Source organism: Nesoenas mayeri, assembly GCF_963082525.1.
Source record: "Nesoenas mayeri genome assembly, chromosome: 18".
NCBI lineage: Eukaryota > Metazoa > Chordata > Aves > Columbiformes > Columbidae > Nesoenas > Nesoenas mayeri.
This window is the reverse complement of record NC_137566.1, coordinates 11,072,377-11,214,067: the sequence shown is the minus strand read 5'-3', so window position 1 is coordinate 11,214,067 and position 141,691 is coordinate 11,072,377. Positions and strand designations below refer to the sequence as shown.

Genomic DNA, 141,691 nt, shown 5'->3' with positions numbered 1-141,691 from the left:
ACAAGCCCAAAAGCCACAGCAGAAGCACCTTGAGCAAAACACAACAAACTTTAGCAGGGAAACGGAAAGGAAACCCAGCGGCAGCTCCAAGTCTGGACGCGGAGCGGGACGGCTCCCCGGCCCAGCTCTGCCTAAAGGTGCCTTTCCAGGCAGAATTCGCCGCGTCCCGGCTCCTCGGAGCAGATGGAATTCACACGTTATTCCCCAAGAGCAGCATTCCCAGCCCAATCAGGAGCCAGCGCTCACAAGCCAAGTGCTTCCCAGACTCTGTTCCAGTTCTCAATAGCTACAGCACAAGATGAATGACTCAGAAAATGAATAAGCAGGGAAAATAAAACACGCCTCTCTCTCTCGGCAGAGGCGCAGGCAGGCGGTTCAGCCCTCGGTACCCAGCGCTGCTTTCAAGTCGAATGCACCTGCTTTCTGCCCTAAATCCTAGATGCTGATTATATTTTCTATATCTTTAATTTGTGGTGAGCAACTTCATCTTGGGTTACAAGTGCCAATAAGAATTAAATCTCTGTGCTTTATTTCCCTTCACAGTCTTAAAAAATAACATTACAGCCTTTTTTTTACTCTTGCAAATGTATGTGTGCTCTTCCAGATAACTCAAACTCCTCATGCCATCGTTTGCTGAATACGTACATAAATATTAGTGAGATTAAGGCCTAAATTTAAAGATCCTGTTGCAAATGATATAAAAAGAAGAAAAGTTCATTTCAAAACTGTCTCCTAAACAGATTAATGCGTCCTCTGGTCTTGTCTAAAGTTTACCAGGTAACTTTAAATTACAACAGAACAAATACATCTAAGAAACAAACACATTAATGACAAGTCCCAACTTTCAGGCAAAGTCCAAGTATGACCCAAAACTTGGCCAAACAGAACCAGTAAACTCTTTGCAATTTCTTTGCTTAGGTCCATAGCACCCATCGCATCCCAAAAGCACTTTAAGTACAACTCCTCAACCCCCTGCCCAGCTCCTCCGACAGCTGCGGCCGAGCAGCAAAGGGTGATGTGCTGAACAAGGGAATTTACTGGTGCAAACAGTCGCGCAGCCCCAGCAGGTTCAGCTGGAACACAGCGGTGCATGGTGAGCGTTCCAAAACACGCTGGAATTCCCTTAGTCTTACAACAGAAGAGACTCCGAGGTGACACTGTTTAATGTTTCCCTAGCCCGGCTCTCGCTGCAGTCTACCTACAATGTTTTTATTGCTGCCACTCAGAAGTTAACCCTGGCTTAGCTGAAAACTCACGGCAGCCAGACAAGCGGACACGTCAGTAAAAGCATTTGGGGTGAGAGGCGTTCCCCCAGGTCCCCTGGCATGTTCCGATCTTTGTCTGGGGCTGTAAATTGATCCTTTGCATTCCTGCCTGACACATGAACTGTGAAATCTCTTCAGGGATATTCCCTGTCCATGAGTTACGCGCTCATCGCAGCTCTGCAAAACAGAAGAGTTGCAGAGACAACGTTGTGAACTCTGGTCTAACTTTTACTATTATTAAGTAGATTTTTACCTTCCTCATTCTGGAATAAGTAAGAGAACTCTATTAGCATCTTACTTTCCAAACCCCAAGCGTTAGGCTTTCTCCAGCCTGGATTAACAGCAGGATTTGCTGCCCAGCCCACGGTTAAGCAAACAAACCCACGTGGAGCCGCAGGACAAAGCACAATGGCTGGTGTTATTCCATCTGCCACGGCTGCCTGTCAACTCCCCAATGAGATCCAGAGAAGTATTTAAAGGTGTAAAACAAAACTGGAAGCGTATCTAGATCTGGTAGGCAAACATTCCCAAAGCTTCAATTTGACAGCTGTTTTCTGATCCCTGCACTGAGCTCCAGAGCCAGAACCAGGAGCTGGACTCAGCCGGGCCTCGGTGCCTCCCGTCCGGATCAGCAATTCCACCTTCCACACGTGCTGCTTCCTTGGCGATGCTCAGATGATGCACCACACATCATCCACACGGAAACGTGATGTTCTAACTGGCGTGAGACCCGCACGTGTGAACTGAGAAACCTCCTTGGCAAACAATACAAATGTTGGCTGAGGTAAGCAGAGAAAGAACAAACAGTTTGGTAAAGATCTATGTCATGGGCCACAGTACAGCACTATTTAATCACCTAATCATAGTTTAATATGTTTAATTGCGAACTACTCGTTACCATTTTCACAGAATCATTTAGGTTGAAAAAGACCTTCAAGATCATCAAGTCCAACCATTAATATTACAGTGCCAAGGCCACCACTATACCATGTCCCTAAGCACCAAACCTACACTTCTTTTAAATAATCATTATTATTAAATAATCATAATACTATATTAATTTATTGCATTATTAAAGCACAATTATTTAATTTAATTTCTTTGTAGTACAAAATTTGCATCTGTGATTCACACTTATTGTGTAGAGAATACGACCCCACTAAAACCAGCGGCTGGGATTTGGTGTTCAAGCTGGTCCACTAAAACCACTGCACCACTGGGAGATTAACAACTTATTCCCAAAGAAATATTGTCAGGATACACAAGAGAATAAACTCAGAGGCAGTACCAGTGTCCACTATAGTTACATAAACTGTGATCTAAGCAATTAGAAGACATGTGAATGCACAATTCATAGATATTTTATACACAAACACAGTATCTTATAAATCTTCACGGGTTCGCAAAAAGCTGCTGAGTTGTCTTTTATTCCTGTAGCTGCAAGTGGCTGTAGTACCGAAGTGAATCTGTAGCTCTGATATGTCATCCCTCTGAAATGGGTAATTTAGGGTTATAGTTTCAGAATCAGCACATTCTTCAGCACTTTTCATGAAAAAAGAAGAAAAGACTCCAGTATAACCATGCCAGTACATTAAAGAGAATACATCGAAAAGTCAGAACTGTGAGCCATCATAAAATGACGATAATTTGTCTTTATATTCCTGCATTTCAAAGAATTGAAAAAAAAATCAGGTGGGGGGGGAGGCAAGGGGGGCTGTGCTTTAATGGGCTTTTTAAATCCTTACACAAACCTGTAGCTTTATGGCAACTGTGCACAGAATCACAGAATCGACTGGGTTGGAAAAGACCTCAGAGATCATCGAGTCCAACCCTTGGTCCAACTCCAGTCCGTTTACTAGATCATGGCATTAAGTGCCATGTCCAATCTCAGTTTAAAAACCTCCAGGGCCAGTGAGTCCAGCACCTCCCTGGGCAGCCATTCCAATGCCTGACCACTCTCTCTGCACAGAATTGCTTTCTAATCTCCAGCCTCAATTTCCCCGGGCAGAGTTGAAGCCCATGGCCCCTTGTCCTATTGCTGATGCCTGGGAGAAGAGCCCAATCCCCACCTGGCTAGAACTGCCCTTCAGGTAGTTCTAGAGAGTGCTGAGCTCAGCTCTAAGCCTCCTCTTCTCCAGACTAAACAAGCCCAGCTCCCTCAGCCTCTCCCCATAGGGCTTGTGTTCCAGTCCCTTCCCCAGTCTTGTTGCTCTTCTCTGGACCCGCTCCAGCACTTCAATCTCTTTCCTGAGCTGAGGGGCCCAGAACTGAACACAACACTCCAGGTGTGGCCTCCCCAGTGCAGAGCACAGGGGAAGGGTCACTGCCCTTGTGCTGCTGACCACGCCAGTTTGATACAGGAACTGTTGTCCTGTGCACACATGGAGAGAAGTTCCAGAACTTCTGTCTCCTTTCGTGAAGGTCCGTTGGCCAGCGACCCCTCAGCCTGTGCTCACAGCACCGCGGCTCCGGCACAGAGGAATCCAACAACCATCGCACCCACAGCTTCTCATTTTATTCCAGGATCTATTACATCAAGGCAACTAATACAGCTTAAATCTCATTTCAGTCCCCCAAATAAATGAGCAGCCCTTCTCTGTTTCAGTTACAAATGATAATAAATCTGTGAGGTATCTCCATGAAAAGCTGGCAACCTAATTTGATTAGGAGAAAAAACCGTGCTGAGAAATGAGACACACAGCTTCTCGGTCTTCAATATTCCACTAATGTCCTTCTAGCTGATTTCATACGTCTCTGTAAGCAAATCAGGAGGAAAAAGAGCAACTCTAAAGTATATTATTGCCATATATTCTTCAGAACAGCTTTTACTGTCATTAATGATCTATTGATTGGGCTGGCAAGAAGCAACTAGGAATGAACTGACACTGGATTTTAAGGTAGATGCTTCACCAACATGGACTATCAGGTAGATAAAATTACATAAAGAGGTCCCATTCTGCAAGCAGGAAAAGGAATTTGATTTGACATTCTCGAAGGTAAAAAGGCACTTCTGCAGGAAACACCGAAGTTTCAAGTTATGGTCACTTCCCAAGGCTTTAATATTTGTCACGTGAGCAATAGGGTGAGATGAACACAATAGTCACCAGTGTGCTCAGAGCGGCTCAGCAGCCGATGGATGATAAAAGGGACAAAGGGGCTGCTTCGAGAATGACAGCTACAAGAAAACACGCTCGAAGGGGAAACCTCTCCTTAGCAGCACTCTGCTGGCGTGTTCTTGAGCAGTTTCTAATTACAGAATTCATATAAAATAACACCTGGTATATGGGAACAATAGATGGACCCCGCAGTCCTGCACACTGCTCCTGCAGCACAGCACCTCCGCCATTGGCCTTCGCGTCAATAAACGGCGATCGTTTAAATAACAAGAATGTTTAAAACTCTCAAAGGAAGATGGGGATCTACATAGTTAGGAAGGGGAGTCAGTGAAGGTTCTTCTAGTGTACCTGGTACCATGAGTGTGTACTTGTCTCTCATTTCCCAGCTTATGGACGTTCCCATTGTCTGCTTACTTATTCAAATATTTAGGAGGAAAACAAGTTTCTACACAATGTGATAGAATATATGTCTGTAAGGAGAAGAATAAGATACCTGTGTATCTTAAAATATACTTTCTAAATTTAGTCAGCCATTTTAACATATTTGAGAAATCAAAGTTCAACCGATATTTTTCATAGAATAAAGGCACTCTGTGGGTCCTCAAGTCCAGATCCTGTTGTTGGGACAGGCAAGAACACATGCTCAGGTGTTTGCAAACATCAGCCCAACCTGTGCATGCACTGCTCTGATAATCCTAAAACTTCCTGTTATAAAGAAGAAAACATTCTATGTCCTAGTGGTCTAAGAGGTATAAGACATGAGAGGTAGATGCTGTTCTTCTAGAGAGAAATCAATACAACTACATATGAAAGAGAATAGAAAAATGAACTAAAAAGTGTGATCCTCCCCTCTTAACCTTTGCACGTAAATACCGGCGTTTGAAACAACACTGAAATCTGCCCCTGATTATTTTATACAATTTAACCTCATGGCTCGGAGTCCAAGGTAAAGCAGCGCTGCCCACTTAGATCTGCCCAGGCAACTGTTCACATAGTTTAAATGTTACTTCATTCCCTTAACCACATTCCTTCTGTAAAGTTTCAGGTCTCTACCATGATATTAACACTGCACTTATGTCATACTCTGAGCTCTAGGTTATCAGAGAATATGCTGTGGAAAATGCAGAACTAGTTATTGAACAATATATATGTAGGATAGGGAGTGCTTTGCAGATTTTAAACTGTCTCCAGAGCAGTACCAAATAAAGAGCTGAGAATTAATTTATTCTAAAAATCATCATTTTAAATTGTTTTCAAAAATGTAAATGATTTATTGTCCTTAATGCAGCCAATCTGCTCTAGGAACAGAGAAATAAGACTTGCAATTGCAAACAACTTTTTACCCCAATCTATGTTTTTTGTATGCCTTCCAATAGACCAGATACCAGAACATCAGCACGTGGACTGCTATAAATCCAGGGAATAGCTGCAGTTTTAACCATGGACTTTAATTCCAGGGTGAATTTATGTGGTCCCTAGCTAAATATATCCTTCTAAGTAAATTACTCATGCAACTGCCTGGAGGAAAGCTTTCTGCAGATAAAGAAACTGTTTCCGAACAGCACACACGGCATAAAGTCATATGCTTTTCTCACTGGCAAAAAAGACCCCCAAGCTGAGTAACAGAGAACGCACAGGTTCACTCTGCCTGCATCCCTTTACTGCATGTTTTTCTCCAAACCCTGTAAACAGAGGGATTTCAAAGATAATGTGAAGCATATTACCACATTCATTTCTACTTATCCATGCAGAAGACAGTAAAAACACACGTCTAACCCTGCGCCTTCAGTAGCATGTGTAACTCAGACACCCTTTCACTAACCTTTTTTTCCTCTCTTCGCTATGTTTTCTACTTCTTACCATTGGAGTTGTCCCGGTCCAAGGGATTATCTGGTTCCATTACTTCAAATAAAAGCATCCAACATGCAGTTCTCCATGCAGCAGAGGCATAAAAACACAGCAGTTGCCTAAGCTGATTCACCTGATTTATGAATTAGTGCTGCATCCATAAGAGGCTGTGTTTCTTCTTTTGTATTACATCTGGCTCCTTTTCCAACTAGATGGCCGGGTATTACAGCATGCAGGCCTTTTTCCAGCATCCTCTTAATGCATTATATTTAAAGTAGCAGCAACCTCTTTCTCCCATCCCCCAGACTAAGTTACAGCAGTAACTAGGCTGAGCTGGCGGCGAGCGGAGCTCATTCAGAGCAGGACCTGCGAGCGTTCTCGGCTTCGTGTTGCTGCATAAAGAGAATGATTGATACAATAAAAAGTAAGTGGGGTTTGACACGGCAGGGTACGCACTGCAGAAAATCGCACCGAAAGCAGCAAAGGTCTGGAGGATTTGGGGAATGCCTCGCTGAAGCCACCCGTGCGCACCCCCTCGCACACAAACACGAATTATGTCCTGTTCCCTCCTCCTCCTCCCCCCTGCTACAATCTTTTATAGCCCTGGATCTCCTCCAGCAATAGTCTGTTCCTTTACTCAGTTTATTATAAACTCTGCCGTTCCCGGTGTCCCCAGGGCTGCCTTGGAAAGGAAAGAGGCTGTTTGCAGAATGAATAGAGCGGCCGCTGTCTCAGGGGCAGCTCAGCCTGCTGCTCCGGGCACTTGTCACCTGCTGCAGTGACAGCCTGGGCTGGAGACCCTGTCCTGTGCGTCCCCTCTGCCCGGCCGGGAGCTGCTGCTGAGCTGGGCTTTAAAACATCGCCTGCAAATGAGCCAGAGAGGCAAGAATCAGCTCTGCTGGACTCGTAGGGTAAATTACACCAGACTGCAGGCTCTCCCAACAGAGAGAATATTAGCTGATAATTAAATCACAGTATTAGGAGTCGGGTCACCTTCATTCTGCTCCTGGATCTGCCACGAACTCCCCGAGACCTCACATCATTCATAACTCCTCTTTGTGCCTCAATTTGCTATGATATTGACACTGAAATATGTCTTATCTCATGGGAATACAGCTGAAGCCTCACAGCTTTGCATGCTTCCAGCTTCTTGGATAAATGATGTGGCACAAGAGCTGGGGAAGAAGACCCTGTCACCTGCCTAGGGAATACAATTTACATTTCCTCTAAAGACATGTCCACAAGATAACAAAAAAAAGATATCAATGTGCAACTATAAACCAAGATGTGCCTCTGAAAGGTCAATTCATGCTGCTGTTACAACAAAACTATTCTCCAAATCCAGACTTTCAGGATCAATTTTCCTTTGAACCTATGATTCAAACTCTTCCTTTAATACTCTAGCTAAGGCATTCAAACACATCTTGCTCATAAAGAAGGCTTTTCCTAAGGCAAGGATGGCTGTGAACAGCTCCAGGAGCTGCAGAGCGTTCTGGGTTAGTCAGGGCTGCTGGTGGGATGGGGAGGCACTGGGGTTTCCATGTGGGTGCTCGGGGCAGTGCTGCTGCCGCCCCGGCTGCTCCGGACCGCGATGGAGCCAGCGCTCCGGAGCCGCCTGTTGGCGCCGGGGGCACCGGCTGTAGGCAGACAAATGAACGGCTGGCTGAAGGGAGAAAAACACGCCGTTCTGTACAGGAAAATTAACCTGGCAGGTTGGTGTGACTCCGCTGTAATTGTACCTTGCAAAAACACTTTAGCAGCGTTCCTGAGGATTATGCCGTATTAATAGAAGAAAACCTCATTTCCATGTATTTGTTTTAAGTATTGCGCAGTGCACAGCCCCGGTTAAATAACATTCTGAGATCTCTGCCTCGGTCTAAATTACAGTGCCGCAAACCCCATATTCTCTCCCCTCGCACCCTACACTCCCTATGTTCTTTACAACTTCACTACTTCTCCCACTCACTGACAAAACACAAAACCTCCCTCTTTCCACCTTCCCCACAAACCCACCCACCGGTGACAGCAGGAACACGCACGGCCTGCCAACAGCCCCCGCCTGCTTGGGGCCACGTCCCGCCGGTCTGTGTTAGCACACGCTGACTGTAACAGGTAGAGAAGGGATTTGGAGAAGTTGGGAGGTGAGGGGTCCTGAACAGGCACCATCTGTCTGTCCTGCATCCCAGGATGTGGAGGTACAGACACACAGAGTGATGCTAACACCGGCTGCCTCCCTCATAGAGAACCAGGAACACCCGGACAATCATGGTTGTCAATGTAAAGGAATACACAGGTCTCCAACAAATATCTGAATCGAGACAAATTACGTAAAGTGAAACAGTTTGTATTCTTCCATGAAACACATGCTGCATATATATAATATATTTTTCACAGACAATTTATAAACACCTGTGAAATCCTTCCTTGTGGAGAGGCAGGAGTGGCCTGGGAATTCTAACAGAATAGCTAGGATCAAGAAATCAAGGTAGGAAAGTGAAAAATAATAGTTAGACACCAATGACTTTATATGACAACTGATTTGATTTTAAATGTCATCCAAATGATTTGCTCATCTGTACTCAAATCAATCCTTAATGTGCAAGTCAGAATGATGTCAATATTTTGGCTGAGACAGTGTTCACAATCTCTAACAACCGAGCAATTGTCAGACGTCCTTTGAGCACAGCTCATGCAGTTAGCAGAAGTAGCTCATGCAATGATTTTGAAAAGAAAGGGACAGTCGGAAGAGCCGGGCTTTGATCACTAGGGATTTTAATTGCTCAGGCACTGAATGGAAAATTGCAGAAGTGAAGAGGGAAATGATTTTCAGACAAACGGCCTGAACGGTCAGAGGCTCTGCGAGACCAAACCCCAGGAAATGAGCCAAGCGCACCGAACTAATGAGTGTGGAAAGAGGAGTCTAGCTAGCGTGTTCCCCAGAATACCTCCGAGGTGAAGTAGAACACAAAATTGAGCGTTTTGGAAAGCTGACTGTTCAGGGAAGGAATTTTGAAATGGCTCTAAGTGGAAATTAAATGTACTGCATTTCTGCCTGATCAGAGCATCTCCGCATGCCCCTAGATGGCTGGTTTTGAGACCAAATAAGAAGCTATGTCTAACTGCCTAAAGTCCGCATGATATTCCAGACTCAAGTTGCGCTCAATATGCAAGACTTGACTTTGGAGGAATTGGTAGCTACTACTTCTTAACTCCCATTTCTTTTCATAAAAGGTGGGAATCATAGGCCTTCCTTTCACACCGTAACATGAAATTGTGAACAGGAAACACGGCACCTGCTTTCAGTCTGCTACCAGCTTTCCATAAACCCTGGGCTAAATCACCTCATCTCTTCTTTATCAGCTGCACGGATCTGCATGGCATCTGTTTGCTATTCGTCATAAACTAATTTAATATTTACAGATTAAGAGATACAGTCTAAGTTTGAAGTAGTAGAATGTGGTGATATAACGGACCTTGGATTTATTTCCTGAGAAAGCTACAGGTCTCTTTGAACCAGGTTTTGCTACTTCATGTATAGTGGCAACGGATTATGGTCAACAGAGACTATGAAAAGTCTATTTTCTCCCAGGTGTTTTAAAGATCTATAGGAAAAGGTAAATAGAAATACCTGTATGTACAAACAAACACAGTCAACAGACACCTTGAAAACAATACTGTATTCTTCAAAACGGTATTCCATTCACCCAGAGGAAAGTGTTGGTACCATTTCTACGTCATTCCTGGTAACACACCACTTTGCTACCATGAGGCCTCTCTCTAACAGCCTAAGATAATGCCAAAGTACATCACAAGCATTAATTAAGCCTTGCTCACACTGAGGAAACACCCCCATTTCCACACAAGCACAGAGCTGTAGGACACCTGCTTTGCAATCATGAACGTGACTCAGTTTGAAAGTCAGAAAAACTTGAAGAGTTTAAACTATTTTAAGTTGTAATAACCCTAAGGTGAGCCTTTTCCAGTGTACGCAGCTAAAAGAATTCAGCAATTACAGCTTAGCTGCTAATATCTGTGCAAAACTGGTTCCTGGGGATCCATTCTCAGCATGTCATACTACCTGAGAAGACCAAGTTGGAGATGGAAAGATCTGCACTATTTAAAATAAGGAGAAAACATTTTCGGCTGCAGATCTGCAGACACAAGTGAGAAGAGGTTCAGCTGCTCTCCCCTGAGAAAGGAAGAGCGGCACATAATTCCTCCTGCTGTTGCTGCAGTCGTCGTCAGCCTGTGTAAAGATCAGCGTGATGCCACAGCTGCCCGCCACCACACAGCCCTTCTTTGAAACATAAATTCATATGTAGGAGGGAGCAATGAATGCCTGCAAGTTGAAAAGCCAGCGAAGCACAGACCCGCTTAACAAAACAGTTTGCCAAGGTTACTGGGGGTGTTGTCGAAGCCGCCTCTTTTGTGAGGCTGAATAACAATTCATACCAAGTAACCAGCTTCACAGTTCGGCTTTACCTGGCAAGTTTTCAAAGTCGCTGCTCATGGCTGGGTCTGTTCCCATTGAGATGCAGCTTATCTTGCCCTGGACAGCAAGCGCAGGGATGATCCTACTCCAAAAGTTCATGCCAAAGCCCTATTGTGCCATTTTTCTGCTTGAACTGAACTACGTCTATCATCAATGTGCTTGAATATGACACAAGCAAAACTGAAAAATGAGGCATCCTTGGTTACTTCACAAGGGTAGGAAGAATCCCTCTGCCTCGGCATAAAGTGACAGCAATTTAGCTCTTTGACTGAATACATTCAAATGTAACTGGGGTCTTGGGGAAGCCAAGCTGCTATCTGTGCACACGCCCCTGCTGGGAAGCACAGGGCTGGTGAAGAGAAGGCTACAACCTGTTTTAGGCTTAATACTCAAGAACTTTGAAAAGGGCGAGTTCTCCAGTGCCACACAAAGCCTCTTCCCAGCTGGGTCCCCTTTCAGAATATGCATCATATCACCTACAGCAACCGGACAGACATCCTCCGAGGATCCTGTACTTGGGGAGATGCAAATTCATACCAGTAAATCAGCAGACTCTTATCTTCACTTTCTGAAGAAGGTGATGCTCTAATCACACATCTGAGGCGGCAGCTTTTCATCCAGAACTTGGCAAAGCTCCACCACAGAGGAAAAGTATACGCAAAAAGAAAAAAGAAGGTGTAACAATGAAATGGAGCGTGACAAGCTGGAACACCTGGGTTGGCAAAGGAGTCTACGTGAAAGACATTCCCTAGGATATCAGTGCAAGAACTGGCATCTGTCACATCTCTCCCTCCAGCGCTCTCCGGTTCTGTGAACCATCAGGAGTTTTGGGTTATAAGAACGTGCTCTGGTGTTGGAGCAGTTCAGCACCTGATATGGAACTCACCGAACCATCTTTGACTTCAAAAACCCCAAAACAGACCAGTTCTTCAGTTTCTGAAAGACCAAGCCTTGCCCTTCTATTCAAACCTCTGCACAAACTACTGAAAGTTATAATCATTACCAAACAAAATTCTAAAGAATAAATCAAACAAAATGCTTCAGTTACAGGTTCTGTAGTAATCATGATTAGAAAACACAGCTACGAATATGAAAGGAGTACACATTCGACCAAATGCCAACAATCAATCTGGTCAGCATTTAAGACCCCCCCCAGATTAATAAGACTATCAAGCCATTCTTCGAGGGTAACTAGGCTATAACGTTACCTCTTGCTACTGTGCGCTTCAGACTGCGGAAAGTGCCTTCAGCTTCTATAGTAAAATCCTACTGGCACTTTGGTGGAGGAAAATAAAACTGAAGTGACTCCTGGGCACAACTAACAAAGGGTCTGCGCCAGGCGGCTGTGTGCGCAACCCACCCAGCCGGCTGCCGAGATCCCACCCTCGCTGACTTCAGATTCCCAACTATGTCTCTGCACTTGTCTCCTAGAAACACGAACAAGAAGCATTTGCTGTTTTCTCAGCTCTTTTGAAAAACTCCGCAGCGGCTTTCCTCACATTCAGGATGCACGAGTAACCAACCTGTATCTCCTCAATCAACAGCCTTAAAGAATGGGTTGTTCTTTGATACTGTCTTATGTAAATGTAATTCAACAGCAATTGGCTTAATGATGTATCATTAACAAAAACTTGGACAAAAAGCACCAACGGAAAGTGCAGTTCAGAGAAATACTGGTACAAACATTGGGATCCTTAACCAGGCTGCTGAGGTTATCCAAAGATTGGATGAATAATCTTACAAGAACACTCTAGATATTGAAGAGTTACGCAATTTTCCTTCTTGCATCAAGCTCAATTCATCATGAATGTAACTCTGGAAGGATTTCTCACTGAACAGCAAAATGGGGAAAATTAAGCGCAGTTTCTTGAAACACGGACAGAAGTTCCATCAGAGGTTTCTATGAAGGGTTGGGTTAAAATAACATACTATCCAAATAAACATATATATCCTTAACAACATCTGCTGGAAAAATAGCACTGGTAAAGCATTTATAATATATAAATGCCTTTTTGTATACTGAAAATCATATTTTCTTCCCTCTTGCAGGCCTGGGCTATTCTGCACGTTGCTGATGCACATGATGGGACCAAGACTAACTGCTCTTTGTTTCTCCAGCCTGGACCAGGGCACCTTGCGCTTTAGTGAATCCTTCTACATCTGTAAAATCCTACAAAAATAAGAGCGGTTACAAAAAACAAATACAAGGTTCAGAGCATCTGTGATTATTTAATTTATGTGATTCCGAAGCAGATGGAAAGAAGGTAAGTGACATGACTAAGGCCTTGCATTTTGCTTGGAAATGGACCTGTCCAGGTGAAAGCTGCTGTCGTGCTGAGTATAAATGGGAGAGAAGAGCAACACCCCTATCTCTTCCACTGAAATCTCACTTTCCACAAATCACTACGTTATTCCCATACATCTTCTTTTTGTTTGCAAGCTTTCTACGGAAATATAGCTTAGAAAGAAGAAGAAATTGCAGACAATGTTTAGGGACAGACCCACGTTCGAAGGCTCCGAGGCCGCCAGCCGGCTCCTTCCTTCATTGCTTCCTGGCTTCTTCTCCCTCTCTCCTTTTTGTGTTTAGAGATTCATCCGATTGTTGTCCTTCCAGATCAAGAGCAGTCTCTTCATTTTAATGGGTTTTCTCAGTCTAAATTACTCCATATGGTCTCTTGCTCTATGTGAAATTCGCACAACAAAAAGCAAAGATTTTGAGCTAACTTCTGTTTGTTGCTGTCACTTGAAAAGTGCAACACGAGATAAATGATGTCTCATTCCGCCCGCATGTTTCTAATCTGTTTCTGACAAAAAAGGCTTATAATGTCTCTTCTTCGGAATATTACTGTCACTCTTGCTTTTTGCTGTCCAGTAACTTCTGATTGCACATTCGCTTTTTCAATACTCTTTCTTGCTTTAGGCAGAATAAAAGTATGAGAGCACAGTCTGTGTTCCTACTCAATTAGTTTTGCCCGAGCTAAGACTTCAGCAGTAGATCTAACTATCTGACAAGGATAAACCACTTTTTAACCCACGGTTTCCATAGAATTGCTGAGATATTGGTGTGGGTATGAAGTACACACAGCAAATCTAATTTCAGACTTGGATAGAAAATGAGAAACTTCACTGAAATCGATAGGAAGAGGAAGGATAAGGTGAAAAGACTGAGAATAAATACTCATCTTGGCATGTGACAAGAGACTGCAAGGTTCAAACCTGCTATTCATTACCCTGATGAATAAAAAATGCCGAATAATCAATCAACTGTCACGCTCTTCCTCTCCGGACCCCTGTGACAGTGCTCTGATCAGCCCATGGTGCTACAGTGAGGGTTACGCTTGCTTTCTCTACAGAATACATTGGCAATCTAGAACAGTTGTTTAGGAGCCACGCCATCTCGGCTTATGGATACACCAGACTTGCCCGCAGGTGCTTCTTCCATTTACCTTCCATTTCTTACCACAGATTATGGTAAAACAGAATTATTTACTTACAGCATTTTAGGCAACATGATTATTTTTTGTCTCACTAGCTTTAGGTTGTTTTCACCTGTATTTACAAAACTGCTTCTCTGTGGCTTTAAGCATATTCCAAATCAAACTCTTCTGTCCTCCTTCCCCGCACATGTGAGCCTGTGAATTCTGCACGGTCTGTAACGGGGGTAACTCACTGGCATTATCAACCTACTGCAGGATAGAACCTCATTAAGATGCAGTTGCTGATGCTATTGACTGCTCAGCACCTTCCTCAGACACACACATCCTCCTCTCCCTGTGCAAATTTGTTAAAGTAACTCAAATTATTAGAATGGTTGGAAGAATTTAAAGTACTTTTTTTTTTTGGCAGCCTACTTCTATCTGAATTCGCAGTGTCCTGACTTGCCTTTTTATTCTGACTAGGAGATACAACAAATTTCTATCATCAGTTCCCATCGCTTGCTGGAATAATTTTAGCATCAGATGAACGCAGCTTTGCCTGGTTCTAGGAAATGCCCTCCAGTGAGCACAGCCTGTGCAGTCCTGTTGGGCTTCTCTCCTGCTGCAGGTCTTCATCAAATAAAACCCTCCCCACGCGATTCTCTCACCACAAGGGCCATGGCAGTAAAACAATCTTCTCATAGGATTCTCCACAGTTCACCTCGGACACTGGAGCCAGGGGATCAAAGCTCTCCCAGCTCTCGTATGAAGCAACAATTTCATTTCCCTTTCTTCATCAATTCTTCATTCTCTCGTGATGTCTTGGCAACATTTTGTTCCCGTTCCACATTCATCATTAGCTTCTTTTCTTCCTCGCACTTCCTTTTATATTCCTTTCCCTCCCCATCTGCTAATTTAAAAGGAAATTGCATGGTATTCAGCATTATCAGCCAATCTGTTTACTCTGCTCTTGCTCAAATGAGGACCATTTCTCACACACCGAGCTGCTCTGTCTCATCCCCATATACACTATTATTATCCCCAAACTTGTATTTTCTCTCCTATGGCACCTAGAGAGCTAACCACCCTTCCAGAGGTATACATCTTCCAAAAACCAGGCCTCTCTTAAACATGCCGATGTGGCAGTAGAGCTCAATGGGGAAGAAGACAGATGTGCTCTGATCCAGGCGGGTCCTGGCCCCATCCAGGTGAGGATGCAGCTCCCAAAGCTCAGACCGCACACCAGCCAGGGGAACATCTGGGTGCAGAACAAGCTGCCTCCTGAGAAACAGCTGCTCGGTGGAACAGAAACAACTACTAGGAATGGCTTTAATTCGGAAAGTGCCAGAATTCTCCTCTCATGGTCTACTGAAATATTTTAGAGGGATGCTATCCTTTAGAAAGGGGGCTAACATTTTGAGTGATGATCAGATTGAATACTTAAAATATATATAAACAAAAATTGAACTGAATGTGCGTCTGTTTCTATAGAGATGCAATGAGTGGTCTCGGCTCTGAAATGTCACATGTGAATTTACAAATTGGATTACAGATCTGATTTGTTCAAATTCATAATTAACTTGGCTCTAAATAGAGGAGTTCAGTATTCAAGAACATGTGTGATTTTTAGCAGATAACCAAACAAACTTCCATTAAAGATGGAGCATTTCACTGAACCAATTCTTCAATAAATGCAAGTCCTGTTGAAGTCAGTGAAAGATACACAATCGGCAAAATGGCAAAGACCAACTGCAGGGTTAATCAGGAGAAAAATATTAATGTATTTAGCACTTGAGAATTGAAAAAAAGACAACTTTTGTATGAGTTTGTTACTATTAATACCAATCTCTATGTGCTGAAACAAGTAGATGCTTTTGTGACGGAAAAGTAGATGAGAATAATTTTACTGAATATCGGAGTTTGACTTGTTCTCAAGTGCAGGAGGATACCATGCTGTTATATTGTATGTTGCTTAGCAATGTCATGTGGGAAGCAGCGCCACAGTCCTTGACAGCACCATTGTCCATTGAAAGGCTTGTGAAATATTACCTGGTTATATAAAGATAGCATACCGGGACAGAAAAATAGCAGAAAGTTTCAGAGCAGGACAAAGAGGAAGAAGGCTGTAAGAACAGGCATTGCTATTCCAACGGCAGAAAGGTCTCCCTGGATGATCTTTCACTATCTGAATACACACAGCATAAATTAAATATGGAGAAATCATATCTGTAAGATGTCATTACAGCTATGCTTCCAGATGATATACTGTATTGTAGAGTAACTGCTCTCCAACAGCTGGATAGCTCTGAGTCCATATATGTGCCAATGCCTCTACATTACTACCATATAAAGAAGACCTATTGTTTATTGTTCTCATGTTTTGCTTTGCAGAAGTTTCGCACTCTGATGCACTGATTGCTCAGGCTGAACAGAGTGTGGACAAAAGGAGGAGCCCTGAGCAAAGACGGGTTTGTTCTACAAACAGATTACATGAGAGGGTCTCTTATCAGGTAGACAAATGTGAATATTCACCTTTTGTGGCTCCACGGCACAACCAGAGGTTACAAGCACCCTCCTGGATTTGCTGCACTTGCTTTTTCTCTGGTGCCTTTTGCACAGAGAAGCGTCAATCTGCTCCTGCACCATTGGTTTTGACAGCCCCGGTATAACGGGCTCTGCCAAGATCTGCCTTCATGTCATGTTTCTTTGGCTCATCTTCCAGCCATTCACCACATTTTAACCAGCCAGAGAAAACTGCTTGGGTAATCTGTTTTCTGACCTTCCCAGCAGACGCCGAGCCCCGTGCATTGAGGCACACGAGAGCGCTGCTGCCTCACTCGGGGCTCTGCACACTCAAACTTCAGCATTTCCAATGATCATCTCCTTTCTCCCGCCTTGTTCTCCCAGGTTCACCGTTCCCCAGTAAGGGCACTGCGTCATTTTGAAGTGACACGTGAACGAGCTGGTGGGACGGTGTCATTAATAACTCCAATGGTAATTAATTCCTCAATGTCGCAATAGGAGGTTTCTAAGACGCCAGCCCGCGTTCCGCTGCATCCTTCAGAGACGCTGAAGGAGGGCAGGGGCTCCATGGCCAATGCCCATGGGGGAATGAGCACGACTGTATCACGGATGCCGGACAGGGTACCGGCCATCAGTCTTCACCACCATCAGAAATACGACGTTTCCACGACAGCTTTCCTTTGGCCTCTGAATCATATTGCATTTCTTTGAATTCTTTAATTTGATTCCCTTAACTTAGTTTTTTAAGCTTCTGCCACATATTCTTGGTGTTTCAGCCTTGGCTTCCTTTTATCTGATTTGAAATTAAGATCTATTCTGTGGCCTCTGTGCCTCTAATGGATTTTCTAGTTAAACATAAGTGAATGTATAATTCAGCCAGAAGGTTTTTCATAACAGCGCAGTCTTACAATAGATTAAAAGCAGTTTGCTTTTACTAATGCAAGCCCCTTTTTGGATCTAGTGCTTCAGAGAAGTTCAGCACAGACAAGCTTCTTCCTTTATTCCTTACTTTCATCCTGAGGAGAGGTTTTTCAAATTCACTAAAATCCAAAGCTCTCTATTTTATTTTTAACAATTTGCGGTTCAGAACCAGAGAAGCTGGCTAGCGCGATACAACTGCGCTCTGCCTTGTTATCTGTAAAAATAATTTTAGCAAGGACAATAACAGCCCTATTTTCATAGTTGGTTGCTCAGAGTAACTTTCAGAGCGTGCTCTTCCATTTCTCACCTTCCCAAGCACGCTGAGCTCTGGAAGCACCCACAAGTGGGGAAGGGTTGCAGTTAGAGGGTGAGGAGCGCGCCCAGTGCTGGCTTGCTCACAGCTGAGCCTTTCAGGATCAATCAGCATCATTTACTCTGCTTGTCAGTTCAAGGCCACAAACCCATCTGAAATTCCTCCTTGTGTTTCCCTCTGACTAAGCTGAGCCTCTGGACTAATTCCCTCTAGTTAGCAGATGAAAACCACACCTGAACAGCAGATGGTGCATCTGCCTCCAGTGTAAGAGTTCAGAAATGACCCATGTCAAGTGAGGCTTCTTAGCATTTGCAGACCAACGCTCTCACACCACATTTCATATGAGAACAACTACAGAGCCACACGCAGCAAGGTTTATCCAGACTCTTCATTTCTAGTTAAAATGTCAAGGAAAAGAATTTCACGAGGACAGTCAGAAGAACCAGCTTTTCAGAGCTCCTTGGTGTAACCAGGTTCAGTTCCACACAGTGGAACAGGGCTCCGGAGCCAATACACAAATTCCATCCTCCACCTGGGCCTCTCCAATGACCTTGCTGAGGCATGTTAGTGCTTATCGCAGTGATTTACCTTGTGAAACGGCCACCTTTGTTAAAAGACTAGCATGAGGTTCATATTCATTTCAGGACTTTCTGAACAGGTACCTTATGAAAAAAATCTCAGACGCTTCTAACTTGGATTGAATCCTTACAAATAAAAAGGCTTCTATCCTACTGCTTTTCTGCAGAGACACAAAACTCCTCAAAGGAACCATTTTATGCAACCGGTGATGGGATTAATTTGTCTTTGCAAGAGAAAGCAGCACTAAGTTGGGCTCAGTGGGAGAGGAACAGCAGAGCAGTGGCAGCGGCAGATCAGCAGGGAAGGAGTTAATGCAGAGGAGGATGAGGATGTCAACGATCCTTTCACCAGCCACAGACAAAGCTGTGCTGAGCTGATTGATGCCTGGCATGCAGGTACCTGCTGACCACACAACCCAAGCTTACAGCCGACCTGGGGTGGAACAGCACCCGCTCACGTCCCAAAGGCACAGCAGGAACACTCAGCATCTTCAACGCACAACTTAGCACCACAACTGACACCGGAGCACCCGCACGCGTGCCAGGGAGACACAGCAGCTGCTCCTCAAAGCCCCCATGGTTACGGTGCAGCAATTATATGAACACATGACTCCCTCAGTATCTGATTTGGGGTAATGGATGTTAATGCATTAAGCCCTTTTAATCAGGGTTATCTGAAGAAACCAGTTTCGGCACCAGTGCTGGGTGGCACATTTTAATACTACCTTTTGTTTCCGTATAGGAGAGGCTTAAACTCCCTCTTGTGGGTAATTCGAGAAAATTCATTTTGTAACAGAAAGACCTCAGCAGAGTTTGCAAGAAGAAATCAACGTGTGTCTTTTCTCATAGCACATCCCCTGGCCATTCCAAAGCAGGTTGTGCTGTCTCCATTCTTGGAGGTTTTCAATCCCAGACAATTTGACTTTACAGCTGCCCCTGCTTTGAAGAGCAGGTTGGACAAGAGACCTCTTGAGGTGCTTCTCAACCATGTGTTATAGCCTATATTCTTATGATCACACACAAAGGAGCAAGCATACTCCAAAGAGAACATAACGATTGCTACAGAAGAAGAAAAAGAAGTATGGAGGCATATTAGGAACTTCATGCTAGTCTTTGTTTCATTAGTGCCAAATGTAGTTGACATCGTCATCTGTTGTTTGAGATTTTAGGCAAATTACTATAGGAAACATGGAAATGTACTCACTGTTCTAATTCCCAAAACAGATGAAAAGAAGCTAAGAACAAAACAGAAGTACAAATAAATACACAGGCTGGGGCTGAAACACACTGGCAGCAGCGTCTGAAGTATTAACTCAAGAGCTTCTTCTTGTATCCGTACCCCAAAGTAACCACAAACTGTACGCTCCGGCATATGTTTTGCTAAATTACAATTTTGATTCACCCACAGCCTAATTCTTAAAATACCAGCATAGCTGCGAGCATCAATATTTACTTTCTAGACATAAATAAAACAACACAGCTACATAATGTTTTACATCCACAAGCCTCAAAGCACTTCAGCAAGTGCGAGGAGCACTACAGATCCACAGGGGTTACAACCGTGTGCTCAAAGTTACGAGTTCAGACTAGTGCGCTGGATCTTGGGCTTTGTTTTGAGCTCAGACCATCTAGAGAAAGTTCAGCCCAGCTGCTTTGAGTGCTATGCAATGAACGTTTTATGAGACGGCAGAGGTGGATACAGAAGATGGGCAAACCAGAATTTACCACTCACATTCAAAGCCTGTATATAAGAATAAACTCAAGAAATAAAACCAGCATTGGAGTCATTTCTTACAGTGAAGCTTTATAGCACCATAAACAAGATATCAAGGCCATGGCAGTCAAAATGCTATCCCAGTATAGCTATTCCCCTTTGCTGCACACATTTTTAACCAGAGTCAATGCTTGTCCTTGAATTGATGTTTTTAACAACCTGGCAGTCATTTCAGCCGTGGGCAAAGGGCACTGTAAGCACACACTTAGAAATCCTGCAACGCTAACATGAAGACGACATCCAAATCCCTCTAGATCATATCCCATTCATAAATTAAATACGGACCTCATCCTCTAAAGTTATTTAATATAATGTGGGATGATAATTATGTTGAGTGTTTCCTCTGGGCAGATGTAGATTTTGCAGCTTCCTCACCTCGCTCTACTCCGCAGAGTTTCTACATTATGCTTCAACCTTCTGGTCAACTGTGTCCCCACTGTCAAACCTCCCATGGCATTTCAGTCGCCTAATTCAGCTCCAACGAACGTGCATCTTCATGGCACCTACATTCCTTCTTATAGGAAAGGACCTTATAGCCAACTTCTAATATCACTTGTTTGATTGCACGTATGTGATACATCATCAGCAAAGCAAAAAATATCAGCCGCAACATCTGAACTGGAAAACGTGTATCGAACACTGATTTTGTGCATGTTAGGGGGAAAGAAACTCCTAAGGTAGTTTAAAGCACGTCCTCATGCGCACATTGCTTGGAGAGGCACAATGGCTCAAAGTCCATGTGGAATGTAGCTCATTTTTATGTTTTTCCGCAAACATGGTAGAAACAAACATTAAGCCTAATATCCCCACTAGCAGTGAGGTTCATTAGGTACAAGTTGCACCATTTCACTAAGAAAAATAATGCATTTCTCTGTGATATATGAAAACAAGTATGAGCTGGCTGCTCAGGTCTCTCTCCAGTTGTGTTATAGCTCAAAAACTTGCAAATGGACATTTAAAACACGTTTCGAAACTATTTGCGTCTGAGTATACATCTTGTTTACAAGAACAACCTGAAGCTGAGTAATAAAACTTGGAGAAACACATTTTGTAGTGGAAACACTGGCACAACTTTAATTACTTCAATGTAACCGGCGTCTCTGTGGACAGACTGTTCAGCCACTTCCAGTGTATTTTAAGCCTACATGAAAAAGTCAAGGAAAAAAAATCCATACAGCAAGAAATAGAAGCATAACCTTCTAAACACCAGATGAGTTCAGCTGGAAAGCTTGAGACCCACTAAGACAGCCCTGCAGCTGAGAGGAGAGGCTCGCAGTGCTGGTTCACCCATAGCTCGTGCTGGTTCCATTCTAACCAAAGGCAGAAGGAGCTTTACTAACAACTTGGTAAAGGAACAAGACCTCGAGTCTTTTGGAAACAATAACTGGAACAATAACAGTCATTTAGAAACAGCTCGCAGGCTTAGAAGGAAATGCATCTTCAGCTGCTCTATGAGAAGAGACACTCGGAGCAGCGTCCACTCCTTAGATACAAGGCATCAAAACAGAACCACAATAGGTGGAATATCAGTAAGGGCCAAACAATTAGCAAATTAAAGTACTTTTGGTAGGAGTATGCAGTTTTCTGTGTACAGCCCAAATTAAGCTGGTCATGCACCATACTGTTAATTACATCACCATTCTGGTAGGTATATACAGATTAAAGTAACAATACAATGTGATGTAACAACACATTGTCATCCAGAGAACTCAGTGGTATTTTGCAAATTTAATGCAACATCATGAAATAATTTCATCCACCACCAGGGCACATTGCGGCAGCTGCTTAGCAAATAGTAACGACACCTATGGTAAAATCACTATATGCAAGGGACACGAGGCACAAACTAGAATGGATTCAGAGGGCTCTGCTGCCCCTATTAGCCATATTCATTTAATATATCTCACTCACAAGATGTCAGGGATTGTTTTACGCTTCTGTTGTGATCTTTTTTAACTGCGGCTCTATACTGACCACCACTAAACACTTGCGGGTATTGAAATAACAGCAATAACCACAGCCTGTGGTGTTCCCTAGAGATTTCTTCTCAAACCCAGCCCTGCCCACTGTGTGGAAACCAATGGGAGTTAAATGCGAGGGAAGAGACCATAGACACAAAACCTGCCGCTTCCCAGGAACATCCGCAGTGCGGATTATACACAAAGTAATTGCTCCTAATTCATCTAGTTCAACTGAAAAAGAAAAATAAATGAGATACTAAAATAGCATTGAAGTCAGATTATTGTTTTATGTATATACCAAACTTCTCTCATGTTGTAAATGAAAAAAAGGATCTTGTTACGTCAAGTAAAATAATTAACAGTAATAACCTTTACAAAAGGCTTCCTGTTAAACAAGTTTCAAACTACGGCAAAAGCCAAGCCAGATTGTACATAATGAATTCTAAGGCTGTGAACTGACCTATGTTGAGTAGGAAAGTGAAATCAAAGTGAATAAACGGCAGAAATAGCACAATGGCTTGCGGGATCACGGATTTCATGTCTGAACAGCAGGTTTCCCTTAGGATACGATGAATAAATCAGAGTCTTGGCCTCATCGTCATCGCCCTGCAGTCCGCAGCATGGTGTTTGTACAAAGGACGGTTCAGAGTGTGCCCAGAGTCTGGGGCTGGAATAACAGTCAGGGCAGAGATTTACCAGCAGAGGCGACTGGACAGAGCAGGGGAAGCAGAAACGTGGTGAGTCAGGATGGGAAATCGCAGGAGACACGCACAGGACGTGTCCACTACGTACGGCAAACCCAGAGCAAGGTGCCACGCTCTCTTATTCAGACCGGGCACAAGTAATTATTTCAACAACAGCAGCTGAATGGAAACACATACCAATGTGGTGACTGTTGAGCTGCAGCTTTTTACCAGCGATCAGTCCTAGAAATCACATCATTAAAGGCAATGATTAAGACAGAAATGTCATTTGACTTTCAGACAGCAGTTTTCATCCTGAAGCACTTCATTAGCTATCTTTCCAAAGATCACTTTGCAATACTGATTTAGCTGTATTTATCCTCTGTCTACCCAAACCAGCAAAAAAGAGGCAGATTTACTCTTTTTAGAATCTCATCAGATAAAACCTTAAACTAGTTTCCATAGAAACACATCGTGGGTCTCTCAGTCTCTCTATCAAACCTGTTCATAAACTTTCAGCTTTACTTAATGCTAGATTTTCAAAAACACCAATTAACTCTTTCATTATTTAGTGACTTAGTGCTCTTCCAGTCTTTTGTGCTGATGTTAAATAAAGTACAGCCAGATACAGCACATGTGAATATGGAAAACAAGGAAAATAATTACCACCACATGCACTGTTTTGCAGCCTATTAATGCAACTAATACCAATCTACTGCCCCGACCCCAGCTCAGAGTCAATTTTGCCCTGAATAACAACTGCAGTAATACAAACATTTGTCCATATTTCCACAGAGTTTCATTTAGTTCTTTTATGAATCCAATATAGTTGAATCACTGCTGGAATGTATTTGCAATAGAAAATGTCCTCAGAGGCTTTGTTACTTTTGTCATCAGATGTAGATTATACTGTTTGTCCTGAAATGCTTTCATTGTTTTATACAGTTATTCTATTTTAAAACACAGAACTACTAAACACACAAATAGAGTGAAATGTGCTGCACTTTGCTATCTATTTTTTTCAGTAATATAACGTGTTATTCTACAACTAACTCTTTCAAGCGTGCCAGTGTCTGGAAACGCAGTTCTGCTCTTAAATTCCAGGGATGCAGTAGTTACGGGTGCTAAAACCTCCAGGCCATCTAAATGTGAGACAAACTCATCATCTGGGTGCCATACTGCAGGAGGATTTCTCCCAAGAACGGGTTTCTTGAACAGTACAGTGACATTCCATTGCTGCTTTAAGGCACCTTAATGACTTTGACTTGTTCTAGTAAGTCAGCTTTTTTTTTTGTATTACCTAAGGCATTTTCTGTTTTGTTAAACACAGATTTTTCTCTTTTGCCAAACCCAGAGAAGCAAAGAAATCATTATATTGAAAAATCAAAAAGAGCACTGCCTGGCCAGGTGTATTCTGGGTAAGAGCAGAAATGACAAGTAAAACCCTTGCGCACATGAGCAGCATATGAAATGGCAGAGGGAATAGGGCGAAACCGATCTGAGCGCATGGGGAAATTTGCAACTGTTAATCCCTTTATCTTTTTTTCTGCTGGTTCCTTCAGGTCCCTGTGTCCCTGTCCCCACAGCGTCCCCACAAAGGTGAGGAGGTGGTGTGAGGAGCAGCAGATGGTCCCAACCCGGCCCAGCGCCACGCGGGGGATCTCATGTGGGTCACGAAAGCTCAGCCTCCACCCCTCCAAACCGCAAGATACACTTCAGAAAAAGTGAATTATTTCCCATTATTCTCTGTAAGGAAATATCATCAGCAAAGATAGTTTAGATTGACTTTGATTTGTATTTGCGGACCCACATATCCCTTAACAGTGTGTATAGGAGGATTTACAGGAGTTAGTTTTGTAGAGTGGAAACAACATAAATATAATGAACCTCCCGAGCAGAAAGATACTTTAAATAATGTATCTTGTAATGTGAGAGAAATTATTCTATTTACAGAAACCCGGTTTTAAAACATTCCTATTTTGGGATTATTGATTCCAACATACACATATTCTATTTCCACTGAAAACAAACAACCCTATGATACAAAAATAGGCAACTAAATGAAAGGCAGATTTTTGCAACGCGGGAAATGTTTGTTGCACGAGCATTCTGGTTTTGATTACTTCTCCGTGTTGTAGGATACACTGATTCAAAGCAGTGTTTTTCAGCATAATCATTATGGACTATAACTTACTTCAAGAAAGGGTTTAAAGCAAAGGCTGAGGTGACAAAACACAATATATAGAACACCTGGTTCAAACGAGCCTGTCATTGGGAGCAGCTGTGGTTAATCTCATGCTGACACCTAACGGCAGCTTTGAATACTGCTTGTGGGGTTTTTTTGACTTAAAAAGCCCCTACACACATCGATAAATAACATGTAGTAAACAAATCTAGTAATGGTAGACTATTTCCCTTTTGAGAGATAACAGAAAGCTGCAAACAAGGGAACAAGAACAGGGGGTTCCAAGCCTGATACAGTCACACGAATGCCCTTTCCCATTCACTGCCTACCAGACACATTGGAACTCAAGGACAGATTAAATAAACACAGGCTTTACTACAGGGAAATACTGAGGAGTTACTGTTGACAACAGATTCCGTATTTGAAATCAAACTGACTTATGTAAATAATAAAGGCAAAACCCAATGAAGTTTTTCTTTTCATAAGGCCTAGATATTAATCCATCTTCAAGTCCATTGTTTTGTAGCCACACTAAAATAAAACTCTTTAATTCCTTCATTTATTGAACAAAAGATGAGAAGACATTCAGACACTACTATTTAGTTAAAGTTACATTCTCCATTTTTCTCTTTCTATACTTAGCCTTTTAGTGCTTCAGGAGCCTCCCCAGGCTGCAGAACATCTGATGGAACGAACTCAGATCCCTCAAGGCATCTGGTGTGTGGTAAACGACTTCTGAGTTACTACAACCACCTGTTGCTAATCCCAATGCTTTTCTTCAGTATTTATGGAAAAACTAAAATTGTATTAAATAACACCACTCAGTTGACAGGAAAGGAGAGGGAACATCATTTTCTAGCACTGACCTGTGCAGAGAACAGGAGAGGGCAGCAATCACCTACAGCAGCTTCACCGCAAACACCCCAAGACAGTCAAATAAATGGAATTAGGACCTATCTAATATTAAACAGAAGGCCTTCTCTTCTTTGAGCAGAATGCCAGCATAAATTTGTACCTAAGGACACAATGTCTTGCTGAGGTGTTGCAGCATTGGATGAAGTAAGGCTGCCTGCTTCACGAAGGAGGAAGGTCTTGGTTGCATGTTTTTTACTTTAATGACAGATCGAATGAATAGGTGTTTCCTCCTCTTTGCTGAAATAAACTAATGCAGTACTGTTTTTAACGTTCCATTCAGATTAATCTTAAAAGCACTTATTATTGGCACCAGCTTAGATTTTTCTAGTGCCAAATTTGCTACGGATGACAAGGTTTCATCAGACCTTATCTACTCTATGGTTTCACAGAACCTGTGCCTCGCATTTCCAGCACATCCTTCCTCCCTTCCTAATCACGTTGAGACACTCTAAGCCGCCCATTTGCCAGAAGACCCTAAGGCCAGCAAAAAAGAAAGATAAAACCGCAGATGCTCAACTTCCTTATAATATTATGAGCTTCAATACTATATATTCTACTGTATTCTGATCAAAATTGCACTGTGTGCTCTGACCAGTCATCCATCTGCATCACGGCAGCCCCTGCTTCAACAAGATTACACAGCCAATCACTTCAGGTGATGCTGCTTTAACATATGATCATCTCCATCCTTTGACCTCTTCCGTTAAGGGACAGGACTGCACACACATCTCTGTTTTGATCACGGTAACTTGGTTGTTTAGATTACTTTTGCAAGAGGTGAACTCACACAGAACTGTAGACAATACAACAAAGTTATAGAGGAATTACTAATACCAGAACAGTAGGTGTCAGCACTCAGAAACACATTAATAGCAACTGTCCACAAGCACGTAAGTAAAAATAAAGTATAGAAAGGAATTTTAAAAGGTCATAAACTCTCAAGGATCTTGAGACAGATTTATTCTTCATTCCCATGTACTGCTAATCCGACCTGAGATCAGCAAAGTGCAGTAGTGGGAGCTCATGCCAGCAACAGACAGCCTGTTTATTACGTATCTCCCTCTCACAGGGAAAGAGTGTTGGTCGTTCACTGATTCTGTTCACATCCCTTGAAGGAACAGGACATTTCAGCATTCGGTGCTACCCACACACACATTCCTCTCCATCACCATGCTGCCCAACCAAAATCCTTGCTCCTCTAGTACACAACAGAAAGCAAAATCCAGGCTACCTCCATGGAGGAGTCTAACCACAAAATTATAATACCAACACACACAATAATCCTCTATGTATTTTAGCAGTCTAAAAACGCTTTTCATTCATAGGCTGCAATGTGTTTTACAAATAAGTGAGCAATTACACACTGTCAGTACAGCAAAGCAATACGATAAATATAAGTTTGCAGGTGCCACTCCCTGCCCATCAATTACCCACATCCCATAGGTGAGCAATGAACCACCTATAGCCCTCCTAATGCAGCCTGACACGAACTCAACCTTGGAACTTCTTTCAAGTGCGACATTTGTGATCCCTGGTGTGTTACGACTGTGTGTAATGATGTGTTTCTACACACACCTGTTTCCGCACGATGAACCTTGTAGAAAAGCAGCAGGGGTCACAACGTTGGCATCTTCAAAAAGGGATGAAAGCTCCAAGCTCTTCATTGATGTCCTGCAACAGGTCAGCAAGGAAAGCAGCAATGAAACTTGGAGTGAAGTTTTGAAAAGTAATTTTTTCTTTAGGTTTATTGTAATTCGCTGCCCGTTTTGGACACATACTTCAGCATGATCACAGCATTAAATATAGTAACCGCTCACATGGAGCGGTTAAGAGGCAAGTCTTATCAGTTTGAATACTACTTATATTCTTTTATTTCAAACCACACTTCACAAACTACCGACTAACAACTCTCATCTGCATGTGAAACCCCACGAGACCAGGGCGCGTCCCGAACTCTCTCCGGTGTCCACTCACCTCAGCGCCCCGCTCCGCGCTGCCGCTGCCGCCGTCCTCCCGCTCCGGGCACCGCTCGGGCGGCCCCACGCTGCTGCCTCCCGGGGCCGTCCGGCAGCTGCCGCCCGCCCCGTGGCCCCGCAGCCCCCTCGCCGAGGAGCGGGCGCCACCGCCATGGCCGCCCCGTCCCGCCCCGTCCCACCCCGTCCCGCTCCGGCTCCTCAGGTGCGAGACGCTGCGCGTGGAGCGCACGGCGCGCGCAACCTCCGCGGCCCCGCCCTGTGCTCGCGGGGCGGGGCGGGGCGGGGCGGGGCGGGGCGGGGCGGGGCGGGGTAACGGGCGCGCGGGGTAACGGGCGCTCAGCGGCGGCTCCTGAGGGGAACGGCGGCAGCGACAGCAGCGACAGCAGCGGCCATGGCGGATCACGAGGCGGGGGGCGCATCCAAGGCCCGGCGGGGGCAAGGTAACCGGGGAGGGGGGACACCCTGGGGAGAGGGGCCACCCCGGGGGCAGTGCCCCGCCGCCGGGCGCTCCCCGCGTGCTCCCAGTCCGGGGCGCTTTCCCGTCCCTCTCCCGCTTTCTCTTTCGGTTTTAATGACGACTTTGTTCAGTCGCTGAGGGAAGTTTGCAGACCCTTCGGTTCTCCCCTCGCGGTTCCCCGCGCTGTCCGCGGTCCCGCCGGGGGTGCCCTTTGGCCGCTCCGCACCGCTGGAAGCAGCGCAGGCCGGTGCGGGAGCGGCGCGGGGAGTTGGCCCCGGTTGCGTAACTTGGGGTTTTCTTTTTTTGGTGCGTTTCGTTTTCCTGTGCGGTAACTCGGGTCACCGAGGGGAAAGCTAAAGGGATAATGAGGAGCAGAGTCAACAGGAGGAGTCCCCGAGGTGCTGCACCAGTAAATGAGAACGCAAAGAACTGCGGGACTGGCTGTTTACACCGTTAGCGCTTTTCGTTTGTGCAGAACATTCCATAGGTGTGACTGGAGGAAGGGATGAAAGTCAATTATGTTTCCTCAAGTTGGACAATGAGTTACTTTTTATAGTTACTTTTTACTTCTTGGTATTGTTATTTTAGTGAGTTTTGGCCTTTCGGTTGGTAGGTGTGAGTGTAACCCGGGTCAGGAGGTTTTAGAGGTGATGCACTAAAATACCACAACCCTTTCCATCCCGGGAGCTGGAGTGTTCTCCTGTTACCCACCTTGTTCAGAAACGTACTACAGACAATCATTCTTCATTTTACATTTGCTGTTTGCAACTGGAGAAGGAAATGTATTTATAAGGTGGCTTTATATACAAATGTGTTGGCTCAGTAATCTGAGTTGTTGTATAAATAACTGCAGATCCATTCGGGCCCCACGGCGAATGGCACATGCTGGTTCCTGTATCCTTGGACGGGATCTGTGTTTCATTCTGTAAATATGTTGTTATTAATACCCAGCAGCGGTCACTCTGATGCTCCATTTGGCGGGGCCCAGCAAGTGACACTCGATGTGTTACTGGGGTTGTTTCTTCTGTAGTTACCGTGTGATGTGCTGTTTTGGAGGCCAGTTATATTTGTCATAATAAAACATCTACAGAGTAAATGGCATTAGATGTAATTTAAATTATAGATGTAATAATTGTGGCTGTTTCCCATGTGAAATGCTTTCAGAAGCATCCAAAAAGGCATTTAGTTTAAATGGAAAGTAGTATTCCTTGTTATTCCTGATTGCTAATTAGCGAACAGCTCAGCCCCAGCAGTGCAGTAACACCCCTCACTCATTCTCAGCCCATCCTGGGTCTGACGGAGCAGCCCGAAAAGGCAGATCTGTGCCTGGTGCCTCCTGCCCTGTGCTCAGTTCATCTCCCGGGTACACGCTGGTGAAATCTGGCGGTTGTGGTACATGCTGGTGAAATCTGGCGGTTGTGGTACATGCTGGTGAAATCTGGCGGTTGTTGTACATGCTGGTGAAATCTGGCGGTTGTTGCACAGCTGGGGACGGTCCCTTCCTCGCCCGGTCCCTGGAGTCTGGCATGTTTGGCAGGTGTTTGTTCGGTTTTGTAGCCCTGGCAGCAGCAGAGGAACCGTGCTGAAGTGTGTCCCGCACCGTCCCAGCCTCCGGCACTAAGTGCTTATTATAAATTGTTAATACTGTTTGATGATCCAAGTGATAATGTCTTGCTAAAGTAGCAGTGACTGTTCTAGTCAGCCTTAAAGGGATGCGAGGCAGATTCAATTAATTTTTTTTAAATATTCTTTCTCCTTATGGTTTGTCTTTTAAAGAGGCACATAATCTATCACAACCTGAGCAATCCGGGAAGAACAGCCTGTTGATGAGCTTACCCAAGTCCCATGAGTGGGCTGTTCAGATAATTGCAATAAGAAAGTTCATTCCATACACTGTGCGCTTACTCAATCTCGAAATTTTACATTATTTGAGTTGTGACTTGGACCTTCATGTTCAACAGGTTTCAAAAAACCTGAGAACTTGTGCTCTTTCCTTGCAGATGGCGCTGATACCGGCCTTGGTGTGTGTGGATGGATCCTGGTGATCACTTCGCTTTTTTTCACTGTTCTTACATTTCCCATATCAATCTGGATGTGCATAAAGGTAAAACTGTTTACTGCTAAGCTGGATGAAAACTTGAAGCAATGCAGATGCTTCCTAGTGGCTATTATTGCTCTCCATTTTATTTACTTGTTTTAAAAACAAATTAATCTAATTCTGTTCTTTCTTGAACTAGAGCAGACCCAACATTTCAGTGCATTAGTCTTCAAACTAAAAAAAATAGGTACTGTTACGGTATATAAACTAGTTTGAAGATCAGGATAATTGCAAGAATACACAATTACTCCTGAAGGACTGTTTTGTTTTAAGGAGATCTCTCCCTAGATATGTATGTGTGTAAATACGAAGTATGTAAATATAAAGATAGAAGTATGTGCCTATCTGTGGCTGTATGTGGCAGATTCTTAGAGAGTGTGTCATCTGATCTCTTTGAGCTCGATATTTCGGTTTCCAGACCGGAGGAAAGATCTCCTGCTTCGTTTTGGCCGATATCCCACATCAGAATCGGAGCTGGTGGAACCTCAGTGTCACATACACGGCACTTAGTGTTGTGGTTGCCAGGATATTCCCGGTGGCCGCTCGCTCAACGCAGCTGCCGTGCTGCTGCTTCCCCTGGTGATAGATGGTGCCACAGCCTGCAGAATATTTATCGTGGAATAGTGTCCTGATTGTTCCTTTTGCTGTTTGCTTTTTGATAATAAAGTTGAGGCGAAAATTCTCAAAAGCAGCCAGGATAGAAACGTGTGTTACAGTAGTTTGGAATTGATCATGCGGCTCTTTATTACAGATTATAAAGGAATATGAGCGAGCCATCATATTCAGACTCGGACGCATCTTAAAAGGGGGAGCAAAGGGACCAGGTATGTCCTGGGGAGCATTTTGGTATCTGTTCTACTTAAGTCATTGGCAAAATAATGGCTGTCTAGAGACGTTGCGTTAGACTGACAAGTGGGTTTCTCAAGAATTTTGTAACTTCCTGTAAGAGGACGTTACTTTATACGGAGGGGACAGTAAGGACATTCTCTGCAAGTCCTATCCAGATCTGCTAAGTTACCGCACAGTCTGCAGCTGGGATCAAAAGCACAGAATGTGAAGGGAGGAGTAATGGCATCAAATGTGCCATCTTGAAAGAAAAGTCAGTGTGTCAGTTAAAACCTGGATGGTTTGAAAGCCTCGCTGTTCTTCAAAAGAAATAGAAGCAACTAAATTATTTGATAGTTTTGAAAGTTTCCTGTGTACATATGAAGTTCTGATGAGAATCAGAATCAGCTGTTGCTCCAGCTGCTCAAAGGGACAGGAGGGGGCGATCGCTTCTCCTTTCATTTTCATCTGTAAAGCTGAAGAATCCCAGTGACCCAGCAGAACAGGAGGTTGATGGATTTTGTTTGCCACAGTTAGGGCCCACATGTAACTGTGGGACCAGTTTTCAAAAGTAACTTTTTGCAGTTCTGGGTATTTTTCCCAAATGTTAAAGTTCTCTGAATAAGTTAGACCTGAATAAACTGAAGTTTCTCGGCATACTCTTTTGAAAACCTTATCCTGGGTTGAAAGCCACTGAGGCACATGCTGCTGAGCCTGTTACAAAGAGGGCTGTGCAGACCTCCAACAGTGGTTGGGTTTAACCTTACTTCAATAGCAAGTTTCCTCTATTTTAATGACCCATTTTCACATCTTCTTGAATGGACTTTTTGCACAGGTTTGTTTTTTGTCCTGCCCTGCACAGACAGCTTCATCAAGGTTGATATGAGGACCATCTCTTTTGATATTCCTCCCCAAGAGGTGAGTTTGCACTTGCCTTGGTACCTGCTGAAGTGTTTGCAGAGTTGTTGCACTTTCTTTTTTTGCCTTTTCTTTTTCCTTTTCCCCTCTCAGTATCGGGTAGCGTGTAGTTTGAATGCAGGTTCCATGTACTGTAAAGAATGCATATATCCTTCAGTGATACCATTCAACAAGAGAAGATCCCTGAAAGAAAACAAAGTATGGTGCCCTCTAAGGAATAAATGAGAGAACTCAATACTGCCCGAGGGCCAGGGAGGGGTTTGGAATGCAGACTGCGGGACTTCATGCAACTCTTTGGAAAATTGTTCCTGTGAAATCTGCAAGATTTCCCGAAGCAGCAGTGATCTTTCCTGTGCCAATTTGTATAGATGTATAAGCTAGCGAAAATAATGGCATGAAATTATGATATTAAGGTAGCTGAACGAAAGAAAAAAACACAACTAGCCTTCTGAAAGAAGTTAGTGAAGAATCACATGTTGATTTTTAACTGTATCCCTCGCGTATCTGGTGTATTTGGCGAGACAAAGGTGCGTGTTGCAGCCTGCCCGCTGCGTCTGTTTCCTGACAGATTTGCTCGGTGGTTTATTGCTCATTGTTAGTTGTAGATTTAGACAAATGGCCACTGTCCTGGTGCGCTGCAAAGGGTAATTGCTAGAAACCTAATCAGTGACGGGCAGAACACGCTGTAGCCGCTGGTGTGCCATTAGTGAAGCCATCGGTTGTACAGTTCTTCTTTAGGCTTGATTAAATTATGCTTGAGGATTTAGCTCGGTTTGGTTTCGGTAGGTAAAAGCAAAACTCTATTTTTATTTGTACAACATGTGCGTGTGACTCATTCTTTGTTTATCTTGTGCTGTTATGAAAAACCTGCTAAAACAGGTAGTTTGGGGAGGACAGGGCAGGTCAGTCTTGAAGGTGAAGTAGCTCAGTGTCCCTCTCTTGTCAAATAATGTGATGGTAATTGTCTAACGTGGAACTAGGACACCTCATGATCACGTGGCATATTTCAATCTCTTCTTAACTTTAAAACATAATTAATATTAATGCTTCTTCCCAGTGTACCCTCTTCTAAACCTTCACAAATATGTCTGCCTTTGCAAGTGCATCTTTTGCTAAATATACAAGGTATTCAAGTTTCCCTGGAAAAAATAGGAATTTGTCTAGTAAAACAAATATGTAATTATCATTATATTCAATAAACACGTAGTTAATTTTTGTGTTTTCCCCATTTCTTTTTAGATCCTGACCAAGGACTCTGTGACGATTAACGTGGACGGAGTGGTTTATTACCGAGTTCAGAATGCCACCCTTGCTGTAGCAAATATCACCAACGCTGACTCAGCCACCCGTCTCCTAGCACAGACAACGCTGAGGAATGTTCTGGGGACCAAAAACCTTTCTCAGATTCTCTCTGATCGTGAAGAAATCGCACACAGCATGCAGGTATGAGCAACTGGAGCGATCCAGCAAAACATTGCTTTGGGCAGCAATCCCAGGGATAACTTCCAAGTGTGGATTTATTTTACCTTCCCAAGTTGTGATTTGGAGCTTTAGGCAAAACCCTATCGAGAGCTATTTGGATGGCATTGGGTATGATAAAAATGAGGGACTAAAGCAATGAGGGACCAGTGGGGCTGGCAAGTGGGAATGAGGGATATGGGACAGAAGGGCTCCTCTGGAGCAGAGTGGCAATACAGAATTCCTGTATTCATCAAGATTCTGGGTGTTTTTTTTGTTGTTGTTAGTTTACAACAGTTATGCTTTTATATTAATCTAATAATAACATAAATACTGAAGTCCTTAGAGTCCAGGAACTGTAAGATAGTTCATTTGGGTTATTGGTAATTTTTCAAATTTAGACATTCGTTTGCAGCCAGGTAGATGACTTGACTTAATTGTCCTGCCATATATAGGCCACGCTTGATGAGGCAACAGATGATTGGGGCATTAAGGTGGAACGTGTGGAGATCAAGGATGTGAAATTGCCTGTCCAGCTGCAGAGAGCGATGGCTGCAGAAGCAGAAGCTGCCCGGGAGGCGAGAGCCAAGGTAATAACATCAGCATGTGGCTTTGGATCTATTTTTCTTCTTTTTCTTCACGAATAATTGAATGTGGTGATGTAGAGGATGAAGATTCTCAGCCAGTTGTGTAGTAGTAGAGAGGAGTGCAGGGCAGGGTTTGGGTGGATTTGTGTCTGAGTGCTTGCTCTATTTCATCTTGGATCACACAGATGAGATTTCCTTCAAAAATGTAGAATCTCTGTTTTTTTACCACACTCCAAAACTTAATCATAAACAGAACAATTTTGAGATTATTAGCTGGAGCTTGCAGTGAATTAGAAGCCAAACTTACTTCCAGCTTCTTCCTGACTAGCCCAAATTCTAGGCAAGTCCTTTGTTTTCTGGTTGTTACCTCATATGAGAAATAAAACAGCTGTCATGTTTTGTCACCCTTAAGCTGACTAGTGGTCAGTTTGGTCGTATCTTATTCCCTTCTGAGGTTGGAGAAGGTGATGGTAAATATTGAAGTTTGGAGTAAAAACGCTCACGGGCAGTTAGAGCTGTTCTGTCCAGCACAGGGCAGGTGCGTGTTCCCCCTTAGCGCTCGGTGACAAGCGGTGTCTTTGGTATATGACTTAACGCTGAAGTCATCCTACAGATTCCTAGTTTATTACTGTGCCAGAATGAATTGAATTTCATTCATTTGCTTCCCCAGGTAATTGCAGCCGAGGGTGAAATGAATGCGTCCAGGGCCCTGAAGGAGGCATCCATGGTTATTACGGAGTCCCCTGCTGCTCTGCAGCTTCGTTACCTGCAGACCTTGACCACCATTGCTTCGGAGAAGAACTCCACCATCGTCTTCCCATTGCCCATAAACATGCTGCAGGGCCTCGTGGATCCAAAGCGCTAGCGAGAGTGGGAGGAGTGGGCTGGGGTTTTTGCTACAGTGAATGTTTGCAGCACTGAATTCCCTGCGTGTTCTAGCTTATGGCCTTGTAATCAAAGTGGATTTAACGAGGAACCTCTTTTGTTACACTGAGTGTGCTACAAAGCTTATATGTAATGTTTGTGAATATGGACACTTTAAATATTGGAAATTGAAAACCTCTCAAAATGAGTACAGGGAGATTGTGGTCTTAAATAAGCAGGTATCCATGCTGGCCTGGATGGGACGCTCCCATTTTCAAGTAGTGTATAAAAACATTTGTGGTGAAGATGAGATGATCCAACATCTGGAAAGAGAAGTGTTCCTTTTAACAGCTGGGGCTGTAGCCCTGCAAGGGAACTGAGCAGCCCCAGGTGATGCAGTCGGCAGGTTGCTGTCATGGGGACTGCATCTCTGCTGTACGCAAGGAAAATAACAGATGTTGATACAGGAGCGAGAGTACTGTACTGGGTACCGCTGAAAATCAGGCTTATAGTCTCTAAAATAGTGCCCCGTTCATGAGAAACAGTTGTTAGTGGAACTTCCATCTCTGTTCTGCCACACAGAAATCTCCTAGTTGTGGACACAATGTGCTTGCAGTCAGCGATGGGCTGTTCTGTTGTTAATGATGTGTCTATGTGGATTTATGCTTCTTTAAAGCACTGAAAAGTTGCTGGGTCTGCCTTTATCCATCTCTAAAACCATCTGAAAAAGCCAAAGTACTGACTCCTGCATTTTATCCAGGTCTAAAACGTGCTCCTCTAGGAAGGAAGGCCCCTGTAATTAGTGGGAGGTGGTGATGTTTAACAGAAGATGCTGTATTGCTTATGTATCAGCTCTAAAAAATTAGTGATCTACCTGTTGGTGCTGCCATTTTATCACTAGCGAGCATAAAGTTCTTAACTTGTATCACCTTTCTGCTACGATCAGTTCTGTATCGAGGGTATTACTTTGTCTCTTTCCCTGTGCCTGGATGCGCCGTCTGTGTCCCTGGGGAACAGACGCACCAGCGCCGCTGGTGCTGCAGCCGCGCGGTGCCGCCTCTCTGCTCTGAACGTGTGGTTTTTGCCTCTGCGCCATAAAAGCCGTATAATCTGCCTCTGTTTGTCAGTGCTTCCGTTAACGTAAGCTGAGCTGGACTTTTTGCTGGGAGGGGGGTAGAAATATGGTTAACAGAGATGTAGTAATTTGCATTACTTGAAGTGGGAAACAGTAACCGCGCAGCTTGAGGCTGAGCCTTGGGGAAGGTGTTGCCGCCATAGATGGGCACCCAGGGAGTTCTTGTTGACACCAGGAGCACTTTTTGCTCTCATCCTGAATAAAAACATGTGCTGTTTACTCAGGAGTGACTTTCCGATAGAGTAGAATCCTGTTAATTTATCAGGGTATAAAATGCTCATAATTCTGCTGAGGAGAACACAAGACAATCCCAAAACCCCCAAATTAATGTCTGTAACCATTTAGTAAGAAGTGCACATGCAAAAGATGGCCCAAAGACAGTTTAGTTTTCTAAGGTGTATTTGTTTCAAGCAAGTTCAAATGTGGGATCTACAGGTTCAGTTTAATGTTTTCTTCTTCATAACAAACCCATTGTTTCTGTTCTTCACATGTTCCATACAAGCTTTATTGTATTAAATATAATCAAAGCAAGGAGTAGGGTCAATGACTGGTCATGATTGTTTTCGGTAATTATTGCACAGCTAATTGGCTATTAACATCATTGCCTTGTTAACACGCGTCCTACAGGAGGAAGTAGCTCTTGAAGGCATTGAAGGCACTAAACTTGCTCCATTTGAAAACAAGAAAAACCTTGTTACTTAGACATCCACATCTGCCATTGCTCTCTGTAGAGGATCCACAGCCCAGTAGTCATCGTCCCAGCCCAGGAACCAGCCGGAGAAGGTTGGCGGCTCAAAGCCCTGCTTAACGACCGTGACCGGAGTCCTCTTGTCGCGGCTGGCCGGATCCGTTTCAATGTACCGTTTAGCTGAAAATGCACAAGTAGACAGAAATCTCATGTGGTGCAAGAGCTGAACCAGCTAATTGTAGCTCAATGGATGCTCGAGATACAACTTAATTGAAACAGAAAACCACAAAATTTCACTCTGGTTTTGTCTACACCTGTTAGAAGACTGGCGCTTGTTTGTAGAAATACAGTGGCAGCTTCACCCATTTACGCACAGCAGGGTAATTTTTCAGTGTCGGGGATTGAGCACCGTGTGACTGAACATGGCGCCTCTTTATGCTGATCTTGGGGACGCTCCTTTTCTTGAGAGATGTGACCTCTCTGACTCATCCCAACAGTGAATTTTATGCAGTGATTAAGGTATGATTCTCGGTATATTAAATAGCCTGCCTTATGATCAGATAGTGGGAAAATAAGAAATGGTTAGTTCAGAGAGGAGAATGTGACATTACCTGATTTCAAAGCCTCAGTCTTTTCTTCTTCTTGGGCATCTTTCCCAATCCATACAAAGACCTAAAGATAAGAGAAACCATATGAATTATATCATAGAATTTCAGCAACAATCAATCTCTTTATGGAAGAAGATAATTTAGATAAAGTCTCAGTGAACAGAGCATGACACGGGACAACATATTCATGTTGGGGTGCCTGCATTGCTGGCCTGTGTGACTAGAGCTATTGGTAGATAACAAGAGGCTTTTTAACTGTGTTTTATCTACATAAATGATAGATCCCTGAACAAGTTATACACTAGCTTAACATCAGGAAAAAGCAGATCTTTGAACATTTTTGCATAAAACATACAAAATTTATCTCTTCAGTTGCCTTTTGGTTGATTTATGTGCAATCTGATGATACTGAAAAATAATAGAAAATGTGTCAGTATCTTAAACTGCTGAATCCTAACAACGGTTCACAGGCCTCTCCAACCGGGATGAGGATGCTGCCCTTGAGAAGTTTACAGATTGGGGGAGCATGTGCTACAAAACCGCCTGTTTTCTTCAGTCCTTAAACTAAGCAGAGCAGCAGGACACCAACTCTGTTGTAAAGTTCTGGGTTAAGTTCTCTCCTGTGTCACTAGTGAGGTGATTTGTGCTCAGGCCTGAAGATAAATGGACTCTACACAAAACAACTCTCTCAGCCGTTGTAATTTGGGTTTCAATCCAGGGCCAATTAGTGCATATTCTTTGCTCCTCACATCACTAAGTAAATGTGACATACCTGGTCCCACGTGTCAAGGAGCATAACATCATCTGTAGCGAGGTCGTCCTGAGTCAGGTCTCCGGGAACTTCTTCAATCTGGAAAACATAAGTTTCAGATGAGGACATAGTTCAAACACCGTTTTACCTTTACAGGAGAAAGCCAGTTCGCACAGGCTCTAGTTTCACCTCTTGTCAGTGAGATACATGAAGAAAGACTTTGGCGTGGTACATGACTGTGCAACTTGGGACTGTTGTTAGACCACAGGACACAAAAATCAGCCTCTGTAGAGAAACCATCTTTCACTCAGGCCCAGGACTTGTAACGCTGCCTCTTGTTACTTGAAAGATTCATGAGGTAAAATTTGAGGAGTTCAAATGCGAGTTGTTAACCAGGGGAGGACCCGTTTGACACACACAGCGCAAGAGAAACAGCTGCTGTCTCTGCAGAAATACTCTGCTGCTGCTTCTGGAGGCAATGCCGTGAAGGAAAGGGAAGTGTAACGGCCTCTTGGTTGGCTCAGAGCAGACTGGGACTGAGTTTCTCCCAGCTTTGCCAGATGGATGTTGAATTAATTGACTGTCTCCTTAGATACTCACCATGAAGCGGCCGCTCTTGTTGGAACATGCAAAAAGACGAGGGGGGTGAGCATCCATCTTCTTGTCCTTCAGCCGGGGAGAGGTACGGTAAGGAGCTTTTCCACCCAAAGCTGCCCAGAAATTAGCTGGAAAACAAAGGAAAAGATACCGATGCTTCAATTATTCACGGAAACCACAGTGGCAGCATGGTTGGGGTAGGACTCGAAGCACTCTTCTATGGCACAAAGTCCTAAAGGCCTACAGACATGAGTGAGCTGTTAAACATAAGGAAGATACTTTGGAGAAGCCCCTCTGTGCCCATGTCCACATTTCCTTGTTCTGAGAGACAGAAGAAAATATCCGTGAAATAATTACTGCAAACGTGCAGCTACACAGAAACAATCACGGTCTGCACTGTGCCCCCCTCACCTGGCTCTTTGCCCTCAGCAACCTGCACGGGGCGAACTCCCAGTATCTTCAGCAGCTCCTGTGCTCCTGATTTCTCAGCATCGCTGGCTCCTTGGCCGACCCAAAGGTAAGCAGCGGAGGGAGTTTTCAGGACAAAGGCATCATTGGAGTTCAGCTGACTGGCAGCAGGATCCAGCTGAAAAGGAACAACACTGCCAGTGTCAGATTAACTGTTCTGTACACAGAGGCCATTATTTCAAAATAAAAATCAGTACCTATTGTTGAATGAACTGTAAAAAAGATATTCCACACAAGCATCTCAGGCTATAAAATACATTGTATATTCGCTTGTATCTGAGTCATGAGTTAGGCCGAATCATGTGAGAAGAATAAATAGTTTCTGTGCATAATCTACAGATACATCTGACCTATGGCATGAAAGCTCCAAGCTGTCATTGTGCCAGTCTGTATGGTTGTGACAGGAGATCTAAGGACTTCCTGGGGGAGTCCTTGCAGGGCAGTGTCCCTGCAGCTGAGGCTGATCAATCATTAACGGCATTTTCTCTGTGTCGACAAGGACGTGCCATCTTGAAGCTAGAGCCTCAGGAAGTTGCTGCAGATATTGAACAGCGCTCTTGCCTCCCCTGTAGGATTCAGTCTCCCTTTTGTTGTTGCACAGGGTCTTTTTTGTGTGCATTTTCTTTCAAAGGAGTGGGGCTCTTAACCTATGTCCTGGCACAAGTTCTATTTGCATACAGGGCATTCAGCACTTTCTGTCTTCAGCATTGTTGTCACATGGGCTCAGAACAACTCACAATGGCCAGATCCTAAAGGTTTTCAACAGTTAGAAAAACATCATAGTATACAGGATGCAACATCTAGTGGGGACTTCAGAGAAAATGGCTTTAATGTATTCAAGGTGATATTTATAAACTAATTAGAAAATAATGATTATCGCTACTTATCCATGCGAAAAGAGGAATCGTGTAATAGCTTGTGAGGTTTGCAAGGTGTGTTCCAGTTTACATCAGAAAGCTCATTTTGGCCCTTGTTCTGTTCCACCGGATCATGTTCCCATCGGTCTGTGCATCCCCCACAGCAGCTGAGTCTCCACGTACCTCCACGGCTCTGGTAGCTCCCGAGGTGCTGGATCGGACCTGGAACAGACGCGTTTCTGCGGGTGCTGTCTGCCCTCCTTCCCTAGACGTTCCACCTTTGTAAACAATCAAGGGCTTTCCACCAAACATACTCATCAGATGAGGCGGCTCTTTTCCTTGCACCACTCGTTTCTAGAGAAAAAGAAACTTGCTGTCAGTTTTAGGCTGCTGCACAAGATATACCAGAAACAGCCTTTACAACCATCTTTCCAGCTGGAATATTCATAGAGCACCCAACTGGTCACAGGAGCTCAGCTATTCCATCCCGTGCAAAACCAGACCTGCGCTCTCACAATGTCCATTGTGTTTTACCTGGTGAGGGATCTCCTGGCACGGAGGTAACAAGTAACAGTCACAAAAAACCTCCTGTCTCATACAAGTCACTTGTAAAACTTTCCTGTGTAATAGCTGGAGGGTAGGTCAGGCACATGAGCCTCCGTAGCGCCTGCACTGTGTTGGAGGCTGCTGCTACGTGACTGGTTTTCTCCATTGCCAGTTGGTATCACATAACGTATGTATTTTATATATATATATAATTTACTCGCACAGTGCTGGTTTGTGCTGGTTGAGTGGCTGTGTTTGGGTTTTTACCTGCACAGGGCTGCCTCCCAGCTCCTCATCCAGCTGGACTGTGAGGAATGCAGAGGTTGCAATTTCATCCTGAGTTGAATCGGCTCCTTGCCTGAAAGACAAGGCAAAACTTGAGTTTTGTTTTCAGCCCTTTCCCTAAAACCCACACACACACCTTACAGAGGTCAGAAAGAGGTAAGAAAAACCTCTGTTACCAAACCCCTGCAGCTTTTCATTCAACATGAAGCAGAAATTCATTATCCTGTGTTGTAACACAGTGATTACAGAGGGAGATAAGAAGAGTTTCTAGATAATAGGCACAGATTCTTTACTATCTTCATGCCTATCTCCCATTATCTTTCTAGCAGCTAGTTTAAGAACACGCCTGTGGTACTGTTATCAGGAGCTATGCATGCAGCCCCAACGCAGACTGCATCCCTTCTGCTTTCAGCTGGACGGCTTGTCTGTGCCCTCTGCTCGCTGACCCGCAGCAACGCGAGCGCTGTGAGACTCTCTGCTGGAAAACCCTGCAAGGGCACCGCCTGGCAACACTAACAGTGAGACGCCACCAACCCACGTGGCAGAGTGTCAAAAGTTAGTTACAGCCATCTCAAAAGATGGAGGAACTCTGTAAAAAGAACTAGAGCTTCATCCAAAGAAGGGAATAAGTACTAGTAGGGGAAAAAAAATACAAGCACAGTAATTCCTCCCACTTTTCCACTTCAAATAAAACATTCCAGACCTCTGGTATTGTTTTGTTTGCAAGGGAAGGTTAGCCAGGGTGAAATTTTATCCCCCACAAGGATCCTCTGTAAGTAGGAACCAGCAGTGATCCATTTTTGGAGAAGTGCACTCTCAGCCCCACGTAGCCCCACAGCATTTCCCAACCGGCATCAGGAAAAAGTTCTTACCAAGTGTAAATAATCTGTCCCTGTTTTCCAGCATGCTGGTAATTGTACAAGATAATATAGCTGTCCCCTCCATAGAACTGGCCATATGTTGAAGGATTCACTGGCACTTTCTCTGAGCCTTCTATTCTCCAAATCTAGAAAATGAGAGGAGCAGAAACATTCTGAGTTCAATGCGACAGCAGAATCAGCACTTTCCTCACAGAGCTCCTGCTCCATGTTCTTCCCCAGTTCAGCCTTCAGAGCTCGCGGTCCCGCAGCCCCACCTGCTGGGAACGCGCTGAGAGCTCAGCACTAACAAAACTGCAGCGCTGATGGCTCTCAGGCCTCTGTTTGTCTGGCTGCTCTTGCAGGAATGCCATCAAGCAGCAAAGAGAATTCTGGAAACCTTCCCAAAGGGACTCTGACACCGCTCACCTGTTTCCTGCCAGAGCCATCATCTTCCATGCCGTGCTGGGCAGCCATGGCCTTGGAGCTGTGCAGGGTGGCGGCATCGAAAGGCACCTTCTCGATCTTGGCAACGTGACCAGAAACGTAAGCCTGGCCCAGTCCTTCTGTCTGGTCCCTGTCCCGCCAGTTCTTGAAGAATTGCTTAAACAAAGGTGTCTCACCACTCTCCGGGAGAACTTGGACCTGAAACAAATGAACCAGCTCAACAGGAGCAGCCGCATCCCCATCCCTCGTGGCTCCAGCTCAGGCTGCTCCTTGCTCCAGGAGAGCCCTGGCTGCATCTGGACAGAGCTGCCTGGTACGACTGAGATCACAGCCGTGCAGCGCTCGGTGCCAGGATGCGGTCGGTGCTGAGAGCAACAGCCGGTCTCACCGACACCACAATCAGAGACACAGCGATCGGTAGCACCTCCAGCTATTACCACACCAGGCAGATCTTTTCCAGGAGAAAAGACACAGGACAAACTATCTGTTTGCTGCTTGTGACTACTAGTTTGAAGTGCTCTGCTTCTATCAAGTCAGTATTATACAATCTTTAAGCCTCTGTGTAACTACACCTAGAAAGTCCACACTACCCAACCAACAATACTGGTCTCAACATGCTGTGGGATGCAGAGTAAGTCTCAGGTGAGTTCTGAGAAAAGCTGAAGGGAAGCTAAGCCTTTAGAATCATCTCCCCAGGAACAAGAAGGGCAGGTTTATCTACACCTTCTCTTTTTCACTCTTTGGAGAAGGTCATGGAAAAGGTAAAACTCTATCTGAGAGAAAGAAATATTAAATGTTAGTTGTGTTGGGGCAAATGCTACTGTAAGGAGAGTGTTAGTCCAGGAGCAACACTGTAGAAGAGCAGATCACCCAGAGCAGGAGCTACTTGACTGCTAGTGACAATCCACACGAGCTGTGCTCTGGGATTTTAGTGGCTTGTGTGGCTGAAAGGAACCCTGAATGCGTCTGGGGATTGGCCATAAATGGGCTGCACATCCTTACCTGGGTATGTTTTGGATAACCCATCTTATCAATAAACTCAGAAGCTGTTTTCAGTGCTGCCTTCTTCTCTTCAGAGTTGGCACTCTTGCCTTTAATGAAAATAGACAGAAAAGAGGTCAACTTTTAAAAAGTTCTGCACACCCAGGGAAGGAACTGTCCCAGCTACTTCAACCTTTGGAACAGGAGAAGGGCCCAGCCTCTCCTGCATCTCTACGGTACCTTTCCAAACAAAGATCTTTCCGTCCGTGCCATGGTCCAGGATGAAGCAGTCATCTGTACCCAGGGCTGCCTGGGAGAAGGGGTTCTCATCTGCCACCAGTGACACTGCCATGTTCCCGGCCCCGTTGGAGACCTGTGATAACAGTGTGGAGATTAGATAAGGCATCATCTGTCCCCCTCCAGCTTCATGGCGACAGTCCAACACTCAGGGAGTGGAAGGGAAATAAATTTGAATGCATTGGCTACTTCAGGCACTATTGTTTTTCAAACAGGATACCTTTGACACAGCAACAGTATGACAAAAACATAACACTCCTAAGATTTCAAGTGCTTGTAGCAAACCAGATACTGCTGGGACCACAGAAAGACTGATCCAGTATGGTAAATATCCTTGGTGCACAAGCAGCCAAGAAATATCTTCTAAAGCAAACCAGCGACATTCAAGAACTGGAGGGAACAGTCTTGGTAACTGTGAACAGGCCTCCCTGTGGTTTAATAGTCTTGAGTTCCTGTACTTACTAATGGATAAAGATACACACTACAAACCATCTTGGCAGTTATTCACCACATCATCACCACAGACTGCTGTAGAGAAGATTCCTCCCAAAAAGTCTTGGACATTCTTCTACACTTACACTAGCTGATGGCAAATGGTACCTTCATCGCTTCATCATGCTCACTGGATGTAAAAAGGGATAGATCCTGGTTCTCAGGCTCACTATTTCTAGTTCTTTCCTGTCATCTTCCTAACACAACACCTGACGACACAAAGGAAATTCCCTTTTATCTCCATTCGTTTCACTCTCTGCCTTTCCCTCAAAAATTTCTGGAAAGTCTCACTGCACTCAAAAGTGGTGATAGAGACAACAGAAAGTTTGTGGGTCTGCAGTGTAAGCAACCAAGGTTCATACATAAAGCTTCATGAAAAGCTAAGAGCAGAGCGAGACAGAGCAGGGCTCAGCTCCTCTCTGCAATTCCAGCTCCAGCTAGTTGTGCAAACATCACTCCATTCTCCATGAGGTTGTTCGTCAGTGTCCATCTGCTTCTTGTTACCTTATAGAGCTTAGCCAGCCTTCTGTTAGCGGTGTCAGTTTTGGTGTCATCGGAAGCTCCTGGTGGCAAACTGGGCTTTGGTCCCAGGACCTGTGAGAGAGAGAAAAAACATGACCAGCTAATCCAAGAAGATCTCTGTTCCCCAGATGCTCCAACCACAAGAACAATTAGAAGAAACTTCTAGATCAACAACAGTGAAAATATACTCTGACGCCCCAGCGATGCAGAAGACCAAGTCTGCATTAAATTGAGTATTTATACCACTACAACTCCATAGCTAATGACACACACAATACTGAGCCTTCCCACTCCAGCACAAACCAAAGGACAAAGCGAATAACCTGAAGCATTTCCTCCCGCTCTGCTCCTTCCTCCGAGACGTAGACCCTGGCGCGACCATTCCGCTCGTTGTCCCGAATCCCCTTGGCCAGCACAGTGGCTTTCAGCCGTTCTTGGCGGTTGCTGTTGGAGCCACACCACTGATAGATGTTCTGCAGGAAAAGAGAACGGGCACATAGCAGTCAGAGCGGGACAACCTCCTCTCTAGACAAGCTGGCAGTGTGGCTGGGACTGGAAGACATTAGGCTGGCTAAACAGTGTTTCAGAATGCTCAACACTTGATATAGCTTCAACAGAGTGGAGAAAAAACTCCTTATGGGAAATAATAAGACATTTCCAGCCCCTGAAAGTCTGCTAAACCTGTCTTTTACGCGGTACTTACGCTGCCCAGGTCAAGGATGAAACAGTCCCCTGTGTTGAAGCTCTCCCAGGTCACAGGGACCTCCGTCGCTCGGACTGTTCTCCTGCCTTTGACCTGCAGAAGCCTCTGCACGGTCACTTCATTGGGAACCACATGTTTGAAGCCAGAAGCCACGCCACCAGCCTGAGGGAAAACAAGGGAACAACAATTCACGCTCATGCTGCTGCTTCATTAAAAATGAAAACCCTCCTGATTTGCTGTTGGTGAGTTTTTGTGTCTCACGGGAGCGGGGGTCAGCAGCAGCTTGCAGAGAGCGCTGCTTTGCCCAGGCCGGGCATTTGTATAGCATAAATCTATCGATACATCCCAGCTATCCATTCCCACAGTGCCTAAGGGACACTGATATAATATAGTTGGAGATCTCAACATTTGAATAAGATCACGGTAAGTTGAGGTATTAATAGGATTTAATAGGACTAGTGGGGTGAAGAGCATATTTCCATATGTATTATATGTACTGCCTATTGGAAATTATCCCAACCTCAGAATTCACCTTCTCTGCAGATAATGAGATATTTGGAATCACTTATCAATGTAGAGAACAAGACTCATGTCAGTTATCCTCAAAAAAAGCATAACCAAATTCAAATGAATGAAAATAACAACAAATGAGTGGGAAATAAGCAAAACAGAAAGACAAGGAAAGTCTCAAACATGAGGAAATGGAAACACTTTGCAAGCATTTGACCTGATATCTCTTTTCTTGTGCCACTGGATTCCTAACAAACATAAATGTTCTTGAGTTTATGTTTTTAGTTCTATTCCACTTTGCTGCAATGGCACGGAAGAGTAACTCCCACTACTATTCATCTACTTTACCGAAACGTTACATATGCTGAAGAGGTGGGCTAAGCACCGAAAAGGAGATTGGGAAGGTCAAACTCTGTTATATAAGTGCGGAGAAATTAAATCTACTGGGTAGGTGTTTTCCATTAGCTCAGATTGATGTTTCTTCAATTCATTCCAGACATCTTGGGACTGTTCTTTCCTCTGCTTCTCAAAGAAAAACAAAATCTCGATTCCTAAAATTTCCTGGGGCTTTGCTTGTGTATCACTAATTCAGCCAAAGCTCTCCCACTGGGATCTGCTGTTCTCTGCCATGTCAGTTCCAACTCATTGAAAACATCTGGCTGAGGATGGTTTTTAAGCAACTGGAAAAAGGGCAATTCCCATTCTCCTGAGAACTGGGCAGTGGGCAGGACGCCATTGAGTGCAAACTTGATTCAGCCTGGTAGTATGAAGACCTGGTCATCACCTACCTTGTACTTGATGCCGGATTTGAAGTACCCCAGGAAAGTTGGGGACTCGTGGCCTTGCACTTCACGGTGCTGAACAGCCTTCCCGTGAAGGTAATCATCCATCTGGACGGTGAATATGGCAGCGGCCCCGCGCTCATCTTGAGAGCTTTCATCTCCTAAGAAATGGAAAGGCAACAACTTGGAGGGAATGCAGGGTTTCTGCCTCTAAACTGAACTGCACAAAAACACCGGGGAGAAAGCAGATTGCTGGGAAGTTTAGTTTTCAGGAAGGTCGGCAGAATAGCCACTTCCAAGCTTCGCTGCTAATGACTCCAAACAGCAGTACAAACTGTGTGTTTTTCTGGCAGGCTCACAACACCACCGTAACGGCTGCAGCCCCACTGCACCAGAGCTGTCTCCTTGATGCCATCGCTCACTTTGCTTTTGCCATTTCCCCCTGTGCTGGAAGGAAACTTGCTAAGCAGCAAACACACAGCCAGGGAATCTGCAGGGACACATTACCAAGCCTTCTGAAGGCCATAGATACCAGCGGGGCACCAGTTCCACACCAGTTTGCCCCTCTGGAGCAGTTTGGTGTGGAAAACCCACTGATAGATGACAGATATGACAAGCCACCATGGAAGTATTTAACTATGCTTTAACTGTGATATTGTCAGAGAGTCTCGGTTTTGCAAGACATGGGGAAAGCCTTGCCACGTTACTCTGTGACATTGACTGCAGCAGGCCAGATCTGAACTTCAAGGGAAAATCCCACTGATTGAGTCAGGATAACAATCAATCTCTGTCCTTTCAAACAGAAAGAATTTCAGCCACCCCTTTCATCTGAGATCTTGTCTTCTCCGTGAGCTCCTGAAGAACGGGGACTTATTCTGCCACCTCGATCAGAAAGCGGTATTTCTAGGTACAGAGATGGCTGTGCTCACTGTTGCAGAAACCGTTTCAAATATTTAAGGTAACACTATATGCACCCAAAACTGCAGTCCCGCTGTACTGCCTGTCCTGTTGATTCCTGCTGGGGGAGGCCCAGGGCTGGCTCCGGGCTCCCAGTTCAGCGGGCGCTCCCAGCACACTCACCCAGCCAGAAGTGCAGGTCGTACTGGAGGTTCCCGTTCCGCTGCTTGATGGTGTTCAGCACCAGATAGGAATCTCCCGTGAAGAAGTCCCCATAGAGGTTTTTTGGCACTGGTACCAAATCAAATTTCTCAATCCTCCAGATCTGGAGGCCGGGTTCCTTCCCAGCCTTGGCAAACTCGGCGTGTTCCACCATGCTGACCGGCTAGGGGAGAGACAGAGGCTGGAGGTCAATACACACAGTACAAGGAAGCATACCATTGCATATATTGCATCTGATCTCTTAACTAGTGTTCCAGGCAACAAGTGGCAAGTTTCCTTTCTTCTGTTGCACTGAATTCTAAAGGAAAAGCAAAAAGTGGGGGAGGAACGTCTCTCAGTTGATCACTGCTAATATTCACTTGCAATCGACTCTGCTTCTTGGCTTATTCCTGATTCACTCTTTCTTAGACTCTCTTTTCTCTGTTACTCATTGACCTCTCCTGGTTTTACTCTACATATTTTCTTTGCTAATTTATAGCTTTTCAATATGGCACATAAGTGAAAGACTAACCCACTTGTTGACTATTCTATCAATGCTTCACAACATTCAAGACTGTAGGAAATAAACCTCCTTTTAACTACACATGTTGCACATCTTGCACAAACTTTACTTACAGTTTTCCTAAAACCTGTGTTATCTTATCCAGCTCTTTCTGAAAATGTTGTGAATAGCATCAAAGAGTTAGAAAATTAACAGGCTTCTTATATCTCTTCTGTTTTGATGTTACTTCTGTGTAACTGTTCCCTTATAGGAATTACAGTGATACATACAAAATCCTGTCCCAAGGACATTGCAATTCGGGCTTAATACATGTATTGTCATACTAATGCAATGTATTAACACTATGCAATCCATTCTTTCTAAAAAAACATAATGAACACTTTTCTGTAACAATAGTACAAAATCATTCACTTGGATAATACTGAAATAAAACATTTCTGTCACATTGGCAAAGGAAGTTTGTCCATATATTACAGCATGCCTTTGAGTGCCATCAGATAACAGCGAAGAAAAAATTAAAATGTTACATTAGAAGCATCCAGTACTTTGACAAAGAAGATAGTTCACAGTAGATGATGGACGGAAGTACAATGCACTCAGCTTTCAAGGCAGAAATACAGGATGTTACAAGCTAGAAAGCAAAACAGCAGGTTAGCTACCAAAGTGATTCCTAAACTCAAATCAGATCTCAAACAAAGATGGCAAACAAGGAATTTTAACGTTATTATTCCAGTCAGCCTGACTTAGTTTCTCCCGAATTCCCACTATAAAATTGCATAAACTCCTTAGAAAGAGCTAAAAGAGAGTGTGACTCTTATAAGTAATTGAAAAACTGAGGTTTTTCAATGCTTAATTGTGATGTTAATCACTTACCACAGCTGAAAGCACAACAGCTGCTGTGACAACATATCCGAGCCCTGCAGCAGACATGGAGCTGACACCGTCCAGCCTCAGAGCCATTGTGCAAAAAAGGGCGAGAAAAATACAACCGAGGGCCTGTTTGCCCATTTCTACCAGCAAACGGCTTCTCCTTCCCCCGCAGAAGCTGCAGGGAGTCCCGGCTGTTCCGGCTCCTCCGCTGCCGGTGAAGATGGACCGCCCGGGCCAACCTTTTATCAGGGACAAACACCCACCCCCTCTGAAATACAGGGGCGGAACGGGCTTGTGCAAACAGAGCTCTTGGAAGTCTGAAAGATTCCTTCAGCCTTTGACAGACCCTTAATCCCAGCAGGCAATAAATCAGGACAATATGCTATCCATTACAGCCCACGGCGGAACCGCGTTCCAACCAGCCAAATATCTACTCACAAGGCCAATAAGAAAGGAAGAAATTAAGAAAGATCAGCAGCAGAGGCAACATCTTGTCAGCTGAAAACTGCAAATAAACGGGGAGTTGATGAGATGCAGAGGACCAGCAAGGCTGTTTCCCTCATCAGAACACGGCTGCTCTGTTGTCCAAGCTGATGCATTTTGTTTGGAAATGTCACCTTGGGAAACTCTGATTTAGTTAATGTGGCTTTGAAAATTTCCCTGGAAATTGTGAAGCTGAAATAGATAATAAAAACAATGTCTGAGCCTCGCTGGTGTTTGTGATCTCTGCGGAGGAAGTTCAGAGTGTCAGAGGCCTGAGACTCAGTGAAACAAATGTTGGAGCGGACGCCGAGGAAGGCGGCTGCGAAGGTCTGTGCAGCTGCACCATACCCAGCCAGGGCTGGGTTGCATAACGTTAGAAAAAGATGCATCCCTCCAAATGGAAAAATACTGGGGACTTTTTATTAATAAATACCTGTTTAGTGCCACGCTTTGCTCAGCTTCCCAGTCTGAGAGCGAAAAGACCTGTGATAATCATTGTTAGCATCCTGCTTTAGAGTATATTCTAATCTGCAGATATGTGCTTATAAGCATATACAACATTTTGCAAAAACAATTTAGTTGGTCTTGTAATTAACTTGGCATTTTATAAGTTTTGCCCTCAGTCCAAACTTGCATTGCCAATTAGTCACAAAATATAAACACAGGCAAAAGAGAGAAAGAGCTCCAATTAATCAATTGTGTATTATAGTGTTCTTTGGTAAAAATTAATCAGAAGCGTGTCAGAAGGGAATAAGTGTAACATTCTCCAACAGCTGGTATGGTTTATCACTGCTGTCAGCAAATGTTGCATTGCTCAATCAAACCACAGCAGTGTGTGCTCTGGATGTTTGATTTGCCAGATGAGATTCCCAGGATCCTGCCGAAAAGGGTGTCCTGCTGGAAACATGGGAAAATGGCACATTTCAAGCTGATGTTAATAAAACTGTCCAGTTAGTCACAGAAAGGGTGCGAGGCAGAGCCAACATCTTATGCAAAGGAAAGTTATTTAAGGAAAACAAGGAAAGGGCTTGGAATACAGGATTTCGGTGCAGATGGATCCTCTAATCGACACTTGGCTGCCCAGTGATAAAAACAAGAACTTAGAAAAGAAGTCCAACGGCTTGAGCAAACAGTGGAAGACAACAACTTCTTATGGTATCCAGATGTGCAGTTAACACGGTCACTACAGGCCTAGCAGAGAACGCCATACGATGGGGCCTGGCCTATAGAAACAATGCCAGGGTGATGCTCCTGTTTACGCCCCTGTCCCGCTGTGCATCATCTCCAGGCTCCCAGCACCTCTGCTCCGGGACTCAGCACTTCTGTCTCCTGCCATCCAACCCAAAACACTTTTCTTATTCGTACCCTGCAACTCGTAATAAACAGTTCTCTTTGCCTCTCTCCCTAAGTACTTCCATTTATGCTCGTTATGTGAAATTGAGAGACCCAGAGGTCTGATCGCTAAATTAACAATATCCTGATTTAAAAGAGACACTGTTTGTAGGGGTGAGGAGGCTTATTTTCCTTTTTCTCACAATGTATCAGAGAGATAACTCCATCATCCTCACATTTTAAAAACCACTGCTCACTAGTTTACTCTCCTTGCAGCTTTTATTCACTAAGTGCCTCCTTACAAGAGCAAAATGAGCATAACTTTTATTTGTTTGAGGTACAGTGAATTTGTGGCAGTTCACTCACGTATAGACCCCCAAACACGGCCAGGCCTGAGCTGCCCGGGGCCCAGCAGCAGGTGGCTGCTCTCACTGGCAGCTCCAGCCTCCAGCTCAGGGTTCAGTCCATTTGTCTGAACTTGCTGCATAAACAAAGCCCACACAGGAGGCTCTGCAGCCAACATAATATTACACCACACAGTATCTAAACCACCTGCTGCTTACTTCTGGAACAATTTCTGCATTGCTAGATGGCAAGGGCTGTGGGTTTTTTTAATGGATAATACTTACAGAGCATCAAAACAGCTTGCAAAGTGACTGAAATTCAAAAATATGGATAGAACAGTAAATCTTAGCGGAGTCGGTATGCACACAACATTCATGTTGCAAAAATGCTTCTTGTGCAGCAATCCTTATCATACCTTAGGGGCAAACAGTTGCATTTCCACCCAGCTGATTCCCTCTTTCCTTCTATTTATTTGCCAAAAATTGCCTGGAGAATATGGACTGCACCAAATAAATAATAATATAGTTCATCAGGGAAATTAAGACTCTGTTGTCTGACATCATTCCAGACCTTCTATATCAAGCAGCAGCAGAAGTCAATCACCATCGCACTTCTGCTGCAACAACAGGAAAACCGTAGGACACCGTGTTTTGCAAGTGGCAAAGCTGCGATTCCTACCAGAATGATCAGTCCCAACAAAATCAACAGGTTGTACGTGCGCCAGTAAAGCAAGAGCTGCCTCCTCCAGAGCAGTGTGAAATAACGCCGCTGAAGAAACCAAACATACCACAAAGCAAGTTATTTCCTTGTTTCAAATTTCACTATTTCTACACTTCTAAGAGAATCTGCACTTTCTGACTACCCACACAGCCTTTTCTTTTTCTTCTGATTCTTTGCAGACTCATAACAACTCTTGATGAATTTACAAAGATTGTGAGTGAACTCTTCAGAATCGTCCAAGTTCCGACAATAAAAAGCTCAAGACACGATGGTGCATAAAGAGAAGATGACAGTTCAGCCCAGGATTAACAGCTGATGACAGTGAACAGAAATACTTATCTATTCCTTATAGCCTTTTGCCAAAACAGTATATGTTATGAGTAACTCTTCAGTAAACCACTGAAAATAAATCTAGTGGGACTTGAGTTTGTTGCCAAGGTGATAGGCATTGAAAAATACCTAAAATAATAGATTAGATAGATCAGTTTCCAGTCTCCAGACAGCCCTAAATTCATATACACATAAAACTATAAACAAGCCCTTTCCTTCTGGCCCTTGAAGCAGCCAGTAAACAAAGCTGACTTGGGACCAGAGCAGATTGCCATGGAAGAGCCTCCTCCTCCTGCCCCAGCCATGGCGGCTCCATCACCTAGTTCAGGTCTCTCTGAGGAGCAGCAGAGTTAATGGCATCACCAGCAGCTGCATCTTAACAGACACAGCCAGCCGCAAATCCAAAACCGTCAAACTGGCATCGGCCCTTCATTTAAAATATGCATCCGATTCCAGATGAACTCAGATCAACAGTCCTGGACACAAAGTACAGCATTATCTATACAACTGGCAAGCAGGTTTTTGCATTCATAAGTTAAAATTCCTACTAAACCACTTTAGCAAATTGGAACACCCAGATGAGTATTGTTCACTTTTTCCAGCTGTTTGTTTGCATTATGAGTCATGTCAGCTCTATTTTGGTCTCTCCACCTTTTGAATATGATCCACTTAGTAAACACAGAGGGTTCAGCCCAAAGCATCAGGGCTGAAAACTTCAACACAAAAGCTTGAGTTTCATCTCAGCTGCAGTGATGCAAATGGGGAAGATTATTACTTACATGGGAGAAAATTTTGGAGGATATCCAGATCTCCCATCTGAAACACACCCAGAGAAAATCTGCTGATACAATCAAGTGTTTAAAGGCCCTACCTTAGCAGCATACGTGCGAGCTGAATCATACACCTAAATACACACAGCATAGATAAGTATGGATCAGCGAAAACCACCGACTGCTGTCATTGAGTCATGAGCAAAATGAAGCCTGAATTATACTCAAACACAAATAATTGTTCAGTGCTGAAAACATCTTAAAGGGGTGCTTATGTAACCTGTAAGACATAACCTAGCACGCTAAAACCTGACTGCCTCCCCATATTCTGTCCCATAGGGAGATGTGGTGGTGACAGCCAGAACGCAGGACGGAGGCAGTGAAGACATGCCTGTGGTCAGCCGGGGAAATGACACAGATGTTCTTCCTCCTGTCACCAGATCCTGACTGCGTGCAGGGGAAATGATCTGCAACTTTGTATAAACCCTTTTTCCCCTGAGAACTAGCCAATACATTCCTCTGTAGTACAGGAGCCTGTTCAACCCATTATCCATAATCCAAAGAAGAACAGACTAATATATTATTCCTGGAGAAGAAGGGCTAGAAAGCAGAAGAGATGGTCTAAACTGAGTCCAAAAAGAAAGCATGAAACATGGCCTTGCACCACAAGTGCAGCATCAGACAGGCACCCAGGTGAATGGACCTACAATAAGCCATTGCTACATGTACAACAGGGGTAAGTATGTGCAAATATTAGGGTTGAGTATGCAAGATTTGTGAGTAAAAAGCACACAGATGAAATTTTGTCTTCTGCCACGCTGGGCCGAGTCCCATACAAGCCTGTTGCTGGGCTGGCTGTGCCGCAGCAGGAGCTGGGGGGGCTGCACTCCGAGCTCCCCCCACACCAGCTCCATAAAGAATTCAAACCTCCACAACTCAGAATTAACAGAAATTAGTTCACTTAATATACATTCAAAATCAAAGTGCTTCTTCTAGACCAGGGCCAATGATCAGAACACAGGACACAGCTGAGGGTTCCAGCCCCTGCAGGTATTTTGGTACTTGGATTTACCTGCTGCCAGGCAAACCAGACAGAGCTACCGCTGCGATCTCCTGTCCTGCCCCAGCACACACCAGTGCAGGCAGCGTCTGCACGGCTCCACTGCCTCCTCCTCGGGAACACTGGGAGGAGACAGGACGCAAACACCCACTTATGGTTAGATCAATGTGGAGACATGCCGAGTTAGTAGAGTTCCCCTTTCCGTTTTGCTATCAGCTCTCCTACCGCACACAGGTGTGGCCTCTGCATTAGGCTCTGGCTTGAGTAGGCGGAACTTCTCACCAAGGCTATTTCTGGGCTCGGCAGCAGGAGTGTCTGGCGCTGGGCACAGCCACAAGAGGGCAATGCTATAAACAGGCCTGCCAAAATACTCCCTGCTTCCTCACAGTGCTCGCAGCTCTCCCTCTGGTGATCAACAGAGTGGTTTTATTGTATTTTTAGCAGGATTCAGGCTTCAGTGTTGAGGAACCACAAGCATTCTGAAAGCAGGCAGCCTGGAAGAAGGGAAAGTCCTCATGGTGACAGCTCTCATCGCAGCAGCCCCATCCATCCTGAAAGGTCCCGGGATGATTCATTTCCTCCAGTGTTTTAAAGACGCTGTTTTGAATTGTAGCTGTATTTTTACTGTGTGTGGAAACATTCAGTAAATAACATATGTTTAAGTTTTGCTTTTGGATGGCATCCCACGGACTGACTAGCTCCTAACACAGACAAACAGTTGTTTCTCGCTCTCCCAATGGTGCTGGGACATCAGCTGAGATCAGCTCCAGCTCTTCAGGTTCGCAGTGGGAGGTAAATGAGGGACAAAAGAGAAGAGGAAGAGAAAGACCAAAACCTCAAACTGTAGTCAGAAAAGAATGCTTTGAAATGGGTAAAAGGAAAAAAATAATCTTCAGAGTCCATACCATCTAACTCTTCTACTCAGTCACCATCACATCCCAAATTTTGATGTAAAAAACCTGATAACCTGGTTTGTGTATCCTAACCGAGGATGCAGTTACTCACCAAGGCCCAGTCCACCTCAAAGTGTGGAAAAACAAATAGCCAAACTAAAATAAAGTTGATTCTCCAGAGGGAAGCATGAATGGGCAGAAATCCCCAGAATATGAACCAAATCAGCCATTGGAGTGTCAGCGGCACCACTGCACTCCTCAGTGACCAGCACGGCTACTCCAGGCTGGCATTTTCAGGTTGCCAAGCACTGCAAAGCACCCCAGGAAAAAGCTGTAGAGCTCCATTTAACTCCACTAATGTCAGAGCTCTATTTAACCTTGCAAATGCATCATCAGTGGATAATCAGAGATAAATACCTGCTGAGAGTCTAAAGCTTACTCTTAAAGGCTGCTACTTCCTCCCCTAACCTTTCTGGCCAGGTTTTCCTTCACCAAGCAGGTGTGAAGTACTGAAAGTTCCGGTCTTATGAACACTGTCTGATCTGATTTCACCTGTGCTGGGATTTAACAGTGACATTGCCAAGCAGCTCTTTTCCAGTGCCCTGGATACACACTTGGATCAGGAAATTACATACCCTGAGCAACTTTGTGCCATGGTGGATGTAGCAGGACCTGTGCTTACGCAAGAGAAGCATTTGCTGCTACGCTCAGGCAAGCAGCAGCGAAGCTGTATCTGGAGGGTATGAACACATCGCCAAAAAAAAGCATCACCTAGCAGGGTGCCAAACAGCTAATGAGAGCCTGATGAATCTGCTCTGGCGATCAATGTAATTTTGCTATCAGGGAGCTGGAGACTGTAGGATGTAGTGTAAATATTGGAATTTTGCCAACATCCGTGACTTCTTGGGAGGCAGAGATGAGGCAGAAGCATATCTCCTGAAACCCAGGCCTAGTGCGTATGAAGTGTGCCCAGACACTCCTACAGCCAGTTCAGTTACGTTCATTCTCCTTCCTTAAAAAGAAATAAATTAGAATTTAACCTTCAGTTCAGGAAATCCCTAATGATGACAGTTCTTGACTGCCGAAAGTCACAAGGATAGACCTAAGAAAAACTGCCCACGCATTATTGCATTCTCTTCCTTTATCTAAACATCGGCAGTGAGCTGCGGTCAGACAGACACCGATGCACCAGTGTGACAGGTTCCCTGCTCCTGCGCCCCGAGCACTCTCCCACTGTGTTGCTTTTCATACTATTATTGTTTTGTGGAGCTTCCTGCAGAAAAATACTTCACAAAGCACCAAACCCCGGCTCTAGGCACAATAGCTGTGCACTATCCCCACCTAGGGAGCTTGTGTCCAATACAGGAAAAGCAGTCCCAGCATGGCTTGTAGCTGAGAACTCCAGCAAGTTTATTGCTTTTATGGGAAAATAATTAATCATCCAGTACATTTCTTTCCAATTCCCTTAGTCTTCTTAGTGTCTGAAGTGATTAATTAATGATTAAGAGACTGAAAAGACAAGGACTCGAACTAATGCTGTGAGAAGCAGAACAAATCATGACAGAGGTACACAAAGCAATAAGCTGCACCAAAAAAAAGAAGAAAAATTGAGGTTTTCTTCTTAATGTAAAACCGCAGCGACCTTTGAAAGCCACTGCACAAGACATCTTTTGAGTCTTGAGTCTAAAAGGATTCAAAAGGGATTACCAGTGGACATATAAAATAACAATATATACAATTTTTTCTCCAGTTTAAATTTTTAGAAGGGATATCATATACCTGGTTTGGAGAATCAGACAACAAAAAAACAAGAGCAGCTGCTTCTTCCTATCCACTAGTTAGTTATTGTGCCCAAGCTACTTTGTATCTGTGTTTAACCATGTTCTGCTTTACTGCAACCAACCTGCAACTTGAGCACTTCAAAAAACAAAACCAAAAACCCCTTTATTTTGGTCACAGGATTCCCAAGCAAAATTGGGAAGTGTCTGGTTTGTGAAGCTGCACATTCCTGTCTAGCATCCTCTTTCCCACACATGCTCCTCGGTAGCAATCCTAATGTCTGCGACTGGAGTTAAAATGGAAAGCTTGTATTTGTAAAGCAAGTTGAAAGCTTATATAAATCCCGAGTAATAAAATACGTCACAGTGCTATTTTAAGAATGGTTTAGTTCCCACCAGGACGCTGTAAAACACCCAAACTACAACAAAATGTTATTTTATCTAAACTTGGGGTTGGGGAAAACATCAGCTCAGTATAAGGCACTGAAAACAGCTGCTGCTCCTTGTCCTGCAGAAAGGCTCTTACCTGTTCCACAGAAGCAGCATCTGGTGCCACTGCTGACCACACCACAAACACAGCAAGGGGCTGAAGCACTCACAAAAGTGTACATATATGTATATATATAAGTATCTACAAAAACAGCCTTGTAAGGGAACATGCCAGGCAGGCAGTGTTTCAGCCGGAGCTGGCAGCAATCCCCCTCGGTAACTTTATCAGAACCATGAAACTGGATTGTGGAACGCTATCGCACATCCCTGCTTTGGTGGTGAAAGGAACAAATTCACAAACAAGTTGGATTTGTGCCTGTAAAATCAAAGCTGGAGCTAGCAGTAGCATTTTTGCTTTGTCACCGTTTAGATATTCAGAAGCAGCCAAAGACTGATGGCTGGTTCCATTTCCCCAGTGTTTTCCCCACAGCGCTGGAATTTCATCCAGCTGGAGAAAGGCAGGAGACATTCTCCTCGGGACACCGTGGGTACCCAGCTCTCACTAAAACCAACTGTCACCTAAACACTCAGATAACCACTGAAAAATCCCTCCCTGTATGGAAACACTCAACTTTTAAGAAATTCACCATCCACCTATGTCACCCATGAGGTATAACTGCAATTCTTGCCCTGTCCTCATGCTGAATTCTAGTGAAATCGCCAGAGATGGACTTCTCACCACTCCAGAAAGCCAGTCCTGCAACTGGGTTCATCAATGGCACAGATAAGCTGATGCTGACACCCACAGCTGGTGCATAAGTGCAGAGGACAGCATTCTCGTTATCTGCTCCAGACGTGAACAGCCGAGTCCCCTCCAGAGCCTGAAACCACAGCAGAGCCTAAAACCACAGCAGAGCCTAAAACCGCATCTCGCAGGTCGGGATGGGCAGACAAGGAGGCGGCAATGCCAGCAGCAGCCACCCTGATGAACAGATATTGAACGGGGCTGCCTGCTGCTTCCCTCCGCTAGTGCTATGGGTTAAACTCAGATCTCTCACTTCTCTGTAGTCTGGGCTACGGAATAAACTATCTCAAGAACAAGATGAGAGAAACTAGCTGAAACAGCAAAGGTTGTGTGACACCTGTGGGTCCCTTCCAACTCAGGACATTCAATGATTCTATTTCACTTCATTTGCCCAAAGGGATGTTACACAGTATCCTGTAAAATAGCCGGAGAAACCTGAAGGATGAGAGGAACCCCCACCCCATTTGACTCGGGAGCCAGCCCAGCCATGCTGTACCCCAGCAGAGGGAGTTTCTTGGCTGATAAACTTGCATCATGCAGAAAGCTGGTAGTGGAAAATGGAAATTGTAATGATCAGTAAGAAAAATAAGAGACTTAAGGGGAAATAATGCTAGTATCATCCTTGTTAGCAAAGTTGGATTTTTTACATCCCAAAGCAAAAAACATTCAAAGCAGTTTTATTCAAAGAGGATCTACTTACTAATGAGGCCTCCTTGAAACAAGTCATCCCCATAACTTTTTTTTTAAAAACACTCTTCCTAGGAAACATTTTAAATACGTTTTAAGTGTCTACATTTTTTGAATTTCTATTCAAATAGAGCTTTCAAACATTCTTCCCCCAGGCAAAGAACAAAACAAACAAAACTCCCATTGTTCCCATCCAGTCAGGGACTTCCACTGTTTCACTATTTCGCCCTAATTCGGGAGGGAGTGGGGGCTGCCCAGGCCCCGCTCCCCCGGGTGACCCCCGGCCCAGCCCAGCCGCTCTCCGGGGTCTCGGCCCGTCCTTCCCGGGGTCTGTCACTGTTAACGCCCCAGCCGAGCGCGGTGACTGTCGCACGGGGACACCGCGCAGCCCGAGGCGTTTGTGCCGCGGGGCGTCCCGGACACCGGTGCCGCGGGGAACGCACCGCGCCGGGAGCCGCCGCCCTCCGCCGAGGGGCTGACAGCCCCGGGGCCACGGCCGCCCCCGCCGGACCCCCCCCCGCATCGCGCGGCTTTTCCCTCAGCCCGGGCAGCCGGAGGGATCGCGGGGAGGGGACTCCCCCTCACGGCCCCTCAGCCCGGCGCGGGACGCGCAGCCCTACCTGTGCTGGCGCTCGCAGGATAGAAGCAGCTGCCGGAGCGGGGCCGGGCAGGGCAGGGCCGGGCAGGGCAGGGCCGGGCGGGACCGGGCAGCCCCAGGGGCGGCTCCCGCCGCCACAGCCCCGCCGCCCGCCGCCAGGGGGCGCGGCTGCCGGTAGCGGCCGGCGGGCCCCGGGCCGGGGCCTGTGGCGGAGAAGCCCGAGGCGATGCCGGTCCCGCCCGTGACCTCCCCAGCGCCCAGGCCCGAGAGCCACCATCTTGTTACACGCGCGTTATCTCAGCCCGGCCCGAGCTGTGCGCACTGCGGGGCTCCAACCCCAGCGGTTGTTCCTTCACTCCCGTTCTTGCCCACCGCAGACAGGCGGTGAGGGGGTGACATGGCCCCGTCTCGGGGCCCGGCCGAGGGAACAGGCACCGGCAAATGTAGGGAAGCTCGGTGCCCCCCAGCCCGCTGCTCATCCTCCTCCACGCTGGCCGCGCGCGTCCCCTGCTCTCCCCAAGGAACAGGGCGCGCTGAGCCCACCGAACAAAGTGTCCTTTCATTTCGGTGCGCGCGAGGCTCCGCGGCTGTGGCCCTACGGGAGGCGGCGGTGCCGGAGGCTTGATTCTCCACCCAAAACTGGGCGATGAAACAGGAGGTGAAGGCACAGTAAGCACTGCGAGGCCGTGGCTCCCACGCTGTATGAGGCCCCGCAGGGCCGTGTCTGTGGCGTTTGGGTTGTAAGCGCACGGGGTCGATGCCTCTTCACCGGGCGATACACAGTTTGTCTCTGAACTGGGCCCACAGCTTCTCCCCAACTCATCCTTCTCCACGTTTCTTTCATACCTTTAACATACCTTAACTTGTGTAAAGATATGCTGAGGTTCATTCGCTCTGGTTGTTAGTAGTTTTTCCTGGCTTTATCCCCATCTCATGAAATATATTCAAGTCAAGACATGGACTTTATGGCTCGTGTACTTGGTATAGATCACACAAAGCAGATTCATTCCTCCCATGGTTCTGCTGAAGATCTAGAAAGGAATGGGATCCTTAGAATCAATTTACTGTTAACCATTTTTTTTGAAACATTGTATACGGTAACACATCTGAGAGCTAGTAATATATTTTCAGCATTACTCAGAAGTTTCTACCTTCCTGCATTTTTATGTAGATACTACAAGTGAGTTGTGGTAAATCTGAGACAGGCAGGCAGGCCACAGACGGCTGTTGTTTTTCATTCTCTCTCTACATCATGTAATCAGAGAACTGTTGTGTTCTTGAGAGACGCACTGTACCGAGACAGTGCCGCCCTGGCCTGGCTTTCTACAAAAACATTTCTATGCCGTCAACAATGCCTTCAGTGGCTGCTGGAATTGCCTGGAAATGTAACAATGACATGGTTAATGATAGAAGCCAATGGTCAATATTTCTCCTCTGTCATCCATGTAACTGGAGAAGATTGCTGTTAGCCTTTTGTTTTATGTGAACTTTATTTTACAGAATATTTTAGAAGGGCTAGAAACTATCTGCTGCTTTTATTGTGCCATCTGGTAGAACTGTGCATAGCCAGGGCACTAGTAAGACTTTCATTAAACCAGGAACACACATTACGAAGAGGTATTAACACTGTTACAAAATGGATTCTGTTTTCATAAATTATTGACTTGATGTTCTGCATCATGTTTGTATCAAGCAAAGGTAAACACATTATAATGCATAATATGAATTGCACTCATAATCACTACACAGCAAAACAAAAAAAATATTTAACTGTCAGACAAATATGTTTAATGTAAATCATTATTCTTGTTCTATTCATGAACATTATTCAAGTTCTTTTCTTGTTTTGTGCAAGATGATTGACTCACACATTCTTTCACCACTTTTAAGATTTGGTCTATGGTGTGTTGTCATATCAACCAGAAAAAACACACAACTTGCATGTCTTTGAAAGGCTGATGCGGGTATTTTGCAGAGAGTTCTATTGCTGTAACAATTTCTTTTTGGTGCTAAGATATAAGCTACTCACTACATGACACATATAAGCTTGAATGCAGTGTAGAGGATTAAGCTAAAGAAGTGAATCGGACAGCAGAGTTCAAGTGTGATCTCCAGAATAAGTCCAATAAAGCCAATGCAGCTCAGCTTTATCTTTGGTCAGGGTAACAGAAGTCCTGCTGAGCGCTGACCCTGCCAACTGGAGCCGTCTCTGTATGTCATCGAAGGCTGTGCTCAGAAGTGATTGCTGAGAGGCAGGCAGGGCTGTTCAGTTTGTTCTGCCATCCCCCGCCTTCAGGGAAATGGAACATAGCAGAGAGAGCCCAGCTGATCTGTGCCTACTGACACCAGAATTACTGTTGGCCCAAACTTTCTTATATTATTAATAAGTTGAACCTGAAGTTGTATAAGTGCCAGTGAAAACATGATCTTAGGCTACCTATTTTACAACAGATGAAGGAACTTAAGAAAAAGATAAAGAAGGAACTAAAAAACCAATTGGCCACAAAGCCATTTCTACAGATACCACAAAACTGAAATGGTAAGACACGAAAGGAGAACCTGGCAACTTAAAATACAAAAGACCAATTAGTCACTTCAGACCAATCCAGTGTTACGTGATCATTTCTCACAGAAGTCAGTTTCAAAATAGTTCCTGAAATGTCCTCATGCTTCTTCTTTGTGTGTTAGCCTGCATAAACTTGAACAAAGAAAAAAGAAGTTGGGTTTCAGAGGAAGAAGACAGACAAACCAAGACTGTACAGACATACCTTACTTCAAGTTCCATTTGACTGACTCTGTGATGTGACAGTTTAAATGGTGACAGTCTGGTCATGGTTGCTGTTGGGTAACGGATTTTCCTGAGTGTTGCTAATTGCTGCTTTGCAGTGGATCAGTTCTACTATCACCAGGTTTCTGCTGCGCTGTACGAAGTCCCATTTCCTGTAGGATAAGCAAACTTGTGTTAGCAATAGCAATATTGGGAACCCGCATTACAACTTTACAGCAGCTGTTGTGACTGCAAATAAGGAACTGGTGACTAATTGTTTGCCATTTGCTTTTACTCCCGGTTGCGGAGCATGTGTGCTATGTGCAGCGTTGCCTCAGCTTTCCCTGAGCACAGGAGGTAGAAGGGCGGCTTCCTCAGTGATTGCAAACATGGGGTTTGATGTTGTTTTCTGCATTTCTGTGGTGCCGTCACCTCTTCATATTTTCAGATGGTGATGTGTGTGTGAAAATTTCTGGGTTGCAACGGAAAGACAAATGCCAGCTGGTTTACCGGAGCCTTGCTGTCTGTCCGCGCGTGCGCAGGAATTTCGCGTCTGTAGATCCATGAAGTAACTGAGAAAATTAACCACTTCACAGGGGCATGACAAGATCTTTATAATGAAGTTTCTCAAGCTTCTTGTGTGAATAGTGCTATAGAAGTTCATGATTTTTTTTTTTTTCATTTCTTTGGTGAAAATCTGTTTTAATAAGGAAACTAAAGATGGACTGAGATACAGTGATTTCTGTAAAGCAACGGCTCCCCCAAAGTGGGAGCGTAGCCGTAGTTTGAACAGGGACTCAGGACTCAGAAAGCCCGGCTCCTATTTCTGTCTTTTTGTGTATTTGTGTCCTAGGGCCGGGCCCTCAATCACACTCATCTTCAGTCCTTGCATTTGTAGCATGGGGATTCAAATGCTTCCCTTCATAGGAATGTTGTGAGGGTTAATTTAATCATTATTTTTAAAATATTTTACAAGGATGCATTCTAAAACAAGGAAGCAGATATTATAGATTATTGTATGTAATTTATTTGAAAAGAACAGAATCCTCAAACCTTCTATCAACTGTATTACCTCTGAGTCTTTACTTTTCCTGAGGTTTGTGGTAAAAAAGAGATCCCAGAGCAATTCTCATGTGACCAGAAAAGTTGGATGCTGTTCTCTCTTCACAGAGACTTCAGAAGGAGACACGTAGAAAAGGCTTTTCAAGAGCAGGCTGCATTGACCCAGCAGAAATCCACAAAGAAGGGTGGGACAAGGGGCAGGATTCCATCTCTAGCAGTTTGGTATTGTTACCAATTTAGTGGGTTTTAATCACTGTTGTTAGGTTCTGTCCAGATGTTCAGAATGAATAGGTTGAAGTCAGCCTTTTCTCAATAACTGTTGTTGAAAAACTGCTGCAGGCTTTCAAGCGTTTGCAAGAATAAAAGAATCAAAGAAGAAATATAGATGCCATTACTCCAGCTTCTGGCTTGCTCACGTCTTTTGTGCACTTTATAGGAATGTTTGATAAAAGCATAGAAAATTATTCAAAACCAGAACCTTTAAAGCAAATCCGTATTGCCTTTTACCTCATCTGACAGATGAAGACAGTTTTATGTAAAATACATTTGAGTAGATCACAGAAATATGAGTTTCAGATTAACTCAAGTTGGCTGCTGACACCATTTGCAGGCTGCAAAGGCCTTTCCAGGGCATCGCAGAACGGTGATGATCACTTGGCGTTGGTTCCGTCCTGTAAAAACAGGGAAGCTAAACCCGTTTGACTAACTTAACCAGGCCTGAACCACAAAGAGAAAAGCACCCTGGATTTTTGTGTGATATTTTCACAATTTTGAATGTTAACGCCTGTTAAGCAAATGTTACAGTGTCTGTGTTAATAATAGTTGGGGAAATACCAAGTGCTTGAAGGAAATGTATATTTTAAAGACAGTAAACTAGACCGTAACTGGGTCAAAATAGTCAGATCATTTTTCCGTTTAAAGACTCCCTCTTGTGGAAATCATTCTTACTGATTCGGTTTGACCTATTTTTCTAGTAAAAGTCATTCCATATAAGGCATCGCAAACCTTTAAACTGGTTCTGTTGTACGGTGTTAGCTGTTTAGAAGTTGGGACCCTGACAATAACAGACAGTAGTTGTACAACTGTAGTAGATTGCTAGATTTTATCTTTCTACTGGGTCCTTGGTTTTTTTTTTTGTTATTCAGAGATTTATTTAGTTATTATGTAGATATATAAAAGAAAAAGGTTTTTCATCTGTTCTTTTCACCCTGTGTCAGAGGCTTCTGCCTGGGTGATGTGGAGCATCCAGTGCCTCCCTGGTAGGGGTTGAGTAATGATCAGGGGGTGGGTGATTAATGGGAAGCAGTCACTGCAGAAAGCAGAGGATTCCTGGGCCGTTGCTACGCTGAGAAAATGGAATTAGTAATGTCATGCTAATGGAGATGGAAAATGCCCATTCTGGAAAGAGGTTTCCACAAGAATGTTAATATTAGCGGCATGCTGCCATATGGGAAGGAGTGCTTTGAGTCTTGGACACTGACACACGACAGAATTTGATGCTTTCTATAACATGTGGGACCAAAATGAAACCCTTGTTTGCCTCTAGCACTCTGTTAGGAGAGGAAATTACATTATTTAGGCTCAATGTCTAATATGTATTTGGGCAGGAAGAACTGTTAGCTCTTTTCAGTCACACTTAAGCCCTAATCAGCTCTGTTTTAAAATAAGTAGAATCCCTGCACTTGCTTTAATTGAAGCTCTTTGCTTTTGCGGCACTAAAGCTGACGAAGCATCTTGTTCCTTCTCCAGAGCATAAATCATCCGCTGGAGAGATGCCGTGTGGCTGCCCTCTGGCAGCTCTGCTGGGCGTTGCTCTTCATATGGATCGGAAATACCTTTAACAGGTCTGTAGGCCCTACAGCTTTCAAAAGAAAACCCCAAACCAAAGCAAAAAACTGTCTCAAGAGAGTTTGGGTTAAATACAATGTAAAGCTGAAAATCTGAATATTAATCTGGAATACCAGGGGTTTAGATTTTGAATGTCTGGACTTATTAACTGTTCCTGTAATTTCTGTGTTTGTGTGAGGGAAGGTTGGATGTTGAGCTGAGGATCCGGTGAGTTTGTTGGGTAGGAAACGCAGGGAATCCGTGAAGGAGCCGCGTTTGTAGGGGTTCTGAGGCAGGACAGCAAACATGGGGGTAATCCTTCTAGACAGTGTGTCAAATACCTTGGAGTCTTTGTATTTGCACTTAGCAATACTTTGTATTTACACATTAGTGTCCGCGGTTCTAGAGATTATCTAAAAGTAGAAATTGGAAGATAATTGTACCGATTCGGAGGCAGCTACAGGGGTGACTAACGAGGCGGGAACACGGAAGGCCAAGGGGCGGGAGGATTTTCTGGCGGGCTGCAGTTTCCAGGCAGGATCACTCACTTTTCCACCACGGAGAGCTGGCAATCCGGCATTTCCCTCAGCGCTCTGGCGACCGCTCCCGGTGTCCCCGCCCCGGGCCGCCCCGACGCGCCGGCACCCGCCGAGGAGGCGCCGCCTGAGGGGGCACGCGCCCGCCCCGCCGCTTTCCCGCCCCGCCCCGCCCCGCACGCCGGCGTGGAGGGCGGGGCGGCGCCGGCGCGTGGCCTCCGCCATTGGTTCCGGCGCAGCCTCTCGCGCCCACCTTTGTGCAGCCGCGGCGCCCGTCGAGAGTGGGCGGGGAAACCCCGTGCGAGGGGCGCCGCCATCTTGGCTGAGGGGGGTGATGGGGGCGCAGTGGAGCCAGCGGAGCCGAGCCTGAGGGAGCCGCGGGGACAGGCGGACACCGGCCCGGCCGTCGCCCAGCCCGAAGCAGAGCGCTGCAGTGCCCGCAGGGGTGACCGGGCTGCCGCCGACAGAGCCACGCTGCACAGCCACGCTGCACAGCCACCCGCTCCCCGAGCCCAGGTACGGCGGAGCCGGGGAGGGGCGGCCCCCGCTCGGCCGGGCCTGCAGCACCAGGCCCCGCAGCGGCGGGATCGCCTCGCCGGCGGGCACGGACACAGGCTCGGCCGCCCCTTGGGCTCGGGGGGCGACACTTCCTCCTGCTGCCGCCCGGAGCCGGGGCCTGGTTGGGGCCGCGCTCCCGGCGGTGGGTGGTGCGGGCTGGGCCCGGTCTCGGCCTGGCCTCCGCGGCTCCGGCGGCGGCAGGAAGGGGCCGGGGCCGCTGGTGCGGCAGGGCCGAGCGGGGCGAGGCTGCCGGGCAGGAGCGGGGCCGCTGCTGCGCTGGTTGTCGCCACCGCCTCCCGTTCCGCCCCTGTACCACACACCCGTGTGGAACTCGCCACCATCCAGTGCTTGTGCTCATGCCATATATATATATATATGTATATATACCCTGTATTGTTGCAGTTGCACTTAGGGTGTTTCCTGTACGCGTGTGTTACGCTGTGTATGTGTTCCATGTGCAGCGTTATCTGTGCTGTGGATTCTGAAGTTGACCTGTGCTGTCATGAACTTGGACTGAAAAACAGCTCTTAGGAGGGTGGAGGGGAATGGCACTTCCTAGTCGGGAAAGCAACAAAAATATTACAGACTTGTTCTCTGTTTTGTCAGCGCTTATTCAGGCTAAACAGAAGAATGAAGTCCTACTCTTTCACCTAGTTGTCTGTTGCCTGTTTGCAGTAAACTCTTAAGGTTTCTCTGACATCTGTGGATAGCTGTGTCTTGAGTTAAAGCTGTACTGAATGATCCTTGCTGTAAAGCCAGGAAAAGGTGTCTGTATGCATTGGGGTCTCTCTGGCAGATGGTTCTGTTGCTCTGGAGGTTACTTGATGTGGACTTTGCTTTCTCGGCCTCAGAAACAGAGTGAATCTGTATTGAATGATATATATTCACAGAGGTAAAAGTGCCCCATTGTGAACAAGATCTACTCAGCTTGTCTATATCCTAAATAATTTCAAACCCCAAGTCAGAAGTGTAACTTTTCCAGCAGCCAGATGTTATTGTGTGGAATGCCATGGGTTTGGGATTCGCATCTGTCGTGGTTTGGATGGGGAGCCACTGGTGCTTGGACACTGCCCTGGGGGACTTAATAACTAATAATCACAGTTTAATATGGATTAAAAAGGAAATTACTAGCTCTCTTGTAGGGGTTTGAAAATGTCATAAATCTGAGTGGAAAGAAGCAGCTCCTATTTTCTTTTTCCATTTTACGAATATATATATATTAATAAAAAGCTCTTGTGAAGGACAGCAGTTTGAAAACAAACCTGTTATACTGGAGATACCTAGATTTAAAATGTAAATTGATCTTTTAAAATTACTTGCGTACTCCTGTGCATCTGCTGGAACCTGCTTATGATTGTTTCTCATTTTGCTCCATCTTTTTGCAACAGAGGAGGTAGACCTTACTTCATTTTGTTCTAAAGTGTGTTTGTGACTCTTTGTTTTCCAAGGTGATGACTCCAGACAGTAACATGTTGTTCTGGTTTGATAGGCTGACAAAAAAACTCTTCTGGTTTCTGTATATACTGCCCCTAAACTAATCTGGTGTTTCTGGAGCTTGGTTTTCCTGCAATGAACACAGATGTGCCGCAGGTTAAACTCTTCTGTAGGAAGAGGACAATAGGATAAGTGAGGATACACCAATAGATGAAGAACTATGGCTGAGAGAATGGCCGCTGGAGCTGTGAGTGCTGAGGGCAGGTACCGGTGTTTGGTGCAGGGTGGGGTCGGTGAGAGACGAGGGGTGTGCCTGGAAATGCAGGAAGTTTAGGAAACAAAATGGAGGAACTTGATGGAGCAGGATGTGAAACCATCGAAGGGATAACGCGCGCAACATGTGTGCGACTGGGTGAAGATAATATGATCCAGGCTTGATTTAAAAATAGATGAAGTCAAAGTTCTCATCTAGGAAGAGAAGTGAAGGCCTGTGAAGTCTTTTGAAATACTAGATCTCAGGCTGAGTGAAGGTGTTTTACATGGTTAAAGTGTACAGCAAATGCATTTTTTCAAGAACAGCTTGAAATAGGGCTGTGCACAGCTGAGCCTTGTTAGTCTGAGCCCAGTGGCATGCAGGCCTTGTGTGTTTTCAGAGGACGAATAAGTGGACAAGGAAATGCAAAGTGAGCTTCAGCGGATCATAAGGAGCTTGCTGGGTTGCTGTCTGATCAGAGATCAGTTCTGCCAAATTTACTATCGTGTGCTAATCAGATGCTTTAATGAAATCCAAATGGAGAAGGCTGGAGGGGGAGTGGGGAACTGGGCAGCAACAGGTCATGTTGTCAGATGTGAAGGAGAGAGTGCTGGGCTGGTAACCGACTGCTCAGGAGACACCTCAGGATAGGCCTCAACAAAAGACTGTTCACAGACAAACCAAATAAACCAGGGAGGCTGTGGGACCACAATCTTATAGAGGGTGAGATGTTTATATATTTAGTGTACTTGGTGTGTAGAAGTCATAGAACTACAATGAAATTTAACTGTAATAGACATCATAGCTTGGTATGGATAACAGACTTGCGGGAAATTACCACTTGGGTATATTAATTGATAACAAAACTGTTATCACTTTCTGGTATGGTGTGGTTTTTACAGAAGGCCACAGTTGAAGCAATTGCAGACGGTATTTCTATCAGCCTTCTAAAGTAAGGTACCAGTTAGACTGTGGTCTTTTGTGTGCTTGACAGAAGTCTTCATTAGGGGAATAGTGCAATTACAGATAGAAACAATTCTACCTCTCTCCAGTTCTTCCCCTCCTTATTTATCTCTTCTCAGTGTTCACTGTTGATTAATATCTAAGTAAATATGCAGGGAAGAGAAGGAAGATGATGCCCTGGGAAAGAGGATAACTACGTGTTCATTTTGTGTCGAGATCTAGAAGCTGTTCTAAATAATAGTAGTTATTGCTTGTGTACAGTTCCCCTTGTACACAACTAATATTTTCTTCCAAATGAAAAAAATTAACAGCTCTTGGAAAGATGTTTCAGTTTATGCAAGGAATGAGATGATACTACCTTTTATAAAAGGGAGCTGGACTTCAACTGTGAGACCCTTGCCTGTTGCATAGCCTTGAGGAATGGCCCAAAGAACACTTGGATGGCAGATGAGGTTCCAAATGCCTCTTGCTCCAGTCTAACTAAACCATGGTCCTCTGGCTGCAGAGTGGTATGTTTTTGAGGAGAACTAATTAGGCAGTCCTGAGTTTGGAGCTGGTAGCTGTCTGCAGAGGTGGGTTGGCCACTTGGTGGTATTAACCACTGCAGGGTCTAATAAAACCTGTGCAGGCAAGTTCTAGTCTCTTCTACCAGCATACCTGCTTATGCTGAGCATGAGGCTGGGAAATTACTCAATGCAAATGATATCCAGTGAGGAGTTAAAATTCATGATGTCCTTGAGTTGAGCTAGAAGGAACTGCATGGGTCTCGCGAAAGCTTGTAGGGATATGACATTTACAGTTGTTGTTCTGATAAAGAATGTTACGGCAGTGTGCCTAGAACAACCTTGTCTCGGTTTGTACAGATGTGTGCTGATACTCAAAGCTCCAGTGGGATGTCAGAATCCCTGTGTAGTGCTTGGTGATGAGAGGAGGAAATGTAGGTGCCACTAGGATCCCATTAGGTTTATCTCTAACTCTTAATAAAAAAGGGCCTCTAAAGGAGAAGTTGCTACATGGAATATGGATTGTGGGGACACTGTTCACTGTAACAGTTCTAGTCCTAAGTGTAGTACAGAAATTGATTGTGCAGGCTTTGAAACTAGTAGAAATCTGCATATAATGAAGTATGATCCTCTGCTTAGTTGCCATCCTGAAATAATGCTCTGAACTCTGGGGCTGTGTTACCTCTGACAGGGCAGCCCAGACTTGTTCCAAGTTGGCAGACCTTCCCGGAAGAAGGATGGCAGGTCGACCAAGTTCCAGACTAAGCTGCTTTTACTTTATTTAACAGTAAATTCATGGTTGGTTAACTTGGGTGTCCTACTGTCTAATGGCAGCAGTGGCTGGAGGTAAGTTGCATGTACCTGTGTGCAACTTTCTTGGTGCTGCAGTTCTGGCCTCCGTGTTCTCCCAAGAGCAAAGTCCCACTCCCCAATACTGGGATTATGAAGATTAATGTGTCAGGAGCAGAGAGCTGTGAAGTGAAGGTAGAACTCCAGATTCTACAGATGGCTGATGTTGTCAACATATATTAACCCCTTGTGCTAACATTTTGCATTTGCTGAATCTTGTGTGCTATTCCTGTGTAGACTTCCTTCTTTCAGCTGAAGTAAATGCTGAGATGTAAGTTTTCTAAGGCTGAAATCTCTAACATGGCTTCTGTGTTGAGTTTGCATTTATTTTTCCCCTTCAGCACAGAGCACTTCTGGAATATCGGTTTTATTCCAAGATCCCAGTACAGTTTGGATCCCTGCTTATCCTTATCTGAATTTTTAAAGGTTTGTTATTTCCTTGGTAATTTTTTTATTTAAGAAGTCATCTGTTCTCCAGAAAATATTCCTGACCTTTAGTAATAATTTGGAGTATTTCAGAATCTTTTCTGTAACATGACCCTTGGAATAAATGTAATACTGAAGTGCAGCTTTATTTTTTTCAGTGTTTAAACTTAATATCTGTGTTTCTGCAAGCTTTCAGGGTATATGTCTGTCAGACACAGTAACTTCTTCGGCAACTCTCTGGAACTTGAGAAAAGGTCTAGACTCATCGTATGGGGCAGTTTCTCCATTGGTGTTGCTGTTAATAATCTATTTATTCAGGCTGTGTGCCTTGTGGAGTGTCTTGCGCCTGCTTTAAGGGCCTAATGTCAGTTTTAACAGTGAGACGTGGCTTGAAGTGAGTCCTCCCTTCCCACCCATTTCTTAACAGACAATGTTGTCAGGCTCAGATATTTGGTTTTCTAACTCTCACTTTGAAGCGGGAGCTGGTTTTGATGCATATGTTGCAAAGCAGTGACAGTTTCTTTTCTATCAAAACAGCATAGTTGGACTTCTTTAGTTAATGAATACAATGAAAAGTGACATATCTTAGCAAGCAAAAGGTCTGTCAAATAAACAGAATATATATTTAGCAGTAAAGCTTCTAGTTTAGAGACTCACTTCAAATTCAGTTTGTGATATAGCCTGTACAGAGTTCCTACTTTGTCTTTTTTTTAAAGCAGTCTTCCTCCACCTTCCAGTGATGCCGCTTACAAGTCTGGATAGCAGGACATGTTCCCCTCCCTTGTTAGATGCAGCAGTGTTGGAAAGTCATGTGCTCAGAAATGTGAGACTTCTGTGAGTGTGAGTACTAATTAATAGCATTCCTTAGGCAGCTGCTGGTGTGAAGGGAGAGGGCTCCCCTGGCTTTCTGCAGGACAACTTTCAGAGCCGCAGGAGTGCTTCCCTATCTCAGAGCTTACAATGTTGAATTTTTTTAAAAACAGTCTAAGTTACTAGATCCTGCCATCCCCAGAATGCACCTTAGATCTTTCAGAGTAGATGCATATTAGTGCTGTTGGTGTCTTCACCTTTACTGTGGCTGTAGCACCCACCTGTTTTCTGTGGAAAATAGTACAGTTCGTGCTATTCTCCTGAAGTATTTGTGTATGAATTGACCTTTCCAAGCTTTTGTTTTTTACACTTAAGTACCTCATACTCCTCCAGTTTAACCTTGTCAGCTATCAAACTGTGTTGAGTGGTGAACACAGTCCTCCAGCTGGGAAAGCAAGTGGCAAGTGTCCTCTAAGAAGAAGTGGATTGGATCAGAAGATGCTCAGTTTGAATGTTACTGCTATTGGGATGCACTGGAAAAGAGGAACAACATAATGCATGGAAATGTGTTCAGAAAATTGGAAGTATTGGATGTTTCCGCAGTGACACATTAATTTCGAACTCTATATGGAGCAGTTACTTGGCTTTGTTTGCTGGCGTTGAATGAAAATAATCCATGCACGTATTGAAGCTGATCCTACAGCTCTGGAATCTTCCACTTCCAGGAAATAAGGCAGTAAAGTTGCTGGCTTGTGTGGTAAGGGGCAGCACATTTCCAATCGTGGATATGAATTCTTACAGCAGTAAGCGGTCTGTCCACTGAGCCGTTATTTGCCAGAGACTGATGAGCCACAGGTGGTGTGTGACGGCTGCAAGAGATTTCCCTCTGCTGCGGTGGAAGAGTTTCCTCTCAGATTTTATTGATTGAAATTATCGTTCTTGGAACCTGTGCAGCACTTAGTGTGGAATCCTGTCTTGCCAACACATCCAAGAATTACTGTCCAAAAGTTTTTGTTTACTATCTTGGATTAAACTTTGTTTAATAGAACAGTGTGTGTGTTTGTGTATATATAGGACTTAGCGTAGATGTTTTGCATACTGCTTGGGACAGAAGGACTTGAGTTTGCACATCACAAGCCACGCGTGAAGGAGAGACGAGGTGCACAGCAGCGACTGGCACATGGTAAACCCTCCATCACTGCTGGAGTCGTTCCCCTCCAAGGTCTAGATAAGAGTGTTTGCTTTAAACCTCTGCCATGTAAAGTGGAGGCTGTTGGCTCTACACTGTGAATGGGATTTGTTGTGTCACCTTCTTCTTATGACTACAGTTCACTCTTAAGGACTAATTGTGGTTAAGGAAACAACACTTGCTTTTGAAAAAGTTAGACTTGTCAGCTTTCTTGCATTTTTATCTGTACAGTACTGGTTTAGTTCGTCATGTGGATGACACATGACTGGATGAAAATCTTCCTAGGCTGAAGTGGTGTTCTTCGTGAGAAGTCCCATGTTTTTCTAATGGCTGGCTGGCTGCCTTGTAGGAGCAGGAAAGGAAATGGTGAATTCCTAAGACAAATTTTCCATTTGCTTATCTGATGACATTATATCTAATGTAACGGAAGACCTGGGACAAAAGCAGGCTTTTTCCATCCTTGATGTTAACTGGCAATATCTGGCCAGCATGGATGTGTAATCCTTGTTAACTGATGTATTATATTAGTTAGCTAGTACTCCTTGCAGGCTTACACAGCTGAAGCCAGTTCCAATTCATACATCTAGGAAAGCTTAGGAAAACTCTGCAATATTGGAAGTACCTACCCCAATCTGATTTTGACCATGACTTCAAAAAGAGAAACAGTGAAGCCTTGCTGTAATGCTGCTATGCTGACAAAGCCACCGGGATGTTAACTAACTTCCTGAACATCTGATTTGTGGCTGGTACCACTTTCCTGATGTGGACATGTAGCAGTCCAGACCCCCGTTGATGCTACTACAGCATTTTTTTAGGTAATTCTTAGCTGTTTGATGCAAGCTGCACTGTTTCCTTTCTTGCTGTTGCAAGTCTCAGAAGTGTGAGGTTCCAATCTGCTGGTTTTGTTAAACCTCTTCAGATTTTTATTTTCAGTTATGTATCAGCTGTTTGGTTTGTGAATGCTGGTCCACCCTGTGACTCTGTACAAAGCTACTGGAAGTTTCAACAGCTTTTAAGTCTTTCTGGATGAGATTGAATGAGTATCAATACTACGCAGAGCGTGTTTCTACTAAGAGGCCTTACTGATGGATTCAGAGCAAATGATGTGAGAGTTTTGTTCAATGTCTCTGGCACAAATTCAGTGACTGTGGGGAGGCACAGAGAAATCTCCACTGTGAACGAAAGGGTAGCTGGGGGATGAGGAAGGGGAAACGGGGTTTGTTTGCTTGTAGGAATTAAATTGGCTTAATTGGGTTGAGTTTGGTGACCAAGCAGCGGTTCTGATATGTTCTGTTTTTTGTTGTAGTGCCACAATGGCAACCGCACCTTACAACTATTCCTACATCTTTAAGTACATCATTATTGGTAAGTACTACGGGGCACGTACCTGTTTGTGGCGATGTGTGTGTGCATGAGAGCCCCTCCAAACCAGGGGCTGCCCTGAGTGCTGCTTGCTCCATACTGGGGATTCTCTGGGGAGTTCTGTGTCCAGCCTCAGTCCCTCGCACAGCTCCACACTTGCTCTAAATCTTTAGCGGCTGACAATATAAAGGCAAATGCCTTTTGTGCCGCGGAATTGGAGCTGTGTGATCTGTGGTGAGTGAACTGGGAGCGAGGGCGAGTACCAGTGCCTGGGCTGAGTTCACTTTATCGATGAGTTACTGTTGAAAATGACTGTTCTTGTTCAACAGTACTGAAGTATGTGTGTCATCTTTCCTGGTACAACCACAATATTTAGCCCTCTGCATAGCACTAGGAAAAAAAGGGTGTTCTAAAAACATCTATGTGGTCCTTTCGCCCTAAATCAAGTTCATATTAGAGAAATTGCAAAATCCATTGGAAATGGGAAAACCGTTAATGGAATCGCCACAACTGGGATGTTGTGTTAATACAGTTTTGCTATATAGCGCTTTGGCAGCCTCTGCATCATTAGTCTCAAAGATTTTAGAATCTATGTTGAAGACACAAGTACTATAATAATTGGAATCCATTGCTTTAGACATGCTTATAAACCTTTGTCAGGCTATAATTTTGTGTTTAGATGTTGCTTTTAGCTGCAACTTCCTCGGCTGTTTAGAGTCAGGAACTTGATTGCATTTATTACTCTCCTGGAAGAACTGGTCTTGCTGTTAGTTGTTTAATTCTTAATGATGTTGTGTAGGTGTAAGTGATCTGCAATCTTATTGTAATGGTTTGTAAGTCAGGCTGCTGTGACAGTCTTGGCTTGTGGAAAAGCTGGTTCCTAAAAGATCTTGTTATTTCTCACTATTGGCATTGTGTAAGTGGATCAGTGGAAGTGAAGCAATTTCTTAGCATGTTCTGGTTGGTTGTCAGTGGGTTTGATGTCCTTACTGCTTATTGCAAGTAAGACAGGACCAGGGCAAACGCTCTAAAGGTGTATTTGACATTTCACTTTCTTACAGGTCTGCTTCTCATAACCTTGTGAAATACAGTTGTAAAATCAGTAACACAGATTAACTTCTCTTTTGAGTTTTCCGCTCCACCCTTGCTTGCAACCCTGTGCCTGTTACCAAAACTATAGTACAAAAGTTGCTAAATGTAAAGGCTGTAGTCGGGTATAGAACATTGCCCATTAGACCTGAGAAAGGAATGACTGCCTGTCTCTGTACCACTTACTGTGTGGGATGAAGAAAATGAGCTTGTTGGAGCCATGATGTGGTGTCAGCCTTAACTGTTCTTTCTGTAACAGGGGACATGGGTGTAGGAAAGTCCTGTTTGCTTCATCAGTTTACAGAAAAGAAGTGTGAGTATTTCAATTACAATATTTATTCTAACTGGTACGCTTCATCTCTCTTTCCTGCCTTTTTGCTTCTGTCATGCATGAGCTTGATGTGGTGTCTGTCTCCATCTGTGCGGGTTTGAATTGTGCTTGGTCACATTTTTGTTTGAACTCCTGCAGATGTAGAAACAAAACGTTGATGTAGCAATGGCAAAACTGCCGCTTCAGTCCTACCTGTGATGAGTGGGGAGACCGTGTCTGTTTTTACAGCTTTTCTAGGGCGTTTTGATGTGTGACAAAGTGAAATTTCTTGCCTGAAAGTTGCATGGTTTCAGTATTGGTGTAGCTTGAACACAAGCAGCTGGAGTTTTTTAGTGCTTTTAAGCACTTCAAGCAGAAGGAAGTATTCCTTTATCTTTGGCTCTGTTTGCAGACGTAAGTTGCGCTGCCATTCTCTGCAGCCACTGTAACTCCTGCCACTTGGGCTGCCCTGTATGATGGAGTTTAAGTCTCGCTGCAATCTTTCTCAACTGTAACAATTTCTCATGTATGCTACCGTGACTAATTAAGAATTACCTTCAATTCTTACTGTGTTGCACTGGAGTTTGCAGCAGCTATTATCTGCATGACTTCCCATGGAGCTCAAGCTCAGTGGATAAGTATTTATTATACAAAGCTGGTCTTTACCGTGTCTGCTCCAGATGTGGCAATAAGTGGGTAGGAGCTACAGTTTTGTTTTCTAGTAGAAATACAATTTTTAAATGTTGCTTTTAATTAAAATCCAGTATCAGCCAATTGTTTCAAAGCTACTTCACATACGGTCCAAGTCTTGCTGAGGATGTGTCTTGTTCTCAGTCTGTCAGCATTAAGCCAAAGCAGCACAACTGAACAAACTAACATGGCAAACTAAGATGGTCTTTTTCAAGTATGAGTTTATTATACCTAGAAAGATGCTGGTTTGGTTTTGATTTCCTGTGTTTATAGCTACTTATGAAGCGGATGTTTTCCTTTTGGACAGCCGTGCTATTCTCTGGCTGAAACAACTGTAGCTGAAGAATGCTTTCTTAGAGACTGAAAGTCTAGTAAAGAGAACTGAAAACTGGCAATAGTCGAATCTTTGTATTCAGGAGACCTCGTCCTAGAAAGGTTTCATCTTTGCTTTTGTTTTTCATGACAGTTATGGCAGACTGTCCCCACACAATTGGTGTTGAATTTGGCACAAGAATAATTGAAGTTAGCGGCCAAAAAATTAAACTACAGATTTGGGATACAGCGGGACAAGAGAGATTCAGGGCTGTCACACGAAGCTACTACAGAGGAGCAGCGGGAGCTCTCATGGTCTACGACATCACCAGGTGGGTGCGGGTGACGGGGGCAGCTCACGTCGCAGCTCCGTGTGCTTTGCTCAGCCTTTCCGTGCCCTCCTCTGTCCCCTTGACTGAGATTTAATGAGCTCTGTCTCTGGCTGGATGGGTTTGCATCATGTTGTGTGATGCTTATCACGCTTCTTTGTCTAAATACTTCAAGTATTTGAAGAGCTGAAAATGAAACATGAGGAATTATGTGAGCTGCTTTTCTCGGAAAACGGAAGATTTTGCTGTTTCAGGCCTTGACTGCCTGTGTTAAAGTTGTTTAAAGAACTGGCTTTGCCCTTAAAATCTCCTCATCAGTACATGGATTCTTCCGCTCCTGGGAGGCAGCGGGTACGGCTGCTCGGCAGCGGGGATGTCAGCAGCGGGTACGTCCCCCTGCTGCCCTGGGCTGTGCAGACGTGTGTCACGGGCTCTGGGTAGAACAGGGCGCTGGGGAGGCCTGGCTGCCGGGCTCTGCACGGGCTGCTCCTCCGGCAACACGAGACTGCACAGGAGCTGAGAAAGTAAAGATGCTGCTAAAGGAATCATTAATCAGATGTGCAACCTGACATACTTCGCTTTCGCATACCTCCAGTCTTCCTCTGCGGATGTTCTTCATGTTCTTTAAGCACCTCTCTTTTTTTTTTTTTCCTGCCTATATAGATATATATCCTGTTTGCTTTAATCTTGAGTCACACATAAACAATCTTATGTCCTGTTTGTTACTGAACTGCTGTTGTGCTGTCCAGTGTTCTGTATTTGACAGGAAATCCTTTAATGTGTTCTAAACAAAACAATAGAAATATTATCCTTGTCAAGACAGTAAAGCCACCACATACTAGAGGTGTGAACTGGTCTGGCTTCCTACCTGTGGTGTAAGAATTGCTCTCAGGGTTTGAAGTTGGCTTGTTGACTTGGGCTGAGTATAGAGATGTTGCTGTGTTGTATTTCGTGAGATTGGGGAGAGGAACAGGGATGACAGGTGTCAGTGTGTTCAGTGGCTGTGACTGTGCTGTTGGCGCTTATTTTAAAAACTACCACGGCTAAAACTGTACTCGCTTGATTTTTGCAGGAGAAGTACGTATAATCACTTAAGCAGCTGGCTGACAGATGCAAGGAACCTCACCAATCCAAATACTGTAAGTTGGACTTTATTTGGCTTGAAAGCGAGGTCGCTTGTCTCTGAGGAGGAGGTGGAAGGGTCGGCCGAGGCATCTGTGGTGGTAGCGCTGTTCTCTCTCTCAAGCTGTTTTCTCAACTCAACCTCTGATGTCCTGATGGCCCCATTTTGCATCACCCCAGTGACTCTGTCCCCGTGCTGGAACTGGAGCACAAGCGCAGGCTCCTGTGCGGGAGAGTAGAGGCTTCTTGTAAAGTCGTCTTGTGCTGCTCACCTTTCAGGGGCCTTTTTTAGCACTGGGAGACAAAATTGTGATTAACTCTGGCCAGACCTTAACTTTTGACATTACTACTTGTTTTGTGGTAGTAATGAGGTGAACGCTGACCCATCTTAGACTGGAAAATAACTTGGATTTCCAGCAAAAGCCGACCAGCTCTTCTGGAGGGGTGGGGAAGGAGGTTTGGCTGTGTCTCTGCCCACAGAGCTGTTGTCTTTCAGTCTTTTCTGAAGGCCCCTAAAATACTTTAGCACCATGGGAAGACTCTTTGCTGTGATGAAAGAAATCTTAAAGATTCTGGCTGGATTAGCAAGTGATTAAGCAAATACAAGAAGTGGTTCTGAATGCGACTTTGGTGAATAAAGAGTAGAACTGCTGCTTTGTAGGACCTCGTCTCGTGAGAACAGCCTAAAGCATCGCCAGGGGACGGCTGGAGATGCTGATCCCGGCTTTACAGAGGGGGCGCTGAAGATGCATGGGTTTTGTAGTTAAACTTTTCTGCTTATTTCCTTTTCATTTTCCTCTTACTAATAACGAGAGTAGTAGTGAAAAAGCTAATGGGCTTTTTCCCAGACTAATTTTCTTTCTTCTGAACTAGGTGATAATCCTCATAGGAAACAAAGCAGATCTGGAAGCACAGAGGGATGTTACATATGAAGAAGCCAAACAATTTGCTGAAGAAAATGGTGTGTTGTTTCTCTTGAACTGTTACATTTCCTACAAGATAGTTACATTAAAATGCATCCTCAGCATTGATAGCTACAAGCTTACACTTCCAAAGTAATGTAATTGTACCTACAAACTTCTGCTGTGCCTCAGTCTGGCTTAACTGTGCTTAGTTCTAGAAATCAACTTGTGTATTGATGCCTTCACTTAGTCATAAAATAGTGTTTACTACTAAAATAGTGCCTTGCATGTAATCTGAAGGTGATAATGTGGCTGACGTGGCTGTTTGAAGTGCATTGTGCATTGACTGTTAAACCTCTGTTTCTGAACAGGTTTATTGTTCCTTGAAGCAAGTGCAAAAACGTAAGTTACTTTGTCTAGAGTAATGATTCAGATGTGATGTGTTTGAGGGGAATGTGTCGCTTGTGACTAAGTACAGCCACAGGGTTGGGTAAAAAACCCCACACCATGGATTTTGAGTTCTCTTGTAGGGTATTTATAGCGCTTTCAATCCTGTCAGCTTTGGCCTGAGGATGACTTAGAAATTAGACCCTCGGTACATTTCAGGCAAAGACTTTTTGAGTGAATTCCAATGAACCAATTTGGTTTTTAGACGTCACTTGAGTGTCGAGCGTGTGGGTGAGCGCGGTTCCCAGTTGGTGTGTTGTGTGGGCTGTTGGGAGCTGTCGGCCAGGGCTGCGGTGAGCGGGATCGCTGTGCGCAGCGGGGACCCTCGACAGCACCGCGCTTGGGCTGACGGTAGCTCCTCTGTATTTTCGCCTCTTTCAAAACCGCTCTGTGCGTGTAGCTCAACCTCTTCGCTTATTTTTGCTACTCTTGGTTTTGCGTGTTTTGTATTCCTGGCTAGTCCTGAGGGCTTTGCTGACCAGGGAGCGAGCTGCCGTGTCAAGGGCTGTCCCAAGGGCAGGTTATCACACCAACGTGTCTTAAGTTCTTCTGGTGTGGAAGAGCACGGGGCAGTGACGGCTTTGCCTTGGTGGGCTGTCCCAGCCAGGCAGGGTGTCCGGGCAGCTGCCCCCGCTGCTTCGCTGCCCCGTGCCCTGAGTAACTCCCGCCGCTCTCTTCCCAGCGGAGAGAACGTCGAGGACGCGTTCCTGGAGGCCGCCAAGAAAATCTACCAGAACATCCAAGACGGCAGCCTGGATCTGAACGCCGCCGAGTCGGGCGTACAGCACAAACCCTCAGCTCCGCAGGGGGGGCGACTAACCAGCGAACCCCAGCCCCAGAGAGAAGGCTGCGGCTGCTAGTGACCTCTGTTCCACGGCTCCATTTCCGACCTTTCACCTCTGTCTGCTGGAGGCGGCGCTTTTGGCTGCTTCCCTGTCTTCTGTACATCTTCTTGGGTTTAATTAAAACTCTGAGACAAGTTTAACACAGTACTAAACTGCTAAACAACTTTAGATGTAATCAGGTTATCAAAGGCAAGTAGAGTAATAAAACCTCTCCTGCATGGTAAATCTAGAAGTTTTTTTTTCCTTGATTGTCCTTGTGATAGTGTCACAGATACATAATTGAAACTGAGCACTGACGCTGGACTCATGATTTTACACTTTCGCAGGGCTTTGTCTTGTACGGTTTAATTTTATGGTTCTTTGGCCTTTCTTCCCCACCTCTGACTGTTTAGAGCTGTCCATAGTACGGGATAAGTTTTTGCTGTGAAATGATTTCTGATGGTAGCGAGGGGCTCTGGAACATTGTGCTTTTGTTGAAGGAATTCCCTGTGGTGTGTGGTGGGGTCGAGGGGGCTGGCGCAGGACGTACAACTTACGCAGGGAAACAATCCATTCCTTCTTGTGCTCATAGCTTTACGTCATTTTTCGCCACTTTTATCCTTTACATTTGTTAACAGAACGTAAATATGTATAAAATTTGAAGGAACTGAGCTAACAGTTAAATACATCCTGTGTATATGATTTTAATGAAGAAAATGATTACTGGCATTAGAACAGTATGTGAGAAAGCCCCAGTTGTACAGTGTGAGCCGTGCGCGCCCGCGGTTCACTGACACCGGCCCCGCTCCTGGAGCGGCCGCTGTGCTGGGGCATTAACACTAGCGGAGGGTCCGTCTCTCATCTCGCACCGTGCTGGACCGATGCCGTTTGATTAACCTGTTCTGTGCAATCAGCAGTGTGCTAACTCGCTTCTCTCTTCGGTGAGCGTTTTGCGTTATTGGGCTTCATCACCTGCCTCGTGCCGTATACAAAGGCTGGTGCTCCTGCACATCTTGCGCTTTTATACCTTGTGGGATGGGCGGAGGCTGAACCGGACAGGCGAACGAGGCGCATGCTCTCTAGGGATTTTTAACTCCTGTTGTATTTTTTAACAGTCTCATGTGAAGGTTTGGGATGGGCTTTATCATCAAGCCCTCAAGTACACCCTTCATGGGTGACACAACCTGTTGTGTGAAGGGGACACTTTGGGTGGTGGTTGCATGTGTGGGTGTCACTGAACCACCGGGGGGTTGTGGTGGTGTTGGGCAGGAATGTGTGTGTGGTGCTGCTGGACCTCATCCTGAGCTTCACTTAAAACATCACGGTAGGGTAAAAAGGGCAGGGGTAGGTGCTTAACCACGGTCAAATGTCCCACTTGAATCTTAGTGCAGCGTTGAAAATACAAAGTAGTCTTAAAATCCCTCTCTAGACACTAAAACTATACCATGTTCAGACTTGTAAGTAAACAGTGGTACCAGAGTATTGTACAGTCAATGTTAAATAAAAGCCAAAACTGGAATGTGCAGACAATAGGATTTGGGTAACTTGTGCACTGTCCCTTTGTTTTGTCTCGTTAGTCCTTTTTTTAAACTAATATTCTTAAGTAGATGGGTATGTTTGAGATCTGCAGCTAATGCATCCTGCTTAAACCGAGGTTGCACCGCGAGGGGTTTGCCCAGGGACCACGACCTGCTGCTGCGCGACAGCACTGCCCAGTGACTACAGCTTGTTGAGGTGCAATACCTGTACTCCCAGTAACTCACAGTAGGTCTCCTTGTTTCTGTCACAGAAAGGGTTTGTTTGGACTGCTGTACTCCTCATTTGATGTAACAATGCTATTAATCTAAATATTTGTAAATAAAGTACCTGTATCTAGATAAACTGCAGTGGCTTGTGCTGTTTGTTCTGGAGAGAAAACTTCTCACTAAACTGCTGCAAGAGGAACGTGAGCACAGCCCAAGATGATGCAAGAATTGCATGTAGTGATGGTGTTTGTGCTTCCACTGCTCATGTTTAACCTTTGAGATGGGCCTTAAGTGGTAAAAACACCACAAAGTGTGTTTTCCACTACTAATTAGAGCAGTTTGCTTGGAACTGCAGAAACAAACACCAAATAAAAACAACCCACCCCAAACAAACCAACCCCCATGTACCACAGCAAGCATCGGTCAGGGAGGTTTATTTTAAGGAAATACTCAAAAATAATTAGATTTAAAACATCCATGCATTTGCCAACAGGTAAATGGACAACTCTGCCCTTGGTCCAAGTTTTCTTTAGAGTGGAAATGGACAAACACCTCCACTGCCACAGGAGTTGTTCTGGACACATTGCAATCCACATTTAAAATAGGTTTTTTTAAAAAAAACTTATATACATAAAGCTCAGTTGTTCAGTCCCACACAAGTTTCACAGTACCGGGGTGGCAAAGGCCCTTTCAGAAAAGGCTTCTGTAAATCCTGAGGTAGAGGCTGGGAAGGTGGGAACTGATGGCCCAGGGGCCATGCATGCGGTGCCTCAAGGAAGCTGCTCAGCCCCACGGGAAGTGGTTCAGCCCCACGGGAAGCGGTTCGGCTGCTGTACGGTGCGGGTGGTGTTTCCAGCTGGCATCTCTGCGCTGGCACCGGCCCAGGAGCAGCTGTAGCTGTGCTCGAAGCTTTTCTTCCAACATATGGCGGCTCCTGAAGTGAAGTATTTTTAACTTAAATCATGGCAAAAGAAGAATCAGGCACCAGGCCAGTACTGTAACCAGCTGGAACTGGAATTGAGATGCAAGGCTGTATGTACATTTATTAAAACCAGACAATACTGAAAGATGAAAGATGGTGGGGGCTTAACGTTTATCAACATGGTGGCAACTTCTCCCCATCACAGGAGAGTTTAGAGGCAGCTCGCACCAACGAGTTTGAAAATACCCAAAGAGCCAAACCAGGATGAGCCAGCAGGACCCCGACCCCAGGAGCCCCCTGGGAAGGGACAACAGCCCCTGGGCAACCGCCCCCACATTCCACCACCTGCAGGCCTAAGGCTGAGGTCAGGTCTCACCTCTGGACTTCACTGAGAAACTCCTCGTGAGCAGGAATGCGGCGTCAGAGACACCACGGAACAAGCTGCAGGGCGGCTGGGGAAGCGCGTGAGTCTCGTCAGAGTGGCCTAGGAAAAATAATACAAGAAACCCACGGTAAAAGTAACAGCTTTTGGCAAAACCCCCTTTTCAGAGCAGTTTGCTGCCGCCAGAGTAACCAGCCGGCCAGCACGGTGACTCCGACCTGCAGCAAACCCCCGCGGCGTGGCGAGCACGTGGCTCAGACTGACACAACTCAACATCATTAACAACCACCCCAACCCAGAATTCCTGTACCCGGCAGAGCAGTACCCGTGGTTCTGTTGAATTCAAGGCATCCTGAAGAGAGACCAGACTTGAGCTTTGGGGCAGAATGGGTGAACCTGAAGAGGCGCTGCTGACCAGCTCGTCGAGCGCGTCCAGCCGGCGCTGCAGGCTGTGCAGGCTGCCCTGCGTCTGCCGCTTCCCTCGCAGCAGCACGTCCACCTGCTTGGACATGACCTGCCGGAGCTGCGCCTGCGCGCAGCGGGAGCCCAGTCAGACCCGTGCAGGTTTCAAGACTATTTATAAAGCCTGATAACTTCACAGTCAGGCCCTCAGGGATGTGACCTTGACCCGGGTGGGTCACGCTCCTTTTCAAAGGGACCCGAGGGACACACTAGTGTGACAGGGGGAGATGCGTCACCTTGAGCCGATCTTCCTGATGCTGCAGTTTTTCTCGGAGAGCCTCTCCACGCCACTGCTCATCCTTCTGGAAACAAAAGCACATTCAAGAACGGAGCATTAGAGTTAAGGGACCAAAGCTGACGTGCTCGGCTGTAGCGCGAGGAGCAGCTGCTGTTTGAAAGCGTTTTACCATTGAGAAGGCTTTAGAAAAATTCAGCTTTTCTTCCACTGGGAGGAACCTTTTGTCAGCAGCAGCGAACAGACCCGTCCCCTCCGGGTCACCAGGTTCGCCCTGCAGACCGCCCTCTGCTTCACAACAGGCTTCCAGATCTTCCAGTGGTTCCAGAGAAGATGGGCTTGAAGATCCAAAGCCTTTCCTAATTTCATCTTCAACCTCCAGTTTAAGTAACGTTGCTGTGCTCTCCGTTTCCCTTTGTCTCTTTTCCAGGTCTTCAGTTTTAACCTACATCAGAGAACAGTCTCACTATTTTGCTGTCACGTTACAAATGCGTCAATCAGAGGGATTCCCCTGTGGAACTGAACAAGGGTTATTTCTGAAGTGTTGACACTTTGACTATCGCAATCAGGAATCACAAAACCGCTGGGCAGATGCAGCCCTAATTCTGACAGTAACGTTGCCTGTGAAGCCCCAGGATGGTAACAGAGGCACTTACAGTTACCAGGACACCCCTTGGCAACTTAAACCTGCTTGTTTAAGAGGTTGATCCATCTGAGCTGGCCTAAGCAGCGCCTGCTGTGCTCCCCACGGTTGTTCCGCTCTGCCCCAACAACCCAGCCCTGCTTGGAGCCGGGCAGCCCCGCACGGACAACTCTGCATGGCGCCGCTTCGTTCATTTTTAAACCAGGATTACTGAGCTGCTTCATCTGCCGATTGTTACTAAAGCTTAACATCTCCCAGATTTGGGAAAGTCAAATCACACGGCAATTTTAAGCAGGTCTATTTCTAACTGTGATACCGCGCACTGGAGGAGATTCAGAACCAAAACAATATCAGCTTGTGTGGAGGACGAAGCTTCCCCTGCAGCGCCCCGAGCTCGCCCGCGGTCGTACCGGGCCCTGCAGACCCGCGCAGTCCCGCTGCATCTGCCCCAGGCCCCGGCTGAGGCGCCGGGCTCGTTCGCGGTTGTCGTATGCTACCTGTTCCACCGTTGCTCCATCGCTCTGCAAACAGGCGTTTTCATGCTTTTGCTCCTAAGAAAATGCAAGATTTGCTTTTTACTGTGAGCGCCCACTGCAGCAAAACCAACTGAGAACCCACATAACACCAATTCTTCAAGTTAAAAGGCAGAAACAGCGTTAAATAGGAGTAACTAGAGCTGTTCTGCAGCACACGCTGGAAATACCAGAGTCTGGTTGCCACGAGCTTGGTCTGGCCATGAAGTTAATGCATTATTTTGTTCCCCCTACAATAAAACTGGCTGTCCTGGCACTTCGCTCTTTAACCCAAATCCGCAACCACTCTCCGCTCAGCCAGAACTTACATGAAGTTCTCTTTCGAGCTGCATCTTTTGCATTTTCATTGCTTCTTTCAGCCTCAAGATCTGTTTTTCTGCTCTTTTCCTCTCGGTCGCCATCTGGTCGTGGACACGGTTGAGCTCAGACCTGGACTCTCCCAGTTCTTTTTGCAGAGACTCGATTTCTCTGGTTTTCTGTTGTAATTGCAATTCTTTTTCTGAGAGCTGCTGTTCTGTAATTAACATTTTTAAAAAACAAACCTGATTAGCAGAAACTTGAGGATCTCGGCATATTTCATACACATTAGGTATATTTCAAACATTAATCTGCTGAGTGATGGTTTGTAAGGGCACTGGCACGAGGCGAGAGGGGACGGACACCAGTTGACTTCAGCAAGTCAATGTAGGGTTTGAGAGTCAACCCCTGTGCTGCTTTAGAAACCGAGCGAGATGAACAGAAATATTTGTTGGCTTCATTAGATTTAGAACACACAGACGGCAGCAATTTCTTAGTGCAATGAATCTTACTGCTTTTTCTGATGGTTTCCTCAAGCGCCGCGCGTCGGGACTCCTCCTGTTCCAGCCTCCTGAGCTTCTCCTCCCCCTGCCTCCCTTTGGCCATCACCTGCTCCAGCTTCTTCTGTTGATCCGCCAGTTCCTTTTCCAACAGCATTTTCTGATCTTCTGCTTTCGCGGTGCACTCTTCCAGTTTTTTTCCTTCACGCTCTGAATTTTGCTTGAGGCGATGAAGAATCTGCCAAAAAATGCACCACTTGAAGCTTTAACTACCACCAACTAGACAAGAGCAGATACCATCTCCACAAGACATTTCAGAAGACAAAGCAGCATGAACTGCAAAGAACCAGAGTCTGATGCTCCCTGCTGCCAAAAACCTTAACAATTTTTCTTGCCTCTTTTATTTTCAGTGCAGCTCCCTCCGTTTTTCTTTTGGTTAACGCTTTGTTGAGATGCTCAGCCAACCCAAGTTCATTTTACTACAAGCTCCAGCACTGCGCCTCGTGCTGATCTTACAGCAGTTTCACTCCTGGTTGGTGTAAATTCCCCTGCCAGGAAGGGACAGCCCGTCCTTTGGGCTCACACGCTATTTTTTACTAACTAGAATTGAATATCGAAGCTTTTTATTTACTGCTATTCCTCAAAAATGAGGTGTCATGTTTCTTAAAGCACTGCTATGGTATTTATAAACTAGCACCCAAAGCTTTCTGGCCCACGTTGTTTCCGCGGGTGGGTGGAAGGGGTTCGTTACCGCCTCCTGCGTGGCCACTTCTGCCGCCTTCTCCTCCAGCTCCTTCTGCAGCTGCTGCAGTTGGTTCTCCCTCTGTTTCTGTCTCTCTTGGCAATCCTTCCGTTTCCTTAGGCACTCCAGGATATCTTCTTTCAGAGCCGCCTGCTCTCTAAGCAACTCGTCTTGATGCCTCGTAGTATTTTTCAAGTCCTACAATATAAACCAAAAGCGACATAACCAGCTGGTGAGATTAACAGCGCTCTGAGACGTTTGTACTTGCAAAACCACGGTGGATCAGCCCTGGTCACACTGAACACCTTCCACCAAAACCAGCCGCTGGGGGAATTCACACAACAGGAACCACCAGGCACAACGCTACAAGATGCTGCTTTGCTGCCATTTGTGTTTTAAACAAACAAAACCAAAAACTATCTCTTCTTTCTTAAAAACAATAAACCAAGGTGATTTTGCCTCCGTATCTGGTTTTCTAGAAAAAAAGATAAATTCAAAATCAAGCAAAAAAATTAATAAATAGACACAAAACGAACCAAACAACTTAAAGTGAAACCCCAAATGAGAGTCTCATTTGTTAGGTACCCAGTGCCGCCCATGGGACTCCAGCTCAGCAGAACAAGGCCCCAAACGAGCCGTTGTTCAACAGGGGCTCATTCAGGGCCCGATGACAAACAGGCCCGATGACTCCCGTCTGTCGCTGTGCGGAAATCAGTGCAGAGCTCACCAGAACCCACCTGTTGGACCAGCTGAAGCTGTTGCCTGGAATGGTGTAATTCTCCTTTCAGAGCTTCTAGTTCTTCCTTTTTTTCTAGAAAAAATATTTGGCAATCAGCAATTTGAAATAGCAATACAAATAAACCGTCTCTTCTCAGAAATTAGTGAACAACCAAAAAACAGCTTCTAAAATTTCTTTTGGACATGTTAAATACTTTCTGCCTGTAGATATTTGAGCATGTTATGTATTTGATATCATACAGTACAGTTAGAGGGTCTCTTTTAACACAGTTGCTCTTAAAATGCATTATAGCTTAAAAGCAAACTGGATCTTTACCCTGCAGGTCCCTCTGTGCCACAGCCATGTCCCCACTCAGTGATTTTTTCTGCTTGTTCAGTAGTTCCACCTCCTGCTGCAGGTTTTTAACATCCAGCTCCATTCGTTCCACGCTGGCCAATGCAGTTCTGCTGCTGTCCGCAGTAGCATTTAAGTCTCTGTAAAATGCAAATACATGTTCTCAGATTGCTGGAAGCGCTTGGTGAGGACTCTCAGAACCAGCTGCAAGTCACAAGTTCTCTCAGCTCCAGGAGATGCCACAGCAGCGTGGGAGCAGGACAACCGGCCTTAACACCTAACACTTTGCTTTCCATAACATTTCTCATTGCATTGCTGAGAAACAACAAATGCTGTTGCATTCACCATCTCCAGTGCTGAATATTTTCCCTGAGTCTGCTTAAATATGCTTAAAATAAAACCTCCATGGGATATAAGAAACAGCATATTCTGTATAACTGGCCACCTCAAAGTTATAGCTACATTTTTAAGTGTGATAAACAGACACTCAAGGCGCTCCCATCACTTCTGATCTTTGCAGAAAACATATTCTGCCCCACCTTCTGGATTGTGACAACTTCTTTTCCAAACTCTGACAATCTCCTTCGAGCTTTTCCTTTTCTTTATTCAAAGAGTCAATGTTACTTTGCAGAGCACGCATTCGAGACACCAGATGTTGGTTCTCCTGACGGTCCTTCTCCAGCAGCTGTTCCTGCCAGTCTACTTCTCCTTGCTGGCACTGAAATAACCTCTGAATGTTCTCCAATTTTAACTTCTCCTGCAGAAGAAGGGATTGTGAACAACACATCTATATGGTCAAGAAGCAGAACAAGTTGTTAACATCTTTAGCTGCAGCTGTTTAAACCCCTTTCATTCACATGCTAACTGGAGTGCCCTCGGTAACTACCGCGTTACAACAGCAAGAACTGCTTTGTGCACCAGATAAATTTGAGTGTGTTTATGACAAATACGAGCACAAGGACTGGAAGACATGGGTGCAATTCTTCAATCCATCATAGTTTAATCATTATTTTACCCCCATTCATAAATGGCCACGTTAAGGGCTGCAAGATGCTCGGGTGATATAGGAAGGTGACCACTTTACATGTGGTACCAAGGACATCGACAAGTCCCTTCTTGTCCACATCCTCCACAAAAAGAGTGCAGAGAGGGGAGGTAAATGCTTCTAAAAGCAAGCAGCAGGTAGATCTGCTTCTGTGTCAGATCTCCTGGAAACACAGAACACGCATTTACTTACTTAGTAGCTTACTAGAAGCACTTACTTCCAGAATTGCAGCCTGAGTCTTTTGGAGTTCGTTGACCTTTTGGTCATGTTGTAGTTTCAAACCTTGAAGTTCATTATTTTCAAGCTCCAGCATTTCCAGAACATGTTTCAGTTCTAGTGAGATGAAAGAAATCCAATGTTATTACAGGGGCGAACCACGAGAATCGCAGAGAACTCTTCCCCGCAGTCATTCACAGTATTTGAAAAGGAGGGAGGACCAGAACGCCACAGTGATGTACAATTAATTGCTCAGTGTATATTTCTTTCCAATCCACAACAAACACTGCCTAGGGAGCCAGGGCCATACCTGTCTTGTGCTTAGTAATCTGCCCAAGGATTCTCTGAAGATTCTCCTCCTCTTTTCCAATATCCTCCTTTATGAGCGTGAGCTGGGCTCTCTTCTCGGTCATCTGCACATCCAGTTTTTTCCTCTCAACAAGAAGCTCTTCCACAAGTAGTTTTATTTCCTGTGGAAATGCATCAGCGGTACAATGCCATTATTTGCCATTTTAAATAAAGCTTTTCTTTAAATATACATTCTAAATACTTTAAAAATTTTAAGAGTCTGTCAATGTTCTGGCCAATTTAATTCAGTGGGTTTGGGGAGGTCACAGAAAGCAAAAACCGATTTTGTGAAAACTTTATGGGATGTTTTTGATACTTCATTCTTTTGCTGTTCTTCCGAGATACAATGAATTGAAAGCTCATTTGGAAGTTACCCTCATTTGGCGTAGTTTTTCATTTACTTCAGTCTCTCCATCTTGAAGAGCTTCTCTGAGGTCACCTCTCTTTTGAGCAATAGAGTCATGAAGGACATGGAGCTCCTCTCTTCTTTGCTTTAACTGTTCCTCCAGAAACAAGAGTTCTTGTTGCTGAGCGCTGATCTACAATGTGCAAGTTTAACACAACAAGCACCTGAAGGTTATTTTTGCAGCTACACACATGCAGGACACTGTTCCCTGCCAGAGAGATCTACCTGAACTGCAAGATGCATAAGGATCCCATCAGATAGATAAACATCATGGGCTAAACCTGGATAATAAAGCCAATACTGAAGACTCAGTTCTGATCTGGACAGTGCAGTCTTGTAGAATTAACTTCAGACAAGACAGTTCAGAACCTAAGACTCTTCCCAGCTTTCAGTTATATCAAAACCAACAACACTGATAGTCCAGAGTTGATAAGATAAGCCTTACCTGATCTTTTAATCCTTCCAGTTCAGTTTTCTTGCCTTGAAGAAGGTTTTCAGCTTCTCTGAGGACCTGGAGGTGATGTTCTTCATTACCTTCTGCAACTTTAACATCTCCTTGAAGCTTCTGAAGACTGACATGGAGAATAAAAACATGATTCAGAAGAAACAAGAATCCCTTAGGCAGTAACTTATTGGAAAAGAACATCTTTATCTATTAGAGTTTATGGTAAATTACAAATACTTACCTTTCAGTTAGCATTTCTATCTTCTGGTTTAATGACTGGAACTCGGAGTCTCTCGCAGCCACCATTTGGTTCATTTCCTTCAAAATACCTTCTTGTTCCCTCTTACGCTGTTCTAAATCCCTTGTATCTGCCTGCAATAACCTAAAGAAGCATTTATGGCTTTTCATATGAACATTTTAACAGCTCTCCCTCTTCAGAAGCATTATCTTGATATTTGAAAGAATCTTGTTCTGCTCCTCAGCCCAAGACCAGTGCGTGTACCTTAACTGCTGCTCTGCTTCCACCAGTTTAACGGCCGTTTCCCGAGCCCTTCGCTCCAGCTCCTCTGCCTCCGCTTCAGCACGGCACAAATGCCGTTTGGCATGATTGTACTTTTGAATAGTGTCTTTAGCCTAGAGCAAAACCTGAAGATTATTGAGGCAATACATTCCCATCTCATGCTTTCCACATCCCTAAGCTGCAGGTTAGCTATCAAAATCAACTCCTAGCTCCAGTATTCCACCTGAGCTCTCTCCCTTTGTGTACCATGAAGTTGAACCTTTTCCCCTCTCTTGTCCTCCTCTTCAGCAAGGATTGAAACATTTTCTTTTAGCCCAGGTTATCCCATGACTTATTTTCAAACAAAAGCATTTTAAGAGGCTTCAAGTTATCCAAATGAAAATAAACCGATGACACAAACAAAAATCCTCTGCTTGCAACAACCTTAATGCAACACGTAAATCCCTCTGCACTTGGAGGGATGGCTTTCCTTGCTTTCCTCACCTTCGCGCGGGTGCTCTCGAGTTCCGCTCCGGCCTCGGCCAGCAGCCTGTCTGCCTCCCGCAGCTCCGCTCGCCGCTTCACCAGAGTCTGCTCCATACATTCGATTTCATCGGCAACATCTTCGTGATGTTTAAGAGACTTTTCTAACTGCAGTTCTGCAATCAGGTTCTCAGTATACCCTTCAATGAAGTCCCTGAAAGGTCAGGAGGAAAGACATGGAATTAAAATACAAACTGCCTGGAGCTTCTTGAAGTTCTAGTCCATTTACCTTAACTGTAAATGAGCCCAAAATTGACTTTTGTTGGGAAAAATTTCAGGTATTTCCACTTGCTTACTTCAAATGCATGTGGTGCAATATTCTTACTTGCGTTTGTTATGTTTTTGAGCTGCTCTTTGTAGCTCTGCTACTTCACGTTCCAACTCTTCTCTTTCATACAGAAGTTCATCAATGGTTTGATGCAATTTTTCCACCTCCTTTTTGCTTTTGTGCTCAGCTGCCTCTGACTGTTTATCTTTGTATTTCCGAGACTTTAAATAATACACAGTGTCTTCCAGCCTTGAGACTTCACTCTCCTATATACAGGAAACAGAACAACAACAAGACCTATTTCGTGTTTCAGTCCTCCTGAGACACGGGAACAGCTACAGATAGAAAAAACAGACAATCAGCACTGGAGACTGAGCGTTCTGATCAGCAAGCTCTATCGGATCCAGAACCTTTCTAGCAGAGACTCCTTCAAAAACAACCAACCAACCAGCACCTGGACTAATCTAATCTGTGAAAATGAGGGTTTGGGTTTTTTTTTTTTTGCATTTTTGTTTGGTTTTATTTTAGAAAGCATATGTTAAAAGATGCTCCTACTCCATTCACACTCAGTTCCCTACAGTGAAAGCTGCTGTTGGCAGCTCTGGCCGTACCAACTGGTGATGCTCGGGCACGTTGCAGTGCAGGACGCCCACAGGGACCAGCGGGACGGCGAATGTTGGGGGCAGAGGCCCGTACAGCAGTGCGGCTCCTGCGGGAGCGGGGCCGGAGACAACAGATCCAGGAGCAACCGAAGCAGCAGGAGGAGGCCCATAAACCACCGTTCCCTGAGGCGCAGGGGCACCGTCTGGCAGGGCCGTGTAGATAACAGTACCGGGGGGTGGCACAAAGGGAGGGTCTTGGGGAACATGAGTTTCTTCATTTCCTTCATTATCTTCTTTCGCTCTTCTATCTTCACAAAAAAAACAAAACAAAACAAAAAAAAAGGTTATTTTAAATCACTTTTCCAGTAAAATATATTCTTCAAATGGACATTTTAAATTTATGTAAGGTACAAAAATGTCAGACGTGCTGCTTAAGCTGAATAATGAGTTCAACAGTGAAACATTTATAATTCATTCATGCACATAAAAAAAATTCCCTATGAACCCTAAAGCAAGTCCCTCTTTAGGATGCTCCTAAACATTCGGAGACCATGAGGCTGACTTACCTTTCCCAGAGTTTGGTTTGTACATCCTATTTCTGAGTGGGGAGTAAACCCAGCACCCTCCTGGCTGGGGCAGGTGCCCCGTCCCGCGCGGCCCGTCCTGCCCGCAGCCTCTTTGGGGCAGGGACGTGCCGGAACACAGCAAACAAACCCCAGAATCCTTGGTGCTGCGGGAAGCAGGAGTTGAAGCCTAAAGGAAAAAAGAACACGTGTTAACCTAGAAATAACAAATCGTGTACAACTGATTATTTGTTGCAGACATGCTAAGCACTGCATTTCCAAGAGCAGGTTGTACAAGCTCTGCCTTCTCTTACTTCCAACCATGATGCGTCTATAAAGAGAATACTAAAAATATTTAAACAATATTTCCCTTAATCTCAGGCAAATGCTGTTTTGCAAAAAATGTTTGTCTGCAATGTCCCCTTTTAAACTTTAGCCAAATTAATTCACAATATGGTATTTTAAACAGCTGTCTCAGAATTTTACGTATACTAGAATCCTACACAGGAACAGGGTTTATCAGGGAACATTTGTGTGTGTTGTTTCACTATTACTCTCATACACCAGCCGATATTTCTTCTTTAGTTCCTCCTAGACCCAGCAAATTTATCATGGACTTTCCCATATCAAATGACTTTCCACATAATAGGATTTTTATTTCTGACCTGTGATGACGGCATGTAATACCAGTATCCCCTTCTTTTCAATGGATCCGCCATGCTGGTGATGTAATCGTTCTGGTATGATAGCACATTTTTGAGAGCTGCAATTTCGTCTTGTAAGTTATCAATTTCATCTTTGTTACCTGAAAATCAATCACCATTTAAAAGGCATAAGGCAAATAATTAAGTCATAAATCCTGCATTAAGCATTAAAATAACTGATGCTTATTATTCCTTATATCCAGGTCTCTGACAATGTTGTAGAACAGTATAAATGGAATGCACAACACAGTTAGTGTTTTCTAAGTAGTTGTTAACACAAACTGATGAAAACGAACAGACTGTTATTCTGATTTTCCAACTGAGGCGGAACTTCACTAACTTTCCAGAGGTCAGGGAGCACATCAGCCTCGACGTCCTCGTGCCACTGCGGGCCCTGAGGCCACTGAAGCACAGCGACTTGGGGACTCAATGTGTCCTGTATAGAACTGTGCAGGAAAGTATCCTAAACAGTTTATTCTCCTAGAATAAACTTCCTGTGCTCTGAACGGCTTCTCAGATCAAACAGCGGCAAATGTGGAAACGTGAAGTCTTCTGTGTCCGTGCTTACCCACAAGAAACAGAAAGAGAAGAGAAATTACCTGTACCGACATTATCCAACAACCATCTTAAGCGTCCAATTTCTGCTTTCTGTTGCTCCATAGCTTCTTTTAATTTATCAATTTCAAACTTCTGAGAGCTTGATGCAGCAGTCTTCTCACCAGCTTTCTCCATTTCATGCTGAAACTGTGAGTTTAAATCAAAGCAAGGCAATTCAGTTGAAATTATATTGTGATAAAATGTTTTCAAACATGCCCATCCATCCCTACGAAAATGTTCCTTCAGCAAAACATGTGCACCACTGTGATACAACACAATTGTTCTTCACAACCCCTTGTATGACCAAGGCTCATGTAAGGGTATTTAAGTGAACAGGTGATAGTTTTCCTTCCAAGTCCTCACTGGAGTCAGTGAGGGGTTTATTTTGTTCTTTGGCAAATGTCAGCAAAGCAAAGAACATCGTGACTTGGGAAAACGGGCGGGACAGACACCTCTAAACATGGCATTTGCAGAAACTCACAGAACCAATATATCTAAGTGTTCTATCCTGCTCATACAATACAGAGCAAACAGCACAGGAACCTACTTGTTCTTCCTTCTCTTTGAGGAGTTGTTGTAACAATTCTATTTCTGCTTCTGCTCTGGTGAGATCCCGAGCTGCTCGAGCTGCCTCCGCACAGAATTCTTCGGCTTCCTCAATCTCCTGAAATCATAATTTGAGTTTGAGCTTTAGTTTGCAGGAATACTTCACAAGCTTGCAGATGTCTCACGCAGCTTTGTGAAAAGCTGACTAATAAGAAGCATCAGCACTTGTCTGTTACAGGATTCCAGAAACTAGAAAAGCTTATGTAAAATAACGTTTCTCCTTTAACTTTACAGTATTTCTACAGATATGTTATATGTTGCCAAAAATGGCTCCTAGTTTTAAAAACACGAAGTGTAAGAAATTCCATGCTCCATTCTTTTGCTTTTCTATCTTATTGCATTATCTACTGTTGGACTTTCAGTTAGTAAGAGGCTAAACTTGCCTTATAACATCAGGACTGTTCCCATTCTGATGGCACTAGAAAGCACTACTTATATAAAAGCAATTAATGATCAACACTGATTTACCTCAGCTCGCTCCTCATTAATTCGGAGAACAGTCCCATGAAGAGCCTTCAGCTGATTTTTAGCAATGGAGAGCTCTGCGGCTGCCAGTTTATCTGAAGTGACGATTGCCCTCTTTAATTCCTTCAGTTCTTTATCCAGACTGACAAATTGCATTTGTGCCCTGGCATCTTCCGTCTTTTTCTGAAACCAGGAAAACAAAAGGTTTGGTAAGTTTTGAGTAAAAAGCAGCATGGAAGAAAGGCTTTCTCTTGGTATGACTTTTGGCCTTCATGCATATCTCATTTTCTATTTTATGCACAGAAGCAGCAGGAAAACAAAAAACAAACTCTAAAGCAAGGATAACCAATAAAAGTTAAGAAAAATGAAGATGTTGTATTTAATCTCTTTGTTCCTTCATGTATTCAATCTGTCTTAGAAAGCAAAATCGTTCAGAAGTTTCTGCATCTTTTTGTGAGCAAAGAGAGTGCACAGGCTTGTCCTCACTCCTTCCTACCCTTTTCTCTAAATCCTCCAGTTGAGCAAGAATATTCTCCTTTTCTTCATCTGCCTCTTGGAGCTGTTGCTCAGCAAGGCCCTGAATTTCTTCCATGCTCTTTATTTTTTCACGTAAATGCTGAATTTCATTCTCCAACTGATGGACCTTGTTCTTATTCTGCCTGTTTTCAGCTTTAACCTAGAAGTGAAATAAGTTAGAATGAGCAGCCAGAAATATCTAGTTTTTCAACAAAAAGCCACCCTATTTCAATTATTTATAGAATAGAAATAACTTTTTGGGAAGTGCAGTTACCAGCATACTTTGTACCGGAAAAGAAAGGAAAAAGAACTGCTTTGCCACTGGAACTATTACATTTTTAAAGGGCTCCATTTATTCTGGTAGCAGTATGGATAGCGCGCTGTCGAGGAGGTTACTGGCTGACATTGTCTTACCCTCGTTTCTGTTGTTTCGATACGTGCCTGTCTGTATTTCTCCTGTAGTTCTTCCAGCTTTTCCTGCTGGGATCCCATTTCTTCCTGCAATTGTCTCTGTCTAGCCCATGCTTTCTCTTTTTCCCTCTGAGCATCAGCAACAATGTCATTCAATTCCTTCTGCAGATTTGCAAGGCTTTTCCCTAAAACATCACCTGAATTCTGACATCTGAAAGAGAAACAATCCAGATTCCTAGACAGAAAACAGTGATTGCGATACCAGATACCAAAATAATGAAGCCTAATACAATAGTGCGAGTTTCAGACATCCAGTGTAAATGAAATTGGGTGCAGCACCGAATGTCCTTTCCCTCAGTAACTCAATTACTGGGCTGAGGTGACGCTCTCAACAACCACAGGGTGCTGAAGCTCAGGTCTGAACTGCTTCAGGCTGCACTCAGTGAGATGCAGCACATGCACCTGGTTGCTCTCATGTATTTACATGGATTTGCACAAATCTAACAGTCTGTACTTTTATTTTACTTACTGAATCTCTCCAGTTCCTGTGTGAAGCTGTTGCTTGAGTTCATTTATACGAGCTAAGACTTCCTCAGGATGAATTAAGTTCCCAACTGCATGGTTCAGCTGATTCTGAAGATCTTTAAGCTGTTGTTTCAGGAGATTATTGTCTCCCTAAAAAAGACAACAACAAAAACACACGCACGCAACCATAAGCAAACAAATGCACAAATTATAAAAGTGAGAATTTTTAATTCCTAGATCTGTTTTAGGGTTTTGGTTGATGGTGGGTTTGGGTTTTTTCTGTTTTTTAAAATAAAGAGTCCAAGCATTTTTATCAGTGTGGTCTGAACCAGTATCAGCAACAAAACAAGGAACCCCAAACAATCTTTGCCTTTCAGTTTCCTTTATGTTGAAAAGTATTTAAATGCCAGTTCAGAAATGAAGGGCATTTCTTTGCCAGCCGTATTTTGAACATGTTGAACCCAGTATATCACTCTTGCCTGGAGAAATCCAGTTGACTGAGCCCTTCAGCAGCTTTAGGAAGACAAACACTTAGTTTCTAGTCAGTAAAGATTAGGCACTGATCTGTGACACTGTATTTAAGCAGAGGTGTTTCTGTACCGCTTACCAGTTAACTTCTTAAAGGCAACAAAGGCTTCACCTGCAATTGTTTGAACTGAGAAAGGAGCTTATAATTCTGTTGTTCCTTCTCTTCTGCTAGTTGTGCTTTGGTCAGAGCATTCTCTAAGGCTTGCCTTTCTTTTTCAAGTTCAGCTTGCAGGGCTGACAGTTCCATCTACAAACACAGAAAACCTTCAAATTAATATGCCCGACCCCAACCTGTCACCCAAATACACAGCAGCTGTAGTTCTTAAAACTATAACAATATGGCAACATTTCCAAAACAACTTCAACAAAACCCCAACCATCCTAAATCAACCCATCACCATATATACATAACAGGTGCATTTCCTAAAACATCATCATGATGACTTGTACTGTAAATTCTAACATAGACTGAGCACACCTAAACCAGCAATTATTTGCAGGTCATCACTGGAGGAAGGCTTGGTTGTCCTTTGTCTGGGGGTTATGATCCCTCTGGCACTGTAAGAGCTCTGTTCTTACCTGGCTAAGTTGTTTCAGTCTTTCCAATTCTTCTTTTTGCTGCTTGGCTTCCATGTCTCTGTCTCTTAGCTGGGCCTCCAGTTCAGCCTCATAGGCACTGATGTTCCCTTGTGCGTCTCTAAGCGTTTCATTTATTTCTTGCTGCTCTTGCAGTGCCCCTTGTAGCATTGTAATTTCCTGGAATTTTATATTTATTTTAGAAATATGCACACAGGAGAGCCAGAATTTCTTAAGAGTACATCGCCTGTCTTCCTCTGTTACTCTGGAACTCAGCATCGATGTGAGAGCAAACAGATCAAAGAAGAGACATTAACCCTAATCACCAACTATTAAAACTTTCAGCTAGGCAGCACTACTACAAAGTCAGGCCAGTGATGCTGCTGTAACAAAAACCTATGCTCAAATGAGAACAATGTAGCTTGAAGTGATACATATTTGTCCCTGCTGTTAAGATTTACATAAAACCTACCAGGTAACTGGCTGATAGGACAGACACGAATAACAACACGCACATCCTCGGCTACCTTCCCATCTTCACTAACACAATTCACTGTGATGTCGACTGCGAATCCATTTTTAGTAACATCTGAAAGGTAAAGCCTGTGTTTCTGAAACATCTCTCATAACGTACAGATTTACTGTACGTCTCTTGCAACTGGTTTGAAAAGCCAAATTCTGTTCTTACTGTGTGTGGGCACATCTCAGTGAAGTTACCATATAAAAACATTGTGCTTTGCTATTCACAACTGGGTCATTTGCCTCTTTTTTTAAAGTTTATTCCTAGGTATCTGAATTGGGGAAGAAGTACAGGATTAAGCCTTACTTTTCTCATATTTTCTGCATCCATGGCAACTACTTCCAGGTTGTTTCTCTCCTCCTCTAGATGTGCCAATCTTTGTAGCAAAGACTCTTTATCCTTCCGCAACGCCTTACATTCATCGTTGGCCTGTTTTGCCTGACACTTAACACTTCCCAGGTATTCTTGTAATCCAAGGATAATACTTTCTAAATCCCTTTTCAGTGCTTCATTTGTTGCTATTTGACCTGTGGAAATGCAAAAAGTGAGACATTTAAGTAAACATCCTTGTTTACAAACCAAACTAAACTGCCTTTCTTAATTAAGTCAATGAACTAAATAAGTCAGTTTCCAAAACTTCCCCCTCACTGTAAGAAAAAGTCTCCTAGATCAGTTAAGAATAGTTTTTCAACCTTTTTCTACACATTCTGTGCTTCATTTAAGCAAAGACAAACAAAACTGAACCTTCAATTCAGCTGTCACGTTATCCTAAACACAAGACGGTAAAATAAAAGCTTACCATCAGTGAGCTGTTGCTCCAAGTCCTTGATTTCCTCAGTTTCTTTGGCAATCCTAGAGAGTATTTCGTCCAGGCGACTCTCGAGCTGCTTGTAATGTTTGTTCATGACATCAAACTGCTGTTCTTTACTTGCTTTTTGACCTTTCATGTGAGCCTGTAAATTAACAGCGGGGAAGGTAAAGTGGGACAACATCAATACAGATTTTAACAGTCCAGTCGATATTTTAGCTCAGTTCTGCAGTGTCTTACAACTGGCAGTAAAAGTCACAAGTGCAGCTTATGTTTTGATGTTTGGTGGTGGTTTGTTTGGGTTTTTTTCCTCATTACTGCTCCACAAAGAAGGCCAGATAGGCAAACAATGTGTGTATTCTCCCCCTTGCCCTGGCATGATGAATAAAGCCTGCATTTATAAATTTTTACCCATGGCTACACCTTTCTTCCTGCCTTTACTTTTCGCTATACTCATTTCCTCTTTCAGTCAAGAACAAACATGATTTTCTCCAGCAGCTTTAGACATGTCATCCTGTGTTGCCTTCACAGCAGATGATGCTTTAGAACATGTCAGGTCACTGCCCCATGGAAAATACTCCAAAGAACCAGCAAGTCAGGCCAACTTTATAGCAAAGATTTATATTCCTGGGAAATACAACGTAGCCACATATTTGGTCAGGATTTCATTCATTCAGTATGAATGTAGCCGCTTGTTTCAGCCGTACACAAAACTAGGTTATCAACACAATGCAGCGCTATCTGTTCCCCACTTGTATGAAATGACCCGCAAACAGCTCAAGCAGCACAGAACTTAGAAAACCTCAGCATTACACTGCCATGGTAGACAGCACCTTTTTCTTACTACTCAAAAAAATGTAAAAAGCGAGCTAGCAGTAGAAATTTTAAATACAAGTTCTCTGAAAAATCACTGCTAAAGTTGCTTCCATAGCAAGAGCCAGGGGTACAAACCAGCTTTCTGGATTTTTAACGGATTAACCCGGAAGTTATTTTTCACATTCACATTAGTGGAATTCAACTCGTCCCCCTGTTAACGACAAACTACCGCTCGGCTTTGAACAGGGACATTTCAACAAGTGGAGCCCGAGCAGAGGTGCTGCTGCTGAGTCATTTCGCTGCAGCTGCCGAACGTCCCCAGAGCGCGGGTGGAAAAGCCAAACACTTACAGCTCTGCCTTTGTCTCCTCTTGCTGCGGTATCGTGAGCGACCCGCCCCACTCGTGATGGGGAATTCATGCGGGGACAGACACGACAGGCCCGCACACACGGCACTTAAGCGGAGTTTCCCATCTCAGGCTCCCGGCCCCGGCGGCTCCAGCGGCCCCGCAGCCCCGAGGGGGCCGGGCCGGCGCTCCCGCCGCTCCCGCCCCGCAGCGCCAAGCGGGGAAGCGATGGGGGGGCCGGGCCCGCGGCGTTGGGAGCCCGCCCGGAACCGCCACGGCCCTGCCGGGGTTACAGCTGGGAAAACAACCGCATTTTTTAAAAGTGTCTGCGGTGCTCAGCTGAAAACGGCAGCCAAGCAGAAAAGCATCAAGCTGGTCTGAAAGGCTTTCATTTAAAAATACATATGCTTTTTAAAAACGCTATGTAAAGAGTGATTCAATTTCAGTTGGATTTCAAATGTCAATAAACACTTGTTGGACTCTCACCAGTTAACAACTCAGAAATCAAAGGTCTTGCTTCTCTGGAGATCAAAAAACCAAGACTATCAAGCCAGAGCTGGAGCTCTTCTTGGGGCTTTGCCCCAGCCCTGCAAGATGTAACTCCGAGACCTTTTCAAATCTATCAGTAATGACAGGACTGTATGTGACAGCAGAGAAAGGGCATTAGTCCCCACCAAAAAGCCAGTATGCATCTTTGCAGGATTAGAATGATTTATTGAAAATTGATTCTAGTTTCAGGATGTGAGGAGTTGTAGGTTTTTGAAATTACCGCAGCTAAAGAAATTGATAAATAGCAAAAGAATATATAGTTCACAAAACAGGCACAGTAATCTGTTAACACAGCCTTTACTAGTAGTTCTCAGTACATGAATATACGCACTACATAAAAACTTGAGATTTCAGTTTTACTTACATGTCTTGGATCTTTAGGATTTATAGAAGCAAGAGAATTCTGCAAGTCTTCAAGCTCTTTCTGTTTTTTCCCTATTTCTCTTTGCTGTTTCTCCATTTGCTTTTCCAGGTCTAAAACCTCCTTGCGTAGCTGATGCAGGATTCCTATCTTTTCACTCAGCTGCTGTTCAAGAGCTTCCTTGTTGGCCTGTGAAATCTGGAGACAGAATTAGGACGTTGGGTAAAATAGTTTGATTGGAAATAAACAGCTGATCAAGAACATTTTAAGAAGTTAAATAAGACTGCTAGTGTTGCATAACAGGTTGCCTAAAAATCGTCTATGCATTATTTTGAATCTTCTTTACTTTCTTAAGAAAACAAAAAGCCCTCATCTCTACCATCATCCTCAAGTGTTTTCAGCCAATACTTCAAAAGTCTCCTGTATAATTCCTTCTGCAGTCCTAAGAAGACTATCTAGAATGTCTCTTTCCCCCCCCTCCCACAATTACAACTTCTTAAGTTAAAATATGGAAGATCCTGGTCCCTTGCTATTCACATAGCAAGCTCTTGATGTACCTTTTTCTGAGCCAGAGTATCCTCCAGTTGTTGCAGTTCCCCTGTTACTTTCAAAACTTGTTGCTCTGCACTTCCTATTGCACTTTGCAGGTCTTCTAATCTCCTTTGTGCTGCAGACAAAAACAAAACAACCCCACAAAATACATTATAATATTCTGTATAACATCAATACACATATTTTCTGTTAACACATTAATCAGAATGCATTTTCCTAAAAGTTATAATCAAAGCTAATATATTCTAGTTTCTCAAACAGTATTTCATGATTTTTTAATGAGTCTTATAAAATTAAATTAATGCATCAAATATGAAGACTCCATAGCCTTCTCTTTTCAATAACATTTAATCCTTTCATCCTGTTACCTTAAAATAATAGCAAACAGGAGTTCTAACAGTATTGACCCAAATTGCATCAAGGACAGTGTTTAGAAATTACAGCACTTACAGCCTTTAACGCACTATTGCTATTCTTACCTTAAATACACATCAAGTACTTAATCAGTGGAATAAGCCACACTGATATACACATTTTAATTTTTATTTGATAAAATGTAAGGTTTTACCTGAATGAATCTTCTTTTCTTTATCCTCTAGTAGTTCATCTAGAGCTTGTAGCTGCAGTTGCAGCTGGGGTTTCCTGCAGAAATCATCTTCATCCCGTTGCATTTTCCCAATCTCCATCTGCTGAGCTTTGTTAGCTATGTAGCCTTCTCCTATAAACATATTTCTTTTATACCTGGCCTTACCAATGTAGGGGCTTTCACCAGGTACATTATCGAGCTCAACATCCTGAAATGGATGAAGCAAAATGTCTTTGTATTTCCCTCAAAACTACACTTGCAGTCAACTCATAATATACATTTAATAAGCATGGAAAAGAAAACCAATTTGGAATTACAAAAATTAGAAGAAAACAGTCTACACCTCATGTGTTTGGCCTTGAGCACTCTTGTTATTTTATAATGGAATTAATTAACAAACCAAATTGGAGTATGATCAGTTTGTTGCAAATGGGTAATGCAAGTGGATGCTTAACTAGAGGAATGTTAGACTTCGTAGTAATACAGAGTATACTTAGGCCATTAACATTGTTGCACTTAAACTTCACTCCAGCGTAACCTAAAAAAATTGTTCAGTAATGAAAAGATCCATTATTTCAAAATTATTACCTCCGATGGAAAATAATTTAATGGCTCAAATTTTGCATCGATCTTATAAAATGCCAGCTCCTGCTCCAATTCATACTGCTTCTGGCAAGCTCGAGTCAGCTCCACTGTCTTCTGCTTCAACTAATAAACCAGGAAACAAATTAAGTAGCATTAATTCAAGTGCCATTATTCTCACACACACTTAATTCAGCAGAGAGCACTGCAAAGACATTAGCTTTGAAACAAAGTTCACAGCAGAAAAAGTTAAGATGGTGTATTTTGGATCAAGAATATCATGAAGTGCAACTTATTACAGGATACAACATGACTAAGAGTAGACAAGAACTCCACAATTAATGTAACACAAATGATCACATGAAAGGCCTGTTAAGTTCACATACAAAGATTTGAAAGTAAATTTGTCACTAGCTTAGGATAAAAAGTAATTTGGGTATAATCCTTTAGCAAAATCTGCACCAAATAGCAAATGAATTTACTGCTACTAATGAGCAGTTAGAAATATTAACACTGTAAAAGAAACAACATGTCTCAAGTGTATAGAGCCTGTGCATTTCATTTTAGCTTACACTTGACCTAGCTAGGTTTTGAGTTTCTTTTTAAATAACGGTCCATCATGTGATTTCTTTTTAAATCAACTTTTCACGCTCAGTACCTGAGGGAGAACATGCAGCAAAACTCCAACAGACAGTGGAAAGCAGGACTAATGGAGGAAAAGAAATAGAACAGACTGGAATAAAGGAAAGGCTTAAAGAAAGATTTTGAAACTGATACATGTCATGCAAAAATTAAATGTGTTTCAGAGAAAATTAAAAAAAAAAACCAGCAAGAAAATTATATTCACTGTGGGTTTTGGATACAAAGTCTCACTGGAACACTTGGTATAAATGTTCCTACTTCAGTAAACATGCAAATAAATCCTAGAAATAAAAATAACCATGCAACCCAGGAGCACAGCGGGGCTACCTTTAGTGAGGAATAAAGGCTCTGCGGAAAGGGAACTGTGACAAACCCATACACCAGCTGAAGGAAGAGAGAAGCGAGCAAAGTCGGTCATCCAAGGGGCAAGAGGGGGTTAAGCTGTAAAATATACGCTGCTAAATGTCACTATACTGAAAAGTACATTTCAGAAATAGGCTGCTGGTTAATGTCTGCGTTCACAGAAGAAACAGCTATAGAAATATTAGCTACAGAGATTCTGAAGGATAAAGCAGCTGTAGAAATATTAGCTACAGAGATTCTGAAGGAGAAAATTTTAAAGGACAAGTCTAACAAGCAAGTTTCCATGAGGTCATTCACAACTGAGCACTCCGGAGTCAACAGGAATTCTCTTGTGTTTTATACCTACCGATGAAAGACACTTGTCAAACTTCAGATTTTAGCATGATGTGAATAAAGGACACGTAAACTAATGGACATTACCCAAAATAATAATCAAGGGGTATCACTGATGTGCAACTTGTATGCACATCTTGGTTTGTAAAAGCATCTTTTCCCTTATTGCAGCAGCACTTTAAAGACTGAACACAGGAGATTCAGTACATCAGCAATTTAGCAGCTAGGGGACACTTCAGCTGTCATCAACCGACAAAATTTTAAACAAACAAGACAAAACTATCAGAGACAAACAAATAAGTTACTATGAACTATAAATTACAAGTGCAATACTGATGGCTGGTTCAATATACTTATATTTTGTACAGAATGAATATTGAAGAACTAGTCAAGGAATCACTGCCTAAAAGCTGAAGTGCTTAAGTTTTGCTTCTTAATTTTAAACATAAATCTCCAGCCATGTGAACTCTCACACTGACAGCTCTGTCTCTAATAAAACTATTCCAAATATTTACTTACTGCAAGTGATTATCTTACCAATTCATTTTTGGTGTCCAGGTCCCTTTGTATATCTTCGTAGCTTTGCTTCTGTTGCAAAGTCTTTGCTTTTAATGCTTTGTTCACCTCATCTTGATGGCGAAGTTGCTCAAGCACTTTGGACTGGTTAAGTTTAAGGTTCTCCAGCTCCTTTACTGTGTTTTCCAACTCTCTTTCTAATTTTTCTATCTCTTCTGAAAAACAAAGTAACAGAAACACTCAAATAGAAATCTTTTCCATCTAAACTTAAATGTGGCGTCATTCGCTATAGTTCTAACATACCACAATTACCTAAATTGAACCTCTCTAGAGCTTCCTGCCTGTCGCGGCTCGTCACTGGCCGTCCATCCAAGTTCTCCAGTGCTCGCAGGTGGAAGATGGTGTACAAGCGGTAGTGAGGCAGACTCACAACCGGATTATCCACAAGGAACAGAGAAGTCAGCTCTTGTAGAGGCTTTAGTTTAGCTATATCATGGAGCTAAATCAAAGATAAACACAACAATGACCAGACATCCTTCCAAGCACAGTTAAACCCCCATTACTGAAGTTCTGATTGTATACAATGTTTTATGTTTGGTCCACCTCAAAGGATCTAGTAACATTTATGCTAAAATGGAATCTCTAAACACCTACCAAAATACAGAGAACTATCAAGGACAACAGGAAGAGCTTTTTCCAATATGTGGCAGGTAAAACTAGTGATTTCACTTCACAAATATTCTTTTGTAGCTGCAAAACATGGAAATTAGCCTAGGTTTCCAAAAACTTGCACTTTCCTGAACATCATGTAGGTTTATGTTTTGAATACCAGGCACAAAATGGGGGTATTTCTGCTAAACAGCTTTATTAGGCTCACAAAAGACTTTGTGGAAAGACACTCAGCAATTATTCAGAGTTAAGTCTATCAGTGTCAATCACTTACTGATGATACTTGATTCTGTTTCAAGTTAAGGATGCGCAGAGATCTCAATTTCTTCCCTACCCACACAGGAATATGTTCAATCTCATTCCCTGCAAGGTTCAGCTTTTGTAGATTCCGCAGATGTTCTATACCTTCAATTTTACTGAAAATAAGAAGAAAAACATACCTTACAATGAACCATAGCAACTCTACAGTGTAATTGAGGCACTACGGATAACTACAGCAAAATCTGTCTCAAATAGCTATCATTGAAGGTATTAGCAAAACCCATTGTTTACTGCCATGGATTCACTATCCAAATTAAATTACACCAGCTTACTTCCAAGTATTACATTCAGAAAAATTTGAATAGGAACCAACTGTATATAACTAAAGTCTGAAAGCATAGGGCAGTAGCTAAAAGCTACTCTGACTTCTTCAATTTCTGTTGAGAGAGGAAGTTTTGCTAACACAATGTGTAGAAATGACAGCATCTATTGTTAACTTCTCTACTGAAACCGCAGCTTCTCTCCTGCAAGGTCAGTCTCACGGCAAGATCATAATTCAGTAACAGAAAAATTAAAGGAAACCAAGAATTTTGCTATTACCTGAACCATTACCCTTTGACACTTTTATACCACTCAGAAAAGATCCCACACTCTCCAAGCAGTGAAAGTGAAAAAGCTATTAATATTTAGTGAGTTTAGGGCCTGCCTGATCAAGCCCATTCAGCTTCCTCTCCTAAAGGAAAATTTGTTATATTACCCATAATAATATGCAGTAAAAGTTTAATTACATTTTTAATGGGTTTAATTGGGTTATTGTATTCTCTTCATTATGGCATCTGGAAACTTGCGTTTCTGGCTTGGTTTCCCAGAAAACAAGCTCAACAGCAGCCACAGTTCACTAACAGCATCTCCCAGAACTAATTCTCCTTGTGTTACCCAAGAGCTGATGCTTTTTAAGAAGATCTCACCTCGTAGTCTTGATACGATGGGAAATTCACCTTAACGAGAGAACCCACTTATACAGTAAGAGAATGTCAACTCTACTGTATCTGCGCTTAGCAGACCATCAGGGTTTCTAACTTACCTGATTTTGTTGCAAGACAAATTGAGTTCACGCAACTTCATCAGTTTATCCAACTTCTCAATCTTCTCTATCTGGTTGTTACTAAGATTTAGTGTCTCTAGTTTAGAGCACTTTTCCAAGTTTTCTATGTACTGAAGAACAGAGAATTAAACCCTTAGCATTGCAGATTTTTTTAAATACAAGGCAAAAAAACCCAACCAAAACACCACCACCAAAACACAGCAGAGTCCAAAAGCTACAAAATTACAAAAATGGAACTTCATTCTAACGGATCCATTTTTTTTATTTTGCACAAGTGTCCGCTGACAGGTTTTTTGGGGTTTGTTTAGTTGGTTTTTTAAACAGAAGCTGCTTGTAGAACTAGGCTAACAGAATATAGCTGTTGACATCCACTTTAAAATACACCTTTACTAACAAAACTAATTTTTTTTACTTCATTTAATTACCAGTTATTTTCAATAACTTACCTTAAATTTCTTGTCCGCATCCTTTGGGGAAGAAAGATTCAGTGAGCTTATAAATGCCAAATTTTCTTGTTTTGACAGACCTTTTATAAAGGGTTCAGTAATGTACCTAACTCCTGCACTAACGCCATTTTCATCTGAAACGAAACAGAGAGACTGTCTTCAGTAGTGAAAGAATTAGTGATTTTTATATTAAGTCTTTTACTTCACACCGAATACTGGGAAAATATTGAAAATTATTCCCCCTGATGGGGGAGGAGAAAAACCAGCACAGCACAAGCACTGACAGGAAATGACATGTGAGAGTAAGTGGGTATAAACCTTTTGAAAAAGCCACAGTGTGCGTCTCTCTTCGCCAGCCTTCCCCCCGGCATGCAGTGTAAGAAGTAAAAGTCTCATTATTCTACTCAGCTTTCATTACTATCATTTCCACATTTGAGTGCCAAGAGATGAAAGCAAATTTCTCAGGGTTCTTTCCAACAGATCATACATCTTTAATCATCCAGTTCACAGAGTACTGGCTTGTTAGACTTCTACTATGTACTTTTATACCAGCAGTTATTGATACCTTTATGAAACGTATCCTCAAAAGCAGCTTCGACGTTTTCTGCTGTAATATCAAGCTGTTGGCGCCTCCGCTCTGTGCTTTTGCAAGCAGATGGAGATGTCTGTTGGCTGAGAGGAGACGGTGACCTCGGACTTGAAGTGCCAGGAGACATTGGACTAGGTGTCCGAGAAGCCGGTATCTGTGGTTTTCTACATAATGCTTTTCTTACTGAGCCTTTCTTCATTGCCAAAAATACAGAATATCATTTGACAAATATCTGGAAGAATGGAAATAAACATCAGTCAGGAAATAAGGCTAAATCTCAGTGGTTTGCGTGCCAACAAAATCGTCTTTTTAGCATAAGAAAAAATTTCCGGCAATGATCTGGTGCCAAAACCCCCATATCTAAGCCAATTATCCAAAGGGTGACAGCTTCCAGTTTTCATGAGCTAACGCATATTTGGAGGAGCAGTGTATACCTGATCATTTACACCATTCCAGAGCACAGCACCAGGAACTGGCTGAACTGCTTTCTGGTTTCCAGCTCACTTCAGCAACTGTCCCGCGACCTACAGCTTACACAAAATCTGTCAGGTCTGGAGATGCTCCCAACTCAGACCAACCCAGCTGGCACAGGACAGAAAGAGAGGACTAGGATCCCAATTGTTTCTTACCAAAGCTAGAAAATCAATTTGCTAGAAGAGCAAATACAAGCAAAAAAAGGCAACAGAGGAAAAAAATTACCAGTCTAGCACTAGCATTCCATCAGTGTTCCCTTTCTGCAAACAAGTTATTCTGTGACTGCCTGGGAAATTCCAGAATATATTAACAGAAACTTCCCCGCCGTGACAAACACATTTTCCTGGGGTAAGTGTACGAGCATCATGTGCATGTTCTGCACATTAAAGTCCTTGTAGGAACTGTCTTCAAGGGACACGCTTTTACAAAAACCCAGTTAAAAAAAAAGAACATTTTAGGACATTCCAGAAGATAAATATATGCTTTTAGGGAGCTTTGAGCTATATGAGGGATTATATTGTGTCTTGAGTTGATTTTCTTCATTAAAATTGATTATTTTCCCCAAAAAGAGAGAGCCACTCTCTTCTGCCCAACACGTGCAGGCACAACTCATTCGAGGCCAGGAACCCGAGTTTGGAAGGGGCAGGAAGATAGTGGTGAGCTAATGAAAAGCTATTTTGGGGAAGTTTCGTCACATTTAAAGAGAGCAGCTGGGCATTTTAACGGGCTTCCTTGAGAACACATTGTGGTTTTGCACTGAACCCCCCACACACCTCTCAGGTTGGAGCGGGGGGAGCGCCGGGCGGACCTGCCCAGGGGGAGCCCCGAGTCCAGCGGGGAGCACACGGGCACCGGGGCCGTCCCTCCCTCCCGCCTCCCGGTTAACGGCCGCGCACCCGCCGCAGCCCCATCCGCCACCGCCCGCCCGCCCCTGACAAGACCGCGAACCCCGGCTGAGCTCCCTCGCGGAGCCGGGCTGAGGGGCAGCTCCGCGCCCCAGCCTGCAGTGAGGAGAGGTACCCCGGAGAGTGCCCCGGGAATCCCGGTACGCGCTGAACGGGGATCCCGGTTCCCGCCGAGGGCGGTTCCCCTCAGGCCGCCGCTTTGATTACCTGCGTTGACATGGTAACGCCGTTTCACCGCTTCCCGCCCGCCGGGGCAGTGGCAGGCAGGGCGGCCTCTGGGCGACTCCGATCAAGGTACCGGCTCCCAACGCACCCCACTCCCGCCTCCCTTCCTCCGCCGACCGCTCGTCGTCTCCACCAGTCGCCAGGCCTGAGGTGCTGCGGCTCCTTTAAGAGCCCGGCGTGAGGAGCCGAGACGACGCCATTTTGTCTGGGTGTTGGTCGGCGACGGGTGAACGGCCCCGGGGAAGGGGCGGGGCGGGCCCTCGCGGAGCCACGCCCCTTTCCCGCCCGTGATGGCGCCCGCAGCGCGTGTGCTGCCGCTTCCCGCCGGTAGTGGCCGCTTCACCTCAGCGGCGTCCTCAGCTGCGAGAGGCAAGATTCTGAGAGGGTTTCTTCTAAATAAAGCCCAAATCACTGTATAAATATCAAGTCTGCTCTGGTAATAGCTGGGTTTGGTTGTTTTGTTGTTTTTTTGTCCGTGCCTTATGTATCTGTTTATATGTCATATTAGTCTGTCAGTGTAAAATGGGTTTTACTCTGGAGCACTCTGTGTCGCTTCGGAAATACGCACTACATTGAATCATGATAACACAGTAGGCCTCAATTGCCACCATTTTCACGGGAGTGTTGAAATAAATCTCACGTAAAGTTTTGGGTGGTGGTTGGAATCTGTACAAATAGCTGTGAAATGTAGGGCCTTGTTTGGCATTAGTGGTAGATATTTGGGCATTAGTTTTAATAATATTAAGCAACTTACATTATGTGTACATTATTATATAGATTTCATCCTATATATTGTTGCTTCCCTTGTAAGCTTATTGTGTATGTTGAGAAGCGCATGTTTGCCTTCTTGTAATTTAATTTCCTATTGATCAGAAATAGTTTTGTAAATGTCTTTCCCGTAAACGTTGGCTACTGTATTTGTTTAAACTCGAGAAGTCTTGCACAACTTCAGTTTAACTTTTCCCAAACTCATTTGCTGAGGTCCTGTGCTCAGATATCAGACATGCCAAGGTTTTGTCTCTAATGCTTTTTTTTGCAAATGCTGTGTAAAATAGTACATTTTGAGAGGTGCTCTCATATTTTCATATTGCAGTTTTATTTGTCATGGAAGTACTCAGAAAGTTGGCATAACCAGAAATACAAGTGGCTAAAAGAAATTTGCAAGTAAAGGCTTATTAAAACAAAAAAAAATCTGGTCTAACCATATCAGCACATTATGTTTGATAGAATTAAAATGTTTTTTTTCCCTTCAAGTAGAAATTTAAAACGACTTGGGTTTCAATAAAAAATATTTTCTGAAGAACAAACAATCTGATTTTTGTTGGGTGTTTTTTTGCCACCTCTGAAAATGATATTCTTAATGTAGCTATCAGAGGGAGAGACTGATACAGGATTGCTCTGAACAGATTAAAAAATTGAGATTTTGAATTTGAAAATTCCTAAGTTTAGCTGTTGTGGCTTCCTGGGGGCAATAATGTTTTAGTAGAAGATGATCTGCAATTAATTATTAACTGTGAGTGGAGCATGTTGGTGGTGTTTCTGTTCACCGACAGCAGAAGCCAAACACAGTTTAATCCAGAATCGTTAGCATTTATGGTTTGCTGTTTGTTGTCATAGACACTATGACTATTTTAATGTGTTTTTTTGTTTTTCTGTTTTCTGGAATAACTTTTGGCCAAGAGAAAACGTAAGTAAAGCAAATCTAGAATTTACCGGAAACGTTATTTGATTGTTGCCTGCTATTTTAGGTAAATAGATACAGTTTCAGTAGAACCAATACAAAAGGTATTGTCCAAACTGATGTGTTTTCACAAGCAAAATTCTCACTGGTCCGTGTGGGGCTAATGCTAGAAAAATGGCTGATGCTTCTGGAATTACTGTATTTGCTGCCACAGAATGAGATTTTCTGCATTGCCTGAAGACACATACTTTCCTACAGTCTGATGAAACCTCTTACTTAAATGTTTATTTTACAGTTGTAGTTGGTGGTGCTTTTTTGATTCTTATATCTGTTAATAATGGTGTATAGAAAGCAGGCAACCTAAGTGCTTTTGGCATTTCAGAAAAAGGAGGGGACATATATCAAGTGTTTTGTTCAATGGCAAGTATTTTAGATACATTATGTGGCCGGGTACTAAAGCCTGGCTTGTACTTTTGTGGAGCGATGCATACTTTAGTTTATAAAGTGCTGAAGAAATTAGAGTATTCCTGAACAAATTTGTTCACGTTAGGCTTTACTGTAAGTTGCCCCATTCATTGCAGTAAGAACTGGTAGGGAAACAACACAAGTGTGCTGTTTGGGGGGTTAGTGTTTTGGGGTTTAATTTGGCAAAAGGAGTAATTATTTCCATGTAAATAACCTGTTTTAGTAGACCAGCTTTTGTGTCTGCAAAATCAAATCCATAAGCATTACCTAAGCTGTTCACAGAATCACAGAATGTCAGGGATTGGAAGGGACCTGGAAAGCTCATCCAGTGCAATCCCCCCATGGAGCAGGAACACCCAGATGAGGTTACACAGGAAGGTGTCCAGGCGGGTTGGAATGTCTGCAGAGAAGGAGACTCCACAACCTCCCTGGGCAGCCTATTCCGGTGTTCTGTCACCCTTACTGAGAAGAACCTCTTGTGTTCCAGTTTGAACCCATTACCCCTTGTCCTATCATTGGTTGTCACCGAGAAGAGCCTGGCTCCATCCTCCTGACACTCACCCTTTAGATATCTAGAAACATTAATGAGGTCACCCCTCAGTCTCTTCTTGTCCAGCTCCAGAGCCCCAGCTCCCTCAGCCTTTCCTCACACGGGAGATGCTCCACTCCCTCCATCATCTTTGTTGCCCTGCGCTGGACTCTCTCCAGCAGTTCCCTGGCCTTCTGGAGCTGAGAGGCCCAGAGCTGTACACAATATTCCAGGTGTGGTCTCCCCAGGGCAGAGCAGAGGGGCAGGAGAACCTCTCTGACCTACTGACCACCCCCCCTCTAACCCACCCCAGGTACCATTGGCTTCCTGGCCACAAGGGCCCAGTGCTGGCTCATGGTCACCCTGCTGTCCCCAGGACCCCCATCTCCCTTTCCCCTACACTGCTCTCCAACAGGTCATTTCCCAACTTATACTGGAACCTGGGGTTGTTCCTACTGTTATTTGGTAATGTTACATTACAGTTTTCATAAAAATTATAATGACCGGGGCTCTGTTGTTTTTAACTAGTGTCTTTGAGTAACTTTACCTGATTATCTTGTTTGCTCTAACAGTGAATTACAAATGGAAGTAAGAAGTCCAAAAGAAGTGTAGTTACATTGCCCTTTTATTGTTTTATATTTCATATGCAGGTATGTTCTTACAGCACCAAAGATCTTCCGAGCTGGGGCATCTGAGAAAGTCGTAGTTCAAGCTTTTGGTTTTGAGAAGGAATTTCCAGTCAATATTGCCATAAAAAGCTTTCCAGATAAGATTACTGTTTATTCTTCTGGTCGTATTTCTTTAACTCCAGCCAACAAATTCCAGGATGCTGCAACTTTAACAGTAAGGAATTCAGGCTTTACTTGCAGTGTTTTTATTGTCACATTTGCTATTTGCGTTCTGGACGTATATAAAATGCAAGATTTCAAAATATCTGTTTGTAGCTTAATACTCCAGGCTGTCGTCTATGATGTAAGCAAGAATAACCCTTGTGGGTGTTGATGTTTCTATTTAATAATAATTAACAAAAGAACACAAATTGCTATTCAGATAATCTTTTCAACAAAAAATACTGTAGAGAAAAATACTTGAAAAATATTTTAATATTATTTTAAAATCTTTAATCTTCCCCAGCTTCAACCAACAGATTTACCAAGAACAGAGGATTCAGTCAATTACGTGTATTTGGAAGCTGTTTCTCCACATTTTACAAGACTAAAAAAAATTCCTGTTTCCTATGAGAACGGGTTTCTTTTTATTCATACAGACAAACCAATTTATACTCCTGATCAGTCAGGTAAATAATGCTCATTTCTCTTGGCTGTTACTTACTTTTTAAAATCTGTTGACATTGCCAAGGAATTGGGATTTAAATGTCATTTGAGATTTATTGTAATAATTTTTACAGTGAAAGTCAGAGTTTACTCTCTGAATGAAGAACTGCAGCCAGCTCGGCGTGAAACTGTCCTAACCTTTGTGGTAAGTTATCATTGATTCCATTATTATTCTTCTGTATATCACAAAAACAATAAATGTAGTTGGAGAGTAAATCAGGATTGCAATCAATATTTAACAGAACTGTTAGATATGTTTGCAGGTAGCCAGACATCTTTGAAAAGATCTAAAAATGACTTTTGCTTTTTAAGTCCAGATCTGAAGTTGTTACAGAATGGAAGATAAAAATAATGTGGATTATCTTTAACATCTGAGGAAAGGATTTCTGAGGGAATTTTAATAATATGGTTTTCATACTGTTGTTTATATCATTGAAGATATAAAATAATCAGTCTATCATACTGTATTTTTTTGCCTTTAATAATAGGGTTGGTATTACAGTAACTTTTCTGCAATTTTGAGCATTGTGTAGTAACAGCCATTAATTGTAAGGACCACAATAAAATGTTCTATCGGAATGTCGGTTCGAGTTGTTTCTAAATTGATTGTGTTCTCTTGCTGTGAAGTGAGCAGAAGTCTTAGAAAAATACGTTATGGGCAGGTTTCCACTGAAATCACTGAATGGAGCTTTTCCTTTTGATAAGAATGATCTGTAGCTGCTGACTCTTTCCTGTTATGATTTAAAGGATCCTGAAGGAGTAAAAGTGGATATTGTAGAAGAAGAAGATTTCACTGGAATAGTTTCTTTTCCTGTCTTCAAGATTCCTCCTAATCCTAAGTAGATTTATTTATTGCTTTTTGAGAATTATTAACATAATATTGCCTTTTCTTAGACTGCTAGATTGTCTTTTGCCTTTTTTTTTATTTAAGTGCAAGATACTGCATTTGCAGACTACAAAATGTGTCTTTGCTTGTAACTATATAACAAAAATAGTTATCATATAAATAATGGCGTATTCTTTTCCAGTTTATTTCAGTGCTTTAAAATAACTTTCAATAATTATTAAAGTATCAAAGCAGAATCTTCTCAAAGTAGGCATTGGACTTGTGCAAAAACTGGATGCAGAATTTTTCTCTCTACATAATTATTAACATGAAATATTGTTAAGTAGTAATACTAATTTTTGTCTTTGACATTAATTTTTATCTTTAAAAATGTTTGTTGCCATCTTGTAGGTATGGAATTTGGAAGATTGAAGCCAAGTATAAGAAGAATTTCGTAACCTCAGCTGTTGCAAAATTTGAGGTTAAGGAATATGGTAAGTTGTGCCTGTACTGTGAACCTTTATTTTTATATATATTTTTTCAGTGAAATCACAGAATCACAGAATGTGAGAGATTGGAAGGGATCTTGAAAGCTCATCCAGTCCAATCCCCCCATGGAGCAGGAACACCCAGATGAGGTTACACAGGAAGGTGTCCATGAGGGTTTGGATGTCTCCAGAGTAGGAGACTCCTGCAGATAACTTAGGGCTTTAGGACTTGTGCTTTGTTGTGCACCAGCTGACAGCTGTGTTTTGGGGCTATAATACTGTAAATCAAATCACTCTAAACCAACATGATTCTTTGGTTATACAGAGGTGTCTTTCTGGGTACCCGTGGCTTAGTGTACAAAACCACATCTAAGTGGCTTTTTCTTTTCTACTCAATTTTCAGCAATGCCAAGCTTTTCCATCACCATAGAGCCAGAGAGTAACTTTATTAGTTCTGATAAATTTGAGAGCTTCAGGATTGTTGTGAAAGCCAGGTAAGGAAATTTGGCTTTAGTTTCTACATATGTGTGTACCTCTTCTTCTTTAACTGAAGAATGATTCTCCCATGTCCAGAAGTTTACTCTTTTACTTTCTCAAGAAGCCCTATTATCAGAATCCTTTCTGCTCTGTAAGACAACTAAGTGACCCTTTTTAGAACTCTTACAAGGTGATGATTTTTCAACAGAAGTGTTTAAAACTGCACAGACATTTGTTTTCTATCTCTTGCCTAGGAAATTACTTTTCTTCAAAAACAAATGCTTTGTTGCAGCCATTAAAGTAATCTGAAAAGTATTTATATTGTTGTTTTGTTCTCAGCTATTTTTATAACAAAAGGCTTCCAAGTGCTGATGTTTTTCTTCGTTTTGGAATAATAGAAGAAAGTGAAAAAAGGATGATGCCTCGTGCAATGCATGTAACTAGGGTAAGAAGAAACGAGCCTAGTTTGTATAGATTTCGTATGCTGAGTTCAGAACTGATCCAATTCCACTAAAGCTTTCCCGTTAAATTTTATGAGAATGGGCTCCAACTCCTAGTTCGCATTGACAGCTATTCAGTGTCAGCTTTTCCTACGTAATCCTACCACTGGGGTCATAGAAATGCACTTTAAAATGAAACTCAGAGGCAGCATCTGAGACAGAATGTAATTTCAATCTGGCCTTTTTGATGTAGTCACTGGAGAATTATAAAAGGCATTATCGTTCATCATTTAGTGAAGATATCTTGGTGTTATTGCTTCCTCTTGTTGGGCCTGCATGTAGACTTTGCAATATGTGCTATTGGTTGATTAATTATCAGCAATTTCAGAGAATAAAGAGTTCTTCATTAAAACATCTCCACCTTTGATTTCCTCTGAAAATGGACAATGGACAGAAACCTGTTGAATATAGGATTTATGTATAATGCATCTATATAGTATTTCTAAATTATTGACTATTAAATAATGACTTGTATTTCTTCTCCAGATTGAAAATGGAGTTGCTGCGATCAATTTTAACAGTAAGCAAGCAGTGAGTTTTATAGGGTTTCAAAGTCTGGAAGAATTGGATGGGTCATATTTATATATTGTGGCATCAGTGTTGGAGTCCGAGGGTAAGTAGCTTTTTATTTTTTTTTTTAACATATCTGCAAATGTAAACAGAGAGAGTTTTGGTCAATGGGGCGGAGTCCGGTTGAGGCCTGTATCTAGTGCAGTGCCTCAGGGGTCAGTACTGGGGCCTGTATTATTCAATATATTCATCAATGATTTGGACGAGGGAATAGAGTGACTGTCAGCAAGTTTGCTGATGACACCAAGCTGAGAGGAGTGGCCGACACGCCAAAGGCTGTGCTGCCATCAGAGACCTGGACAGGCTGGAGAGTTGGGCAGGGAAAAATGTAATGAAATAGAACAAGGGCAAGTGTAGAGTCTTGTATCTGGGTAGGAACAAGCCCAGGTTCCAGTATAAGTTGGGGAATGACCTATTAGAGAGCAGCGTAGGGGAAAGGGACCTGGGGGTCCTGGTGGACAGCAGGATGACCATGAGCCAGCACTGGGCCCTTGTGGCCAGGAAGGCTAATGGTAACTGGGGTGTATTAGAAGGGGGGTGGTCAGTATATCAGAGGTCTTCTTCCAAGAACTTACAAGGAAGAATAGTCCATCTGTCCCTGTAAAAGTGCTTTGGGGTTAAACCTTTTTTCTTTCTGGCTGTTTGTTTGCACAACAGTGCTAGGAGGTGACTCTTTAGATGCAAGGGCTTCACTATAACAGACAGATTGTGCTGCTCTTTGAAGGCAAGTAGAGAAAACACAGGTTCTAGGATGTGATTATTAAAAGGGGCATCATATTTTGTCAGGTGGCCTCAGTGGTGAAGCAGAATTTGCTGGAGTCAGGTTTGCTGTATCTCCTTACAAATTGAGTTTGATTGCTACTCCTCTCTTTGTGAAGCCTGGGCTCCCATTCTTCATTAAGGTTAGTTAACGTAGGCAGTATCATTGCACATTACAACATAAAACCTATCCTTCAAAAGTCTTATTCTTTTTTATGTGTACTACTGTAGGTCTTAACTTGCTTTTAATGTCCATTGTCCATTCACACTTTTTCCATTTGCTGTTGTAGAAGCTCTTAGCAGCTTGAAAGTTTTCTCCTTGAAAAATACCTCCGTTTGTATAGGAAATGTTCTCTATTGTGATGAACAGGTGCAGGTGAAAGATACAGGAGATCACTTTGTTGGAAATGTCCCTATAACCATCTCTGCAAAATCAGTCGGTGAACAAACAGATGAGACCGAGTTGTTATCAGAGCATTCAGAGTCTAGGAGAAGAAAAACAAGTATGAATGATGGAACTGCTTTGTTTGTTGTTAATATCCCATCTGACTGCAAAATATTGGAATTTCAAGTGAGTTAAATTGTTCCATTAATTTATTTCTTCAAGAGTTTAATCCTGTACTTTCATGACTGTACAACACTGCTGGGAAGATTTTACACTCCAGAGTTAATCGTTTATGAACTTAGAGACTGTTACAAATAATCACTTATGAAATGTAAGCACTATAATGAAACACTACTTCTCTATTAAATTCTATATTAGATTATTCTGAAACAAAATATCCTAATTTGTCACATTTCTTTCATAATAATTATTAACTAAAAAGCTAAATGAATTGTGTGAAAACGATTCTCTCAGAGAGCTTCCCTGACTGTGTAGGGAGCATATCATTATTCTTTTCTTCTCTGTTTATTTATGTAAGTGCTTCTACACCACCATTTTAGAAGCAACTTGATATTTATAGATCTTTTTATTAAAGAAAATGTAGAAATCTTGAGTTGGATTTTGTTTTATGAATCTCTCCAAATAATATGTTACAGAATGCTTTTAATACTGTTTTCTTAAGTATAATTCTGTACTTAACTATTTAGTAGCCAGGAGACGCAGTTTTTTGTTTCCTCCTTTGCTAACAAAAATTTCAGTCATTTATTATCTTTTCAGGTAAAAACTGCAGATCCACATCTCTCAGATGAAAACCAAGCAAGTAAAACCTATGAAGCGAAAGCTTATTCCTCCTTAAGTCAGAGTTATCTATATATTGACTGGGCTTCAAACCACAAAATACTAGAAGTAGGAGATTTCGTAAATATCAATGTATATCCACACAGTCGGTATATTCATAAAATACATCACTACAGCTATTTGGTAAGTAACAGATGTTTCTACACTAAATATTGGATTGTGATTTAATGTATAGTCCTAGCTGAAAAACCTCAACAATCAAGAATTATCCTCAGCATATAGAATACATGCAGCTCCAACAACTATTCCTTCCACATACCATCTGTCAGACTTACAGTAAAAAAATCAGTAATAGGCTCATGTTTGAATGATATATTAAGTCTCCATTGTTTTGAATTCTCATCTGACATAGACTGGGATTAAGAACAAGTAGTGCTAGTCGGGAGCTGAAATAGAGAGGAAGATGCACAGAGACAAAACTTCCTTTGAGATGGTGAGGGACAGAGCGACCTTCCCTTGAACTACACCCACTGGTCCCAAATGCATTTGTGTTGGATTGTATCAAAACGCAAGTAATTATTACATGTAAGAAACATATTAAATCTAAAAAGTTACTTTTTTAAATTCTCCATCATTTTCCTCTTATAGATCACATCAAAAGGGAAGATAGTAAGCTTTGGAACTCAGAAGAGAATGGAGGATTTGGAATATGAACATCTAACTTTTCAGATAACCCAAGAAATGGTTCCTTCAGCACGTCTTATTGTTTATTACATAGTTATGGGAGAAGAAGCTGCTGAGTTAGTAGCTGATTCGATTTGGCTGAATGTGGAACAGAAGTGTGGGAATAGTCTTGATGTGAGTAGCAAGCTAAGTGCTAAAATTTGTGGGTGTGCATTCATTTTATGGTCAGATTTCAGCTTGGAATTACATGTGTTCTTTAGCACTTCCTCGACTTATTGAAGTGTCTGCTTCATGAGCTTTTAAATAACCAATATTTGTTTTCAATTTATAGATTAGGCTGCAGTCAAGCAAAGAGATACTGAAACCAGCAGAAGCCGTATCACTTGACATGAAAACAGAATTCAGTTCCTTTGTTGCTTTGTCATCTATTGACAAGGCTGTTTATGGAGTCACAGCAAGCGGAAAGAGAGCAATGGAAAAAGTTAAGTAGCAGCCACAAAAGAAAAAACAAGTTGCTATTTTGTTTGTGTTCGTATTCAGATAGCTGTTATGTGTCATGCATTAAGTAAGCCCGATCTGGATGACCGGGTAGTGAGGTGGACTGCGAACTGGCTGAAGGGAAGAAGCCAGAGAGTCGTGGTCAATGGGGCGAAGTCCAGTTGGAGGCCTGTATCTAGTGCAGTGCCTCAGGAGTCAGTACTGGGGCCTGTATTGTTCAATATATTCATCAATGATTTGGACAAGGGAATAGAGTGACTGTCAGCAAGTTTGCTGATGACACCAAGCTGGGAAGAGTGGCTGACGCACCAGAAGGCTGTGCTGCCATCAGAGACCTGGACAGGCTGGAGAGTTGGGCAGGGAAAAATTTAATGAAATAGAACAAGAGAAAGTGTAGAGTCTTGTATCTGGGTAGGAACAAGCCCAGGTTCCAGTATAAGTTGGGGAATGACCTATTAGAGAGCAGCGTAGGGGAAAGGGACCTGGGGGTCCTGGTGGACAGCAGGATGACCATGAGCCAGCACTGGGCCCTTGTGGCCAGGAAGGCCAATGGTACTTAGGGTGTATTAGAAAGAGGGTGTTTAGCAGGTCCAGAGAGGTTCTCCTGCCCCTCTACTCTGCCCTAGGAAGACCACACCTGGAATATTGTGTCCAGTTGTGGCCCCTCAGTTCCAGCAGGACAGGGAACTGCTGGAGAGAATCCAGCGCAGGGCAACAAAGATGCTGAAGGGAGTGGAGCATCTCCCGTGTGAGGAAAGGCTGAGGGAGCTGGGGCTCTGGAGCTGGACAAGAGGAGACTGAGGGGTGACCTCATGAATGTTTCCAGATATCTAAAGGGTGAGTGTCAGGAGGATGGAGCCAGGCTCTTCTCGGTGACAACCAATGATAGGACAAGGGGTAATGGGTTCAAACTGGAACACAAAAGGTTCCACTTAAATTTGAGAAGAAACTTCTTCCCAGTGAGGGTGTCAGAGCCTGGCCCAGGCTGCCCAGGGAGGTTGTGGAGTCTCCTTCTGTGCAGACATTCAAACCCATCTGGACACTTTCCTGTATAATTTCATCTGGGTGTTCCTGCTCCGGTGGGGAAATTGCACTGGATGAGCTTTTGAGGTCCCTTCCCTTCCAATCCCTGACATTCTGTGATTCTGTGATTCTGTGAAGCCAGAAAATAGACAGTAGAGTGATTCATCTTCCAGACGGAACTGGCACTTCTGCAAGTGTAACTTTCTCATTCATCATTTAATACTCCACATCTTAGTTACCTACTGATGTGTTTTTTTCCTCAGATAATGCTACATTTGGAAAAAAGTGACCTTGGGTGCGGTGCTGGAGGAGGACGGAACAACATTGATGTGTTCCGAATGGCTGGGCTTACATTCTTAACTAATGCAAATGCTGATGATTCAAATGAAGCAGGTATATTCCTTTGTTTTGATTTTATGGAATTATTTTAAAGTGGGCTGTGCTATTACAAAAAAAGCTCATGTCTTCTGTACTTACTTATTTCTTTTTGAACAGGTGAAACTTGCAATGAAGTTTTAAGAACCAAACGATCTGACTTCAAGGAAAAGATACTCAAAGAAGGTGTTAAAAAAATTTAAAAGTATATAATTAAGAAAAAATAGTCCGTTAGAAATCAAGAATCTGAGTGTTTGCTTACTACTTTTAATTATTGTCGTTAACTTAATGTAGTGGAGAGAGACTGACAAATATGGAAGATGATTTTGGAGAGGACCCTATTTAAAAAGCGTCTTAGCCACATGCTGAATTTGAAGTCAGCCAGATTTAAATATGTATTGAAAATACAGTATATGTCTAAGATCCTTTCTTTTTCTGAAGAGTCATAGGCTGAAAACTCACAATGCTGCCATATCGCAGTGACCAAGCCTGTCAGAAGAACCTCTGACTGTTAAAATGTAATAAAACTCCTCTTATCTAATTTATATTGTTAATTCAGAATAGCAGTGATGAAATGTGTGTCACTAGCTTTTGAATAATGACAAGTTTATATTCATCCTCAAGTCTGTACCTTCGCTGAAATTCTGCAGGTTTTAAAAATACATTCAGTATAATGAGTTGAGACACATTTGAAAATAAAAATTTCATCTCAAGGAAGGGAATTATTTTATTATTATTTCAGCATCCAAATACACGCATCCAGAAGTTCGCAGATGCTGCATGGCTGGAGTGAGAGCGTATCCAGTCAGTGAGACTTGCAGTGATAGAGCTCGACGGATTCGGAGTAATGAAAAGTGCATTTCTGCATTCACAGATTGCTGTGAATTTGCAAACAGGCTGCGGGAGGAAGAGCCCAATAAACTTCTAATATTGGCGAGAATGCGTAAGTATGAGAGCTTGAACTCCGCAGTGGACGTGTGGTGAAACACTTCCAGCAGAACATGGGGCAACTGAGCAGAACACAGTATCACAAAAGAAAAAGAGAATGATTTTGAAGAGTTTCATGGAAGGCCATTGGCAGGTGGTTTGTTGTTTGCTTGATTGCTTTATACTTGTTTTATTTATGTTCTTCAGATTTTGAGTCTGTCCTGGAACTGGATGAAGCAGAAGTTCGCAGCTACTTCCCTGAAAGCTGGTTATGGGAAGTTCACCAAGTTTCTCCAAGGTACTACTTATCTCAAATCTGTTACCAACATTCAACTTAGTCATCAGTTTTGTAGAATGTAAATGCTAAAATTGAGGTACATTGTGTAGCCTTAGTTGTACCTAGGATTCCGTCTAAAACACAGTCTTATACGGACAAACTATTCCTGCCACGTTTTCTTCCATGCAGGATCTGCTGTCTGGTGCCCAGATTGTTGAGTCACTTTTTCTTTCACTTTTGACCTTGTTAAATACCAGTTTTTGTAAAGTCGGCTAAAACCGTGTCTTACCAAGTCTCTCTTAGATACAGGAGCAGCTCTGGGCACATGCTGCCTTTGTGCTGATGAGCTGTTGGTGTTAACAGATGGCTTTTGATAACATATAAATGTATTAACTCTTCTAAACACAGGTCAAAGACTCTGTCCATCACCTTGCCTGATTCTCTGACTACCTGGGAAGTACAAGGTGTTGGCATTTCTGATAAAGGTGGGTACTGCAACCTAATTAGATCATAGCTAAAGAATTAGGGAGCTTTTCCATTTGGATTTTGCAGAACCTCTTATTGCAGTATGTTATAAAATGTTAAAATGCTGGTTGATAAGCAGGAAAAGAAAGCAGAAAAGTATCTATTTTGGGAAAAAGGAAATAACTTCATTTCTTGTTATTAATGTGACTGGGAAGACAAAGTCTATTTTTTGTTCAACAGTGGCCCATAATAAATGACTAAGAAGAATGTAAGAACAAGCAGTGAGTGACTCTTCCCTGACACAACTTTACAGTGTCCTGCTATCACAGAATCACAGAATGTTAGGGATTGGAAGGGACCTTGAAAGATCATCCAGTCTCCCATTTCCCAAGACTTGGCAAAGATGATGGAGAGCAGCCCAGCAATGACCTCAGCCAGCTCCCTCAGCACCCACGGGTGCATCCCATCTGGACCCATGGATTTATGGATGTCCAGATTGCCTAACTGCTCCCTAACCCATCTCATCAACCCAGGCAAACTCCTCCATTCTCCTGCCTTCCTCTGGGGCCTCAGCGGTACGGGATCCTGAGGACGGCCTCCGGCAGAGCAGACAGAGACAAAGAAGACATTCAGTAATTCTGCCTTCTCTGTATCTTCTGTCTCCAGGGCACCCACCTCGTTCATCAGTGGGCCTGCATTGCCTCTGGTGGTAGTTTTATCTGCCACGTATTGAAAAAAGCCCTTCCTGTTGTCCTTGACCCCTCCCACCAGGTTTAATTCTAAGGAGGCCTTAGCTTTCCTAGTTGCCTCCCTACACCCTCTGACAACAGCCTTATATTCTCCACAAGTGGCCAGCCCCTCCTTCCATAATCTAGAAACTCTCCTCTTCCACTTGAGCATACGCAGCAGTCCCTGTGTAATCAATAGCTCAGGGACCCAATGAAAGGAAGAAACAAATTTTCCCATAGTGCTAACAGAAGAAGAGTAGGAGAAAGCAACTTGGAACAGGATGCAAAAGCCTGCTCACTTTTAAAAAAGCTTGGACAATTTGAAAATACATATTGGAAAACAACATAGCATCAGTAAAGGTGGCAAGTATGGGAAGACTTTTTCGAACTTGCTCATCAGATGGATGGATCAGATAATCTGCTTTTATGTGTTTTATTTTCATAGGTATATGTGTTGCCGCACCGCTCGAAGTGCCAGTTGTAAAAGATGTCTTCCTGAGCGTCTATGTTCCTTATTCTGTGGTGCGAGGAGAACAAATTGAATTAAAAGGATCAGTTTATAACCACAGAGATTCTCCAATTAAGGTAATTTGTGGTCTTAGTGACTGCTACATTTCCCCTGGGAGTATCCAGGATCTGATCCTTGGATCAGATTTCTCCATCCTTCAGCTGGTGTTAGATATGATCTACATAATCGTGTAACAATGAAATCCAGTCATTAATTGTTTCATTTCCAGCCATTCCACTGATTACAATGTTGTTGTGCTCTTGCAGCTTTGCCTCATGAAAGTTAAAATACAATTTTTCTATTCTAGTTGTTTGGACACAGTGTCAAAAAGCAGTGGGGCTTTTTGAATGACCTACTCCAGAGCTCAAAGGTTACATTGTCCAGGGATTGACTAGAAAAAGGTCTATTATCAAGCAATACATTCAGAAGTGCAAAATTATGGTTGAAAAAATTTGAGTACAGTATGCAAAGGTGTGTGTATGAAGCCCAGTATAGGTGTTGCTAATGTTAGTGTGTCTCTAGTGCAAGTAATTCCCAAGTTAGTAACACTTGGTTATTGTAAACAGCAAAGTAGGATTACAGTGTAGAATGCTCGTAGTATTTCAGTGGCTTTAGTATTTCTCTGGTGTTGTACCTGTCATGGAGGTGAAACATATAAAATCCTTCCACATTGCAGTTCTGTGTTAAAATAGCAGCTGGAAATGGAATCTGTGCTTTTGATTCTGCAACTGCTGGATCGAGGATGCGCAGTTGTAATCTTAAGAATCTCGATGGCGGTTCTTCGGCCCCGGTTACATTCAGAATACTTCCGCTGGAATTAGGTCTTCACACAATCAACTTCACATTGCTGACAGACAGGAGCAGTGAAATTGTAGTTAAAACGCTACGTGTAATGGTAAGAAAAAAAAATCAGAATGTTTGGAATGTTCTTGACTTTCATATTGATTCAGCAAAAAAATATATTAAATCAATATATAAATATTGATTTGTTTTAATATTGTCAGAGTCCAAAATATTGTGTGATATCCTTGAATTCACTGAGGTGTGTGCAGTGGAAAAATGCATGACTGAGTATTTGAGTAAGCACATTTTACGTCTTGCATATAAGAATTGTCATAAAGATATGGATAGATTATAACTTAGTAAGCACGGAGAATGCTGTATTGTAAGTTACTTGGTTCAGATTTTCAACTGCTTAAGCATGCTTTATTGATAGACCTTTTTATTGTCATTTTATACTTTCCTAGGCTTTTGCTTAAATCTTTTGTTAAATATTCTTAAGAATTTTGGGAGACAGGTGACTAAGTATGTAGAACAGTTAAGTAACAATCAACTGCAGAGGAAGTAGAAGGCAGAAATACTATGGTTTTAAACTGTTGTTTCAGCTAATAAATTTCCTTAAGCAAAAGTATTTTCATGTTCTACTGCTTTCCTCTTAATGATTTCAGCCAGAAGGTGTTAAGAAAGAGCTGCATGCAGGTTTCACTTTGGATCCACAGGGTGTTTATGGTAAGAGAATTATCACATCTCTACTTGGTTTATTTTTTCAGCTGCTTTATTAATGAAATTAGAGCATATTCTCATTTAACCAGAGATGGATCTGAAAGTTTAGGTCCAGATCAGACTCCTTTTTCTTAACCAAAAAGGCAAAAGAAAGATTGAAGTGTGTGCATCTGTTCTTTTTCAAAGGCTGATATAGTTTGCATGTGCATTTGGGGATATTTCCAGTTTTCACATTATCACAAGTATTTTTGCTGCTGACTTCTCAGATAGTTGCAACCTTTAGATCTGGCTATTGCATCTGAGTCATCTACTGATTTAGATTGTGTGGTATGGAATATATACATTTTCATTTACAGGTTCAATCAAGAGACGACAAGAATTTCGATACAAAATCCCACTAAATCTGGTCCCCAAAACAAAAATTGATAGAAGTGTCAGTGTAAAAGGTAAATTGAATTGAAACTTCTAGTCTACTGCATGTGTACTTTCTGTATATTTCTCTTTCTCCTGTTTCATATTCCTTTGTTTAAATTTGTCTCATTTTATTCCTAGGTTCTCCCTTTGAGAAAAGGCTTTGCAAATCACCTTTTTGTGTAGAATTTTGTGTAGAACTCCTATAGAATGATTACTTATAAGTATCAGATTCTGCCCTTGGATTGACTTTCATCATCTCTCATTTAAATAACTTTCGTTTTTTGATTTCCACAGGGCATCTTATGGGTGAAGCAATTGCCACAGTCCTCAGTCCCAGCGGTCTGGGTGTCCTCACTGCTCTGCCGAAGGGCAGCGCGGAGGCCGAGCTCATGAGCATCGCCCCGGTGTTTTATGTGTTCCGCTACTTGGAAGAGTCAAATAACTGGCATTTACTGGGTCCTGAAACCTTAACTTCAAGAACTCGACTGAGGCGGAAGATGAAAGAAGGTAGAAAAATATTACTGCTTCTCTTGCTTCGGAGTTGTAGAGGGGCAGAGACTTTGCTGAATGAGAAAGATATCTGAATGAAAAAATACAATTTTAAGAGAAATCTGGTTTTGTAACTTATTTCCTGCCTAATATTTTCCTTAGGAATTGTAAGCATCTTGTCATTCAGAAATTCTGACTTCTCATATAGCATGTGGAAGAATGGGCAAGCTAGCACATGGTGAGTTAAAAAGATCTTTTGATTAGAACGGATGGAAAAGGCTTGTTTCACTCTTTGCTTTCACATTATAACTAATTTTTGAAGGGTGCTACTTTCTACTAAGTACGAGACGTGAGCTTCATGGTAGATTTAAATGGTGCTTACAACTTAGAGAATATCTTTTGATTGCTTGTTTTCACTTGCCAAATCATATCCTGAAATGTGAGAGCAGCCTCGCAATCACAGGCCCTGGTTGTGGTGGGGGATTTTAACTTCCCTGATGTTTGTTGGAAGGACGACTTGGCCGGTAGCCACAGTCTAGGAGGTTCCTCCAGTGCCTTGACGAGAACTTGCTGATGCAAAGGGTGGAGGAGCCGACTAGAAGAGGTGCCCTGCTGGACCTCAGCCTCACTAACAAGGAGAGGCTGGTTAAAGCGGTAAAGGTTGAGGGCTGCCTTTCAAGGTCCCTTCCAATCCCTAACATTCTGGGATTCTCTAATCATGATTTAAAATTCAATAAGCATTGCCCATTTGTTAACATAAATTCAAGATTCATCTGCAATATTTGTTTGAGCTTTGGGAATGTGTAAAATACCTAAATCATAAATAATGCAAATTTATGCCTAGCATGTAGCAATGTAGCAGTATCTGCTAATCAAAACCAATATGTTTTCTTTGATTTCTTTGGCAGGTTGACAGCTTTTGCTTTAAGGATTCTTGGACAAGTTAATCAATACATAAATCTTGATCAAATTTCTGTTTGTAACTCACTTCTGTGGTTGATAGAAAACTGTCAAATGCCAGATGGGTCATTCAGTGAATTTTCAGATTACCAACCAGTGAAACTACAGGTATGAAAACCAAGCCAAAAATGTATGTCGGTTGATTTTACAGTATAATAGTCCTGACTTGCCAATAACCTTATATAATCTTGTATCTTGTTACAAATAAGCTATTACCTTCAAAAGAGTCAACATATTTTCAGTTTAAACAAAACTGATATTTCTTACAGGAATTTCTGTTTCCTCGCCTAAACTGTAAAAAGTTCGATATATTTAAATTAACTGTCGTTTCTATTTTTTTTATATTTACATATTTTATTTTGTAGGGTACATTACCTAGAGAAGCTAAAGAAAAATCTTTATATCTCACAGCATTTTCTCTCATTGGAATTGAAAAGTCAATTCAAATATGTCCTACTCAGGTAAGTAATATTTTTAATTCTGCCAGCAGTCGTGTTTTCTAATTCTAATTTCTTTCATTTTCTTCAGCATTTCTTCAAAGAAATCAAGGGGCTTTTTAAATTTCAAAGATTAAGATTTATTTGCTTTGTTAGTCTTTGTCTTTCAAAATCAGTAAAAGAACAATAATGAAATTCTGGATCACTTCATCACAAGATATGTTGTAGAAGATACTGTGTGTACCTATATTGTCTGGACAGAAGTTGTTTCTTTAACTAGAAGTCCAAGAGGTGTAAGCTGTATCCTGCTCATCCTTTCAGAAAATCCATGACGCTAAAAATAAAGCAGGAGATTATTTGATGAAAAACGTGCGGTCTGCTCAAAGCCCCTTTACTATGGCAATCACTTCGTATGCTCTGGCTCTCATGGATTTGAACCATCTCTCCACACGAGCGGCGTTCTCTGCACTGAAGAAAGAAGCGTCTGTCATAGGTATCATTACATTCTCTCACAGTCTGTACTGTAGTTGACTCTCAGGCTGTTCTTGTAGTATTTTTAAATTCTCTAAAGTGACAGTGCTCCTTGGAGAGTGAGTTTCGCTTTTCCTTGCTTTGACATAAGTGAATTTTTAGTCTTGAGTGGCCTGGTATTTTTGCTAGACTGAATCCTGCTTTCAGCTTTTCAGCCACGCAGTTTCCTGAGCAGGATGCAAGTCAGCGAAGCGTCTGTCACTCCCCATCATCTCAGTTTGTTCTATCGGCTTCCCTTCTGCGCAATGTCTGTGGTGGATTGCATTTGTCTGCCTCCTGATCCCTGTGGCATGTCCACTCTCTTAATTGGCTCACAGTGGGATTTTTCACAGTATCTGCAAGTGCTCTCGCTTTTGTTCTGTTGGGTTACTAGTGTAAGAGAAGCGTATCTTCATCCTCTGTTAAATGCTGAGCGAGTCCCTGCTTTTTTCCTTGACTTTCACCTTGTGTATTCTGGAGAGAGCTGTCACTGTTTCAATCCCAAACCTTCATTTTATGCTTATGTAGGTGATCCTCCTATCTATCGTTTTTGGAAAAATACTTTCAAAACGCCAGACCAACACACTCCCAGCCCTGTTACTGCACAAATGGTTGAAACTACAGCATATGCCTTGCTTACTACTCTGCTAAGAGGGGACGCAAACTATGCCAAACCAATCATCAAATGGTTGTCTGAAGAGCAAAGATATGGTGGAGGATTTTATTCAACTCAGGTAAGCTTTGAAATATTTTGTTCTCATTCTTCAAGAACCAAATCTGAGACACCTTAAGAGGGCAATATAGTGAGAATACCACATTGACATCCCTATCTGTGGGATCACCATCAAATGACTCTGTTGCTACGATGTTCTCTGGCATATACAACTTCTTTTCATGAAGTCTATTAGAAGCAGAAATTTGCAAGCTGAATCCGCTGACTTCAGATCTGCTGAATAAAAATAATCATAGGAGGAAAACTGTTTTCCCAAGTTTTTTGTAGAATGGAATATTTCATTTCATGACATGATGTTAGTTCTTGATTTCCACAAAAATGGAATGCAGCATAAGAAGGTATGCAGTTTTCATTGTAAAAACTGTGTTAGTGTGCGTCAACAGACTAAAAGTCAAGTGAAAGTCGCCAGATTTCTGATACACTACCAACTAGTCAGTGAATATTGTGTTTAATATGTTACCAGCACATTAAGTGTTCTGCTGAGACGATGCTAAGCTGTTTAGCTACAAATGGTTACCATTGTAATCATGGTTAAGCGGCAGAAAATAAATCACTTTGTAATACATTTTCATTTCTTTTTCATTTCTGGAATCTATTCTTTGTCGTTGATTTCTGGCAGGACACAATTAATGCCCTTGAGGCCTTGACTGAATATTCCCTTCTTGTCAAACGGCTTAGCTTGGACATGAGTGTTAAGGTAGCGTACAAAAACCATGGAAACCTTCATCTGTTCAAACTGACAGAAGATAACTTCGTGGGAAGAACTTTAACGGTGAGTGAATAATATCACTTTTGAAAAGTAAAAGCAGAATTCTTAGCAACTTGTTCAATAGTTATTTGAACTTTGAAATTACTACTAAAGGAGCTTTTTCTTTCAGTAAATTGGTAGTAGTTTGGTTTAGTAAATGTTGAAGGATTTTACTTACCTGCTAAATTTAATGCATTTGAACAGTCATTTAAATTTAGTGTCTCTGCTTGTTCCTGTGAAGTTTTTTTTTGTAGTATCTGTTTGTAGCATCAGGCCTTAACGTGTGCTTAAAATGTAGAAAGGACAAGCAGATACTCTCACCTGAATTGTTGCTGATAGTGCTGTCTTTGTCATTAACTTACAAGTTTTTGTTTAATATCAATCCTTTAGGTACCTTTGGGTGATGACATATACGTAAGCACTGGAAGCAGCACTGGCATAGCTACAGTAAATGTAAGCATGCAACCATTTTTTTAAATGGAGTCTCTAACGTGGCTCAATTCTCTGTTATCCTGGTGTTTACTCATAGTTTATCATTTATTTACCCTGCTGTGCATCCATCAAAACTAATCATGATGTACAGGCTTGTTTTTACTGCTCTGATGTTCTCCATATTATGAGTTTTCACAGTTTTGTGCCAGCTTTGAGGATTGCTTACCGCTTCTGTTTGATCTAATTTATTTGTACATGTGTAGGTGAAGACAGTATATAACACAATTGGTACATCTGAAGAGTTGTGTAACTTCGAATTGAAGATTGTTCCAAAGAGAGCTGATGGTAAAGGGTTAATACAGTTTTAAATATTACTACTCAGGTCGGTGCAAAGGAGGAAGTAAAAAAAAACCTTACTGCATTTAACAAAGCGTTTCTTGTAAAGAACGGAACTGTAATAACTTCTTCACTTTCTAAATGCAAAACTGGAAAAGAAATTGCTAGAAACCTTTTTAGCCCTTTGTGAAAATATTGTGGTTTTGTGAATAGAATCAATTTTTAATGTATTTCTCTTAGGTGCATTTTTACTCATTTGTGGAAGAGTTTTTGCAGTTGGGGGAGTGAGGAATACAAACTTCTAGCAGAAGAAAGAAATACAATGGAGGGTGGAGGGGGGTTTACAGTGAGTACAAGGTACTAAGAATTCGAGTCCAGTTACAACAGATATCTAGCCACATTCTGAGCTTTTGCCATGGAGTAATTTTAGTAACATAAGTACACTATAAAGTACACTAAGCATTAAAGCTGTGATTTCACCTGAATTATAAACGAAGTTCAATGTTACTTGTTTGTGGCTAGACAATGAGTTCCTATAAAAATAGCCACCAAAACAATTTAAAGAATTATCTTTCAATTATGAAAATGCTTTATGAGAATTCTGGATTGCTGCTTCTGGAGAATTAGAAAATGACTTATTTGACTCTACTTGATCTGAAAAGGTTACAGAAAAGAAGACGGTGAGCCCCTGGGGCGCTTAGAGGCTTGTGCAAAGTAAGTACAGCCAATGGGGTTGTGCTGGTTGGTATGTGTGTGAGCGGAATTAGAGACAAAAGTCATGACCTCTTTGGGAGGGTGTTTTTCTTTAATTAATATATGGGTTCTCCTGGAACACAACAATTAATAAAAGCGTCTTTCTGCCTGATGTTGGCATAAATCTGAAATGATTCATCTGAACTATTTTGCATCACTGTGGGTTTACTGTGGTCTAAATGTTAGTAGAATTTACCTTAGTTTTCTTCTGGGATCACACTTGAAGATTTATTTTTAATTACAGCTATGTTTAATATTATTTTTAATCTGTCTTAGGTACAGGCCTGGCGTGAGGGAGCCGCAGTCAGGGTCTGCTCATGCCGTGATGGACATAGGCTTGGTCAGTGGATTGGAAGCAAATACAGAAGATTTATCTACTGTAAGTATTACAGAACTTCTTTATTTTACTGAAGGTTTTGGCAGAACTATAATATTTACTGTTCTTCCTCTTCTTCTGTTACTGATTACAAAACCTTCAAGATCATCCAAAAATGTTTAACTTGTACAAAAGATTTTTCTCTGTTGTTTGGTTTTTTCTGTTTCCCCTGCAGCTTGCAAGTGGAGTTGATCAGTTGATAGCAGATTATGAGATAAAAGATGGGCATGTTATTCTGCAGATAGACTCTGTATGTTACCCTTTTCATAACTGTAAGCACTACTTTAACTCTTTGGAATAGTTTTGTTTCTTTTATTGCTTGTTAACTGATGTGTCTTTCACATAGGTGCCAGCGAATAATTTTCTCTGTGTTGAGTTCCGAATAAGTGAGCTTTTCCAGGTTGGAATGCTGAATCCTGCCACGTTCACTGTGTATGAATATCATGCACCAGGTATGTGTTCACAGAATCACAGAATGTCAGGGGTTGGAAGGGACCTGGAAAGCTCATCCAGTGCAATCCCCCCATGGAGCAGGAACACCCAGATGAGGTTACACAGGAAGGTGTCCAGGCGGGTTGGAATGTCTGCAGAGAAGGAGACTCCACAACCCCCCTGGGCAGCCTGTTCCAGGCTCTGCCACCCTCACCAGGAAGAAGTTTCTTCTCAAATTTAAGTGGAACCTTTTGTGTTCCAGTTTGAACCCATTACCCCTTGTCCTACCATTGGTTGTCACCGAGAAGAGCCTGGCTCCATTCTCCTGACACTCACCATTTATATATCTGTAAATATTAATAAGGTCATCTTCTGTCACCAGGGCACCCACCTCGTTCATCAGTGGGCCTACATTGCCTCTGCTGTTAGTTTTATCTGCCACGTATTGGCAAAAGCTCTTCCTGTTGTCCTTGACCCCTCTCACCAGGTTTAATTCTAAGGAGGCCTTAGCTTTCCTAGTTGCCTCCCTACACCCTCTGACAACAGCCTTATATTCTCCCCAATTGCCAGCCCCTCCTTCCATGATCTAGAAACTCTCCTCTTCCACTTGAGCACACCCAGCAGTTCCCTGTTGAACCACGCAGGTCTCCTGGCTCCCTTCCTTGACTTCCTACATGTCAGGATGCTCTGATCTTGTGAAGAGAAAATCACTTGAGCCCCAAACTCTTTTACCATCCGTCCCAAGGCCTTGAAATCTTTTTTCATTCCATGACTTCAAATTCAAGCTTGTCTTTTAACTCTTCATTCCTCCTTAAGAACTACATTTTTCCTTCTTCCACAGCTTTTTAATCCTTGTTATTTTAAGCTCGGGTAACTTTTGACTTGTAAAGTTTCAATGCTGATTTCTTGGACTTCGATTTTCTACATGTATTTATTATTTCTTTTTGGATCTTCTAGATAAAAGGTGCACTATGTTTTATAACCCCTATGGAAATGAAAAACTTGTGAGATTGTGTGAAGGAGATGAATGCAAATGCATGGAAGGTAAACTTTTTTAAAGGTGTTTTCCCATTTCACTGGGTGTGAGAAGGTAGTGTAGTGCTTTGGACAAAACCACACTAAACACAAGGGAGAAATCCTCATAAGAACACAGCAGTTATCCTCTCCACATTTTACACTTAAAAAAATAATAAAAATGCGTGCAGTATGATCATGGATGTCTGACTGGGTTAAGTTCATGTGATTGAGGATGCTATTTTTATTTTAAATATGTTTGATTTGAGGATGTGATGACATGGTCTTAACGCTGGCTTTTTTTCTTTCTCAATGTAGCTGAGTGCAGTAAAGTACAAGAGAGACTGGATCGGTCACTAACTGCTGACACCAGGAGAGAAGCTGCGTGCCAGAGTGATATTGCATACGGTAATATTTGAATTGTCATTTCACGTGCTCTTAGTAAACAATTTACTTGTTTACTACTGCTGCAAAACATTCTGTTCCGATCAGATCTTTAGTGATTAAAATTCAGCAGGTTTGACAGTGACATATGGTATATGAAGGTGACATTGGAGCAGAGAAGAGAGAGAGCTGCCTGTACCCTCTGCTGAATCAGCCACATAACAGGGTTAGTGCACCAGTGAGCCTGACCTGATGAGTTCTGCTAATGAGCACTGTGTGTCTCTTCCTTGGCACAATTCTAATGGGATTCTGTGCCTTTGGGGTCAGAGGAAGTTGGGGGGCATCAGATGAGAGCAGGGGTAGAGCTTCCATAGAGCACAGATAGAATTTGTTACTATTTCTTAGCTTGACAGTGTACAGCTACCTCCATCATTTTCCCAGAAATTACTATTGTCAAGAGACATTATATTCTCCATCTGAGCATCTGTAAGAGATTTAGTATGTATTGCAGCAACGAGCAATAATAAAAAGTTTGGTTTGTGTTGTTCTACAGTTTATAAAGTGAACATCTTATCTCGCAGCGAAGAAGGTTATTTTGTCAAGTATTCTGCAACTCTTCTGGATCTCTATAAAAGAGGTGAGTGTCCTGTTGATCCCTTGGCTGTGTTTTCTGTCTAATATACGAATTACTAGAAATTCTCTTTGTGAAATTTTCCAATTCTTGACATTCTACTTCAGGGCAGGCTTTTGCTCAAAAAAATAATGAAGTAACCTTTGTTAAAAAGAAAACCTGTACAGATGTTGAATTGAGCCCAGGAGAGCAGTATTTGATCATGGGAAAAGAAGCCTTGAAGATAAGCGTTGGTTACAATTTCAAGTAAGTAACTGACCATGAGAATATGTGTAGAATCAATCTTAGTGTGTGCTGAGAAGTGACAAGTGTTTGTATGTAATAATTCATATGTAATATATGATTGATTGAATTTTTAAAGTATTAATTCAACCAATATTTACACAATGTGTTTTCAGATGTGTACATTTAAAACAGGATTGTGAACGCAAAGCAAGCAATTTCATATTGTGTTGGGGTTTTTCTTCTGTTTTCTATTTTTCTCCTCAAATCCTAGCAGCAAATGATCATTTTCTGTTGTCCTCTTAGGTTCCAGTACCCTTTGGACTCCAGCACTTGGATCGAGTGGTGGCCTTCAAATACAGCATGTGCATTTTGTCAGGAGTTTTTAAATACAATGGAAGATTTTACTGAAGATCTCATGATCAGTGGCTGTTGATTTACTTGTGGAATTCTAAAATTAAAACTATAGATCAAATCTCATTGAAAAAAATGTTTAGTAATTCTTTCCTGAACTTAAGATTCATTTGTATTAATAGTTCATCTTGAAAAATGATCTTTGCTTGTACTCCACAGCCATATTCTTATAACACAGTAATGTTCAAGGTATGGTTTTTAAGCTTGGATTTAAGACAAAAACCTTACTGCAGCCCTACTTCTTTTATAGTGACTATTTTAAATGTTTGGTTTCCAACTTTGTTATATAAATATCTGAATTTGTGATGCTAAAAAGCAGTCATGAAGACCTTAACTATACCTGGTGACATCTCAGTTATGAATATTTCTTACAGTATATGAAAGAATGGACACAGCTCTTGAAACACTCAGAGTTTTCCACTGTGACAGAAACAGCAGAGGGAGCAAGAGAACATCATTTTCATACAGGTCCTGCATAGGACCCTCCTCCCCCCAAAATGTTTTAAAAGACATTTTTCAGAAGTTCAGCTACTGAAAATGTTGGATTCGTTTCCTAGTGGATGGAAAAATACGTGTTTTCCTCTGTAGTGCCATAATGGTAATTTCAGGTAATTTCTTCATATCACCCAAATTATTTGTCAAAGAAATTTGCCTGCCAGGCGGTAACCACCCCACTGTCTCTGTGATTCTTGGCCAAATTTTCTTCATTTGGGTCAATCAGATTCATCTAAGGTAAGTCATAGTTAACACCTAGAAGGACAATGTAAGAAATTCTATTTAATATATTTCAGTTTATATGTCATTAATTTCCAGGGAAATTACTCTGTTATAGCCGTATCCCTTGTTGCGAGATGAGGAGAGGGAAATGCCACGGGATTGATTTTAGAACCTACTGCCACACTGAGCTTAGTGACTTGTAGTTGGAGAGTTCTTAGGGACTAAGCTACTCACAGGAGTAATCCCAGCAAAAATGGAAACTCTTGGAGTAATCACTGCTTAGATGACTCATCTGTCTTGTGAAATGCAAATTATTTCCCAACACATTCAGTACTTCTGTGCTTACTGGGGATTCTGGACATCAGAAAGGTCCTTTTAGATCTGAATTGTACACAGTGTTTTTCTATTCCTTGGTTGTTTATATACGTGGTGTGCAAGTCTCCAAATGTTCCAGGCTTTTCATCACCCACTAATAGCTTTAGTGGTTCCAGAAAAACACGCACTCGACTGCTGCGCTGTTGTAGTCACTCAAAGGCCAGCGGGCTCTGGATGTGGGGTCCCTGCTCTGCCCAGAGAGCTCTGTATTAGCCCAAATTCATTCTCACATCTCCTACAACAGAGGTGACCGGCCCCGTCTGCCAATCCTGCTGTGGATAAACAGGATTATTATTATTTATTGACATAACAGTGCATCACAGTCAACCTGGCGTCCAGAGTGACCTGCAGAGTTGTGCCTAGTGATGGGCACGGGTCATCGCTGAGGCAGGACCCGCTAAAGTCAATTAAATGAATTCAGTCATGATACTTGTGTTCCTTTTTAATATATTTCCCAGATTAGCCACAACTTCTTTTGTTATGATGGTACACTCAGAATCTGAAATCATCTGGAAACAGAGAAATATTCACTTCGACACATTGAGTTTTTTGTTCGGTGTATTTGGGCAATGTAAAGCCAGAATGTCACACCAAAATTATTTTCTATCTTTGTGTAGCAATGAAAATGCTCAATGGAGGCCCAGCCACTCTCATGAGTCAGTGGGTGGGATCCTGCATGGGTGGAACAATCCCAAATCCTACCAAATCCTACCAAATTATCTTTGGAGTCAGTATTTTGTAATTTCAAAAGCCCCTCCCTGCCAGTTTGGTGTTCAGCACCACGAGCCATCTCGCTGTCCTTGCCTACAGCAGCTCATTTTCAGCCTCTGTAAATGTTCGTGTTTGTGCACGTCTCCTGCAAAATGTGTTCTTAATCTCCCACTGGATTCTTACATCAGAACACACTGAAATTTGGCATGGCCGTCAGTTATTTTCCAGTAAAAAAACCACCTTTTAGGAGTTACATATGCTTTCAATTTTTAAGATATTTAATAATATTTTCACCTCTAATTCGGAGAAATAGCTGGATTTGGCTCTTTCATTCTCCTGGGAACAGAGTCTGGTGTTGCCAATTGCTGGGTCATTACAAAATTCCATTCCTTGTGTTAGATTTGGCTTTTCGAGTTCTGAATGAACTTGGAATTTGGATCCATGTTTAAGCGGCAACTGATTTCCTGGAAAACACTAAACTGAATTAGACACCACAACTCTCGTAAAAAGAATGTTCAAATTTAGAAAACAATAGCAGAGAAATCTTGAGTAAAGATTGTTGTGTTCAACCCTTTCTACCCCAAGAAATATTTGTGACACACAGGTGGTTATTCATAAAATAGTTCTATTTACCCATGTTCATAGCCAGAAGTCATGAAATGCAGATTATTCCTAAAGTGCCACAGTTCAGACTGTATTTCTTTTATTGGCAAACTGAGTTTCTTGCCCACAAAATACAGGCACAGGTAGACATTGTCAGTGGTGTTGTGGAAATTATTCAGATTTATGAAGCATGCTGAAAAATACTACTGGAAAGATAAGCCCAGTGCTATTAGTCACTCTACAACAGCACTGAATTATTGTCTCGGTGAAGAGAGATGCAAGTTAGCACACAGTCAGTCTCTTTCTGTTTCTATCATGTGTAGAAGATCATCTTCTAAACGTCTCCTCTTTTGCTCTTATTAGCAAAATTAATAACTCCTCAAAGGCTTAGTGGAGATTTACCATAGCCTTCAATCTCCCCTCAATTCTTGTCATTAATGAGAATTAATGAAGACATTATTAAAGAAAACTGTTTTCTGTTTCCACTAATTACTCCTACTCAAATATGCTGAGTTTTCTAACACTTGTACAGGTTTCCATAGCACACTGTACAAGTGACCAGAGCTATCGACAGAATATCCATATTTTGCCAGCTGTTTTATAGTCAAAAGATGTTGGATCTTGTTTTCTCATGTTCCACCCAGAGCTCCGAGTGAGTGTGCTGGCAGGCGGCCCGGCGGGCACAGCTCCCGTTCCCAGAGTTCTCTCCAAAGCCTTAAGAGTGGAAATAAGCAGCTAAGAATTTTCCAGCTTAGTTCAGGCTCTGTGCGGTATGTAGCGTCCGTTTGATGGGTGGGTTCTTTTCTGACAAATGCTGAAGAGGTGCCCCAGAACACCTATTATTTGTGGGGCAAGAAAATAAAAATCACTAGGAAGCTGAGGATAATACTGTGTTACAGAGATAAACCTGGAAAAAGTCTTGAGGCAAAGCAGGGATGAAGATAAAAACATTGATTCCTGATGTCTCTTTGAGGATTGCAGTCCAACTTTTCTGGAATTGGGAAACTTTCCATCTCCTGTAATACGAGTTGGGCTGGGACCTCAGGACATCACCATAACAAAGCAGAACAACTGGTAGGAGGCTCAGGCAGATGTAACAAAAACACTTTAAAAGATTTTATTGTAGACGAGATATTGAATTGCGGCAGAGCTGTCAAGTTTGCTGAGGATAACGATGTATCAAATTTCATGATTCTTCATACTTTTTGTTTTAATCTTGAAGATGAATTGATGAAACCTCACCACTAATGTGCTGTGCTCCTATTTCACAGGTCACTTAAGTCGGAAAATAAGTGATAACATGGAAAGTAAAGAACTACTTAAAATCAGAGCTACAAACAGGCAGGAATTTGGACTTGGAGCTCAAGTTCCTAGAGGTACAGCAGCCCCTGGAGACTGGATCTCCTTTTATTAACAAGTTTTCCTTCCTGCGTTTTACCAATTTTTCAGGGTTTCCTAGAACACGTGCACATTTCCAGATAATTTATAATAACTGAGAAGTATGTTTTCATAGAATGAGACATGCCTGTCTCAAGCATCTCTCTGAACTGAGGTTCTCAGCCCTGGAAATACTATTTGTACTTGTTAAGAAAGTTTCTTTTCCCTGGGTTTCCCTTACATGCTATGACTACAGTCCTTAAAACCCTTATAATCTGAGCCTAAATTCCATTTGTAAATGTGTTAAGAAATCTGTTTCATTAAAGTCTCAAGCCTTTGGATTATTTAAAAAATATAATATTAAAATATATTCCTTTATGAGCTTTTTTTCCTTGGATGTAAAAAAATGATTAATCACTTTAAATAGTGCCACAGAGCCCTGCAATGGTGAGTGTTGGTGGAATAGCTCTACAGCAAAAAGCTTCACATGTTAATCTCTCTCTGAGCCACATCCTGTTTTTGGTTAACTGATCTCATAGCGGGGAAATTCAGCAGAGGAAATATCTCTGCTTTGGAAAGTACCAAAAACTTAGCTGTAGTTTCTTTGTGTAATTCAGCACCTTTTAAGACAGAGGTAGGTGTAATAACTCTCGAGAAGTGTCAAAGCAAAAGCGGAGGAGCCAACTGGCGACCCAGAAAGGAGGCACAGAGATGCCCCTTCATCCTGGAACAGCCCTCGACCCCTTGCTGTAACACCAGCCTTTCTGAGATTGTTCATTTACACCTCTTTATGTTCTGAGAGTTTAAAAAGCCACATCCAGAAATATGTTTAAATCTTTTTCAGGAACTAACTCGCATCCTGGCAGGAACCGCCTGTGCCAGGTTAACTCACCGTGAGTTTTAACAGCCCTAATCACAAAGCAATGAAAGCAGAAGTTCCAGGCCGTCCCTCACCCGCCCGGCCCGGGCTGCTCCCCTCGGCCCGGGGCTCCCGGCCCCTGAGCGGCGCTTCGGGCTCCCGCTCCTCCCGGCCTGAGCGAGGCAGCAGTCGCCGAAATTCAGCCGAGCCGCCCGGCTGCGTTTCCTCTGCCGCCGGTAACGCCGGCGCGGCCGCTCCGCTCCGCGCCCCGCGGCCGGGCCCGCCCCGCCGCCCTCCCCGCAGGGCTGCACCGCCTCCGGGTGGAGGGCTCAGGTAAGGGGAGCGGGAGGGAGGGGGAGCGGGCCCCGCGGCCTGGGCGCCTCCCGGCCCCGCGGGGGTACCCTGGGGGCACCGCCCGGCCCCGAGCTGTGCGGCGACACCGGCCCCGGGGATGGGGCTGGAGCGTCAGCCGAGCCGGGGCCCGCCGGAGCCGCTCCCCGCCCCGGGTTTGCCGGGGGTTACGGGTGTGAAAGCCCCGGGGGGCGGCCGGAGGGCTCCCGAGCCGCCGGGCTGTGCCGGCACACGCTGGTTCCAGCGGGGGAGCGTCTGCCCGGCCGCCCCGGTACCAACCCGCGGTGCCCCCGGTACCAACCCGCGGTGCCCTTGGCGCAGCTTCAGCGACTCGCGGGTGCGCGTTTAGTGCTGCCGGGTTTGATTTGTGGTTCCCGGCAGGTTGGGAACCCCCTGGATTTGGTGCTAAAGTCCCCATCAAATGCCTGGAGAAGCCAAGTGGATTGTCTAAGCCAGGCAACAGCAAATGGGTGTTTTAAACCCGGGGATGCCCTGTTACTGCATGGCAACCACGCTGTCTGTGCCTGGCCTCGCTTCGTTTTTCTAGACACTTGTTAGTGTTCTTTTTGATGGTGTGTCAGTACTGTTAGGGGAAAAAACAGATTTAAAAGGCACTGTTATGTTCAAACTGCACCAGGTGCCTGCGTGAAAACCTTTCTTGAACTTTCTGGGTGACTGTGGAGACACCAGAATCAGTTGCAGTTCTGTTTCCAAAAATATTCAACTGCGCAGCTCTTCTTACCCCAAACTGATATTGAACGTGCATGGCACCTTGGCACGCGTGGCTTGAGGTTGATCTGCTTGGAGCACAAGCACTAAGCTTTTTGTGGACTTGAGATTTCCATTTCACCGCTAGTTTCATGACTTCAGGAAAGGCACTGTAAACACATCGGTTGTTACATCTATAAAGTGTAATCATGAATTTTGGCTGCTGGGAACTGAAGGTAGTTGGGGATTTACTCTACAGGAAATAATCCTGTGTGATGTGGACTGATGGGATTGTAGCTCTAAGGCGATGACAACACTTACTTCATCTTTTTACAAGCTAAAAAACTCTGGAAAGAAAACCCCAAGGCTTCATTTTAATATATTGTCCATTTTCATGTTGTGTTTGAGGGAAATTTTAAATCTGTATGGTAATTTCCTGCTGGTACCTAGTCAAACCCCACTGTGGCATTTAGTCACACATGTCAGCTACAAGCTCAGTTGAACAGATCACTCCATCACTGCACAGGTTTGGAGCTGCTTCTGGACTTCGATGCCTGATATACTTTCTCACATCAAAGGGACTGTGTGTCTGCTTGTTTGAGCACCTTTTTTTTTCCCTTATCTCTGACAGTAGTTTATTTCAGATGGCTGAGAAAACAACCAGAGGCCCACAGGATGTCCCCAGCTCTTCTCCTGATGAAAACGAATTTCCTTCTGGATATCCCAGTAATATTTGTGAGGATGTGCCTGACCAGAAGTACCTGTGCAGCAACTGCAACAACGTGCTGAAGAAAGCCCTGCAGACGCTCTGCGGGCACCGGTACTGCTCAGCATGCCTCTCCTGGATCGTACGGTAGGTCCCTGCTGCAGAGGGTCCCACCGCGGGGCACCGTTTGTGGCTGCACCTGCTGCTCTGCTGGGTGGTGGGTCTGTGGGTACCTGGCCCATGGGTGTTTTACTGTCTGGAAGTATTTACCTGCGATGCATCGCAGGCTGCTCTCTACCTCCTTGTTTCCAGTGTGGAAGTCTGCGGGCTGGGGAAGGGTTAGGGTTACTGGGCTTGACAGATGTCTGCTTTTCTACCTGTAAGTGTGAGATAATGACTGCGATTTAACCTTGTAGAACTAGCACAAGGCTGACTTAGTGCTTCCATGGGACTTCACAGTCCTTTGATAAGTGATGTTATAGGATTTTAATAAATGTTATCTTAGAGTTTTATTTTTAGGAACTCAGCTGGGTTGCTCCACGTTAAGGTGCTGCAGCCATTAGTGACAAACATGACACTCGTTGTCCTGGAGAACCCAAAAACCAGGGGCTGGGTGGGGATTCGCTTTGGTTGGTTAGCTGCCTCTATCCTGCTTTTTCTTTCCACAATTCCGCCTTGACCCAGAACCTTTGGAAAAGTCTGTGTCAGCCCCGCAGGCGAGAGGTGACACTGCAGAACAGTTCCAGGAACACCAGCTGACTTGGGCTTTGATGTGTTGGAAAAGAGCAGCTGTCAAGTTTCAGCGCTGGGCTGCAGCGGTGGCTGCGTCGGTCAAAAGGCTGTTACTGCGCTTCCCGTGGATGTTCTTAATAAACCAGCTTGTGTGCGCCAGGCCTTGCAGTCCCAGCTCTGATCAGTGTGGGGCACCTGAAAAGCTGAGGCAATGCCCTGGCCACGTGTGGTCTGAAGATTAATGTATAATAATGTTAAATGTGTTGAAAAGAATGTATTTGACCAACTTGCGTAAATTCACTACGGTAAATCTATAGCAAAGCCCCTTAATGAAGCAGCATAAATAATGAATTCAGGAAACTGTCAGCAGAACACAACCAGAATTGTTTTATCTTCCCGCTCAAGTCTTACAGCACAAATGGAAAACTGGCTCAAACAA

At 43.3% G+C, this 141,691-nt stretch overlaps 6 protein-coding genes across 15 annotated transcripts in view; 4 read left to right on the top strand and 2 right to left on the bottom strand.

The window, feature by feature from the left end:
- The first annotated feature begins 28,294 nt into the window (after positions 1-28,294).
- Positions 28,295-36,234, top strand: STOM (stomatin). The gene is made up of 7 exons (XM_080355926.1): positions 28,295-28,406; positions 30,424-30,527; positions 31,273-31,345; positions 32,182-32,264; positions 33,504-33,707; positions 34,178-34,312; positions 34,980-36,234. The coding sequence occupies exons 1-7, from the start codon at positions 28,358-28,360 to the stop codon at positions 35,172-35,174; spliced, it is 843 nt and encodes a 280-aa protein (XP_080212052.1). The 5' UTR covers positions 28,295-28,357; the 3' UTR covers positions 35,175-36,234.
- A 496-nt stretch (positions 36,235-36,730) lies between these two features.
- Positions 36,731-47,911, bottom strand: GSN (gelsolin). The gene is made up of 16 exons (XM_080355889.1): positions 47,780-47,911; positions 46,706-46,860; positions 45,408-45,569; positions 45,028-45,177; positions 44,687-44,776; positions 43,634-43,766; positions 43,415-43,503; positions 42,395-42,610; positions 41,981-42,114; positions 41,091-41,181; positions 40,461-40,631; positions 39,364-39,538; positions 38,956-39,080; positions 38,377-38,454; positions 37,608-37,668; positions 36,731-37,176 (listed from the first exon to the last, which is right to left on the bottom strand). The coding sequence occupies exons 2-16, from the start codon at positions 46,805-46,807 to the stop codon at positions 37,007-37,009; spliced, it is 1,947 nt and encodes a 648-aa protein (XP_080212015.1). The 5' UTR covers positions 46,808-46,860; positions 47,780-47,911; the 3' UTR covers positions 36,731-37,006.
- A 17,918-nt stretch (positions 47,912-65,829) lies between these two features.
- On the top strand, positions 65,830-81,855 carry RAB14 (RAB14, member RAS oncogene family). 7 transcript variants are annotated; one of them, XM_080356059.1, is made up of 11 exons: positions 65,830-66,128; positions 70,514-70,598; positions 71,315-71,438; positions 71,802-73,702; positions 73,904-73,962; positions 75,308-75,361; positions 76,515-76,692; positions 77,762-77,828; positions 78,685-78,772; positions 79,085-79,115; positions 79,843-81,855. In XM_080356059.1, the coding sequence occupies exons 4-11, from the start codon at positions 73,683-73,685 to the stop codon at positions 80,018-80,020; spliced, it is 675 nt and encodes a 224-aa protein (XP_080212185.1). In that variant the 5' UTR covers positions 65,830-66,128; positions 70,514-70,598; positions 71,315-71,438; positions 71,802-73,682; the 3' UTR covers positions 80,021-81,855. The 7 variants fall into 7 exon arrangements, with proteins under 7 accessions (XP_080212185.1, XP_080212184.1, XP_080212186.1 ...); XM_080356058.1 differs by having other exon boundaries at positions 71,315-73,412; positions 73,531-73,702; XM_080356060.1 differs by having other exon boundaries at positions 71,318-73,702.
- A 310-nt stretch (positions 81,856-82,165) lies between these two features.
- On the bottom strand, positions 82,166-109,114 carry CNTRL (centriolin). Of its 4 annotated transcripts, none has more exons than XM_080355970.1 (44): positions 109,011-109,114; positions 107,401-107,656; positions 106,836-106,969; positions 106,369-106,499; positions 105,298-105,439; positions 104,667-104,853; positions 104,376-104,569; positions 102,507-102,626; positions 101,901-102,126; positions 101,338-101,447; positions 100,784-100,978; positions 98,700-98,853; positions 98,207-98,427; positions 97,384-97,560; positions 96,917-97,051; positions 96,281-96,426; positions 95,755-95,962; positions 95,321-95,500; positions 94,828-95,007; positions 94,301-94,417; positions 93,756-93,900; positions 93,118-93,257; positions 92,456-92,642; positions 91,899-92,197; positions 91,345-91,553; positions 90,981-91,173; positions 90,480-90,610; positions 90,219-90,359; positions 89,978-90,104; positions 89,501-89,665; positions 89,089-89,248; positions 88,780-88,895; positions 88,057-88,274; positions 87,500-87,657; positions 87,183-87,256; positions 86,455-86,643; positions 85,716-85,941; positions 85,215-85,420; positions 84,784-84,924; positions 83,903-84,175; positions 83,732-83,797; positions 83,359-83,562; positions 83,028-83,135; positions 82,166-82,663 (listed from the first exon to the last, which is right to left on the bottom strand). In XM_080355970.1, exons 2-43 carry the CDS (start codon positions 107,621-107,623, stop codon positions 83,037-83,039), a joined length of 7,047 nt encoding a protein of 2,348 aa, XP_080212096.1. In that variant the 5' UTR covers positions 107,624-107,656; positions 109,011-109,114; the 3' UTR covers positions 82,166-82,663; positions 83,028-83,036. The 4 variants fall into 4 exon arrangements, with proteins under 4 accessions (XP_080212096.1, XP_080212097.1, XP_080212099.1 ...); XM_080355971.1 differs by having other exon boundaries at positions 89,501-89,623; XM_080355972.1 differs by lacking the exons at positions 82,166-82,663; positions 83,028-83,135; positions 83,359-83,562; positions 83,732-83,797; positions 83,903-84,175 and adding an exon at positions 84,192-84,249.
- Positions 109,115-110,650: 1,536 nt separating this feature from the next.
- On the top strand, positions 110,651-134,135 carry C5 (complement C5; the record flags this gene model as incomplete). The annotated part of the gene is made up of 41 exons (XM_080355969.1): positions 110,651-110,715; positions 112,354-112,546; positions 112,838-113,000; positions 113,112-113,182; positions 113,785-113,876; positions 114,275-114,357; positions 114,755-114,845; positions 115,168-115,273; positions 115,815-115,941; positions 116,685-116,800; positions 117,028-117,228; positions 117,820-118,023; positions 118,489-118,698; positions 118,856-119,005; positions 120,309-120,438; positions 120,541-120,606; positions 121,163-121,363; positions 121,555-121,645; positions 122,033-122,109; positions 123,263-123,402; positions 124,002-124,220; positions 124,774-124,834; positions 125,185-125,274; positions 125,537-125,749; positions 125,894-125,969; positions 126,640-126,799; positions 127,057-127,152; positions 127,450-127,621; positions 128,167-128,372; positions 128,991-129,143; positions 129,510-129,572; positions 129,815-129,896; positions 130,550-130,601; positions 130,917-131,019; positions 131,192-131,266; positions 131,363-131,468; positions 132,406-132,492; positions 132,781-132,870; positions 133,400-133,483; positions 133,585-133,723; positions 134,006-134,135. 41 exons carry the CDS (start codon positions 110,651-110,653, stop codon positions 134,133-134,135), a joined length of 5,034 nt encoding a protein of 1,677 aa, XP_080212095.1.
- Positions 134,136-140,458: 6,323 nt separating this feature from the next.
- The window catches only part of TRAF1 (TNF receptor associated factor 1), a gene marked incomplete at both ends in the record, with an annotated part of 11,279 nt that continues 10,046 nt past the window's right edge, over positions 140,459-141,691 (top strand). Inside the window, one exon of the mRNA XM_080355758.1 lies at positions 140,459-140,667. Within this exon, the coding sequence (XP_080211884.1) occupies positions 140,459-140,667 (209 nt within the window). The remainder of the gene's footprint in view (positions 140,668-141,691) is intronic.

What these genes read in the sequence shown, in the direction of transcription:
- STOM (XM_080355926.1), top strand. Translation starts at nt 28,358, where the DNA reads ATGGCGGATCACGAGGCGGGGGGCGCATCCAAGGCCCGGCGGGGGCAA. An exon ending in AGGGGGAGCAAAGGGACCAG is followed by an intron (nt 31,346 to 32,181) that starts GTATGTCCTGGG and finishes CTTTTTGCACAG; the next exon opens with GTTTGTTTTTTGTCCTGCCC. An exon ending in AAATCGCACACAGCATGCAG is followed by an intron (nt 33,708 to 34,177) that starts GTATGAGCAACT and finishes TGCCATATATAG; the next exon opens with GCCACGCTTGATGAGGCAAC.
- GSN (XM_080355889.1), bottom strand. Translation starts at nt 46,807, where the DNA reads ATGGATGATTACCTTCACGGGAAGGCTGTTCAGCACCGTGAAGTGCAA. An exon ending in GTTATCCAAAACATACCCAG is followed by an intron (nt 42,611 to 43,414) that starts GTAAGGATGTGC and finishes CATTTGTTTCAG; the next exon opens with GTCCAAGTTCTCCCGGAGAG. An exon ending in TGGGAGGCAGCCCTGTGCAG is followed by an intron (nt 40,632 to 41,090) that starts GTAAAAACCCAA and finishes CTTTTTCTCTAG; the next exon opens with AAACGAGTGGTGCAAGGAAA.
- RAB14 (XM_080356061.1), top strand. Translation starts at nt 73,683, where the DNA reads ATGGATTCAGAGCAAATGAT. An exon ending in ATGGATTCAGAGCAAATGAT is followed by an intron (nt 73,703 to 73,903) that starts GTGAGAGTTTTG and finishes TTTTTGTTGTAG; the next exon opens with TGCCACAATGGCAACCGCAC. An exon ending in ACCTCACCAATCCAAATACT is followed by an intron (nt 77,829 to 78,684) that starts GTAAGTTGGACT and finishes CTTCTGAACTAG; the next exon opens with GTGATAATCCTCATAGGAAA.
- CNTRL (XM_080355970.1), bottom strand. Translation starts at nt 107,623, where the DNA reads ATGAAGAAAGGCTCAGTAAGAAAAGCATTATGTAGAAAACCACAGATA. An exon ending in TAAATTATTTTCCATCGGAG is followed by an intron (nt 102,127 to 102,506) that starts GTAATAATTTTG and finishes CATCCATTTCAG; the next exon opens with GATGTTGAGCTCGATAATGT. An exon ending in TGAATTCAACAGAACCACGG is followed by an intron (nt 83,136 to 83,358) that starts GTACTGCTCTGC and finishes TATTTTTCCTAG; the next exon opens with GCCACTCTGACGAGACTCAC.